We start from the raw sequence: 103,665 nt of genomic DNA, 5'->3' as shown, positions 1-103,665 counted from the left end.
TCTCCCCCTTCCTTTAACATGGACACTTCCTCCCTCATTACATCCCCGCTTTGCCAGGCTTAATACAACAAAAACTTCAACTTTTATTTTAAACTTTTTTTTTTTCATTAACTTGGACACAAACTGTCCTTTTAATCTGCACAACGGTGCAACGAAGTCTCGAAAGTTCAAGCCACTTCCTAGTGGCCGGCAGTGAGGGGCCCAACAGCCGTGGAGCTCCCAGGATGTAGGGAGTGTCCTATAAGTCTTTGCTACGGGGGCTCGCGGTCCTCTGGTTCGGCGAGCACGGCTACAGCATAATAGCAGCGGGGGCAGTACTCCTTATAGTAGGACACCAAGTCCCCCTCGTGTAGAGCCCGGCCGTGGCGAATAGAGGCCACATTGATATAAACTTTCTGGCCGGTAGCCAGATCACGTATAAACCCATACTCCTTGGGTATATTCGTGTACACGAGCCGTCCCAAAGATCGTGTAGCCGCCATACCAGCCTCTCCCTTTGTGCGGAGCTGGTTCCACACTTAGTGCTCCCTGGCCTTCTGCTTTATAACCTCTGTGACCCAAATAGAGGGTCCGGTGTAAGCCGTGGAGTCTGGTGGGTGGGACTTAGCCGAGGGTGTAGGCGGGGCAGAGGCGGCCGATGATGTCAGCGGCCCAGCAGCCGCTGGGGCCGGGCAGGGACCGCCGTATTTCCCAAAGATTGGGCCGCAGGGCCTGACACATAGGCCGCAGCCGGCTCCAATGCTGGCATAGCCACAGCCGCGGGGTAGGCCGCACCCGAAGTTCCACAAGGAGCCGGCGTCGCTGCCTATTTCAGGAATGAGGTCGATACCAGCAGGGGAAATGCAACAGTGCCTTCTGCAGCCAGGCTCCGCACCGGCGACACCGGGTGTGGCGCCACTGGGCATGATGGATCAGGTCCGGGAATGGAGGCCCTGCTCAGTTCAGCGTAAACAGTAAGGGCCTCCTTGGCCAAACCTTTGGATACACAGGAGGCCGCGTTCTGCGGATGAGTGGTGGGGGCCGCTTGCGGAGCCGCTGGTAGGGCCGGGGGAGCTCTCACCTTCCCTGGCGCCACGGTCTCCATCACATCTTTCCGCAGCTGCTCCTGCAGTCTCCGCTCTTCACTCCACCATCCGGTGGGGATGGCCTCCAGGCTCAGAGGTTCCGCGGAGAGGCTCTCTGCTGGTATCTTTGGCGGCCGCTCCCGTGGGATTCGCCATGGCTCCGCTCCTCCACCCGAGATCAGACTGGCTGCTCGTGACTCCGAGGTATAGATCTTCTGGCGAAGCTCGACCTCCCGCCGCCATCGCCACTCCAGGCGGCCGATGCCTCGACAACTGCAGTGTCGCATCCCATCCGATGGGCAGCAATCGAATGGCGCCAAACAGCCGCAGCCAATCTTTTCCTCGGTGCCACTCCCTCTGCTGGGGGGGGGGGCGACGGCAGGCCTTTCCACCCACCTGACAGGGTCCAGTATGTGGGAGCGTCAGCCTCCTGGTACATACTGCTGTCCCCAGGAGTACGTAGGAGGGGGTCCCAGTCCATCCAGAACGACTGCACACACTCGGACCTCTCCTCTGCACTGAAGCAGCACCGCCATCTTGCTCCAAACCTGATACCGCCCCGGATCCTCTGCTGGCAACGCAGATGCGCAAAGCACTCCCAATTTGTAATCCACAGGTTGGTAATTTGTAATCCACAGGTGTTTATAATCCAAGCAGTGCAGTCCAAGTCCGTTTCCATTCCTCAGAGGCAGGCCTGCCGCAGAAGATATTGTATTAGTGGCGTTGATCCTGTCGACTACGCCAAGTGTAGGGTCGGGCTGGACCGGGCTGGGGGGGTGGTCCCTCTGTGTACCGCGCAGTGACGTACAGACACAAGATAGAAGCAAGTTTCGGGTGCAACAGGTCCAAGTTTATTCTCTCGCCGTCCACCTGACGGCCTCACAGCAAACCACAATCCTCTTCACGGCTCTCCGGTTACAGAATACATCAACATACCGTACTTTTCGCCTGGAACGTATATTTACGCACCATCCCTTTACACTTAGTGACGCTCTGGCAGCTCCGGCACCGTGGCTGCCTTAGGCCTATACACCAACGGTAATTTTACTGATCAAACGTCGTTCCTTATACAGTATCCTCCACCCGGAGCCTCGTCTATACTGCGGTACTTCGTGTCAGGACCACCCCCCTTGACTTCCTTTCTCCTCAGTCCCCTAGTTAGGTTTTCCTCACAGTGCACCAACTGTCACAGTCTTCTTGTCACTTGAGCTCCCTCTGGAGACTGGAATCTTCTGGAACCCTCCTGTCAAATTTATAGCTTTCCCGGTTCCCTGTAACTCCGCCCCCATGACCAATGGTTTCTTAGCCCTAAGCTGATGTCAAGTCCTATGCTCACACTCCTCCCTGCCCTCTAATGTCAATTGCAGGTACTGCACGTCACCTACACTTTCCTAGCTGTTTTCCCTTCCGTCATAACTGACATTCTGCCTGACAAGTGCTAACCCCTTTGAAACCTGACCAGTCAGTCCGTCCGTCAGGTCACCTTCCCTACATGTGTAATGTTCAGCTTTTTTATTGTAAAAAGAGAATAGTTGTACATGTTTTATTTTACTGTTACTTTTTAACATTATATTTTGAAAATGTATTTTAATTAAATTCATTCCATACAGTGATAATTAGCTTAAATCTTTCAAACATGGCATATTGGCATACTCATCATTAGTGATGAGCGAGTGTACTCGTTGCTCAGGTTTTCCCAAGCATGCTCGGGTGTCCTCTGAGTATTTTGGCGTGCTCAGAGATTTAGTTTGTGTAAACGGAGCTGCATGATTTGTGGCTGCTGGACAGGCTGAATACATGTGAGGAATGCCTGTTTGTTAGGGAATCCCCACATGTATTCAGGCTGTCTAGCAGTCGCAAATCATGCAGCTACAGCGACAGAAACTAAATCTCCGAGCACGCCAAAATAATCGGAGATCACCGGAGCAAAGAGTATACTTGCTCATCACTACTCGTCATACATTAGCAATAAGTTATAGGATATGGACAAGTTGGTTGAGGTGACTTTTTTACTTAAATGCATGGATCAAAAATCATTTCTACAGTAGCAAATTATAAAACTGTTTTGATCGTTTCAGACAATCTTGTAAGCCTACAGATTTGATGGTCATCTAATTTTACAGTTTGCTATCACTTACACATAGAGACTGTAGATGCCGGTTTCACATTTTTATTTAAAAATTCATGTATTTTAAATGGCCTTAAAGATGTCTATGTTTAAAAAGTGCAGTTCTGCAGTTTCACATGTTAGGAATTCCCAGACAGTAACTAATGGATGCAAAGGTTGCAGTCACACATGGGCCCTGGAGTCTAGGGGAATCCAAAAGACCACTATGCTGCATATGATGAGATTAATACTATTAAAGATCTATGATTGTTAGGGGCTCTATTGGAGATTTTGCTTAGGGGCCCATGAGTTTCAAGCTACGCTACTAATCCTATAAGGTTATAATTTAGACAATAACCTTTAGCAAAAATTCAAAAATAAGTGGCACTCAACATTTTTGATTTCCAGGATTAGCAAATATCATTGGTTCATTCTTTAGTATTTCTATTAGAGATGAGCGAAACTTTCAAGGTTCGGTTTGAATCGGTGACCGTCCTGATGTTTGCTGAATGGTTCAATGAAGATACCCGAAACCCAATTACTTCAATTGGAGGCAAAATCAAACGCATAGACAACACCTTCAGGGGGACAAAATAGCTGCCAAAACAGCTAAAATTAGATGCAGACATCAGGAAAAATGTCACTACTAAGGAACAATGAATAGTCACTGCTCTGCACGCAAACAGTCCTGGCGTGAAGAGCAATGAGTTTTCCGACAGCTGCCCTTCGGCTTGCAAGCAGCGCATGGCGTACCTGCCATGCACTGCTTACAAGCATTGAGCAGCTGCTGGCAATGGAGCAGGACGCTGCGAGGGAGCGCCCAGAAGGTAAATGTAATGGCTTGTTTTTGTTAATGTTTTCTGATAGGGCCATGCATACCAGGATGGGGGTGGGGGCCAATTATTCCAGAATAAGGATGGAGCCATGCATACCGGGACTGGGAGGGGGCCAATCATACCAGGATGCTAAAGAGAAATGAATATTCATTGCCCTCCACACCCAAGGGCATGGAATGCAGTGAATATTCATTTCTCTTTAGCAGTGGGCACAAGAGTTATCCGCAGCAGCCGGCTCCTGCCTCTGTGACCTGCTGCTCCGCCGATGCCGCTCCACCAGAGCCGGGACATCCAGACTATAAGACGCAACCCCGATTTTCCTCCACACTTTTGGAGGAAAAAAGTGCATCTAATAGTCCGAAAAATACGGTACTTGGCTATTTAGCCAATTCTCAGCTTTTTGATTGCTGCCAATTGTAGATTTTCTCAAGAGTTGTGAGTTTTCTTTGCACTCCAGTTCTTGTATCTTTGCTGCTCAACCTTGGACTTGCCCAGCCCTTGAGTCGTGATCTACTACCTTCTTGGAATTCTAACTTCGGACTGTTAACTGACTATGCCTTTGTCTCATCCTTGTCTGTGATGTCCTCCTGGCTTTTGACCTCAGACCTCTTGACTACTCAGCCTCCCGGATTATCAGTGAGTAGTCACTAGTGTCACGCCAGATAGTGCACGTAAATAGCTGGCGGATCCTGCATCCATCCACTTTATGGATGTTCAATGAGAAAGGATTATACTCTAAAAACTCAGCTTTTAATACATTTAATAAAAATAAAATATCCCATAAGACATACAACACAAGTGCACTTAAGTAACTCAGATCCTGAAACTCAGGAAATGACTGGACTAACAAAACGAAAACATAAACCCCACGTCTCATTAATGTGATACACTAAAATCACATTTAATTGCTGTCTCTTGTCTCAACGCGTTTCGTCGATCTTTGTTTAACGACTCATCAGGAGACAGTGTAAACTATTCCTATTAGAAAAGAGACTATAGCCCAGAAAAATAATATTCATGCACATGACAACCAATTTTTCCAACTCCACCATACACATGCACCCCATACATAGTCATCCACTCTCGATTAAACCTAAACTAAATTTTTATTTCAATAATAATTAAGAAAAAAATCTAACAAAGTGAATGACATGTCTGAAATCTCATGGAAAAGCAGCTTATTTTTTCCTTGCAGATTTGAAGCAGTTTCATATCGGCAGCGTCTATTCTTTCAGCATTTTTGCAGCATTTTTCACCCATTCTAACGAACAGGAAAAAATCTCAGAAAAAACGCAACAATATCAAAGCGATTCTCCTGCCAAGAGACACATTTTTGGAGCAGAAATGTCTGCAGCAAATACTTATCGTGTGCACACACCAGCGCCATTTCATTACCAGTAAACATTGCAGACTATGGACTGTTCTCTTTACCAGTTATCTCATTGCAACAATTATCTTGGACAGGAGAAAGGTGCACGTACACTGGCAGGCTGCAGTCGGTAACAGCTTTCCACCACTTTGTCATGTAACCACAAGTATTTGATTTCCACAGTCGCAGTTTCGTGCTGAATAGATTCTCATCATCTTCTCTCAATGTTCTGCTGAGTAAAGCCGATGGCAATATGGTCAGAACGTGACCACAATATAGCACAAATCACATTCCTGCAGTGACGTGACGACCGACAAGCAGAGCCGAATCCTGACATTGTATATAGTGCACCTGGTCAGTTACTCCGTATGCTGTACTGTTTGCTGAAATATTCCTTTGGGGTGAAAAACCCCTATAACGGCTGTGGTTATCCTGGGTAAATGTACCTTGATATTTTTGAAGAAGTCCGATTTGTTGTTTCTCTTTAATCCCCATGTGAAGTTTTCTACTAATGAGATTTCGGTGCACAGGGGCCGGACTGTGTAACTAGTCGGTGTTCCATAGACTTCATTGTTAAAAATGCATCCAGTTGAAACCATTTTTTTTAGCTGGACAAAACAGTTGTGTAGTCACAAATTTTTTGTTAAGGGTTGCTCCTGGATCCGTTCTGATCACTGGACATATGAACAGAGCCTTACTTTTGGGAATCTTCCTTTTTATGTCCTTGGGCCATCTATGGTCTTATCACCTCACTGTCTGGACTCGCTGAGCTTATTCTAGCAGAGATGTAAGCATTAAAGGGAATCTGTCAGCAGGTTTTTGTTATGTAATCTGAGGACATCATGAGGTAGGAGTTAAAACACTGAACTCAATGATGGGTCACATAACTGGCTGTGTGCTGTTTATTTACACTGAAGCTTTAATCACCTTGTCACTAACATTGCTGTGACTAGATGGTCTTGTGAGCTCTGGTCCGACTTCACCATCATCTGTGATAAGCAGCTCACTGTCTGTAACTATGTGCATGAGAGCCTAGTGTGGGCGGGGTTAGCTGTGGTGTGGGCGGGGTTAGCTTTCTCAGCTCTGCTTCATGTTAAATCTAACAACTCTGATTGTGTCAGAATCGCTGCACCCAGTAAACTAAGCGATACCTCGTTGGATTCAGGTTCTTTTTTTCTACATTTGCTTTCAAATGGCTGGATAACCCTTTTTTACAATGGATCAAGGCACCCTCCAAACTGCCAGGGGTGGATTAAGGGTAGCCAGGGCCCCGGGCTGTTCAGACTCTGTGGGCCCCTCGGTCATGTGACGGGGTCACGTGACGAGGTCGGGAAATCACTAGTTTTCAGGACGCATACGGTGCATCAAGGAGCGGGAAGGGGTTAAATACTGAGGTAAAAAAACTCAGCAAATACACAACGTGTGTACGAGGCCTCACAAATACTGAGGTAAAAAACACAAAATGCTCAGTGTGTCCATGAGGCCTTAGGCTAGTTTCACACTAGCGTCTATTCGATGCAGCGCACGGCGCCGCTAAGCCCCGCCCCCTGACGGCTCCCTACCCGCCCCATCCAGTCATCGCCGCCTACTATCGCACATGGACGCTTGCGATCTGCACACCTTCAAAAGTGCGCAGCGCACGCCAAAATCCTACTAGCGCACGGCCAGCGCACGATCTGTGCACCCTATGCTAAAGATAGGGTGCGCAGATCGCAAGCGTCCATGTGCGATAGTAGGCAGCGATGACCAGATGGGGCGGGCAGGGAGCCAGCAGGGGGCTGGGCTTAGAGGCGCCGTGCGCTGCGTCAAATAAACGCTAGTGTGAAACTAGCCTTACAAATACTGAAGTAAAATCTCACCAAATACTCAGCGTGTGCACGAGGCCTTATAAATACTGAAGTAAAAACTCACCAAATACTCAGCGTGTGCAGGAGGCCTTATAAATACTGAGGTAAAAACTCACCAAATACTCAGCGTGTGCGCGAGGCCTTATAAATACTGAGGTAAAAACTCACCAAATACTCAGCATGTGCACGAGGCCTTACAAACACTGGAAAGCTTCCACCCAACATCTAGTCCTGACTCACCTGTACCTAACATCGAAACCAGCTAATAGTCTGCAATCACCTGCTGACCTGGACCCATGACCTGTCAGACAAGTTACTTCACATGAGTCACACAGAGGCTTCTGCTTCATGAACTTCCCCAGATAGAAGAAGCAGCCTCCGGTGTGCAGCCTGTGGCCGGATACACAGGAAGAGACGCTACTCGTCAAAGGCTGTGTCCAACATGGCAGCAGAGGGGTTAACGCCACAGACCAGTCGCCGTCACCTCACACACTGGACACGACGCTGCATCTGGCGACGAACAAGCGCACATTGCCCAATGTTAGTCATGTCCCAGATGTTCAGAATGTGGAGGACCAAGGGGGGACAAAAAAGACCCCAGGATTGACACAGGAGCATGGGAAAGTGGATGGCGGTCGGAGGGGCAGGGTTTATATAGGAGTCGGAGTAAGTATATATATATATAGAGATATATACACACACACACACATATTACTACATGCGGGCAGTGCACACATGCTCAATCCTCTGGTTGTATAACTTTTAACTGGTCAAAACATTTATCTCAGTAGATCAAGAGAAAAATGTGGCAGGAATAAAGTACACCTCATAGTAACTTATGTGTGAGGCAGAGGTGACAAGACCCACCATCTCATGCCCACCTTACTAGAGGTGCGCACTGCCCACATATAACAAAGTTGATGGAAACAGACGACTTCCACTATGATGATTGGTTACCGGCCGCCCGACCACACCCATTTCACAACTAGTCACACCCATGTCCACGACTAGAGTTGAGCGACTTTAGTCGGATCTGGTTTCATGAAACAAAATTTGTTTCAGATTAAACTGGTCCGACTAGGGCAAAAAATGTCGGAGTTTCGTCCGAAACCCAACCCCAATGCAAGTCAATGGGAAATAAAAGTCGGCATTGAGCGGAAGACATTCATCCACTCAATGCCGACTTTTATTCCCCACTGACTTGCATTGGGGTTGGGTTTCGGACGAAACGCCGACTTTTTTTGCCCTAATCGGACCAGTTTCATCTGAAACAAATTTTGTTTCATGAAACCCGATCTGACTAAAGTCGCTCAACTCTATCCACGACCCAACCACATCCATTTAGCACTGCTGATCACACTGACTGGTACTGAGGGCACAGTGGCTGGCATTATGGGCACAGTGGCTGGCATTGTGGACACAGTGACTGGTACTGTGGGCACACTGACTGGTACTGAGGAAAAGAAAGAACAGAGAGAGAGAAAGAAAGGAGAGAGAAAGAAAGGAGAGAGAGAAAAAAAGAAAGAGAGAAACAGAGAGAAACAGAGAGAAAGAAAGAACAGAGTGAAAGAAAGAGGGGAAAGAAAGAACATAGAGAAAGAAAGAAAAAAAGAAAGAGGAAAGAAAAAAAGAACAGAGAGAAAGAAAGAGGGGAAAGAAAGGGAAAAGAGAGAGAAAGAACAGAGGGGCAAAGAAAGAGGGGAAAGAAAAAAAAGAATAGAGAGAGAAAAAGAAAAAGGGGAAATAAAGAACAGAGAGGGAGAGAGAAAGATAGAGGGGAAAGAAAGAATAGAGAGAAAGAAAGAGGGGAAAGAAGGAATAGAGAGAAAGAAAGAACAGGGAGAAAGAGGGGAAAGAAAGAGAACAGAGAGAGAAAAAGAAAGAACAGAGAGAAAGAAAGGAAGAACAGAGAGAGAGAAAGAAAGATTAGAGATTATGGTCATAATACGGGCACATAACTTATCACTTTCCAGGACCTTACAAAGGGTAATGGAACACTTGTGGAAGAAAGTCAGTTCTGGCAGCTAAATAGGAAAGGATTCTTTACAGTTAGAGCAGTCAGACTATGGAAAACCCGACCACAAGAGGTAGTAATGGCAGACACTAGAGCAGCATTTAAAAAAAAGTCTGGATACTTTTTTTTTTTAACAAAATATGACATTGTGAGTTATAAATAATCTAGCAATAGAAAATGTATAATGCTGATGATAGTTTGCACTTTATGATCATAGGTCTTTTTTCATCCTTTATAACAATGTAAATATGTACATTAGGAAAATGCTTAAAATGCAGTTTCCTATAATATTTTACAAGTAATTTCCTCTTATTTTTTTCTTTGTAAAGTGACAGTTATCTGTCCAATCTTTGGATCTAAAAAGTGCACAACCCTTCTGAAACACTCGCACGTTTAATCTGTAATCTGTATTTCTAATGGAGCCTAAGGGAAGCCATAACGATAGGCGCCTGCTGGTAACAAGTGCAGTATTTGCCTCTGTAATGAATTACCAATGATGAAAGGGTTAATACTTTTCCCGGCATCAGTAATAGCCCCTGTAGTAACCATGACAACTGTTATGAGGTCATAAACAAATGTGATAAAGAAGATTCCATAATAGAAGGGCGCGCTGCCACGATCAGTGCCATTACTGATGCGCCTGAGGACGTTGAGCTTGACCACCCCACGTAATGAGCCGACCTTGGTGAAATTCGGAGGTTCCAGCAGGGAAAGGAGTTGGCAGCTTTAGACACCCCCAGGGCATGGGAAGGTAACAGTGGGGGGGGGGGTCCCCAGCACAGGATCCCCTTCTGCTACCCTCTACAAAGAGCTGCTCTCCTTTTGTAGTTCCTGGACAGATCTATGATGTTAATGGATGATAAATTGGGAGGGCGTGGGGATATTTATCCTATTAGGGGTCATCCATAACCAACAATCCTTTTAACTTATTGTCCAACTTCATGAGACTTGGACCTGGATCTGTAAAGGAGAAGTGGTTCATCCACCTGGGAATCAGATCAACCAAATTCATTTTGGCAACCAATGTGGTGGCAGATATTGCAGCCAGATCTCCCCCATATCTGGTTATCATATTTATAGTCTATGTTTGTTATGTCGTTCTCTTTAATTCTGGTAAAATGTACAAATTGTAAAATTCTGCAGTTCCATCTGCTATATCGGCACTATCTCTCTAAGCCCAATGGAAGGGCGATCCTCCAGCCATGGTTCTCTAGAGGTTTCCACCACAGGGGTTTTTTCCTCTCCTGAGTGCTGGGGGATGACTCTTCGTGAGTCGGGGGTTGTACCATTTTCGGTATCATGTTTATTTAAATAAAGTTGAGAACGTTTCACACCTAATTGCGAGGCTTCATGTATTTATTTCCTGGGCTTCTATCTGATTCATTTTATTTGGGAGTCGGGGTCCGTCACACATCACTGAGTCAGACGTCTGTACATTTCCTGGCTGCAGTTTTGCCCCCGGGGTTGCCACTGCTCTGGTGATGAAGCTGGAGAAGAGGAGACAAGCATTATAGCACAGCACCTGCGAGTGTGCGCTCATCCTCGGAGTAAGGACTCACAAGATATCACAAGATTGCAAGCAGCGCCTCATTCACACAGTGAGGATATCTGGCCAAAATTTACATCAGTATTTGTAAGATAAAAACCAGAGGAAACAAACACTGAGAAAAATAACTGAGTCACCGTTACCTCTTCTGTGTTTTGGATCCTTTTCGGGCATCTGATAAGAAATACTGATGTAAAATATCGTCATGTAAAAGACGCCCTAAATCCTCACTGACTGACAGTGTGAGCTGCAGTGAAGCAGCGGAGGTTGGAAGCATTAACCCCTTAACCCCCAAGGGTGGTTTGCACGTTCATGACCAGGACAATTTTTACAATTCTGACCATTGTCCCTTTATGAGGTAATAACTCTGAAACGTTTCCATGGATCCTGGTGATTCTTTCTCGTGACATATTGTACTTCATGTTAGTGGTAAAATTTCATTCAAATAACCTGCGTTTATTTGTGAAAAAAAACGGAAATTTGGTGAAAATTTTTAAAATTTTGCAATTTTCCAACTTTGAATTTTTATGCCCTTAAATCACAGAGATACAGCACACAAAAACTTAATAAGTAACATTTCCCACATGTTTGCTTTACATCAGCTCAATTTGGGAACCAAAATTTTTTTTGGTTAGGAAGTTATAAGGGTTAAAAGTTGACCAGTGATTTCTCATTTTTGCAACACCATTTTATTTTTACGGACCACATCACATTTGAAGCCACTTTGAGGGGTCTATATGATAGAAAATACCCAAAAGTGACACCATTCTAAAAACTGCACCCCTTAAGGTGCTCAAAACCAATATCAAGAAGTTAATTAACCCTTCAGGTGCGTCACAGGAATTTTTTGAATATTTAAAAAAAATGAACATTTAACTTTTTTCACAAAAAAAATACTTCAGATTCAATTTTGTTATTTTACCAAAGGGTAACAGGAGAAATTGGACTGTGAAAGTTATTGTGCAGTTTGTCCTGAGTATGCTGATACCTGATATGTGGGGGAACCACTGTTTCGGCGCATGGCAGAGCTCAGAAGGGAAGGAGCGCTGTTTGACTTTTTCAATGCAAAATTGCCTGGAATTCAGATCGGACGCCATGTCACGTTTGGAGAGCCCCTGATCTACCTAAACAGTGGAAACCCCCACAAATGGCACCATTTTGGAAACTAGACCCCCCAAGGAACTTATCTAGATGTGAGGTGAGAACTTTGAACCCCCAAGGGATTCACAGAAGTTTATAACGTACAGCCGTACAATTAAAAAATCATATTTGTTCCACAAAAATGATCTTTTCACCCTCAATTCTTATTTTTCCAAGTGTAACAGGACCCTAAAAGTTATTGTGCAATTTGTCCTGAGTACGCTGATACCCCACATGTGGGGGTAAACCACTATTTGGGCGCATAGCAGAGCTCGGAAGGGAAGCAGCGCCATTTGACGTTTTTGGCTGGAATTGAGATCGGACACCATGTCGCGTTTGGAGAGCCCCTGATGTACCAAAACAGTGGAAAACCCCCACAAATGACACCATTTTGGAAACTAGACCCCCAAGGAACTTATCTAGATGTGTGGTGAGCACTTTGACCCCTCCAGTGCTTCACAGAAGTTTATAACGCCCGGGCGTGAAAATAAAAAAATTGTATTTTTTCCACAAACATGATCTTTTAGTCACCAATTTTTTTTATTTTCCCAAGGGTACCAGGAGAAATTGGACCCCAAAAGTTGTTGTCCAATCTGTCCTGAGTACGCTGATACCCCATATGTGGGAGAAAACTACTGTATGGGCACATGTCGGGGTTCGGAAGGGAAGTAGTGATGTTTTGGAATGCAGACTTTGATGGCATGGTCTGCGGGTGTCTTGTTGCTTTTGGAGATCCCCTGTTGTACCTAAACAGTGGAAACCCCCCACAAGTGACCCCATTTTGGAAACTAGACCCCCTAAGGAACTTATCTAGATGTGTGGTGAGCACTTTGAACCACCCAGTGCTTCACAGTAGCCGTGTTACAGAACCACTCAGCACCCAGAATATGTTGTGCAGTAATGTATCAGCAGTGTCCACCCTCCCCCCACCTTTGTAATTCCCACAGTAAACATCCGCAGGCTCCGGCCACCCGCGGCTTTGTAATGTATGTCTGACCTGACGCTTGTCTATTGGCCGGACCTCTGTATCTGTGTGATATATTCTGTGTCCTGTGAGTAAAGTGTTGTCAGACTGGAAATACATGGAGAAGCAGTGATCTTTTATATGCGCCCATGCACTCAGAGGAATTCCAGCCAGCGTCATTCATTCAGACTCCAGCCAACGAAGAGCGGACCTCCGAAAATACGGGGTGGTACTGAAAGAGGTACCCCAGCTTGGCAGACCCCGTTACACTGGTGGCAGACAGCGGGATTTGATACCCCTTCTACAGGAGGAAAGGAATGAATGGAAAATAACTACCAGAAGTTAAAGAGGACTACATTAAAAGATCTGGTGGAAGCCCGAGGGTTGATCGCCAGCAACAAAACAAAAGCGGATTTGATAGCAGCCATCATAAAACACGACAGTGCAGCACCCCCCAATGTGAACGTGGAGGAGACCGAATTCCAGAGGGAGGTAAAGAACAGACTGGCGTTCTATGGCCCAAACACTGCATTAGAGATCATACGAGAGGTGATGGCTGATGTGCGTACTGATCTGAAGGAAAAGATGGCCGAGCGGACCAGGATAGAGCTAGCCAAGATGGAGATGGCAGAGCGGACCAAAGTGGAGCTGGCCAAGATGGAGATGGCAGAGCGGAGAGAGGAGAGTCAGCGAGCAGGGGGAGCTCTGGCCTTCGACCAGGTACCTTCAACAGTAAGCCACAAAAAGATCCAGTACAATGCCTTCCGACAGTTGGGGGAGGCAGAGGAAGACATTGATGGCTTTCTGCAGGACTTTGAGCAGCAGTGTGCCCTTCATCAAGTAAAGCCAGAGGAACGGGTTCAGATTCTGGCCAGCAAGCTGACAGGCCGGGCAGCGGACACCTATCGCACGGTACCTGATGAGGACTGTATGGACTATGAGCGGATCAAAGAAGTGATCTTGGCCCGGTATGCGCTGACACCAGAGGCCTATCTCCAAAAGTTCCGCGGACTTATAAAACGCGTAACCGATACCCACGCTGAATGGGCCTGTAAATTACGGCGGTCACTGCTACAGTGGGTACAAGCGAGCCAAGCAACCACTAAGGAGGATGTCCTCCAGCCCTTCCTGTTAGAACGATTCTTTAATGGACTAAACCCCGAGACACAGGAATGGCTTCGGGACAGGCAGCCAACGACTCTTGAGGAAGCCGCTCGTCTGGCCGATGAACATCATGATGCCAGGAGGCCGCAGTTCTCCGGATCAAAGGTGGTCACTAGGGGCCCGCCCATGGACCTGGAGGGCCCCAAACCACCGAAGATTGTAGGGGGATCAGCTATAAACCCGGCCTACCACAGTCCCCCTGGGGCGCGATGCCACACCTGCCTTCAGATGGGCCACCTGCAAAGACAATGCCCCAACCGGACTCAGCATACCCAGTGGCCAAAGGCGGGAACAGCTACCTTCAGCCGGGCTGCTGTACACTGCTACCAAGGCGAAGCTGACCCGGCATTGGGGGCTACGACTAACCAAGGGGTGGAAGAGATGGAGGAAGTGCTGCATGACGTAGACCCCGTGCAGGCAGCCCGGGCAGATAATCGACAACAGCATCGACAGGTCGTGTGGGTTAATGGGAAACGTATGCAGGGACTAAGAGATTATGGAGCAACTTTGACCCTTGTGAAGCCTCATCTCGTCCGGGACCAAGAGAAGACGGACCGGACAGTGGCAGTCGGTGTAGCAGGGGGAGCCATACATCGACTACCCACTGCCAGGATTCACCTGAACTGGGGAGTCGGGGATGGCCTTGTTGAGGTCGGCTTGATGGAGGATTTGCCTGCAGACGTCTTGCTGGGAAATGACTTGGGGCCCATGTTGTCTGCATTCACGGTGGCCCCTCTGGCTGAGACCTATCCTGTGACCACCCGGAGACAAGCTCGAGCTGCGGAGGCGTAATCACACTCAGAGGAGGCCCAGGTAAGACATCCCAGCCCTGCACGTATTCCCATAGCCAGACACATTTCTTGGGCCACCCCAGATGAATTTAAGAGGGAGTTACTTGAGGATCCTTCATTGGAGGGATATCGTGGGAAGGCACAGCAGGGGAGAGGAGTACTAGAAGGGGAACAGTTTGTATGGAAGCAGGGACTCCTCTACCGGATCACAGAGCAGCACCACACAGGGATGAGGCCCACTATAAAACAACAGCTGGTAGTTCCCAAGAAGTATAGGCAGGAGCTACTGCGAATCTCTCATCATATACCCTTGGCCGGGCACTTCGGCGTCAGTCGCACCAGGCATCGTCTGACACAAAACTTCTTTTGGCCGGGGGTAACCTATGATGTTCGTCAGTACTGCCAGACCTGTGACAGTTGTCAGCGCATTGGCAAGAGGGGGGATCGATGCAAGGCCAAATTACGCCCCCTCCCCATTGTGGAGGAACCATTTAGCAGAGTAGCGGTCGATTTGATAGGGCCGTTAGCCACACCCAGTCCGTCCGGGAAAAAGTATATATTGACAGTGGTAGATTATGCCACACGGTATCCAGAGGCGGTTGCGTTGCCTAACATACTGGCAGAGACAGTGGCGGCCTCCCTGCTCCAGGTTTTCTCACGGGTTGGATTCCCCCGGGAGATTATCTCAGACCAGGGTACCCAGTTTACAGCAGAGGTGACCAACCAACTGTGGAAGCTGTGCGGCGTAAAGTCCATTAGAAGCGCCCCGTACCACCCGCAAACCAATGGGTTGTGTGAACGCTTTAACGGGACATTAAAACAGCTCATTGGGACTTTTACCGGGACCTACAGGGACTGGGAGAAATTCTTGCCACACCTCCTGTTTGCCTATCGGGAGGTGCCCCAAGAATCCATGGGGTTCTCCCCGTTCGAGCTGGTATACCGGAGACGGGTAATGGGACCCCTAGACTTAGTGCTGGAACACTGGGAAGGGGAGGGCCTCATAGAAGGGGTACCTATTGTACCCTATGTGCTGGAATTCCGGGACCACCTACAGAAGCTGACTCAGGCTGTACGTGAGAACATGCAGGCGACCCAGCGGCACCAGCGCATATGGTACGATCGGAGGGCCAGAGAGCGCACCTTGGAAATAGGACAGAAGGTCCTGGTGTTAGATCCCACTAAGCAGAATAAGTTTCAAACTGCATGGCAGGGACCCTACCAGGTAGTGGGGAAAATAGCCGACACAACCTATAATGTCGCCGATTGTGACGACCCCAAGGTTATCCGCATGTTCCACGTGAATATGCTGAAGCCCTACCGGGAGCGCCCTGAAGAGGTAGTTGCCATCTGTGCACCTGAAGCAGAGGATTTAGCCGGACTTCCTTTGCCGGATGTCTTAGGGGAAAGGACTCAGTCTAAAACATGGGACCAGGTACACTTGGGTGAAGACCTAGGCCCCCGGGAGAGACAGCAGGCGGAGGTGTTGTTGAGGCTGTGACAGAGGATGTTTTCAGAGAGACCGGGGTACACTCGCCTGGCACAACACAAGGTTGAGACCCAGGAGCAGACCCCCTTGCGACAAAACCCCTTCCGCGTCCCTGAGTCTGTACGAGAGGGGATGCGACAAGAGATACAAGAGATGTTGCGTTTAGGGGTCATTGAAGAGTCAGATAGTCCCTGGGCATCCCCCGTAGTGTTAGTGCCCAAGAAGGATGGGACTACACGGTTTTGTGTAGACTATCATAAGCTCAATGAGAAAACAGTGACGGATGCATACCCCATGCCGCGTGTGGATGAGTTGTTAGACCGGCTGGCGGGGGCAAAGTATTTGACCACCATCGATCTATGCAAAGGCTACTGGCAGATTCCCCTTAGTCCTGACGCTATTCCCAAGTCGGCATTTGTCACCCTGTTCGGCTTATTCCAGTTTCGAGTTATGCCATTCGGGATGAAGAATGCCTCGGCGACCTTCCAAAGGCTGGCTGACCGGCTTCTGGATGGTCTCCAGGACTATGCTTGTGCCTACCTGGACGACATCGCCATCTACAGCGCGACATGGGAAGAGCATCTAAATCACCTAGAGACAGTATTGGACAGGATCCACCAGGCCGGAATCACCCTGAACCCAAACAAGTGTCACGTGGGCAAAGCAGAGGTTCAATATTTAGGGCATTGGGTGGGAAGTGGGAAACAGCGACCAGAACCAGCCAAGATTGAGGCCATAGCCAAATGGCCCATGCCACGCACTAAAACCCAGGTCATGGCGTTTCTAGGGACAGCGGGGTATTACAGGAAATTTGTTCCCAATTACAGCAGCGTAGCCAAGCCCCTCACTGATTTGACCCGTAAGAACCAACCCCGCCAGGTAACCTGGACCTCAGAGTGTGAGGAAGCCTTCCGCCAACTAAAGGATGCCCTCACCAATACCCCTGTATTGGCCGCACCCGATCCAACTACATGTTTCCTTGTTCATACAGACGCTTCTATGTTTGGATTGGGGCAGTACTGAGCCAAGTCGGGCCGGACGGCCAAGAACACCCGGTAGCTTACCTGAGTCGGAAACTACAGCCCCGTGAAGTAAGCTATGCGGCCATCGAGAAGGAGTGCCTGGCGGTAGTATCGGCACTCAAGAAGTTGCAACCATATTTGTATGGACCACAGTTTTCCCTCCTAACGGACCATAATCCCCTAGTCTGGCTTAATCGGGTCTCTGGAGACAATGCCAGATTGCTGCGGTGGAGTTTAGCCCTACAACCTCTGGACTTCACCATCCACTACAGACCCGGCAAACAAAATGGTAACGCCGATGGACTAAGTCGACAAACGGAACTTGTACCAACCCCATAAACTTCGGTCATCCCCAAACCGATCCGTTGAGGATCAGACTGTGTATGCCGATCGCGTCGCTGAAAAGGGGAACCGTGTTACAGAACCACTCAGCACCCAGAATATGTTGTGCAGTTATATGTATATATAATAGGCTCCATGTGAGATGCATGTCCCTAATGTATCAGCAGTGTCCGCCCTCCCCCCACCTTTGTAATTCCCACAGTAAACATCCGCAGGCTCCGGCCACCTGCGGCTTTGTAATGTATGTCTGGCCTGACGATTGTCTATTGGCCGGACCTCTGTATCTGTGTGATATATTCTGTGTCCTGTAGGTAAAGTGTTGTCAGACTGGAAATACATGGAGAAGCAGTGATCTTTTATATGCGCCCATGCTCTCAGAAGAATTCCAGCCAGCGTCATTCATTCAGACTCCAGCCAACGCAGAGCGGACCTCCGAAAATACGGGGTGGTACTGAAAGAGGTACCCCAGCTTGGTAGACCCCGTTACAGTATCTAATTATCTATTTATGTGTTTTATAACTTATTTATCACTCATATTTATATGCTGAACTTTTTTTGCTATGTTCTATACACTGCGTTCCAAATTATTATGCAAATGATATTTTTCTATGATTTTCCTAAATAGTCAGTACAAATGACAGTCAGTCTAATAAAAGTCATCACCCGTTAGAGTATACATCAAATTTTATTGAAGAAACCTCCCAATGATAACAGTATAATCTCCAAAATGAATAAAAACTCAAATTGCACTGTTCCAAATTATTAGGCACAGTAGAATTTCTAAACATTTGATCTGTTTTAAAGAACTGAAAATGTTCATTTGTGGAATTTGCAGCATTAGGAGGTCACATTCACTGAACAAAAAAGCTATTTAACTCCAAAACATCCTAACAGGCCAAGTTACATGCTATCATAGGAACCCTTCTGTGACATCACCTTCACAATTCTTGCATCCATTGAACTTGGGAGTTTTTGGAGAGTTTCTGCTTGGATTTCTTTGCATGAAGTCGGAATAGCCTCCCAGAGTTGCTGTTTTGATGTGAACTACCTCCCTCATAGATCTTTTGCTTGATGATACTCCAAAGGTTCTCTACAGGGTTGAGGTCAGGGGAAGATGGTGGCCACACCATGAGTTTATCTCCTTTTATGCCTATAGCAGTCAATGACTCAGAGGTATTCTTTGCAGCATGAGATGGTGCATTGTCATGCATGAAGAGGATTTTGCTCCTGAAGGCACATTTCTGCTTTTTATACCATGGAAGACAGCTGTCAGTCAGAAACTCTATATACAGTACTTTGCAGAGGTCATTTTCACACTTTCAGGAACCTTAAAGAGCCCTACCAGCTGTTTCCCCATGATTCCGGCCCAAAACATGACTCCTCCTCCTCCTTGCTGAAGTCGCAGCCTTGTTGGGACATAGTGGCCATCCACCAACCATCCATCTGGACCATCCAGGGTTGCTCGACACTCATCAGTAAACAAGACTGTATGAAAAATAGTCTTCATGTATGTCTGGACCCACTGCTACAATTTCTGCTTGTGAACACTTTTTAGGGGTGGCCGAATAGTAGGTTTATGCACCACAGCAAGCCTTTGAAGGATCCTACACCATGAGGTTCGAGGGACTCCAGAGGCACCAGCAGCTTTAAATATCTGTTTGCTGGTTTGTAATGGCTTTTTAGCAGCTGCTCTCTTAATCCGATGAACTTGCCTGGCAGAAACCTTCCTCATTCTGCCTTTATCAGCACAAACATGTCTGTGCTCAGAATCAACCACAAATCTCTTAACAGTACGATGGTCACGTTTACATTTTTGGGAAATATCTAATGTTTTCATCTCTTGACCAAGGCATTGCACTATTTGATGCTTTTCAGCAGCAGAGAGGTACTTTTTCTTTCCTAAATTCCTTGAAACCTGTGCCCTGCTTAATAATGTGGAACATCATTCTTAAGTAGTTTTCCTTTAATTGGGCTCATCTTGTAAACTAATTATCACAGGAATTTGAGATTGATTTCAGTGATCCAAAGAGCCCTGATACACAATACCATCTATGAGTTTATTTGAAAAACAAAAAATTACATCTTTATGACACTTAAATCCAATTTGCATAATAATTTGGAACGCAGTGTATATATAATTTTAAAGAAAACAACAGTGTTATTATTATTCCCATTCCTTATACGTTTTTTCGTGAACTTTCTTCTATGCATAGCTCCCCGCTAATTTTAATATATTTTTAATTTATAAGTATTAGTAAAATTGAACTTTTTTTTATAAAAAAGAATCATTTATCTTTTTGTAGTTATTCACTCCTCTTAGTAGAGTGTGTAATATATAGTCTGTGGAACTAAAAGCTGGGAAAAAACTAACAAGTTATGAAACAAAGTTTTATGTAGTCAAGATAAAAAATGTTGGCCAGATTATAAACAATCCCTTTGATGTATACAATCCTATCAGGTCTATGCTTATCTGAACCACATTAACCACAATACAAAGAATAGTGATTGATATGCCAAAATCCATTGACCGATCTAGGGTGGTTGCAACTCCGAAGAATTGAGACTATTGGTTACAGATTTTCATGGAAGGACAATGCAGTTGAGTTACATTCATTCATAAGTATTTGCATATTTTTCCACTTGGCACTTGCCAATATCAATGTTTGACAAGCCAAGTGAGCCAGGTTTATCTTTATAAAGGCCACATAGTGATTACCGACAGTAAAGGTACTGTCACACTTAGCGATGCGCCGGCGATCCCGATCAGCGATATGACGCGGTCAGGATAGCTGGTGCATCGCTAAGTGGTCGCTAGTGAGCTGCCACACAGGCAGATCTCACCAGCGACATAGCAGCGGTCGAGGGTCGTTACCTGTCAGACGAGGCAATCCTGACGTCCTCCCGCCTGAGTCCACGCGTCGCTCGTCAGCGCCACAGGAAGCCCAGCAGGAAGCTGATGACGAGAAACGGCCCAGGGCGTTCTAGCGCGATCGGCGATAATCAGCGGGGGAGCCGGTCGGAGGTAAGTATCAGACATAGCGATATCGCTAGCAATATCGCTGCTACGTCACAAAAACCAGTGACGTTATAGCGATATTGCTAGCGATATCGCTTAGTGTGACAGGCCCTTTACAACAGCCAAGTGTTAGTAGAGTAGTAGAGTGAACAGCCGAACTGGTCAACTCCTGGTTCTACCTAGCCTCTCTGTGGCAAAACCCATTCACATGCTTGGAAAAATAAAGATATACAAGATTAAACTGTCTTAATTGCTTCCTATACTGATTTTAACACTTTTTTTGTTTAATCTTGTTAAAACAAAGTATGCATTTGTATAGTATATTTCTGGAGTGTTCTGATGAAGTTTTTGGAATTGTGATTTCAATTTGCAATGAAAACCTGCTAAAATTCCCAGCAAAAAGCAAGCCTAATGTTGATTTTTTTATTTTTAATCTGGAACTCAAAATATACAATCAACTTAAACCAAGCTTAAATTTTGTGTTTTTATTTGTATTTTTGCATTCTGTGCAAGCCGGGGTGTGGCTTCCTTCCCATGAGCTTGAAATTACATTTAAAGGCTTCTATAGGCTGGTTTTCCACAGGTCGGGACCCGGTCCTTATGTCTGCCCTTATTCACACACTGAGGTCAACTCTGACACATGGTAAGGTTTATAAGATTAGATAGTGTAGGACCATCCCAATCAGGGTCACCTTGTTGATGGTGGGACAGCTTTTATGCTATTTTTTATCTAAAACTGTATTACTAAGAACCCTGTGTTATTTAAATGCACTTGTTTTTTTACACATTTAGTTAGAGCAGGGTTTATGTTTATTTTGCTTCTTGTAGGTTTTGTATACTTACAGTAGGTTACATGCTCATTTTGTTTCTATCTTAGACTTTGTCTGTTTAATGGTCAGTGTGTACATGCTCCCACACATTTGAAAATATAGATCAGAGCAACATGCTCCTACACATTGCATGTATACCAACTTACAGTATACTCCAGTTAATTTCTTTTGGTTTTGCTTCAGGTTCTTGCTCTCTGTGCACGCAAAGGCGTGCCATCTCTTTTTTTTGAACCGGGCATTATGTTCATATAGTTTCCCATTGCTGGGTGTTCATAATTGGGCCCCGGTCTTGCTCGGCCCTCATTCACATTGAGGTCATTTTTGTCTCATGGTATGGTTTTAATATGAAAACTTAGTACCGTCCCAATTGAGTGCACATTGACATTAGTGGGATGGCTATTACGCTTTTTTGGTTAAAAACATTGTTTACTAAGTATGCTATGTTTTTTATATGCACAATTGCTTTTTTATTTGCATAATGCAGGATATATGTTCATTTTCTCTCTATGTTTTTTATATTGTATTTTAATTATTTGTACTATATGTGCAAACCCCCTTCATTGGCTTGTTCAGTAAATCAACACCTGAATTGTTCGCTGTGGTTTTGACATCCAATGAACACGATTCATGTCATTAAGAAGGATAATAATTCATCTGTAGCGTGTTTCATATCTACACTTTGTGTCTTGTTCATATGTTTTGTGGATTTTTCAATAAAGCCATCCATTATTTTATGTGGATTGCGAGAGATTATTATTATTATTATTATTTATTGTTATAGCGCCATTTATTCCATGGCGCTTTACATGTGAGGGGGGTATACATAAAAACAAGTACAATAATCTTAAACAATACAAGTCATAACTGGTACAGGAGGAGAGAGGACCCTGCCCGCGAAGGCTCACAATCTACAGCGGGATGGGTGATAATACAGTAGGCGAGGGTAGAGCTGGTCGTGCAGCGGTTTGGTCGATCAGTGGTTACTGCAGGTTATAGGCTTGTCGGAAGAGGTGGGTCTTCAGGCTCTTTTTGAAGGTTTCGATGGTAGGCGAGAGTCTGATATGTTGTGGTAGAGAGTTCCAGAGTAGGGGTGATGCGCGAGAGAAATCTTGTATGCGATTGTGGGAAGAGGAGATAAGAGGGGAGTAGAGAAGGAGATCTTGTGAGGATCGGAGGTTGCGTGCAGGAAAGTACCGGGAGACGAGGTCACAGATGTATGGAGGAGACAAGTTGTGGATGGCTTTGTATGTCATGGTTAGGGTTTTGTAATGGAGTCTCTGGGCAATTGGGAGCCAGTGAAGGGATTGACAGAGGGGAGAAGCTGGGGAATAGCGGGGGGACAGGTGGATTAGTCGGGCAGCAGAGTTTAGAATAGATTGGAGGGGTGCGAGAGTGTTTGAGGGGAGGCCACAGAGCATGAGGTTGCAGTAGTCAAGGCGAGAGATGATGAGGGCATGGACTAGGGTTTTTGCAGATTCTTGGGTGAGGAATGAACGGATGCGTGAAATATTTTTGAGTTGAAGTCGGCAGGAAGTGGAAAGGGTTTGGATATGTGGTTTGAAGGAGAGATCAGCATCAAGGATTACTCCGAGGCAGCGAGCTTGTGGGACTGGGGAGAGTGGGCAGTCATTTACTGTAATTGATAGGTTCGTAGGGGGGGGTCACATGAGATGGGGGAAAGATGATGAATTCTGTTTTGTCCATGTTGAGTTTCAGATATCTAGTGGAGAAGAAGGATGAAATAGTGGACAGACATTGAGGGATTCTGTTTAGTAGGGAGGTGATATCTGGTCCAGAGATGTAGATCTGTGTGTCATCAGCATAAAGATGATACTGAAAGCCATGAGATTCTATGAGCTGTCCCAGGCCAAAGGTGTAAATAGAGAACAGCAGGGGCCCTAGGACTGAACCTTGTGGGACTCCGACAGATAGAGGGCGAGGTGAGGAGGTGGTGTGTGAGTGGGAGACGCTGAATGTCCGGTCTGTTAGGTATGATGAGATCCAGGAGAGGGCCAAGTCTGTGATGCCGAGGGATGAGAGGGTCTGTAATAATAGGGAATGGTCCACTGTGTCAAAGGCAGCCGACAGGTCCAGGAGGAGGAGGACGGAGTAGTGTCGCTTGCTCTTGGCAGTTAAGAGGTCATTGGTGACCTTAGTAAGGGCAGTTTCAGTGGAGTGGTGTGACCGGAAGCCAGATTGTAAGCGGTCGAAGAGGGAGCAAGAAGAGAGATGGGAGGACAGTTCAAGGTAGACGTGTTGTTCCAGTAGCTTGGAGGCGTATGGGAGAAGTGATATAGGGCGATAGCTAGATACAGAGGATGGGTCAAGAGAGGGCTTTTTGAGGATAGGTGTGATGGAGGCATGTTTAAAGCTTGAGGGGAAAACACCAGTTGTTAGTGATAGGTTGAAGAGATGGGTTAGGGTTGGGATGAAGACTGTGGTGAGGTTTGGGATGAAGTGGGATGGGATCGGTCGAGTGCACAGGTGGTGAGATGTGATCTTGAGAGTAGAGTGGAGAGTCGATCTTCTGTAATGGTGGAGAAGTTGGTTTTGAAGGTGGAGGGCTGGGAAGTCGGGAGGAAGGGCTCTGGGGGTTGTTGACCAAAACTGTCCCTGATGTTATCAATTTTCTGCTTGAAAAATGAGGCAAAGTCTTCAGCTGAGATGAGTGGGGAGGGAGGAGGTGCTGGGGGGCGGAGGAGAGAATTGAAGGTGTTGAATAACTGTTTAGGGTTGTGAGACAGGGAGGATATGAGAGATGAGAAGTAGGTTTGTTTAGCTGTGGCGAGTGTGGTCTTGAAAGTAGTGAGGGACTGTTTGAATGCGATGAAATGCTCGTTGGAGTGGGATCTTTTCCATCTGCGCTCAGCAGCCCTGGAAGCTCGCCTCAGCTCTTTGGTCAGGCTGGTGTGCCAGGGCTGTCTGTTGATTTTGCGAGTTTTGGTATGTGTAAGTGGGGCAGCGGATTCCAAAGCTACAGCTATTGTGGTGTTATATAGAGCGGCAGCGTCATCCGCATTGTGTAAGGAACTTATATCTGTAAGAGGGAGGAGGGATAATAATAATACATTTTATTTCTATAACGCCGACATATTCCGCAGCACTTTACATTTCAGAGGGGACTTGTACAGACGATAGACATTACAGCATAACAATAATCACATAGATCATAACAGATACCAAGAGGAATGAGGGCCCTGCTCGCAAGCTTACAGTCTTTGAGGAAAAAGGTAGACACGAAAGGTGGGTGGTAACAGTTGCCCTGATTGTATGGACCAGCCATAATGTTAAGTGTGTAACAGTACAGACACACTAATTGGTCTAATAGATGCATAAAGCATGTGGGAACATGATGCGGGGAACCAGGTTATGGTAAAACTTCTGACTGTGCCACACAGGGATAGATTAGGTGAATGTGTTGAGGCGGTAGGCCAGTCTGAATAAATGTTTTTTCAGGGCACGCTTAAAATTGTGGGGATTGGGGACTAATCGTATTGACCTGGGAAGTGCATTCCAAAGAATTGGCGCAGGACGTGTAAAGTCTTGGAGACAGGAGTGAGAGGTTCTGATTATTGAGGATGCTAACCTCAGGTCATCAGCAGAACGGAGGGCACGGGTAGGGTGGTATACTGAAACAAGGGAGGAGATGTAGGGTGGTGCTGAGCCATGGAGGGCTTTGTGGGTGAGGTTAATAAGTTTATACTGAATTCTGGAGTGGATGGGTAGCCAGTGTAATGACTGGCACAAGGTAGAGGCATCGGTGTAACGATTGGTGAGGAATATGATCCTGGCTGCAGCATTCAAGACAGATTGGAGAGGGGAGAGTTTGGTAAGAGCGAGACCGATTAAAAGAGAGTTACAATAGTCGAGACGAGAATGAATAAGAGAAACAGTAAGAGTTTTTGCGGAATCAAAAGTAAGAAAAGGTTGAATTCTAGAAATGTTTTTGAGGTGCAGATAACAAGAGTGAGCCAGTGATCGGATGTGGGGGCAAAGGAAAGCTCGGAGTCAAGTATGACCCCAAGACAGCGGGCATTTTTCTGGGGAGTAATAGTGGAACCACACACGGAAATGGCAATGTCGGGTATAGGTACATAAGAAGTGGGAGGAAACACAAGGAGTTCAGTCTTTGACAGGTTCAGTTTCAGATATAGTGAGGACATGATGTTAGACACAGCATTTAGACAATCGCTGGTGTTTTCTAGAAAGGCTGGCGTGATGTCAGGAGAAGAAGCGTATAATTGGGTGTCATCAGCATAGAGATGGTACTGGAAACCAAATCTACTGATTGTTTGACCAATAGGGGCAGTGTCCAAAGAGAAGAGGAGGGGGCCTAGGACTGATCCTTGAGGAACCCCAACAGTAAAGGGAAGATGAGAGGAGGAGGAACCAGCAAAAGATACAGTAAAGGAGCGGTCAGAGAGATAGGAGGAGAACCAGGAGAGAATGGTGTCCTTGAGGCCAATGGAACGGGGCATAGTGAGGAGGAGCTGATGTTCCACAGTGTGGAATGCTGCAGAGAGATCCAAGAGAATTAGCATGGAGTAATGACCATTTGATTTAGCTGTTAGTAGATCATTAGAGACTTTAGTGAGGGCAGGTTCAGTAGAGTGCAAAGAGCCGAAACCAGATTGGAGAGCGTCGAGAAGAGTTATCAAAGAGAGAACGGATAAGACGGGAGTGGATCAGGCGTTCCAGGAGTTTAGAGATGAAGGGAAGATAAATGTTTCTTCATTTTCCTCTCATTACACATAGACCCTGTGATCCATGCGCCTGGTGGTGAGTGAGCTGGCGGAAAGCGTTGAGGCCATACCTTAGGGACACTTTTTAAAGGAAAGTACCGGTATATCTTTTTTTTTTCTCTTCCTTCAGTAGCCCTTTTTTTTTTGCAATTTATGCTTTTTATCAAACTTTGTGAATTAGTGATGTTTTCCCATTCTAAGTAAATATGTGTATTGCGTATGTCCATTGTGACCGGTTACATCACTAATTATCACTAATTATGCATATATACTCATATGGACATGGACATTGATTTGTACGCTGTGAGTAGGGCATAGGTGAATTTGGTGTAGGGTTTTAGGGACAATGAAGGAATGTCTACGCTGAGCAGGGCCGCCACAATATGTATTGCTTCTAGGGTGCCAACTTCTGCGGCAAGGCAGTTCCAAACAATGGGGCTGCTTAATAACTAATTCTTTTTCTCCTATCAAACCTATATCCTCAATAAGTCGTTTATATCTGGGTGTATTACATCTCATATTTTAAAATACACCACCACAGTCTTGTGTGTACAGTATGTGTTTAAAAAATAAGATTAAAGTACAAACGGCGCTGTGGAAGGGATAATGAGATGTACACATTCAAAAAATTGTATATAGTTGCTGTGTTAATGTTGTACTAAAAATGGATAAAAAGGAGAGAGATACAATGTCCCTAATAGGTGCTAATTATACAGCGCATACTGATATACGCCAGTGAACGCCAGAGAAGAGTCAAAAATATGCTGCAGTCCCATTGGTAATTAGGTTGAAATGCTGGGATCCATATAGCGCAATAAGACAGTTCGTACATACGGTAGATGATGAGAGGCATTTTATCCCTCTCCTTTCTATCCATTTACAGTACAACATTAACACCGCAACTACATTCAATTTTTTTGTATGTGTACATCTCTTTATTCCTCCCGCAGCGCCATTTGTATCTTAATTTTATTTTTTACACACGTTTATTCCCAGGCAACAGGTGGCAGTTGCTAATCAAACTAGGCAGCTGGGCAGACACATAGTGTTAAGCATCAGTACAGTCTCTCTAGCGTGTATAGGTAGTTCACTTTCCTTTTTAATGCATCTCTTATAAAATTAGTGTTTTATCCTTAATCAAGGGAATTTTCAGATGCTAGTGAGCACCTTAGAATTTTTTTCCCCATATATATTTTTCATACGCTAAAATAAAGGATAATGGCCGAAAATAGTGTGATTTCCCATGAACACTGTGATGAAATACTCCGGGATCGCCTTTGCTGGGGTCAAAGGTCACGTGCGTTCAGCATGAAACTCAGGCGCACAGCCGGGGTCCGGGTATAACTGACACTGGGTCAGGTTTATTAAAGGTGAAAGCAATGCATAAAGGAAATGAAAACATAAAACAAATCCTTGCCTGTCCGGCACTAACTAAACAAGGTACAACCTAACTACCAACTGGCGGGCTTCTCCCGTCCAGCCAAACCACAGTTACCATGGGCACTGCTTTCATTCACGTGTGTCTCTCACACAGACAAGCTCTCTGTGTCCCCAGGCTGAGACACTCACACAACCACCTGGCATCCTTTTATATCCGCCTCCCATTATTCATTAATATCCAGGTGAGATACAGACCAGACTAGGCCACATAGGAAAGGTATCTGGGCGAGATATCCCTGCCCTCATCCACTATTCCCACAAGATTCTCACATATCCCCCCCCTCTGCTCAGACCACTCCGGTCGAGCAATGACACCCGCCAAACAGTGCACTCGGGACAGGGCATCTGCATTCCCCATCTGTACCCCTGGGCGGTGCTCCACCGTAAAAGTGTAGGCCTGCAGGGCAAGGAACAACCGGGTCACCCGGCTATTCCGTTCCTTGTGCAAGTGCATCCACTTGAGAGGGGCATGGTCAGTGATCAGCCTTAACTTTCGGCCCACCAGGTAATATTTGAGGACCTCTAGAGCCCACTTAATGGCTAGGCACTCTTTTTCTACGACTGCATACTTTTGCTCACGTATATTCAGCTTCCTGCTGAGATAGAGGACTGGGTGTTCCACTCCGTCCCTCACTTGTGATAGTACGGCTCCGATACCGGTATCAGAGGCATCCGTTTGTACCACAAACTCGCTGCAGAAGTCCGGAGTCACCAGTACGGGTAGAGAGCAAAGGGCCCGTTTTAGGCTATGGAAAGCTTTTTCAGCCGCTAAATTCCATTTAATCATGACAGAGTCTTTCCCTTTGGTAAGATCCGTCAGGGGGATAGCGATGGCTGCAAAATTGGGTATGAACCGGCGATAATAGCCAGCGATCCCCAGAAAGGCTTGCACCTGCTTCTTGTTGACAGGTTGCGGCCAGTCCTGAACCGCTTGAATCTTATGGACCTGGGGTTTAACAATACCCCTCCCAATTACATACCCCAAATACCGGACTTCTTCTAGCCCGATGTGACATTTCTTGGGGTTCACGGTTAGACCTGCCTCCCACAGGTCGTCAATCACAGCTTGTACTTTCTGGAGAGGAGTCTCCCAGTCCAAGCTGTAAATGACAATGTCATCCAAATAGGCCAAAGCCTACTGCCTATGTGGCCTCAGGACTTGATCCATCAGTCTCTGGAAGGTCGCCGGTGCTCCGTGCAGTCCAAACGGCATATACACATACTGAAATAAACCTTCCGGCGCAGCAAATGCCGTCTTTTCTCTGGCCGCCTCCGCCAGAGGGATCTGCCAATACCCCTTTGTTAGGTCTAGGGTCGTAATATACCGAGCTTTTCCTAACCGATCTATTAACTCGTCGACTGTTGTGAGTTCATTCTCCCCTGCATCACTGAGGCCCGAGGAACTCCCTCTTCTGGTTAGGAGAGGTAGTGAGTCTGATTATCAGACACCTGAGATTAATGATGATGACTGGCTGGGTGGAGTCACAGACTGGATGTGAGGCTGCCTACGCCCATTCTCCCAGCGGGTGATTTCTCTGTGGTATCCTTGGATTCCAGTCTGAATTCCTGCTCTGCTAAAGCTAAGTTTTCTTCCTTGCTTTTTGCATTTTTGCCTTGCTTTGTTTTTTCTGGATTTCAGCCATTCCCTGCTGGGGTGAGCTGAACTCCTTAGCGCTTTCTCCTGAAAACACCAGAGTGCTGTTTTAGTTTTGAAGCTTAGTTGCTTCAGGGTCTTTTTCCATTTCAGCTTGCTGGCCTATGTTTTTGATAGGGTTTTTTGCCGATTGCAGACAGCAGCTTTCCTTTCCTTTCCTGTTTAGATTAGATTGGGCCCCAACGTTTGCTCAGCCTATCTTTCTATCTGTGTCAGTGTTTTTTCATCTTGCTTCACCGTCATTATATGTTGGGGGCTGCCTTTTACTTTGGGGTCTGCTCTGGGGCAGTTTAGATTTCCCTTTCTATCTTTAGGCTATATATTTCTCCGGCTGTGTCCGAGGGGTCTAGGGCACCGTAGGTACCCCCCACGGCTACTGCTAGTTGTGTTGATAGGTTCAGGGGTCTGCAATCGGATAGTTGCCAGCTCCTCTGGTTTTCTGGACGTAGCTTCTATTTTTGTGTCTGCCTCCTACGGTCACTCAATCATAACAGTCAACCCGGAGTATAGGGTAGGCATCAAATGTTGAGACCGCATTCAGTTTCCTGAAGTCATTGCAGAACCGGATGGTGCCGTCCAGTTTAGGAATTAACACAATCGGGCTGGACCAAGCACTGTTCGATTCCTCAATGACACCTAACTCTAACATTGCCTTCACTTCTCAGGAAACGGCTTCACGGCGCGCTTCCGGAATTCTGTAGGGTTTCACGTGAACTGTGACACCAGGTTCCGTTAAGATGTCATGTTTCATTAGCATAGTCTGCCCGGGTTTTTCTGAGAAAAACTTTTGGTTGTGAAGTAGAAACTGCCTGACCTCAGTCTTTTGCCGCTCTGAGAGAGTCTCTGCAACCCGTACCTCCGGTACAGTATGCGAGCAGACGGGACGGGCCATCTCCGCTGACAAGGCAGACCGATCTTTCCAGGGTTTTATCAGATTTACATGATAAACCTGTTCAGGTTTCCGTTTACCTGCCTGGTATACTTTGCAGTTTACTTCACCAACTCTTTCCTTAATCTCAAAGGGGCCCTGCCACTCTGCTAGGAACTTACTGTCCACCGTGGGGACCAGGATCAACACCCTATCTCCGGGTGCAAACATACGGATCTTGGCGCCCCTATCATAGATTCTTTTTTGGGCTCCATGAGCCTGCATCATGTGTTCTTTGATGATAGGCACAACAACCGCAATACGGTCCTGCATTTGGGATACGTGATCTATCACCGTTTTAAACGGAGTGACCTGACCCACCCAGGTTTCTTTGGCGACGTCTAACAGTCCGCGAGGACGTCGGGCGTACAATAACTCGAAAGGCGAGAATCCCGTGGAAGACTGGGGCACTTCCCTGATGGCAAAAAGCAAATATGGAAGTAAATAGTCCCAGTTATTCCCATCCTTGTCTATCGCCTTTCTCAGCATCTGCTTCAGAGTTTTATTGAACCGTTCGACCAACCCGTCTGTTTGAGGGTGATACACGGATGTGCGTAACGGTTCGATTTGTAACAACCAGCAGAGCTCCTTCATTACCCTGGACATAAAGGGAGTCCCCTGGTCGGTGAGTATCTGTTTTGGTATACCGACCCGACTAAACACATGCACCTGTTCCTTGGCAATCGTCTTGGTGGCCGTGTTACGCAAAGGGATGGCCTCCGGGTAACGAGTGGCATAATCCAAGAGGACCAGGATATGTTGGTGTCCACTTGAAGACCGTGGAAGGGGCCCAACTAAATCCATCCCAATCCTCTCAAACGGGACCTCAATAATAGGTAGGGGTACCAAAGGGCTACAGAACCGGGGCTTAGGCGCAGAGGCTTGGCAGTCAGGACAAGACTCACAATATACACGAATATCGTGATGCATGCCTGGCCAAACAAAACAGTGTAATATCCTTTCGGTGGTTTTCTGGACTCCCAGGTGACCTCCCATCACATGTCCGTGGGCCAGGTCCAGCACCTGCCGCCGGTAGGGTTTTGGCACGACTAATAGTTGCACCGTATCTTCCCCCTTTTTCTCTATCTGATATAGTAAATCATTCTCCAGGACCATGTAAGGATATGCCAGCCTAGAGCCAGGTTCTACGGGTACCCCATTTATCACTTTTACATTTGTCCTAGCCTGAGAAAGGGCAGGATCCTTTATTTGCTCGCTTTGGAAGTCATCTTTCTGAACTTCCAAATCCGGCAAACGGAGAGGTGGACGGCTGTCGGCCTCCTCCTCTTCCCTGGTCTCCTCTGTATCACCCGCCATGACTGAAAACGGGAACTGCAGGTCATTTCCAGCAGACTCTTCCGCCGAGTCTTCCGGGGGACCTCATCCAGGGGTTCGGGACCCACACACGCCTTGGGAGAAGAACCATGAACACTATTACCCTGGGGCATCAACTGATTCTCCCACAATTGCCAGAAGTGGGGAAAGTCCCGGCCCAAGATAACCTCATGCAATAGCGCAGGGACGAGTCCCACTTTAAGTTGCACAGACCCATAGGAAGTAGTAATGCATATGACCGTGGTGTGGTACGAACAGGTGTCTCCATGCACACACGTTACAGAAAATTTGTCTGATGGTCCAGTTGGGGCTGACTCCAGACTGGCCTTCACCAGAGTCACCACACTTCCTGAGTCTAAAAATGCCACCACATTTTTGCCATCAACAGTTAAATCACACAAGTGTTTTTCCACATCCTTTTGACCGGCATTCACACTCACTGCCCGTGCAACCATAGACATGCGGTTTTTAGAGTCTGTGACGTCGCACTGCATGGGTTCAGCAGTGACCGGACAGTTCGCAGCAATGTGGCCCATCTCTTGGCAGCGGAAACACCTAACGGGCCCCTTGCTTAGACCATAGTTCGTTACTCTCGGCCTCGCAGTGCGGGCAGTCCCGTTTTCCTCCCCCACTGTCTTAGGGACTTTTCTTTCTCCCCTACTCCCTGGAACAGTCTTACCGGTTCCACGTGGAGATGATGAAGAACGAGGTGGGGTAGCGTCGTCTCGGAGTCCTTCCGCCTCGGAGTAACGTTCAACCAGATCCACCAGTTGATCTACCGTCGTAGGATTTCCATGGCTTACCCACTTCCTCAGGGCTGGCGGTAGAGCTCTCAGGTACTTGTCCATGACGACTCTCTGGATTATCTATGGCGCTGTCAGCACCTCGGGTTGTAGCCACTTCTTCGTCACGTGGATCAGGTCGAACATCTGTGACCGCGGTGGTTTATCCAGCTGATAAGTCCATTGATGCACTCTCTGTGCACGGACAGCGGTCGTCACTCCCAGCCGGGCCAAGATCTCGGCTTTCAGTTTGTCAAAGTCCTGCGCGGCTTCAGGTTCTAAGTCATAATAAGCCTTTTGGGCCTCACCGGAAAGAAAAGGGGCAATCCGGCCAGCCCATCGTGCCTTCGGCCATTTTTCTCGCACCGTCGTCCGTTCAAGCGTGGTCAGCTATGCCTCGACGTCATCTTTGGTCGTCATCTTCTGCCAGTACCGACTCACGTGAATCACTCTCGACTCGGCTTCCAGGTTAGCCTCAGGTAAGCTTGCCAGGCGCTGCGCCACCTGCTGGAGAAGTGAACGATCGGTAGCTGTCATTTCCACCAACTCCTTCAGCTGGGCCATCATCACCCAATTAGCTTCTTGCTGGACGGCGGTGGACTGTACCAGCACTTTCACCACGTCCTCCATGCTCATGCTTTCAACGTGATGCACGCGTTCTCCACCACAATGTGATAAAACACTCCGGGATCGCCTTTGCTGGGGTCAAAGGTCACGTGCGTTCAGCATGAAACTCAGGCGCACAGCCGGGGTCCTGGTATAACGGACACTGGGTCAGGTTTATTAAAGGTGAAAGCAATGCATAAAGGAAATAAAAACATAAAACAAATCCTTGCCTGTCCGGCACTAACTAAACAAGGTACAACCTAACTACCAACTGGCGGGCTTCTCCCGTCCAGCCAATCCACAGTTACCATGGGCACTGCTTTCATTCACGTGTGTCTCTCACACAGACAGGCTCTCTGTGTCCCCAGTCTGAGACACTCACACAACCACCTGGCATCCTTTTATATCCGCCTCCCATTATTCAATAGTAACCAGGTGAGATACTGACCAGACTAGGCCACACAGGAAAGGTATCTGGGCGAGATATACCTGCCCTCATCCACTATTCCCACATGATTCTCACAACACACATGACAGCTTAATCTGGAAAGTCAACTGTAATGATTGTGACAAAGTGATTGGTAAAGTGCTGGAGGGGAGATATGTTTCACTGCGCTTAAAGGCGTCAGTGATGTAAAACACAGAGATTTTACTCCAATCCACTAAAAGCTGTGAGGGGTTAACAGCTAATTTGCATAATGAGCTGTTGACTGTGAACATCTGTAGAGCAGGTGGGAGGATGTCCACCTTATCTACACCCCAGAGTGTGGTCTGGGGCTTAAGTACCTGGCCTCCAGAAGTAGGTGTTCAGTGACTGGAGAGGAACACTCCAGAGAAGTGTTTGTGTTTTGATAATACCTGAACCATGGTCTTGCTAACCCTGAGCGGGCTGATCCCCACTAATACGAGGCATGTACTTAGTGCTACTATTTTGCTTTGTTTTGCTGTTTTGCCCAGTGGGCCATGTTTACTTTGTGCTTCAACTTGGTTTATTCTGCATCTAAAAAACTAAGGACATTCCCAAAGCGACAGTGTTCCTGAGTCTACCTCCGTTTACAGCCGAGTGAGTCGATCTAACACATGATATATAAGCTTTTAATACTGACCTTATTCTTAAATGAATGCTTGCATTACATTACAAATTTCAGTTTAGGTATTGCTAAAACTGAGAGATTAGCTCAAACGGTTAATAAAAAAAAACCCTCTCTCTCCCCACGCCGCAGATCTCCCGACGGAGGCGTGCGTCGTTCAAATGCGCTGATTGACGTGACCGCCCGGGCGCGACCAATCAGCGCCGCAGGATTTCTGTTACAGACAGAATTAGACGATTATATAGTAGATGTGTTTCATACATTTCATCACTGGTTATAATAAAAACAGACGTGTAAGTATTGGAATAACCATTAAAATCGTAGATTTTAAAGATTTAAAATTTTATTCAATCATTTTTGTAATTTTTTTTATAATATACAGTCACATTACAAAGTTGCCAGGCAAAAGTGCAAATCGACAATTACACAAATTGGTAGACATCCGCTAGTAAGAAAAAGAAAGGAGAGGATAGAATCTTGTATTCTGTGCATGGCTTTGAAATGTTCATATATGTGATACGTGCAATGCTTATTTCATTCACTAAACTAGTCATTGTGCAGGTATTCAAGCCATCTGGTTTGCTAAACTTTGCAAAAAATGCTGTAACTGTTGGGCTATGATCTCACAATGATTGTTTGGTGAGTTTTTGTGTGGCAGATTTTCTGCAGCATTTCTGCACCAATTAGCTAAAATACCACTCCAGCGTTTTATTTTTTTTATTTTACTATTTAAGTGGTGTTGCTATTCTTCCCTGCCGCTAGTATTATACTTACCAGCCGCCATCTTCATCAATTGTTGCTTCACACTGTCTTCTGCAGGTTGTCATCTGCCGCCTGATCACTCCAGTGTTTGCTGGGTGAGCCGGAAGTCACAGCTCAAGGTAAGTCTATGAGAGTCAGATCGAGGCCAGAATGAGACTCTCATTGAGAGTTGTAACTTCCGGTCAGTCAAAAGTTACGGCCAGAAGATGGCAGCGCAGGATCGGTGCTGAAAATAGCGGCTGGTGAGCAAAATACTGGGGTCAGGGAACTTACATTAGTAAAACCAAAATAAAATAAAATAAAAAAATCACTGAAGCTGCTTTAAATTACTTTTTTTTTTAAAAAAATATGTTTTCTTAGCATTTTTTGTCTCTTGTTGATATGTCATGTTTTAAATTAAACTGCTTTATATAAATTGTATAAATTGTTTTTTATACTTACTGGTGTTTGGCTTTGGTAAAAGTTTTTTGATAAAGTCATACACAGGTTACATGCAATTATTGTGCATTTCCGCAGCAGGAATATAAAACTTGTGCATTTCTTGCCTGCGGATTTTCTTCATCTTACTCAACTCTTTTGGTAAAACCACAAATAATACACACATTTTCTACAAGAGAAATTGACATGTTGCGGATTACAAAAACGCTCCGCAGGTCAGTTTACGTAGCGTAACAAAAAAGCTCAGTAGAGCTGAGATTTCTATAAATCCTATCCACTTTCCTGGAACTATAAAGACACTGTGACTTTTGCACAGCAAAAATACACAGCGTAAAAAACTCTCCAAATACTCATAATGGGAGCTTAGACTTATTGTTACTCTGGTAGCATTTACCAAGCTTTGAGGTGTATGTGTTTGCATCTGAGGACAGTAAAGTTGGAATGCCAGAACATACAGAGAAAAGTGAAATGTTGTTGTGAATGCTTCATTAAAGTTTTTAGAATCAACAGCATTTAAAAATCCATTTTGATCATCAATCTGATTAGAAAGAAAATTCAATAGCAGGAGCTTCATTTTCTTGGTTATCTGTAATTAAGACAAAAAGAAAAATAAAATATAGTTAGCAACAGAACACCATAAAGCTGACCTCACATCTCTTCCCTCATTGCCCTCTACCGCCATACCCATGCTTTCTTTTCTATCAATAATATAAGATTAACAGCTCTACATTACAAATCTCTGACTATATTTTCAAAGATTTCTCTTGTGCTGCCCCAGTTCTCTGGAATGCACTACACTTCTTAAGGCTGATCTAATCAGCTTTCCTAATTTGAAACCTATTACTGCTGCTGTTTCTCAGAGTCTTATTTTATTCAACAACCATGAAATCATTTTGTCCTGCATACCACACACTTAATGCCAACAATTTAACTTCATATCTATATGCAACTTTATGTTTCGTTACAATTTTGTAATAAAAAGGCTGAATTATAGCGTCAAGCACTTTGACTTCCTGCGTAACCACCATGTCCAATTAGACAGTATGCTTTTGTGATAATAATACATTACAGATTCTGCACCAATCTCTTCATTTTTTTCTTTTTAGTGTTGTCTTTCTTACAGCCTGCACAGATCTCCTGTCCACAAAATAGCGGCTGATAAATGAGCAATTGACCCCACCTGTCCATCAGATTCCTCCAATTGAAAAACATTGAACATTAGACAGACACTTTTCAATTTGACAAAATGGAGACCGGTTTGGTCACATGCTTCTGCAACAACCGCTATTTTGTTGACAGGAGATCTGTGCAGTCTGTAATGAAGGCTGTACTAAGAAGTGCAGGAGGAGAACCTGTATTACTGATATATTAATAAATGCTACAGAATCACATCCCCAACACATTTGTAAGTGAACAATCACAATTAGGATCTACTGATATACAGGCTCTGGCAAAATATAAGAGACCACCATATCAAAACCCTGTCATGGGCAGCCCATTCTCCAGACCTGAACCCCATTGAAAACCTCTGGAATGTAATCAAGAGGATGATGGATAGTCACAAGCCATCAAACAAAGAAGAACTGCTTACATTTTTGCGCCAGGAGCAGTATGAAAGACTGATGGCAAGCATGCCAAGACGCATGAAAGCTGTTTTTAAAAATCATGGTTATTCCACAAAATATTTATTTCAGAACTCTTCCTGAGTTAAAACATTAGTATTGTTGTTTCTAGATGATTATGAACTTGTTTCTTTGTGCTATCTGATGTCTGAAAGCACTTTTTTTTTATTTTGGCCATTTTTCTTTGTCAGAAAAAATGCAAAATTTATTGCTTGGAATTTCGGAGACATGTTGTCAGAAGTTTGTAGACTAAAAGAACAAGTTACATTTTACTCAAAAATGTACCTATAAAGAGAAAAATCAGACAAACTGAACATTTGAAAGTGGTCTCTTATTTTTTGCCAGAGCTGTTACCAGGTCAAAAGAGAACAGTTTTTTCTCTTATTTTATTCAAACTGCTCCACTCAGTAGTTTTTCTTTTTTTTTTTTCTTTTTTTTTAAATCCGCCATACAGTTCCTGAGATATGTACCTCTTTATTTATTATGCTAATTTGGAAGGTCTTTACAGTGGGGATGTGCTTACAGGGTAATAGTGCAGAGCAGCCTAAAGACACACCCCAGAGAATCTTTTAAGCCACGCCCATTTGGAAAGAGCCTAAAAAAACCCTAATCTCTGAATCTGTATATCATCAGCAGCTCTTCAACAGATGCAGACTCCTCCAACACCGTCTTAGGTAGCTTGATTTAAGCTGACAAGTGTAAAGGGCCCGTTACACACAGCGATCTCGCTGGCGAGATCGCTGATTTTGTGACACATCAGCGATCTCTCCAGCGAGATCGCTCTGTGTGACATCTAGCAGCGATCGCCCCCCCCCCCCGCAGGGTATCGCTGGTCGTGCTGGATCGCCCTGGCCCATTTTTTCATCGCTGGTCTCCTGCTGGCAAGCGCGCATCACTGCGTGTGGCAGCGGAGCCAGCGATGAGCAACGCTGCATGTTGGTTACCAACGTAAACATTGGGTTTCTAAGGGCCACGGGGCACTTAGATACCCGATGTTTACCCTAGATACCAGCGTGCACTGCAGGCAGGGTGGGAGGTGGAGGCAGAGCGGTGCACAGACCGGAGTAACTCTGCTATCTGCCACTCCAGTCTGTCAGACCGGAGTAGCAGATAGCAGAGCTACGCCGGTCTGTCTGCACCGCTCTGCCTCCACCTCCCCCCCTGACTGCAGTGCATGCTGGTATCTAGGGTAAACATTGGGTTTCTAAGGGCCCCGCGGCCCTTAGAAACCCGATGTTTACGTTGGTAATCAGCATGCTCGCTGGTACTGATCGCTGGAGGGGCTGTCTATGTGACAGCTCACCAGCGATCAGCTAACAATGTCCCAGCGATCCCATCCACGTCGGATCGTTGGTGGGATCGCTGGGACATCGTTATGTGTAACGTTACCCTAAAGGATATCCAAACAATATACAGTATAAAACCTAAAAATCTGGGCACTAGCTATTTTTCATGTGATTAAAACATTAGAGCTTTAAAAGTATGCTGCTGTATTTTTTTTTATCTGAAGGAACGGGTCAACCCCTTGAAATACATTATTTTTAAAGACCTATTCAATTTTTTTAATCACATGAAGAAGTGCCATTTCCATTGGGGGGTGGTTTCTCTTAGTTCTACACTTTGTATTGTGTATAAATCCCAATTAGGAGGCATCCTAAAATAAATGGCAGTCACCAATTTCCGCAGTGCAAGAAATATTCTGTAAGGCTATGTGCACACATATGCAGAAAATTTCTGCATAAAAACAGGACACCTTCCCAGAAAACGCGTGGTTTTTTCCACGCGTTTTTGCCATGATTTTTGCGCGTTTTTGCTGCGATATTTTTCCACGCGTCCCCAGACACATAGAAAATAGCCAGAAAAGTGGAATTTACTGCAAAATTAATGAGCATGCTGTGATTTTTACCGCGAAGCGTTTTTTTCGTAGAAAAAAACGCAGCAATATGCACAAAAAGTGCAAAATGCATTAAAATGAATGGGAAGCTTCTTTTAAGCGTTTAAGTGGATTTTTTTGTAAATCCGCGGAAAAACGCGAAAAAAACGCTGTGTGTGAACACAGTCTAAATGTTCATCAGATTGGAAACATTTCATGTAATACTTGATTTTCTGGGCATTATGATGTACTTACTATTGGTGAATTATATTTTCCAAGGAGACAGGTCGATTGGTTTGAATTTGGAACATTCAATAAAATCTTTTGGGAACTCATTTGCTTTAAAGACATTTCGAGGAACTTGTTTGATGTTGGTATTAGCACATATGATGTGCGACAGAGTCACTGACTCAATCGATTTTCTCTGAGCAGAACTAAAAACTGAAGGATTTTCATAGTAATACCTAGAAAATTAGAGAGTGAAACATCATGGGGTTTTATACACAGTACATTATCAATGCAAAACAACAGTAGACTTTCATGTTTTATTATCTTCTATCTAGACTAGTTGGCATCTGATATACAAAATAAAGTGGTAGGGACATCTATGTCATCATTAGTAATTACAAGAGGAGCTCGCACTTCGCTCGAAGTTCGCACTGCCCTAGTCTGTCTGCCCACAGAGTACCTGGATCAAGGCAATGCAAATCTTTTTGCTCATCTCTACTAGTTAGGTATTTGCACAGGTTCCTACAACCCACTAGTCCAGAAGGTCTGAGTGGCAAATTCCTTAATCGATGTAAAAAGACATAAATCCATGCAACAGGTATTAATGTGTCGCATGGATTTATGTCTTTTTACATCAATTAAGGAATTTGCCCCTCAGACCTTCTGGGGTCATCACAACACAGAACCAGACCGGCAATCAGAGGGCAATAAAACCTTCACACTGCTTATCTATGAACTGCTCCAATATTTATGCTTATCTCTCTCCCACAATGACTATTCCGCTTCACATCACTTGTCTTATCTATTGAGTTATTTATGTGCTATCTTGTGTATAAATATGTGATTCTTCAGATTTTGAATTAGTCTAGCCTGATGAAGAGACCTGCGTAGTCTGGAAAGCTTGCAATTTGTTACCATCTTTTCAGTTAGTCATTAAAAGGTATCAACCACTGAGGACTCTCAATTCTAAATATTCTTCTATCTACTGGCTAACACGGTACAAAGATATATATCTTTCCTGTACAACCTACTATGTCACACTTTCAAACCTAAATAAATGCTGTTTGTGGTAGGAGAATGCTTTACAAAATAATAATAATATTTTTTTATTTATTTTTATAATTATAGAATTTAACAGTATTAATGCAATTATCAAATCAGTGCAGATTAATATATAGATTTTTATTACAAGAGAGTGCAGAAGGAACTCTTATGCTTAGTGTAAAAAAAAAAGTCTGATAGATCTTCCTATGCGCTCATGTGATCAATTCCATAAGAAATATAGAGTTATCATAGACATGATTCACCTACATTGGACATGATGCAAACTCTCTACGGCTATGTGCACACACTGCGGATTCTGCTGCGGATCCACTGCGTATTGGCCTCTGCGGATCCGCAGCAGTTCCGCAGACAGTGTACAGTACCATGTAAGTCTATGGGATTTACAATCCCCAGCGCACATGCTGCGGTTTTTTCATCACGGAAAAGCTGCGGTTTTAAATCCGTAGAAAGAATTAACATGTCAATACTTTCTGCGGATTCCGCTGCGGTTTGCCACCTATTCCATTGTCCAGGTGTCAAACCGCAGGGGAAAACCGCAGGCCAATCCGCAGGAAAACCGCAGGTCACTTTACCTGCGGTTTTACCTGCGGATCCGCACAGAAAATTCCGCTGGTGTATCCGCAACGTGTGCACATAGCCTGCCACTGGTTTTCTGCAAGGTGTATAGTTATTATGACCAGAGACGGGGCATGTTTTGTTATCAAAGAAGCATAAATCTGTAGCACTGCTTATATCAATATATGCACCACTTTTGTAAACCCACAGAGGTAAAAAGACTGACCATATGAACAGCAAGTCATTTTTACATAGCAGTGCATATGTTAATTCTTTTTTACTGTTTATTTAGTGCTTTTTCATTTACAAATTACAGACGTACATGTCTGGAAAAGACGTACTGTATACATTTTTTTTCAGCACTGGAATGGTGCTTTAAATGTAATTTCCTGCCCCCGGGCATATACTCACACTCCGGCATCTTCACCATTATTCAGCACCGTTCTGACCCTGCGACACCATCTTGTGAACACAGCTTTTGGCTGGCCAGAAATCAGAAGTTCCGTCACAAGCTCTCAATGCACATCTATGAAAGCCAGAAGAACGAGACCAGAACCAGGCTCTCTCAGACTTGTATAGAAAAGTGACCTTCACTCAGCTCCATGAAACACTGGAGCTGCCGACAGATCACCTTTCACCGGACACTGACGGGAGCGATGCTGGAAAACGATGAAGTTGGTGACAACTGAGTATCAGACAGTGCAACAAAAAACCCACTTGAGTGGTGCTTTAAGTAATTGGAGTTAATATACTAAATAGATCTGTTGCATAATTTATACAAATAGAGGCAGAGGGACCTCATTGAATATTTTGGAGTCTGTATTTTTAGAACGGAGGAACAAGTGCATCCTGCACTTTTCTTTTGTTGTTAAAGCATGATTATCATTTTATTTTTTATATAATAATGTAGAGCAAGCGATTTTAATAATCTTTCAAATATACCTTATAAATGAAATTCCCCGGCATATCGTGTCAGACCGCGGTGTTCAGTTCACCTCTCGTTTCTGGAGAGCCCTCTGCGGCTTAATGAAGGTAACTCTGGATTTCTCCTCTGCCTACCACCCGCAATCCAACGGCCAAGTGGAGCGAGTCAATCAATTGTTAACCTCCTATCTTCGGCATTTTTCTAATGCACACCAGAGCAATTGGGTCTCACTGCTTCCTTGCTTCCTTGGGCCGAATTCGCCTACAACAATCACCCCAACGAATCCTCTTCCAAGTCTCCCTTTTTTGTGGTTTTTGGGCAGCATATGGGCATTCCTCTTCCCGTTTCCCCTGCCTCGGGCGTGCCGGCGGCGGACTCCTTGTCCTCAGAATTCTCTAAAATTTTGGAGGAGACAAAAGGGGCCCTTGAGAGAGCTAGCGATCGGATGAAGAGGTACACTGACAAGAAACGCCTTGATGCCCCTTCTTATCTTCCGGGCGATAGGGTCTGGCTATCCTCGCGCTTCATCCGACTTAAGATTCCCTCTTATAAGTTGGGCCCGCGTTATATTGGTCCCTTTGAGGTTTTGAGTCGCATCAATGATGTGGCCTATAAGTTAAAACTACCTGCCTCTCTGCGGATTCCCAATACCTTCCACATCTCGCTCCTCAAACCTACGGTGTTTAATCACTTTCACCCAGCTTCGTCCCACGCTCCTCAACCTAACACCGCTGAAGACATCTTTGATGTCAAGGACATCTTGTCGAAGAAGACCGTCAGGGGTAGGACCTTTTTCCTTATTGATTGGAAAGGGTTCGGTCCTGAGGAGAGGTCATGGGAGCCCCGGGAGAACATCAATGCCCCTCACATCATGAGAAGGTTTCTTTCCCGCCTTAAGAAGGAGGGGAGTAAGAGAGGGGGTACTGTTACACCTCCGGACTCTCACCTGGGGACCTCCTCCTCCCGGCGCCCTCCCAGTCCGCTCTCACGCCGTTCCCCGTCTGGCTTTGCAGGGTCGCGGCGCGTCAGAGGTCCGCGCATGCACACTCGCTCTTCCCCGGCCACCAGGCATCCTGGGAGCTCGCGACCCAGTGGCTCCGCCCCATCATGGTGGTGCCCACCGGGTATTGCTGCTTGGTGTCTTGGCAGGTAAGACCCCTGTTTGTCAATCTCTGGCTCTAAGCATTCTATGCGCAGCGTCACCCCCGACTCTCAGGTCCCTGCGCACCCTCTGTGCTGCGGTCAGCTTTCTGCCTTGCTTCCCGCCTGGCATCCCCGTCCGGCGTCTCCCTGCTCTCGCTCCCTCCTCCGTCCTCTCGTCCTACCTCCCTCTCCTGTTCCTCTGCTAGCCATCCTGTATTACTACCGTGCCTGTTCCTCGCCTGTACTGCTGCCTCTGTAGTTGTCTGTCTCCTGTGTATTGTGCCCCTTCCCTCATATCTTGTGTTCTGCCATTACCCCTTGGTCCAGTGTCTCCTAACCTCCCTGTGTCCCCCTTCTATTTCAGCTATTGGTCTCTGCTCGTCCTGATCCATCCCGGCCCCCCCAGCCTGTCTCCTCTTGCCTTAGGTCCATACCCTCCCTCATATGCTCTCCTGCACTCTGATCTTCTCTCTTGTATACACCCCGGGTCGTCCCGTTGGTTCCGGCTGTCGTGGCTCCATCTCCCTTGGGCCTGCCCCTAACACTCCCTGTATACGGGGTGGTCATCACCTGGTCCACTCGCTCTTGGGGGCTCTGGAGTCACGACCCAGAGAGTCCACTCTCGGGTTCCTACCTAGAACCCTAACAGCTGCATTGATGGGCACTGATCAGGCTGCATTGATGGGCAGTGATCAGGCTGCATTGATGGGCAGTGATCAGGCTGCATTGATGGGCACTGATCAGGTTGCATTGATGGGTACTGATCAGGCTGCATTGATGGGCAGTGATCAGGCTGCATTGATGGGCAGTGATCAGGCTGCATTGATGGGCTCTGATCAGAATGCATTGATGGGAACTGGTGAGGCTACACTGATGGGCAGTTCAGTCTGTATGTCTCTGTGTGGGTAATTTTATTGCTGGTTTATTGTTTTTGTAGCACTGTAAATATGTTGTCACTTTACTAATAGCAATTTTGAATTCCAAGGAAACAATAATATCAAGAAAGAGAAAAAATTGACTCAAAGTGTAGGATATTCAAAGAACCCAAAAAAATCGGTATGTTTGATGATTTAACTTTACTTCTTCATTTTAAATATTTTATTTGTTCCTATTTTTTTGTTTTATTACTTCAAAATAAGATATGTGCAGTGTGCATAGGAATTTGTTCATATTTTTTTAAAACTATATTCTGGCCCTCCATTGGTCTAAGGGATTGTGATCTAGCCCCGTTTAAAAAGTTTGAGGACCCGTGCTCTAAGGTATCGAGGTCAGCTGGGATTAGCGTCTCGGGTTTGGAGGGGGCTGGTTGATGCGTGGAAGGCTCAATGGGCTTTGATAGACTACATCAGAGAGAAACTTGCGCCCTAGCGGAAAAACCTGGTGACCCCCGCTAGGGCCAGATTTGCAGAGAAATAACTTACGTGGTGGCTTCCATGACTGGGTGCACCACCATTGTCAAAAGACTTCCTTTGCTTTCCCAAGTTTATCGTTATCTTGGTTTGAATGTTGATCTGCCTAATTACTAACACTAATTGTTCAGAGTTACTTTAAACCACTGTATATAAATACAGTCATCTCTGACTGTTTTTGCTTCGTGTCTCTGTGCATTGCATCCAGACACCTACATTACTTACGCTCCCCACCCTTTGATGCCATATTCAATGTGTGGAGCTGAATACGGATTTCATTCTGAAACATAATATGGGAACATCTTTTAGAAGGTTTTTGAAAGCTTTTTTGGGATTTCATTCATAAGGTATATTTCAAAGATTATTAAAATTACTTGCTCTACATTATTATTTACTAAATTAAAACCACTTTTACGCTTTAAATATGACAAATAATTGAACCCAGGTGGACCCCTTAATATTAAATTGAGTTCCCTTTGCCTCTGTTTGCATCAGATATGCAACATATCCATTTTAGACATCCATTTGTCTGTTCCTGAAAATGGGACAGGTGTACTAGATGTACAAACAGAAGAGTTAACATAGTCCTAAATAGCACAGCTCCGCCAGCACTTTTCTATAACTAAATATACAATATGCAGACACATACCTCCCAGAGAGGCAAAAAAAAGAATTGTGGCAGTTGAGTAGTGAATGGGTACATTACCATGTACACTGGGAGCTTTTCCTTGCATTTATTTTCTGCTCAGTGCATAGACATCAAGCCCAGGGTTTTGTACACCATTCTTGACTAACTGTGTCCTGGTACATAATGTGCCAAAATTATTAATTAGGTGCATTTTTCACATACCATTCACCATGCATCAGGAAGTGGAGTATATCTGTGTCATAATTTACACCACTTCGGTGGTGCAAATTAGTAAATTATGAAGAATTTGTCAGTGAATTTGTCAGTGAATTTGTCAGGCACTTAGCCAAGCTCCATCCCGCTGAAGCTACCCTACTTTTCTAAAAGTTAGCGAAGGTTGACTGGAGTGGTGTAAAAGCGCCAAAAGTCACAACATTTTTGCAAAACTCATCATTGCACAAAAATTTGGAAAATTAACAGAAACTGATTAATCAGGACCTAAGTCTAACTGTTTGATCACCTGATTATTGGACCATATATGGGAAACTTTTGTTATGTTTTTTTCTTAAAAGCTAGACAAAAATCCCATTTATGATATACTGTATATTTTTATATTTTGTTGAAAACCGGCACTTACCGATCTCCATCTCTAACCCTGCGGAACTGATTTCCAATTAAACACGATAATAATTTCCCAGTTCTTCCATTGCGTACAAGGGACTCAGAGACTCCTCCAACCCAGATGTCAATATTTTCAGGCGATCCATACAAATTAATGAGCTTTTCCGCAAGAGTTCTATTTTTCAGGACATCGGACAATTCATCAATGTCACGTGGTGCAGAGAGACCACAGAACCTTCTCCATGCATTGTATCCTATGAGGTGAAGAAAATGCAACACATACAATTACTTTACTAAAAACCATCAGAGTTGGATATTTCGGGCCCGATTCTGTAATGCATTTGAGCATTTTCAGTCTCATTTTCTGTCTTTTTTCGCATTGTTTTCCATTTGCACTCAAAAAAATTTTTCACTTGCTCTTTTTGTAACCCCTTGCCGACATCAAGCGTAATAGTACACCGATGTCAGACTTCCTCCCTTTGATGTGGGCTCCGGCGCTGAGCCCTGTTTTCAACAGCTGACATGTGCCTCTAACAGCCGCTGATGGAATCGTAATCCACCCGTGGCTGTTAACCCATTAAATGCTGCTGTGAATCTCTGACAGCAGCATTTAACTTGCGCTTCCAGCAAGCGCTCCGGAAATCATGCCCTCTGGTTGACCCCGTCACATGATCGCAGGTCACCGATGTGTTGGCATGACAACCAGAGGTCTCTATTGTTGTCATAGCCAGATTGCTATGAGCGCTGCCCGGTGGACTGCGCTGATAGCAAGTGAGCATTTATGCTACATACAGGCGATCTGTTTATCGCCTCTATGTATCAGAGATGATCAAAGTAGTGTAGCTTCTAGTCTCCCATGGAGACTATTGAAGCATGCAAAAAGTAAAAAAATGTTTTAAAAAATTAAAAATATATAAAAGTTCAAATCACCCCCCCTTTCGCCCCATTCAAAATAAAACAATAAAAAATAAAACATACACATATTTGGTGCTGCCGCATTCAGAATCACCTGATCTATCAATATAAAAAATAATTAACCCGATCGTTAAACGTCGTAACGAGAAAAAAAGTCAAAACGCCAGAATTATGTTTTTTTGGTCACTGCAACATTACATTAAAAAATTTTTTCCTGTTTTCCAGTACACTATATGTTAAAACCAATGATATCATGCAAAAGTACAACTTGTCCTGCAAAAAACAAGCCCTCACATGGCCATTTTGACCAAAAAATAAAAAAGTTATGGCTCTGGGAAGAAGCCGGGCAAAAAATGAAAATGCAAAATCAAAAATACCTCTGGTCATTAAGAGGTTAAAGTCTATTTCATTGTGAGCAGGGTATGGAGTTTCCAGCTGATTTATCAATTGCCAAAAAGTTGCAAAATTTTGGTGATTTTAGAGACATCAGTTATTTTGGTCCAAATTTTGTGCCATTTAACGAAGCATGAGACATCTTGCAGAAAAAAGTCAAAGATAAAAATCAACAGCATTTTTTATTTTGCACAAAATTCAAGAATTTAAAAATGTATTGCAATAAAGTCACTAATGAGTACCACAAGACAAAAAGAAGAAAAGTGACTTTCACAAAAATGCAAATGATGAATCAGGCCCGTAGTCTTTAAAATATTTAGCAAATCGTATTTTGGAAAGCTCAATAAACGAAATGTTGCAAGAAAAAGGAAAATAAAAATAATACAACTAGAAGAAAGATTACTTGGCGGATTCAAATTTATCTAAGTGAAGTATTCACCATAAATCAGAGGTGGTGTTTTGCAAGTGTGCATATATCAATATGGAGAGGCGGATAGACCGCTGCTAGAAACCTCTGAAAGCGGCTTATATCTTCTGAGAACAAAAGACTAGGTATGTTAAAATACAATATGTCAGATCCTTCTTTCTTCTGAAATTAGACAACTCTATGAGCATTATCAAACAATAGGGCAAAAACACGACCACAAAGTCCATATTATATTAAAAAAATTAGTAGAAAATGCTTTATTAAATATTTTTCCAGGTTTTAAAAGGCAAAAACACCGCAAAGTGGATCCAGCTAAAGCGCACAGGGCGCTGGTGTGGTGACAGAAATAACCCATATAATTATCATACAATTTTGTCAAAATTATAACCAATAAATACTCCCCATGGAACCAATCCTAAAGTGTCATAGCATGGCTTAATTATCATCAGGCACATGCATAATCATAGATGAAAAATACACACATAAAAGTGCAAAGTTGTGAAATACATACCAATTGATTGATCACAAAAATCATCAGGGGGGCCCAAGGGGAGTAAGGTGGGGGCTGTTAGCACTCGAGCATCACCCCAACGCGCGTTTCGGCACAACCTTCGTTCAAAGTTGGATGCATAAATTGTCCAAAATGCTTTGGTATGCTAAAGCATTAAAATTTTTACTGGAACTAATGGCCTAAGCCCAGGCATGAAAAGTGGCCTCATAGTATAATCCCTCCTCCAACAAACTTTATAGTTGGCACAATGCAATCTGACAATCTGCAATTTCACCAAATCCAAACTTGTTCATTAGACTGCCAGGCAGAGAGGAGTGATTTGTTGTTTCAAAGTTTAGTTGCAGTGTGCTTTACAATACTCTATCTGACTTTTGGCATAGTTCTTGGTGATGTAAGGCTTGCATGAAGCTGATCGGCAAATGAAACCCATGCAATTATGCACGGGTACTCTACCACATAGAGTTGATCAAGTCATATTTAGTAGGAAAAGATGTAATTTACTGACTTGTTATACTGGTACTGGTGGCTCCTAATACAGGGCCACTGTGGTAGCACTGAGCTCTTTAGAATTACATATTTTTCCACAAATGTTAGTAAAGGCAGACTGCATGGTGGGGGGGCTGGACTTTATACACTTGTGGAAGTTGGATAGAATGAAAAATCTGAATTGAAGCATTATTAGGTGTGTTCTGTTACTTTATAAGTGTATGGCTCTAAGACTTACTCGAACAGTCCTCTTGCTTTCAATGATCAGCACAGTGTATGATTATTGTACTTTGATGTCATTTCAATGTGTTGTATTTTGTGTCATAGAATGTAGTAACAATTATAGGGTTTGGGATAATGAACAGGGTTTATGTAATTTTAATATATCAATAAAATTTTCTTGATGACTCAAAGGTAATGTAATCTAATATATGTGAAAATATTTAAATCTTTAATTTTTTTAATACATAAATTTGTCAAGAAAAACCTTACCTGGTAACCCATGATCTCGTCCCCGCTGCATGTTAAGAGATGCTAGATCTCGGCCAATACTATTGACCACTGGGAAAAGTCGTTCCCTCAATGCATCGACCATTATCTGGTCTTGGCGGTTTAGTTTGGCTTTATTTGCCATTATACCTCTGAGTAAAGGATCCAACCCACCTATGGATATAATATAGAAAAACAGAGAGGAGGATTATAGAACTGAAGATCTGGTGAGTACATCCATTAAGGACATCGTGGTAAATCTCACTGTAACATGGTTGCATACTGTGCATATGACACACCTAGATTAGATTACCTTGTCTTACTATTCTCCATGAGGCAAAGAATGTTTCAAATAGCGGGACCACCGGCTCTGGATTGTAGGGACCATAGTCTTCTGCTAATTTGTAAATGAAGGGCTGTACAAATGTGTGGCCCATTCTGTATGCGATGGTGAAGACATTTGATATGGTGGGGTCTTCATCTTCACTGTAGCCTTTATATGAAGGAAGAACTTCTGACATCTCGTCACCCAACAGTAATGGCAGCCAGTCTTTGTAGGTTACTTTCTGTCAGTTGAAAACATGCATTAATGAAAGGAAAATCTCAGGAAATATTGTCTACTTGACGATATGATAATGAAAATTGTACTGTACTTGCAAGACTCCCCCCACTATCTTGCGGGCTTCTTGATATATAGTCTCTCCGCACCAACTTGGATTTAATTTGTGCAACTCTTTTGCAATACCATTATGTTCTCTCAGGAAGACAGTATGAATGGAAGTTAGCATCGGTTGTTCATTAGAACGAACATCACCTGAAATGAGAATTGAAACCATCACAAAGATGCACCATGATCTTTTTTCACTTTGGTGTTACTTTAAAGAGCTTTTTCATGAATTTTCTTTATTAGTTTACTCAAGGGTCAAACCATCAGCACTGTTGTTTCAGGCACAATTGCTCATCCATAGATGTGACGTGGATGTACTTCTGTATCTCAGTTCAGACTCAGCCCCTTTCACTTAAATACAGATGAGCTGCAGTCCCAGGTACTTAGACCCCGATTCATCAAAGTGATAACACCAGAGTAATGGCATAAATTCTTTTGAAAAATCACAAAATTTTTGCACAACTCTACACCGTGACTTTATAAAAATGATTTACTCCAGAATTCTTGCGTAATCATTTTGATGAATCGGGGCCTAAGTTACAATCGGTGGAGAAGGAGGGGACGTTGCGTACCAAGTGCATGACACCAAAGCTCATCTAATTCATGAAAAGATGTAGCATACCTTACGCCAGAAATCTTACTCCATTCTTTGGAGTAAAATTTGTTGCTAGGCCACAGAGATGCGTGACAGTTTTCCGATGCGCCTGATTTATTAAGAGGTGGGTGCCTCTTACTGAATCATGCACGTCTGACTCCAGCATGCCACCTCATCAAAAAAGGCATGAAATAAGCCAGTCTTGGTGAATCGAGGCCATCATGTACACTTACAATCAGCTAAAAGGTCTCAGGTCTTCATTAAAAATTAATGGAGCACCCCATGAAAAATCCACAGAGAGCAGAACAACGGAATAAACTAAAGAAAGAGGAATGGGGAGGAGGATGGTGCAGTATATCTCTATTTGAGACTGCAGACTGAAATGGAGCGAGACATCTGATTGACTCTGATTCACTGTGAGTTCTAACACGTCCATAAGGCCAGTTCCACATTTGCGTTTCAGGGCGCAGCGACGGTCTGCGCATGGCTGCCGCCAAGCCCCGCCCCCTGCCGCGCCTCCGCTGGTAGCTCCGCCTATCGGCACATGACGCTGCATGTGTCCTGCGCCCCCTATCTTTATTACTGGGGACGCAGGCCCTGCGCAGTATGCATTTGGCGGCGCATGCGTCCTTTTGACGGTGCGCCGAGCGCAACCAAATTGCAACAGGTTGCGTTTGGCGCTGGTCGGCGCACTGTCAAAAGGACGCATGCGCTGCCAAATGCATACTGCGCACAGCCTGCGTCCCCAGCGATAAAGATAGGGGACGCATGCAGCGTCATGAGCCGATAGGCGGAGCTACCAGCGGAGGCGCGGCAGGGGGCGAGGCTTAGCGGCGGCCATGCGCAGGCCGTCGCTGCGCCCTGAAACGCAAATGTGAAACCAGTCTAAAAGACCACTAATTCTGCATGCATGGAAACAGAAAAAAAATCACATAAAGGCAATTGAGCAACAAAAAAAATTGAATGATAATCACAATTTCTGACGGTCCTGCATATCACATGCATCTAAAGTTGCTTAAACAGGACCTGTTGCAAGATCAAAAGATCAGTTTTTGCTCTTATTTTGCTCCCGCTCTTCCCCTTCTTTTTTAGTGCTAATTTTTATGGTCTTTACCAAGGAGGTGGTGGTTACAGGGTAATAATGTCTAGCAGCCTAAAGACACAACCAAGTGTATCTTGTGAGTTATGCCCCCCTTGATAATGACCATGATCATTAGCACTAAAGAAAAAGGCCCATATCTCTGAAACCATATGGCAGATTTAAGAAAAGTGGTTAATATTTATTTGTGGGGATTATAGGTACATCATAAATTTCCTCAGGCTCACAAAAGATCTTTCTCAAACCTCACTGTCATGGGCATACCGGGGCAGAGAGTGGCAAGAAGATTGTGGCGCTTTTTGCATGAACTTCTGCACTTATTAGATCTGCTTCACTATCCTATGAAACAGTCGGGTTTTCCTTGTTCTGTCACTGAAAGCGTGATTCAGATCAGTTGATCTCCTGGAGCTCTTCATCCTGAAATGCCTCAGCTGTTGTGTGTTGGCCACTGCCCTCTGGTATATATGCTCACCACTGGCACTTGGGAGAAGCCAGTGATAGTTACAATTTCCTGGTTCAGTGGTGAAGGAAAGTGTCACGCTGCTGCTAATCAGAGAGATTCAAGCTCCACTAGATGGCAATAGAGTGGAGGGAGGACTGCACACAGCAAGAGCAGCAGTGAGGCTACCAACAAGTGGCAGCAGAATATTCAAACAAACCAGGTCAATATTAGTCTGTATCACAGTACCAAAGGAATAATACAAGCACAAAGTTAGAAACAAGCCAAATGGCTCAGTATTGGTCGGGAGGGGAAATGCCAAAAATGAGAGACAAACAGCAGGTCAGGGTCCAAGCAAAGTCAAGTGCCAGGGAGTCGTGCCAGGGAGTCAAAACACGAAAGGGGAACACAGAGTCGGGACACGAAGAGGGGAATAAACAGACATGGGTACAGTCAGCAAAAGCAGCTGGACAAATCAGAGCATGCAGGGTCAGCTATACACGCCGTAGGCAGAAACTATAACTGACACAAGCCTGCAGGATGCAGTGGAGATAAAAAGCCAGCCTGGCGCCAGAACGAGGCAGAGAAAAGTTAACCCTTGGCATGGTCAGACCCGGAAAGAGAGATAGGATACCAAACCCAGCCTGGATCATGAAAAAAAGTTTTGAATTAGTAGCAGCCGGTTTGTGTATCTTACAGGAGATATCTGTGTGGATTTGGCATTGTCTGTGTTTTTATCCTAATCTTCTCCCACTGGTTTATCTCTCTTACTGTTAACTTGACTTCCAGTTGGCTGTTTGGTGAGTGCATTTGTGTGATTTTAGTTTTATTTTATCCCTGTCAGTTTCCCCTGTCTGTCAGGTTTGTGTTTTCCTAAACAATTCTGTTCTAAACCTTCCTGGGTGGGTGAGGAAACAGATCAGCATGCATTTACAAGCATAGCCGGGTACAAGACACCAGCATCTCCACCTTCAGGAGTAATCTTGGGTAGAGGGATAGCCTAGGGAAATCCTGCTACAATATTGTAACACTCACCTGCCACAAAACAGGGCAGTCCCAATGATGGATGAGTTCTTGAGCATTGGTCTGGTACATTATCTTTAAAAGGCAGGAAAGGAAGTCCATTGTCGGAGAAGTTCTGATTAACAGCTAAAAGTCCCAATTGGTTTGTGTTGTTACGAAGCAAGGTGGCAACGTTCATGTCACTACCATATATCTGGCTTCCATCGATGTATGAAGTCAGACCATTCATCTGCTCACGCACAGGACTTGTCAGGCTGCAAGCTGCTGCCGTGCGAATCAAAGGGATACACTTAGACCCACTAATATACCGAGGATCGGTTGCTGGAATCTGAAAAATCACAAAGCAGATGTTATTGTGATTATTGATTTTCATTTCATCATCTTAATTAACATCTAAGAAGGGGCATGATTCGCCATCTGACATGGCTGTGTGAACACTTGCTTTATTTGTATTGTACAATACTTAACCAGCAGCTCTAACTCCAGACATTGTGTGATGTAGTGACAAGGGACTGTGGGCACCTACGCAATCCCTCAAACTAGGGGTACCCTAGGCTACCCCTGTCCCCCAGATTACTGTGGACGGTGGAGATGCCGGGGTTTCATATCGTGCTATACTCCTATCTTTAACCCTTATCTGATCCCTCCCCCATCCAGGTAGATTAGAGGCCGACGTGTATAGGAAAACGCTAACTAGACAGACAGGGGTAAACAGACAAGGGATAAAAGAAGATTACTCGTATAATCATATAAATACATTCATAAAACAGAGTGGGACATATGGGAGGAACAAGAAGGAGAGCAAAATAGGAGAGTACAAGGATAAAAACACATCCCTCTGTGTATTCCATGCTAATCCGCCACGTTATGGACTTTTTCTGTTATAGAATCATTGCTAACTGCCTGTTGCATACAGAAGACCTGCAGCTTGCTACTTCAAAGCCATACTGCCTTCATACACTTAATACGCCTTAATACGACGTTTCGGCTCAATCCGAGCCTTTATCACTTTTATCGCTGAATTGAAATTCGGATCTTTGAATAAGGAAGAACAGAACTCCCAAGAGAATAGCCCAAGAAAGATGGCTGGTGCAGTGGTGCTAGATAGCGGCGCTCCCACGCCTAGCTGCAGTGGCGTCATGTCGTATTAAATTATATCGCTTCTACTTCGTGCTATATATACTTGTTTGGCTCCCACATGTTTTGTATATAATAAAAATAAGCACTTATTTGCATAAAGAAACCCCTCTGAGTGTGCGGTGAATTATATTATTATAGTTTCCTAGCATAAACATGTGGAGGTGCGGCGTCTGGGAGGTGAGTGCAGGTTGTATATTTATTAATTCGTCAGCCATACGCAATAAGATTTAAAGTAGGGGATACCACTTTAAGGATTTTTAAAGTTTATTCTGTTGTGACTATGTCAATAAAGAATATTCTCACCATTATAGGGAAACACGGATAGATGTTTTCGCAGCTCTTATCACAATTCACATCTTGCAAAAATGCCGTATTTGTTGGTGTTGAAACGGAGAGGTCAAGATCATGATCCAGCCACTGACCCCATTGCATGAACATCAGAGAGTTACTGTCATCCAGTTTCAATGAGTCAGTGGAAAATTTAACAATTTCATTTGATACCTCACGTACCTGATACAATAAAAAGTAATAAATATTATTACAAGAACGCCAAGGGAAGATTTCTTAGGATAATATTGCTGTGTTCTTTCTACTCATGTTTCTATGAGATCTCTGCTTGAAGTCATTCAATAAAAATCTTCATTGCTTACTTAAAAATGAGAATTTGTCCTGATCATACGATAGATATGATGTGCAGAACTGATTACAGTCACAGTATGTGTATGCGCGTCCTGACTTCTACGTGCCATGAACCTGTGTGTCCATATCTGTTCATCTGTTACTCTTAACCTTTCTTCCAGGCCATGGACCATTTATAACAATAGCATATTCTCATTTGGCAAAAGCCCCTCCAATGGTACTAAGCCCATATACAACCCCTACAACTACAACCTCTGCACCCAAATCACCATGATGGGTAACATAAGGATATACAGTATGTAACTGAAATTAAAAAAAAAATGTTCCTTTCACCACTGCTAACTAAGCAAAGTTGCTGTATATTTATTTATGCATTTATTTTTACCAGGGGTAAAGTAAACCCATTGATGAGAAGACTGTTAGTCCAGCCTCTTGGAAGTGATATTCCATCCTCATATTCTGGCTTGAGAAGACGTTTGAAAGCAGTGTTGGGTGAACCAAGAATGGGTTTCAATCTGCAAAGAAAAAAATAAATAAAAAGGTACCTGTCAACACATTTTTACATATAAAAATAGTGGTATGGCTGTACAGGTGCTTGCCCCATAATAAAAATTATACCTTTTTTTTATTGATCCAATGTGCCAGTCACAAGAAATATAGCAAAGAAGCTATATGCAAATCAGGCTGGAGGTGCATTTAGGGTGTTTCAAATATACTTGTGCCGCTTCTTCCAAGCATACTGACATGCCTGTTTCATATATATAACTTTACACTAAATTTTTTATCACTGATACATCGGCTTTCTACAAAAAAGGTATCATTTTTATGAGGGGATAAGTCTCTACACAACTATATAACTGCTTCAATATATACAATAAGTGCAAAATGCTATATGTGGCAGAAAACTAACACTGAAAACACCATCCACACCATCAAACATGGTGGTGGCAAAAGGGACAGGATAGATGGTCAGAGTTGATGGAAAGTTGGATGGAGCTAAATTCAGGGAAGTCCTGGAGGAAAACTTGATAGAGGCTGCAAAAGACAGACTGGGGCATAGGTTTACCTTCCAGCAGGACAACAACTCTAAAGTTACTGCCAGAGCTACAATGGAATGGTTTAGATCAAATCACATTCATGTGTGTGAATGGCCCAGTCACAGTCCAGACCAAAATCTCATTGAGGATCTGTGGCAAAAATTGAAAATTGCAATTCACAGATGCTACCCATCCAATCTCACACGCAGATAACTGTGTTACCTTCGGTCACATGCGTTGGCTAATGAGAGTATGAGCAGGTTGCGGGATGCAGTGACGCATGAGAGGCAGAGCAAGGGTTAACAATTTTTATTCAAACAAGGGTTGCTCCACTCAGGGAGGCAAACAGTTAAATGGGGAAATAAATAGTTAAATTGCAAAGAATATGCAGGGATTATGAGCAATAAATGAGGTAATGGCCGTTCTTTTTAACACTTATCGGTTCAGGAGTTTCTCAGGTTGGCACCAACAATGCTACAATGGCTGGTGCGGTGCTTGCCCAATGGGGTCCAACGTGGGCGGAAAAGTATAAACCGGTAAGGTAGGCCACAAACGTCTGTCCAGCACTTGGTGATTTCTATGCGGCGGGGATGCAGTACTCACAATCCTGGAGTACACGTCACCTTGCTCTCTGGTATCTACCGGGTGCACGGCCCCTCGCTCTGTCAGGCTCTCGCTGGTGGCGACAGGGGTCAACAAACGTAGCCCTGCATGGTGCCGGTGATCAAAAGATGGAGCACCCTTTTCAGACTGCTGCGCACTCCTCGTTCGCACCAAAACTTCTTCTGCGTGCTGCTCAAGCTTAACCACACCCCTAGCTTCATGGTCACAAGGATGGTCGGGTCTCTTATTCTTTCCCCTGGACAACAGGGGAGGCAGCCTCAATGGTTCTGGACCCAGCGCAGAACAGGTACCCCCAGTCCGGTCTTCCGCCTTACAAAATTACTACTCTCATCATCGCACTCCTGGTCTCCCTTACAGCAGAGAACAGGCATAGGCTGATGAGTGTATTCACCAATCGACACCTGTCCATAGTAATAAAATTGTCAGTGAGATAATTAGTGCAGTGCTTGTGTACAGGGCCGGTTTTAGGCAAAGTGGGACCCTAGGCAAAGTTTAAAATGGGGCCCCAAGTGCTAACATATTGCACATCACACAGAAGCATTTCGATTATATTTACATGCGCTGAGTTCAGGACGCTAAATGAGTGTGATCAACAATACTGAAGTCGTTCAACACTTGTTTCCCGGCCTCTTTCCACCGTCTGAGAAAAGAATGATGGGGACAGAATGATCACTAATGGATCAATCTGTCCCCATACAGTATCATGCTATCAGCAGCACATCTACCGTTTCCACCCCATAGTCCTCCATATAATATAATGTGCCCCATAGTCCTCCATATACAACCCCTGGCAAAAATTATGGAATCACCGGCCTTGGATGATGTTCATTCAGTTGTTTAATTTTGTAGAAAAAAAGCAGATCAAAGACATGGCACAAAACTAAAGTCATTTCAAATGGCAACTTTATGGCTTTAAGAAGCACTAAAAGAAATCAAGAACAAAAAATGCGGTAGTCAGTAATGGCTACTTTTTTAAACCAAGCATAGGGGAAAAATTATGGAATCACTCAATTCTGAGGAAAAAATTATGGAATCGCCCTGTAAATTTTCATTCCCAAAACTAGCACCTGCATCAAATTAGATCTGCTCGTTAGTCTGCATCTAAAAAGGAGTGATCACACCTTGGAGAGCTATTGCACCAAGTGGACTGACATGAATCATGGCTCCAACACGAGAGATGTCAATTGAATCAAAGGAGAGGATTATCAAACTCTTAAAAGAGGGTAAATCATCATGCAATGTTGCAAAAGATGTTGGTTGTTCACAGTCAGCTGTGTCTAAAATCTGGACCAAATACAAACAACATGGGAAGGTTGTTAAAGGCAAACATACTGGTAGACCAAGGAAGACATCAAAGTGTCAAGACCAGAAACTTAAAGCAATATGTCTCCAAAACAGGAAATGCACAAAAAACAAATGAGGAACCCCCATAGAATATAATGCAGCCCCCACTTATATTATAATGCAGTCACCCCTTAGAGCATAATGCAGCCACCCCACAGAATATAATGAAACCCCCATAGAATATGATGCAGCCCCCCTCATATAGTATAATGCAGCCTCTCCATAGAATATATGGCAGCCCCCTCAGAGTATAATGCAGCCCCCCATAGAATATAATGCAGCCCCTTATATAGTATAATGTAGCCCATCCATAGAATACAATGTAGCCCTCCTCATATAGTATAATACAGCCCCAATAGAATATAATGTAGCCCCCTCATAAAGTATAATAAAGCCCCCATACAATATAATCTAGCCCCCCCAAAGAATATAATGCAGCCCTCCATAGAATACAATGTAGGCTCCTCATATAGTATAATGAAGCCCCCTCATAGAGTATGATGCGATCACCCCCCCATAGAATATAATACAGCTCCCCATAGAATATAATGTAGCCCCAAATGGAATATATTACAGCCCACCTCCCCATAGAATATAATGTAGCCCCCATATTATATAACACAGCCTCCCCCATAGAATAGAATGTATAATGTACCCCCCATGGTATATAACACAGCCGCATAGTATATAGCACAGCCACGTAGTATATAACACAGCCCATATGGTATACAACACAGCCCCACATGGTATATAACACAGCCCCACTTGGTATAAATCACAGCACCATGGAATACAGCCCAGCACCATGGTATAAAGCTCAGCCCCACATGGTATACAGCAAAGCCCCATAGTATACAGCACAGCCCCACATGGTATACAGCACTGCACCAAATGGTATATAGCACAGCCCCACATGGTATACAGCACAGGCCCACGGTATACAGCACAGCCCCACATGGTATACAGCACAGGTCCATGGTATACAGCACAGCCCCACATGGTATACGGCACAGCACCATGGTATACAGCACAGCCCCACATGGTATACGGCACAGCACCATGGTATACAGCACAGCCCCACATGGTATACAGCACAGCCCTACATGGTATATAGCACAGCACCATGGTACATAGCACAGCCCGCATTTCTCGCCCCCCCAGAGAATGGCCCCACAGTCCAGTACTGTGACATTAAAAAAAACACTCCTCACCTCCTCGTGCCCTCGCTGCTCCAGGCTCCTGTCTCCTGCTCTGTCTGGCACACAGTGAGTGCGCGATGACATCACCGTTCACCCGCTGTGTGTCAGAGGCAGAGTGGGGAATGATGGGAGAGGGAGCGTCAGCTGACGCTCTCTTCTCCATCAGTTCAATTCGGTGGCGGGGGGAGTCGGCGCTGGCGGCAGGCGGACCCCCTGCCTTACAGGGGTCCTATAGTGGTTGCGTGATGTGCCACTAGCTTGGGGAGCGGGGGCCCTAGGCAGCTGCCTGGGCTGCCTGCCCTGCTTGTGTATTCTACTGTACATATATTTAACTAATAAATAAATAAAAGGTGTCCCCCTTATTTTTAATACCCAGGTGAGGGAAACTGGACAGCTGGGGGCAGGTGTTATTATTCTGGAAAGAGGCCAATATCCTTGAAGCCTCTCAGGCTATTAATAATAGCCCACAGCTGTCTGCATACCCTTTACTGCTTATTAAAATGGGGGGAACACTAAAAAAATAGACAGCTGTGTGCTGACATTAACAGGCTGGGAAGGGGCCATGGATGTTGGCCCCCTCCCAGACTAAAAACATCAGCCCTCAGCCACCCCAGAAATGGTGCATCCATTACATGCACCAATTCTGGTGCTTAGCCTCGACTTTTCCCACTTGCCCTGGTGCTGTGGCAAGTGGTGTAATAGTTTTGTGGTTGATGTTAGCTGTTTTATGTTCTCTGACATCAAGCCCAGGGGTTAGTAGTGGAGAGGCATCTATCTGACACCCAAATTAGTAACCCCATAGTGAAAAGTTGGAAAGACACAAATAGAAAAAAGTCCTTTAATTGAAATAAATACTCCCCAACCCCCTTTTACCGATATTTTAATATATAAATAAAAATAAAAAATCAAATTTATACTCACCTTTCCGCCGATAATCCATATGTCCCACAACGATCGCCAACTCTGCTACATTTAGTCGCATTGCTGACTGGTGACAAATTTTTACTGATCAGCCTGGCAACTAGCTCAAACTGAGCCAAACATGAGAACACACCTGCATGCGACCAGCGGTGACGTCAGTAAGTTTACCACCAGTCAGGCACAGCTGCATTCTCACACTCAGCTCAGTGTCATCTGGATGTGGGCTGAGTGGTCGCGTTACTGATGTCACCGCTCGGGAATGCAACCAGATATAGCAGAGATGGGGATCATCATGGGACATCAGCACTATGGATTATCAATGGACAGGTGACTGTATAACTTTAGCTTTTTATTTTACACTAATAAATGGGTAAAAGAGGCCCGAGTAGTGTCAATTAGGCTGGTTTCACATTTGCGTTTTTTAGCGCTGGAAAAAAACGCATATGTGCGCATGCGTTTTTTCCCCTATATTTAACATGGGTGCGCATACCTGCGCGCTTGTAAGCGCATGTATGCGATTTTCATGCGCTGCGTTTTTTTGGGGTGTGCGTTTGTATTTTCCAGACGCAGCATGTTGCATTTTTTGGCCCTGCAAAAAAGCGCATGCGCACATATGCGCACGTTTTGCGCTAAAAATGGCCATTATAGCCTATGGATGCGCATATGTGCGCACTGGCATGCTCATGTATGCGTTTTTTTGCATATGCGTTTTTTTTTTTTAACCATGGAATTTAGGGGTTTGGGTTAGAGTTAGGGTTAGTTAAGGGGGTTTAGGGTTAGGGTTAGGTTCAGGGTCAGGGTTAGGGTTGGGGTTTGGGTCAGGGTTAGGGTTAAGTATGGTTTGGTTAAGGGTTAGGGTCAGGGTTAGGGTCAGGATTAGGGTTAAGTATGGTTTTGTTAAGGGTTAGGGTTAGGGTTAGGGTTAGGGTCAGGGTTAGGGTTAGGGTTAGGGTCAGGGTTAGGGTTAGGGTCAGGGTTAGGGTTAAGTATGGTTTTGTTAAGGGTTAGGGTCAGGGTTAGGGTCAGGATTAGGGTTAAGTATGGTTTTGTTAAGGGTTAGGGTCAGGGTTAGGGTTAGGGTTAGGGTCAGGGTTAGGGTTAGGGTTAGGGTCAGGGTTAGGGTTAGGGTCAGGGTTAGGGTTAAGAATGGTTTTGTTAAGGATTAGGGTCAGGGTTAGGGTCAGGATTAGGGTTAAGTATGGTTTTGTTAAGGGTTAGGGTCAGGGTTAGGGTTAGGGTCAGGGTTAGGGTCAGGATTAGGGTTAAGTATGGTTTGGTTAAGGGTTAGGGTCAGGGTTAGGGTTAGGGTTAGGGTTAGGGTCAGGGTTAGGGTTAAGTATGGTTTTGTTAAGGGTTAGGGTCAGGGTTAGGGTTAGGGTTAGTTAGGGTTTAGGGTTTGGGTTAGGGTTAAGTATGATTTGGTTAAGGGTTAGGGTCAGGGTTAGGGTTAGGGTTAGGGTCAGGGTTAGGGTTAGGGTCAGGGTTAGGGTTAGTAAAGTCATGGTTTGGGTAGTGTGAGGGGCCACCTAAAAATGTTGGAAAAAAACGCAAACGCGGTAAAAACGCACTAAAAACGCATACAAACGCATAAAAACGCTGAGTTTTTTTCATGCATGCTCATAAAAATGCTTGAAAAAAACGCAGCAGTTGTATGCTTTTGTATGCGTTTTTTCAATGCGTTTTTTTGCGGGAAAAACGCGCTGCAAAAAAAAGCAAGTGTGAAACTAGCCTTAAAGGACTTTTTTCAGTGTGGTTATTTCAAATAAAGGACATCCAATATATTTATATTATCTATTTATCTACAGTATATTTTTGTATAAGAGTTCTTTATTACTTTGAAAACTAGCTTTAAGTTACATATAGTAGTATTGTAGAATGTAAAAGATTATGTTAAAAGCGCATTTCATTCACATATCATACAGATGTCATACGGATGTTAGGTGAGGAAAAAAAATGCACACTCGCATGACATATGGAGTGATAAATGCATGACAGTCATCCAACTTCTAAGGATGAAAATAGGATCAATCATCAAAACCCTGATGAAAGCGCTCAGTGGAGAGCACAGGATAATTGCATATTCCAATTTTTGGGAGGTAGAATGAACTGCTGTGCACCCAAATAGTGGTTGCCCTCCACATATGGGATATCAGCCTACTCAGGACAAATTGGACAACAACTTTTGGTGTCCAATTTCTCCTGTTACCCTTGGGAAAATAAAAAAATTGGGGACTAAAAGATCATGTTTGTGGAAAAAATAGGATTTTTCTTCACGCTCGGGCGTTATAAACTTCTATGAAGCACTTGGGGGTTCAAAGTGCTCACCACACATCTAGATAAGTTCCTTAGGGGGTCTAGTTTCCAAAATGAGGTCACTTCTGGGAGGTTTCCACTGTTTAGGCACATCAGGGGCTTTCCAAATGCAACATGGCGTCCGATCTCAATTCCAGCCAATTTTGGTTTGAAAAAATCAAACAGCGCTCCTTTCCTTCCGAGCTCTACCGTGCACCCAAACAGTGGTTGCCCCCCCACATATGGGATATCAGCGTACTCAGGACAAATTGGACAACTTTTGGGGTCCAATTTCTCCTGTTACCCTTGGGAAAATAAAAAATTGGGGACTAAAAGATCATGTTTGTGGAAAAAATAGGATTTTTTTTCACGCTCGGGCGTTATAAACTTCTATGAAGCACTTGGGGTTCAAAGTGCTCACCACACATCTAGATGAGTTCCTTAGGGGGTCTAGTTTCCAAAATGGGGTCACTTGTGGGGGGTTTCCACTGTTTAGGCACATCAGGGGCTCTCCAAATGCAACATGGCGTCCGATCTCAATTCCAGCCAATTTTTGGTTTGAAAAAATCATACAACGCTCCTTCCCTTTTGAGCTCTACCGTGCGCACAAACAGTGGTTGTCCCTCCCATATGTACGATATCAGCGTACTCAGGAGAAATAGTACAACAAATTTGGGTGTGCATTTTCTCACTTTAACCTTGTGAAAATAAAAATATTGTTGATAAAAATCATTTTTGTGACTAAAAAGTTAAATATTAATTTTTTCCTTCCATGTTGCTTCTGCTCCTTTGAAACATCTGAAGGGTTAATAAACTTCTTGAATGTGGTTTTGATCAGCTTGAGGGGTACAGTTTTTAGAATGGTTTCACTTTGGGGTATTTTCTGCCATATAGACCCCTCAAAGTGACTTCAAATGTGAGGTGGACCCTAAAAAAATGTTTTTGTAAATTTTGTTGTAAAAATTAGAAATCAATGGTCAACTTTTAACTCATAACTTCCTAACAAAAAAAATTTTGTTTCCAAAATTGTGCTGATGTAAAGTAGACATATGGGAAATTTTATTTCTTAACTATTGTTTGTGACATGTTTCTTTGTTTTAAAGACACAAAATTCCAAAGTTTGAAAATGGCAACATTTTCCAAATTTTCACCAAGTTTCCGTTTTTTACACAAATAAACGCAAGTTATATCGAAGATATTTTACCACTAACGTGAAGTATAATATGTCACGAAAAACAATCTCAGAATCGCCAAGATCCGTTGAACCATTCCAGAGTTATTACCTCAAAAAGGGACAGTGGTCAGAATTGTAAAAGTTGGCCTGGTCATTAATGTGAAAACTACCCTTGGGGGTTAAGGGGTTAAGGGCGGTTATCTTCTCAGGTTTAAGATTGAAACTGCAGATCTCAATAAGGATGTCACTGGAATATTGCGGTTGACTAAGCACTTGTGTGTGTTTTAATAATAGTAAAACAAAAACAATTGACATAACATTTGTCATTAAAAGTGACATTTTAATGTTAATTCTTCTTTACTCCAATTGGATTAATCAGTGAAAATACCCTACAGTAGAGCTAGAATTAGACAGATCAGCCTTACTATCTCGTGGTGCTCTTGACACCTTGTCATCTTTACAGTTTATTCTCTACAACATATTCTTTATCCTTCCTGACCTTATTTTATATATAATAAAGTTGTCAGATCTTATATTTCGAGGGAAACTAAATGTAACATATATTACATTACCATATCTAGATATTGTCTCTTGTTACAGGTGGTGATGAGTGAGTATGCTCGTTACTCGAGGTTTCCGAGCATGCTCGGGTCTCACCAAGTTTTGCCAGTGCTCGGATGCGATGCTCAGATCCTTGCCTTGCATGCTGCATGGCTTAAAGAAAGATGCAGGGTTTGCCTGCCATACACGGTTAAACTGTAGCCATGTTTATTGGCTGCATTAAAAGTCACGAAACATGCGGGGTAGGGCTCCGAGTATCGCATCCGAGTATCGGCAATACTTGGTTGAGACCCAAGCATGCACGGGAAACCTCGAGTAACGAGCATACTCGCTCATCACTAGTTACAGGCTATAGGATCTTCAATCACAGCTTTATCCCAAATATTTTGATATATATTTCATGCTTTGAATGCTATTGTCAGCTTGCTCATACAATCATATGTTAAAGTTTGGGCACCCCTATTAATGTTAACCTTTTTTCTTTATAACAATTTGCGTTTTTGCAACAGCTATTTCAGTTTCATAAATCTAATAACTGATGGACTCAGTTATATTTTTGGATTCAAATGAGGTTTATTGTACTAACAGCAAATGTGCAATCTGCACTTTAACAAAATTTGACCGGTGCAAAAGTATGGGCACCTCAACATAAAAGTGACATTAATATTTCGTAGATCCTCCTTTTGCAAAAATAACAGCCTCTAGTCGCTTCCTGTAGCTATTAATGAGTTCCTGGATCCTGGATGAAGGTATTTGTGACCATTCCTGTTTACAAAACAATTCCAGTTCAGTTAAGTTTGATGGTCGCAGAGCATAGACAGCCCGCTTCAAATCATCCCACAGATGTTCAATGATATTCAGGTCTGGGGACTGGGATGGCCATTCCAGAACACTGTAATTGTTCCTCTGCATGAATGCCTGAGTAGATTTGGAGCGGTGTTTTGGATCATTGTCTTGCTGAAATATCCATCCCCTGCGTAACTTCAACTTCGTCACTGATTCTTGCACATTATTGTCAAGAATCTGCTGATACTGAGTTGAATCTATGCGACCCTCAACTTTAACAAGATTCCCGGTGCCGGCATTGGCCACACAGCCCCAAAGCATGATGGAACCTCCACCAAATTTTACTGTGGGTAGCAAGTGTTTTTCTTGGAATGCTGTGTTTTTTAGCCTCCATGCATTACACCTTTTTGTATGACCAAACGACTCAATCTTTGTTTCATCAGTCCACAGGACCTTCTTGCAAAATGTAACTGGCTTGACCAAATGTGCTTTTGCATACCTCAGGCGACTCTGTTTGTGGCGTGCTTGCAGAAACGGCTTCTTTCGCATCACTCTCCCATACAGCTTCTCCTTGTGCAAAGTGCGCTGTATTGTTGACCGATGCACAGTGACACCATCTGCAGCAAGATGATGCTGCAGGTCTTTGGAGGTGGTCTGTGGATTGTCCTTGACTGTTCTCACCATTCTTCTTCTCTGCCTTTCTGATATTTTTCTTGGCCTGCCACTTCTGGGCTTAACAAGAACTGTACCTGTGTTCATCCATTTCCTATGTTCCTCACAGTGGAAACTGACAGGTTAAATCTCTGAGACAACTTTTTGTATCCTTCCCCTGAAAAGCTATGTTGAATAATCTTTGTTTTCAGATCATTTGAGAGTTGTTTTGAGGAGCCCATGATGCCACTCTTCATAGGAGAATCAAATAGGAGAACTACTTGCAAGTGGCCACCTTAAATACCTTTTCTCATGATTTGATACACCTGGCTATGAAGTTCAAAGCTCAATGAGGTTACAAAACCAATTTAGTGCTTCAGGAAGTCAGTAAAAAGTAGTTAGGAGTGTTCAAAGCAAGAAAATGATAAGGGTGCCCATACTTTTGCACCGGTCAAATTTTGTTTAAATGCAGATTGCACATTTTCTGTTAGTACAATAAATCTCATTTGAATCCAGAAATATAACGGAGTCCATCAGTTATTAGATATATGAAACTGAAATAGCTGTTGCAAAAACCAAAATTGTTATAAAGAAAAAAGGTTAACATTAATAGGGGTGCCCAAACTTTAACATATGACTGTATAAGGCAGTGTATTACTTCTGTGCACGACGAGGTTCCTTACCTATTATTACACTCTCCAGTAATGCTGCGGTATGGTGAAGGCTCACACACCTTTGGCAGGTACTGATAGGCGCATCCAGTCAGTTGGGAAATTATTTGATTTTGTTCCGATGTCAGAAAAACTGCAGAGTAAAGTGCACATTAATTGTTTATTGCTTGTTTGGTTGTTTTTTTTGCTATATTACTAGTTTAACATGTAAAATGTACAGATTAGATAATTGCAGTGTTGTAAGGGCCAGATTGGGGGGTGGTCCACTGCTTATCGCGCTCAGACGACACAGAGACGAGACGGAGGCAGATTTTCGGGTACAACAGGTCCGAGTCTATTGGCCGTCCTCCTGACGACCGCAGCAATACACCGCAGCACCTTTACAGCTCTCCGTATTCAGGCCCGGGTACCTGCACCTTCCTTCTGTCATAGCGACGTTCCTCGCGGCTCTTTCACTGGGGCTTCCCTAGGCCTATCTACCGCCAGTGCTTCACCAGTCCGAGGTCGTGGTCAATTTGGTACCCCCGGGGCCTCTGTTCTGCGGTTCTTCGTGTCGGGGCCACCCCCCTGAATTCTTTTCTCCTCAGTGCCCTGGTCGAGCTCACCTCTACTGTTCGTTCTCCTCCACTGTCTCTTCTCCTCCTGATCTCCTCCCAGGACAGGAACCGTCTGGAACCCTCTCCTGTCCTATTTATCCCCCTCCTGGGAATTTCCCTCCTGGGTTCCTGTCTCCCCGCCCCCCATGACTAAGCATTTTCGCAGCCCCAAGCTGCTGTCAAGTCCTGTTCTCACGCTCCCCCCTGCCATCTTGTGGTCAAACTTAGGTACTGCTCTCCTATTCCATTTTCCCCAGCTGTTTCCCCTCTACTATTACAAGCATCCATCTTCAGTGCACCAACCATCCCTTCTCTCCCTACAGACAAGTCCGTCCATCAGGTCACCTTCCCTACAGCAGCAATATCCTCCAGCAGAGAAGATATGAATGGATGCTACATATAGGTAAGAATGAGAGCTCGTTTTCTCATACATTATAGGGATTGTCCACTGAGGTGAGCAATTTTCAGCAGGCACTGCAGATTTCTGAATCCTAAGGCCTCATTCGCACATCCGTGAAAAAATGGTTCCAGTGTCATCAGTGCTGTGTATCAGTATGCCATCCATGTGTTTTTCACAGATGGATAAAGAAATAAGTAAATGACAAAGCTTCTCCTCTACCTTACAATGCTAAACACATACAGCCATGGGTGACACACGGAAGCCATCCTTGTGCAGCCCCTATTTTTCACAGACCCATAGACTTATGAATTTTTCACGGATCCATATACTTATATATAAAAACGGACATGTCTGTGTGTTTTGCACAGACACACGGTCCATGAAATACACAGACATTTGAATACCCCATAGGCTATGATGAGTATGTGTTGAATCCATGAAAAAAAAACACAAACAACCCAGACGTCTGAACGAGGCCTAACAGCATGTTAGGTGCCAGGATTCTCCCTCTGAACAAGGTAGATCCCAAGCCTTATCTCCCTCTGCAGTACCCCATTCTACTCCGGCCACAGTGGAGCCTGCTCAGCAGAGATGTCGGTCTCAGCGTCTTGCTCAGACTCATGCTCTTCGTTTGCTTACTGCTGGCTCTCAGCTTCAGCTATAGTAACTAAAGATAGGCAGCGGCGATTAGACGTTCCTGAGGCTGTCAGGGAATCACACTACTGAGCATGCAAGGTGGTCAGTCGTCAGCTGCTCAGATCCTGTGGCAGTTCCGGAATGGTCCTCAAGCAAGGTCCTGTCTGAATGGACATGTGTATAAAAGGGTCTCAGGTGCACACACCCGTGTGCTAGCATCATTCATGTAACGTGTCTGTGTGAACACAGTATCTGTGTGACCCTTGTCAGCGTGTGCTTAGAGCCAGTTTTACGCCCCTTGGAATTCCGGCCCTAACCGGAGAGGAGCTTGCTTGTGTGGATACAGGGCTGGCTTTAGAGCCATTAGGAATTCCGGCAGGATTGTGTGGGATCACAGTAGCTTACACCCGTGAATGGGTTACATTCCCTGTGAAGTAACAGGGGTTCGTATTTTGCGCCATTCCTCTAAACTGTGCGCCAATTTGTGCCGGTCAGTTTAGTGGCAGTACTATTGTGGTACTTACCCCTCTGAGAAGTTATCAGAGTACGGTAATTCGTACTCAGTCCACACATGGTGACATTTAACTCCGTGTGTTCTTTGTGATCGCTTACCGCATGCCTCTGCCATTGTTTATTAGTTCCGGTTCCTCCATCACCGCACGGAGGACCCTGGGTCACGATCGCATCTTTTCATAATTTATATTTGGTGCGATCTGCAGACCCTAACACAGCGTCTAATATACACACTGTTAGGATTCAATTCCACTCGCGAGTGACTTCACATGACGATAACTATGTGTGACCTGCTGACAATGGGTCGCCCTCACACCCAGGGCTGTGGGGTACTCGGTGCCGGTCCCGATGAGCCTCAGTGAGAGATGTCACGGCAGCAGGGACCCGGCCCGTGGCCCTGGGTGCCCATTGTAAATGTTTAGTGTCAATGAATAAGTCATGACGCCACCTGTGGTGTTCGGCAAGGTAGATGTTAAGCCGGCGCTGCAGACAGATCCTCTGGGACAGATGGTGTGGTGCAGCAATGATGGTATAGCCCTCCACAGGCAGGGCTGTAGTCCCAGGGCAGAGTAGATGTGGTGAAACATAGATGGTGTAGTGTCAGGCGCAGGGGATGTAGCAGTGCCGGGCAGGTTGACGCAGGAATAAGTGGAGGACACCAGAGCATGTAGTTCCAAAGCTTTACTTTAGTCTGTTGTGGCTCAAGAGCCCGCATCGGTGCCGTGTCCTCTGGGTCAGGAGCTCAGCCAACCTCCAGGCAAGATGAAGTACACCTTTCCAACACTCCTCCAACTTATGTGCCTTTTCTGAACGTCTCCCTCTTAGTGCCTTGAGTGAAGTACTCACAGTACTGAGTTAGACTGGAGTTCCTCCTGTCCGATGTTCCTATGAACTCTACTTGTACGGCAGACATCTGTAGCCTGCTTCGGGGACTCTCTGCTACCAAGTCCCGGCTCTCTATCTCGTTGCTGTTGTGCCCCCAAGTCTGGTGTGGGAATAAAGTGATGACAAACTTCTATTCCTCCAGTGTCTGTTGCGGGACCATTAGCATCCAAACAACCTCGGGGACCGGACCCCGGCCTTGCGCTTAGAACTTGGGAAGGGTTCTCTTCTAACCCTCGATCCTCTGTTCTCATCCTCTCCTCACGTTCCGTACTAATCCTTTCCTTCTTATGGAGAGTCAGGATTTCTTTCAATGTCCCTTCCCTGTGCCAGCGGACCCAGGTCACTGAGGCCGGCTGCAGCACTCTCCTTCCTCCATCCCTCTCAGAGGATCTCCTTACACAGGTCCTACCACGTCAGACTCCTGTGACTAACTAACTAACTCCTATCCTCTTCCCGCTCTTTTCGTGCAATCTAAACGCCACCTGCCTCCCAGCACGCTTCGTGTTCCAAGCAGGGAGCCACCAAAGGGTGCTTTGCTACACTACTGTTTTGTGTGGGGTGCAGGTGTTGGAGTGTGGTCAGGGGTCTCCACCTTACCTGGATGGTGGGGCACCACACCTCAGGAGGAGGTGCAGTACCTCTGTGGCGACTGAACCCTCAGGGGCGCCACATACCCCCCGTTAAACACAGCACATCCGCGAGCTGCAAGAAAACAAAAGTTGACAAATACAGGAACATACAAAATTTTTCAGTGCTTAACAAACAATACTTATCTAATCTTCTCAATATGAGAGGCACTCTTTCTTGAATGTTGCAAACAATTCTTAATTAACTATCTAGAGTCCTAATTCAAAAGTGCAAATTTCATTATCAACACATTTCTTTATCATCTTTCCTTTTCACATTTTCTACTTTCTATCATTAGCTTGAAGTGACAACCGCTGATACCTGGTTCGTCACCTGCATTTTCCAAATCTGTATATTTTATTCAGATCTCTCATTCCTTAATTAAAACATTCCTAAATCCTATATAAAAGCTGTTCTCTAGTTATTAATACTTTCATAAGACACATTATCAAATGCTTCACATTAAAACTTCAATAATTCTTATAAGTGCTGGACACCGCTCCCAGCCGGGATCTCTTGCAGTGTCCTTGGATTGGAGCTATGCTCCAGATGAGGTAGTCCTTATCTTCAAAAGGTCTATGTAAAACCAAGAGAGGGCACCTAAAGAGGTGCAACTATTTACAAACACAGTTCTGGATCATTCAGTGTCCATGATCTCCACAGTTCAGAGGAAAAAGTGCTGCCAATCAAACTGGGCAACAAAATTGGAAACAGAAAAAACATGATGAACAAAAATAGAAGAAGGCACAGCGGTGCAAATACCCTCCTGGGTAACAAAGTTAGGTTAGTTATTTTTCTTTAGTGTTGGTGGTAGGCTCCTCCTGGGGTACTGGAAGCTGTTGGCTTGGGCTGCTTCCAGGGGAGATGCTCTGGGTGTATTCATCCTGTTGCTGGCTGTCTACAAATTGCAGGTATTCTCTCTTCCAAGGAGTCAAATTGGCATCTGTTGGTGAGGGTAGCATTTCAGCTGCTGCTGGTTGTGATTCTGCTGCCACTGATCCCGCAGGGGTTGCAGCTGGTACCACTGGATGATGTTCTTCAGGTTCAGGTGATACCACAGTTTTGATTTTCGGCCTGACGCCTGGTGTTTCTGGCGTCTGTGGGCGCTGGTAAGGGTTGAGGCGGGGGTCTTGAACCTGTGGCAAAGGAAACCCATGATGCATAGTAACACCCATCAGCTGCTCAGACTCTTCTGCTGGGATCAGAAGATGTCGAACGGGGCGCGCCTGCTCCAGTCTCACTCTTTTCAGCAGGGCTTTCTTCCACTTCCCCATGGCAGTAAGCTTAGTGTTCCTGAGTTGAGAGCATAGCTCATCTAATTGTCCCATTTGGAGTTCAAGCATGCCGGCCTCACTATATGCAAACTCGGGGGTTAACCCGTTGGGAGGGGTGGCAGTCATACCTGGAGCTTCCCGTCGCTCACGACGTTCACCGGCACCGTCAGACCCAAGGTCCGAGACAATGGTGGAGCAGATGGTGGCTCTGGGTCCGCAGGGGCCTCCGGTGGGACCTGCACAGCCGCGTCAGGTCCAGGCGGGAGCACTGCCTCAGCTCCCGGGGTCTCCGGTGACTCTTCCGGACAGGCCGCAACCAGCCGTATGGACAGCGTGGAGGTAAAAACTTGTGCTGCCTGAGAAAAGTCCGGTGCAGCGGTGGCAGGTACCGAAGGTGAGGGTACCAGGGCAGCAGCTGTAACAGCAGGTACCAACGGGGAAGGCACCGGGTCCGGAGGTGCCGATGGTGTAGGCCCCTCCTGGGCGTGCTGCCAGCTCAACTTCCATAATGCCTCCTGCCTCAGTCGCAGACGGGTAGTCAGCTGGGCTATTTCCTCCTCCAGCTGCCGGCGGTTCATTGTGGAAGCCAGATCGGAGCCTTCAGTTGCTGCGTCTGGGAGATTCAGCTCAACCTCCCTTCGCCCTTCAGGCCTCCTCTCTCCTTCCATGATGGCGTCTTCTCACTCTCCTTCTTCTTCCTGTCTCGACTCTTTTCCCGCCACTGGCTCCTGCTCCTCCTTCTGAGGGCGGCGTCTTTTTCCTACTCCTCCATACCAGGCCAGTATACGAACCCCTTGGGGTAGTGGGCCATGTTGCAGTTGCATAGAAGTTCAGACAGGGAAGGCCCAGGACAGTTCACGGTCTTTTCTTAGGACCACCCATATTATTACGCCCCTCTTCTCCGCGCCGGCGGCCATTTTTAGCGTTCATTTTACAGTCTATCAAATTGGGTCTTCTGCACATTTCCACAAACTTTTAAGCTCCATAAATCGTAGGCACACAGAACCCGGTGGCACCGGGCTTCGTCATCCTGTTCGTGATGCCAAGTTTTGGGTCGCCCTCACACCCAGGGGTGTGGGGTACTCGGTGCCGGTCCTGATGAGCCTCAATGAGAGATGTCACAGCAGCGGGGACCCGGCCCGTGGCCCTGGGCACCCATTGTAAATGTTCAGTGTCAATGAATAAGTCGTGACGCCACCTGTGGTGTTCGGCAAGGTAGATGTTAAGCCTACGCTGCAGACAGATCCTCTGGGACAGATGGTGTGGTGCAGCAATGATAGTATAGCCCTCCACAGGCAGGGCTGTAGTCCCAGGGCAGAGTAGATGTGGTAACACTTAGATGGTGTAGTGTCAGGCGCAGGGGATGTAGCAGTGCTGGGCAGGTTGACGCAGGAATAAGTGGAGGACACCAGAGCATGTAGTTCCAAAGCTTTACTCACAGTCTGTTGTGGCTCAAGAGCCCGCATCGGTGCCATGTCCTCCGGGTCAGGAGCTCAGCCAACCTCCAGGCAAGATGAAGCACACCTTTCCAACACTCCTCCAACTTATGTGCCTTTTCTGAGCGTCTCCCTCTTAGCGCCTTGAGTGAAGTGCTCACAGTACTGAGTTACACTGGAGTTCCTCCTGTCCGATGTTCCTATGAACTCTACTTGTACGACAGACAGCTGTAGCCTGCTTCGGGGACTCTCTGCTACCAAGTCCCGGCTCTCTATCTCGTTGCTGTTGTGCCCCCAAGTCTGGTGTGGGAATAAAGTGATGACAAACTTCTATTCCTCCAGTGTCTGTTGCGGGACCATTAGCATCCAAACAACCTCGGGGACCGGACCCCGGCCTTGCGCTTAGAACTTGGGAAGGGTTCTCTTCTAACCCTCGATCCTCTGTTCTCATCCTCTCCTCACGTTCCATACTAATCCTTTCCTTCTTATGGGGAGTCAGGCTTTCTTTCAATGTCCCTTTCCTGTGCCAGCAGACCCAGGTCACTGAGGTCGGCTGCAGCACTCTCCTTCCTCCATCCCTCTCAGGGGATCTCCTTACACAGGTCCCACCTCGTCAGACTCCTGTGACTAACTGACTAACTCCTATCCTCTTCCCGCTCTCTTCGTGCAATCTAAACTCCACCTGCCTCCCAGCACGCTTCGTGTTCCAAGCAGGGAGCCGCAATGTGGCTTTGCTGAACTACTGTGTTGTGTGGGTTGCAGGTGTTGGAGTGTGGTCAGGGGTCTCCACCTTACCTGGATGGTGGGGCACCACACCTCAGGAGGAGGTGCAGTACCTCTGTGGCGACTGAACCCTCAGGGGCGCCACAACAACATTCTCATCCACTTTTTTCACACTCTTACGATTGGGCGAGCTACAGTGCTTGCCAAAAATTTCCCCAGGGTGAACAACTCTTTTAGTACAGATTCAGTGAGAAAAATAAGCTACAGAACATGTTTCATCACATGCCACTTTACGGCATGCTTTGCATGAAAGAGCAATACTGTATTTAGAGAACAGTCTGTGTAGTCATCATTATTGGTGCGCACCTGAGGCATTGACGGCATCTGGGTACATGGTCTTCAGTTTCTCAGTTACCAGTTGGCGAGTGACTTCCAAGTAATCTGCTGATCGGATAAAATTTCTAGTTGCTCCCACGGCTTGCTTGAAGAACGCCATTACATCTGATATACTTGCATCTTCCCTTTTTGACCGTACCTTTAAACTGAAAATACATTGAAATAGTATGGATTACAAATTTACATCTTAGACCATATACATTAAATAAAAGTAACTTGATGGTTGAATGAGCGTCATGTGATGAACATCATCTGATGAACGCTGTCACCAATGCGCTGCAGCGATACATATTGGTTATTGAGTCCTTCAGCTTTGTCATATATGATCAATTCCACCGGGTGAATATAGAACCATCTTTTTGGGAATATTTTTTTAAAACAAAATATTTTTTTTAACATTTTGCATCTGAAAAAGCACGGTCAACTTCATTTCAGAATAGAACAATCTGATATTTTGACTTATGACACATTTCTGTGATTGTTATACATCTTCGGTAGTCTTACTTTGTTCTAGTCTGGAAGTATGCTGAATCCACCAGCTTCTTGGCGCGTTTGACAGATCCGAGAATAACATCATCTTCTAACTTGTATTCTCCACCTTAAAAAAGGATAAATCAGATGATGCAAACACACTGACAAAACTGCATCAATACACAACTTAGGTGTCTGATGCTTAGAAACTCATGTACATAACTGCACATAAGCTGATGCGTCTGGTAAGTTAGCATGAGAAGCTAATGTACGGAGGCTAAGTTCTAATAAAATAAGGTTTTTAGCTGAAAAACACTTTAATGTAGACATTTAATGAATTATAATGCACTGGTGAAGCATAAAAACAAGTTCAGATCATAATTTATGACCTTTCCTTATTACAATTCTATTTAAAGGTACACTGTATGTATTGTCACTGCAGTCAGGACTGATGTGTCTTAAAGAAATTAAAGAGGATGTCCACTACTCGGGCAACCTCCTCTCAATCCCTATGTTTCCTCCTGGTAAAATAATATAAGGAGGTGGTAGGTCCCCTCGGTTGTTCCCACTTCTCTATCCGCGTGACCCCCGTGCACTTTCATCTACATATGTTATGTACCTGTATGTTATAGTGTTTTATACTTTAATGTCACATATGTGTTTTCTGCCTTGTATGTGCTGTATTTGTTAAGCCTTGTATTTTATTGTGGATGTTCCCCTTTAAATGGCTGTGTATAGTTAGGGACAGTGAACAGTTAATTAAGAGGCTGGACTTGCAGCCACAAGGAGAGAGGAAGTTACTGCTTCCTCAGAACTGCCCAGATAAGTTGGCCAGGGCAGATGTGATTTCCATCCGGGCCACTGTCAGACCCTCGGACAGGAGAGGTCTGTTGCCCCAGACTCCAAGGACTCAAAGGAGCTTGAAAGGGCTCCAGAAATTCAAAAGGGTTCCCAAAGATTGAAAGAACAAATGACCGCAACAAGGACCCCAGGACTCTGGCCCAGACTTCAGCGCATGGACTACTGTTGATCTTCAGCTGCTGCTGCAGCTGCTGTGGGTGTCAGGGACAGATCAGGAATCCAGTGTTGTACTCCTTTTCTGCTATTCCATCCTTGTTTATTATACACTGCAGAGAAGATGTGGATTCCAGTCCGCGCTGCCCAAATAATAGATTTCCAAGACGTAGTAACAGTTAAGAAGTGATTTACTCTACACGTTTCAGGGTGAATACCACCCCTTCCTCAGGAGATTACCACATAAGCTATATGTGGTATTTTCCTGAGGAAGGGGTGGTATTCACCCTGAAACGAGTAGATTAAACCACTTCTTAACTGTTACTACATCTTGGAAATCTATTATTTGGGCAGCGCGGCCTGGAATCCACATCTTCTCTGCAGTGTATTGTATTGTCGGGTCGTTGACCGACCTGTGAATCTGCGGCAGCCTTTCCTACATGTGCTTTAACCACCTAATACCAGATGAGCTGCTTCCTACTTAAAAGGTGCTAACTTACTATCAGATAAGACCCTATTGCGCTTTGTGTCTCCCTTGCTTTATCTTTCCTTTGTTATTAAAAATACGTTTTCCCTGTTAGACTACAGTTGTCAAGCTGAACTTCATTGCCTGGACTACCGTGGGTGAGAGATGTCGTGGCTGGGGATGTCCACTACTCGGGCAACCTCCTCTCAATCCCCATGTTTCCTCTTAGTAAAATTTTAATACTCCTATACTCACCTCCGATGACGGTGCTGTTTCAGTGGTGTCTCCGGGTCTCACATGATATTCTTATGTCAAAAAATGTCACGTGCTCCCTGTGGCCAATCAGAGCTGGCTTCACTCTCGCCACCTTCCAACAAATCAGCGACATCCGAGAAAGTGAGAGCTACTCTGATTTGTCCGCAGGAGAGTAGTGTGAAGAGGCTGCTGATTGGCCGCAGGGATCGCATGACATAACAATAGCTTAATTGAATGTGCCCCAAAATGATACCAAAAAAATGTCCAACTCGTTGTGCCTTCACGCAGCACTGTTTGCCAAAAAATAAAAAAGCTCTCAAAATATGTTAGAAAAGTTTTTTAACCCCTTAACCCCCAGAGTTTTTTTTCAGTTTTGTGTTTTCATTTTTCACTCCCCTTCTTCCCAGAGTCATAACTTTTTTATTTTTCCATCAATATGGCCGTGTGAGGGCTTGTTTTTTTGCAGGACGAGTTGTACTTTTGAACGACACCATTGGTTGAAATAAAACAAAACACTTTTACTTTTTTATTTAACCCCTTAACCTCCAGAGGTATTTTCGTTTTTGTGTTTCTGGTTTTACCATGTTGTGTACTAGAAAATGGAAAAAAATTCCAAGTGCGGTGAAACTGCACAAAAGTACAATCACACACTTTAGTTTTTACTAGGTTCACTGAATGCTAAAACTGACCTGCCATTATGATTCTCCAGGTCATTACGAGTTCAAAGGCACCAAACATGCCTAGGTTCTTTTTTATCTAAGTGGTGAAAAAAATTCCAAACTTTGTTTAAAAAAAAAAAATTGCGCCATTTTCCGATACCCGAAGTGTCTCTATTTTTCGGGATTTGTGGTTGGTTGTGGTTTTATTTCTTGCAAGCCGAGCTGACTTTTTTATTTATACCATTTTGGTGCAGATACAATCTTTTGATCGCCCGTTGTTGCATTTTGACTTTTTTTCTCGCTATGCCGTTTAGCGATCAGGTTAGTCCTCTTTTTTTATTGATAGATTGGGCAATTCTGAACGTGCCAATACCAAATATGTGTTTGTTTGATTTTTTTTATTGTTTTATTTGAATGGGGTGAAAAGGAGGTGATTGGAACTTTTATATTTTTTTTAATTTTTTTATATTTTTAAAAACATTTTTTTTTTACTTTTGGCATGCTTCAATAGTCTCCATGGGAGACTAGAAGCTGCCACAACCTGATCAGCTCTGCTACATAGAGGCAATGATCAGATCGTTTCTATATAGCAGAATTATTCACTTGCTTTGAGCGCCGACCACCGGGTGGCACTCACAGCACGCCGGCACTGACAACCATAGTCATGCCAATGAACCGGTGACCCGCGATCACGTGACAGGGGTTACTAGTGGGCGTATTTCCGGCGCGATTGCTGGAAGCGTTTGTTAAATTCCACTGTCAGCATTTGACAGCGGCATTTAACTGGTTAATAGCCGTAGGTGGATCTCAATTCCACCTGGGGCTATTCCGGGCACATGTCAGCTGTTCAAAAGATGAGAAAGATGTGGGCTCACTGCCGGAGCCCACATCAAAGGGAGGGAGTCCGACATCGGCGTAAATGTACGCCCGATTGTGATGTACAATGTCTGCAAGATATGTTTTCTGTTGCACTGTGCTAAAAAATCCTCCATTTTGTAAGAAGCTGCCTGCCAGTGTCTCAGTTACATTGCACCCTGCTGGAGCTTCCCTTCCCCCCAGGTGATTATAAATCAACTTCCTGCCACACCATTTGGCTTCTCTCAGCCTCAGCTGAAAGAGAAAAAAAAGTGTGGGAAATAAACTCCTTGTTTGAAATCAGGAATCAGAAGTAAACCTTTAAGAGCCTGACCTGCGAAAACCATATACCCTAGAGATATAAAAATCATATTTTTGTAATCCGGGCGGTCACAGCGTCGCTGCCGTGGTTCTTGCGAAGCGTAATCCTTTCAGAACCTGAGATATGTGTTCCAGCTAAACGGTGTATCAGAACTACTGCATATTTGGTCTTGAATTATTGTACTCAACAAATCACAACCAATGATGCCCTATATGTGTCTGTGCGGGCTGCCCCCACGGAGTTATGATTAGTATAAGTTTTCTAGTGTAATTCTAAATCCAAAAGGGAGAGGTGGGATTAACCCAGCATGCATCTCTCCGTGATGTCACATAGCAAGTCTATAAAGCATTTCCTGGACAAAACCAGGGCAGAACAGCTCAAGTCGTCGTGCTAGAAAGACCCAGATGAGCGGAGAAGTGCAGCTCCGCCTCCACCCACCTTAGCCGCATGGTCTGCCTAAGGAACAATATGGAACTGTGAGTGTAATCTCTTTGTTTTCTCCACTTTTATTTTATACCTGTACTGTACATATTTTATGTCTCAATTTTATAGCAACTTTTATCTGTAATCACTGTCCTCTTTCGGAAAATAAATGAAATAATTATTTAGATCTGTCTCTATGCTCTAAGACTCGAACTATACGCCTTTGATAGATAATCGCTACTAATTCAAGGGGTTTGCCACGGACCCTCTTAATTTAACACTGTGAATTAAGTAACCGTGACTGGTGGCAGCACGTTGTGCACGGCTATTGCGGCTTGCTGGCAGTCTAGAAGGGTCTTATATAGCTGAATGAGGGGCTGCGGCCACAGCTGATAATTCCCTTACTGCAGAAGCCTAATTGCCGGTTCACAACAGGCAGCCCGTCCGGCGACTAATTATCCTAGGTGCAGTTCCCTGACTGACCTGAGGGTAAGGGGGGCGCCGGAGAGCTGCGAGTTCCAAAGTGGAACTGAGAACGTGGGATATACATAAATCCCCGCAGTACTTGGAAGATTGATAGCAGTGGTCCGCTGTCCGTCGCGTTTTGGTGGCAGCGGGACCCCCATTAGTGTCGCTCGTAAGTAGACGAACGGCGGTGGGCTGTTCGTCACATACTGGTGGCAGAGCGGTGGGATAATCCTAGAGCATTAGTGATTTGGTTTGAGCAATCATTCCTCTCACTAAAAACCTGCACGGTTCCTGCGGGAATCCTGCATCATAGGTTTTGGAGAACAGACTCAGTGGTTACTAGTCCTGAGACATTAGTGTGTACTTGCAAGTATCCCCCTCCCGTTTCTTCTTTTTTCTTTTTCTATCTTTTATTTGGCAACCATGGCGGCAAAAGGAGAACCTTGGTACAACCGGCAGACAAAGGAAGTTCTTGCTGCGTTATGCACGTACCAAGGCCTTGACGCCACGAACAAAAACAGAGCTCAAATGATCGCGGCTCTAGTGCAGCTGGACAACGACCAGAATCCAGCGAGCGCAGAAGTTGGCCCAAGTTGCAATGGGGCTGCAGCAGAGGCTCCACTCCTGAGCGCTGGCCCCACATTCAACCAGAACGGGGTGGACCCCTATCTGCAAATGGCCTTGGACGAACTCCCCGCCGAAGACAGGGATGGGCGGGTGAGGCTGATCCAGCAATATCGGCAGGAGGCCCAAGCCGAACGTGAGCGCCATGCAGAAGCTCAGAGGGCCCATGAGCTGGAGATGCTCCAGCGGGGGTGGAATGCCCCCACAGCCCGAACCAGTGAGCCCAGCAGCGTCCAGACTCCTAAACCCCGGCCAGAGCATTTTCCCGTGATGGAAAAGGATGGGGACTTGGACACGTTTCTGCGAGCCTTTGAGAAAGCCTGCAGACAGTACCGACTGCCCGAAGACCAATGGGCCAGGTACTTGACCCCAGGGCTAAAAGGCAAAGCTCTGGAGGCATTTGCTTCTCTTCCGCAAGCACATGATGATGACTATCGCGCCATAAAGGAGGCGCTGATCGCCAAATATCGGCTGACACCTGAGGTATACCGAAAGAAGTTCCGGCACCTCCAACGTGGCCCACATGATAGCTACAGTGATGTGGTGCAAGGACTCAGGACCCACTTTGACCAGTGGATCCATGGACTGTCCGTTGAAACCTTTGAGCAGCTACGGGACCTGATGATCAAAGACCAGTTCCTGCATCTCTGCCCAGCTGAGGTCCGACAGTTCATCCTGGACCGCGAACCGACGAACGCGGACAAAGCGGCGCAGATCGCCGACAACCACGAGGCCAACCAGAAGCCCGAGACGCGGAGGCCAGTCGCCACCAGCTGGAAAGGGGGTAAGCCAGCAACCAACCCCAATGCCCCAGCTAGCCGTCCCTCCGGAGGCCCTGTCCCTGTTGCCAACAACAGGCCGGCTACTGACAGTCGCCTGTGTCACCACTGCCAGCGGCCTGGTCACTTCTTTTACGCCTGTCCGAACAGGCCGAAGAACCCCCCAGCCAAGGCCCCCGGGCCCAACGCCTCTGTTCTTTTGGTGGGAGGTGTGGTTGGGAGGGCTGACGACAACGTTCAACCTGTTCAGGTGGGGGCCCGTCTTGCTACAGGCCTCAAGGACACCGGGGCTGAACGAACCCTCATCCGTCCTGGACTGGCGGCCCCAGAAGAGTTTGTTGAGGGGAAAACCCTGACTGTCACCGGGATTGGAGGCACCCGTTGTCCCTTGCCAGTGGCACGAGTTTATCTCGATTGGGGTGCTGGGAGCGGGTTGAGGGAGGTGGGAGTGTCTGAAAATTTGCCCACTGATGTTTTATTGGGGACTGACTTGGGGCGGATGGTTGCATACTACGTCCCTGACACCCTTCCCCAAACTGATAATAAGGGTAACGTTAACCCTGATGATGAAGAGTTTGTTGAGGGGAAACTGAATGTGTTACCTGCTAATGCCTTGATGAGTAATGATGCAACTAACAACCATTCCTTCCCCAGGTACGATGCTGATGCTGATGTGAATGTACCAAAGCAAACTGATAACCATTCTTCTCCTAGGAAGGATGATGATGATGTTGATGTATCTGTGCCGACTGAACCCGTTAACCCTTTCTTTGAAGCGGTAGATGTGTCCACAGGTACCGAAGTGCTCAGCCCCGTCACTCTGCGGAGTGAGACGGCTGAGGAACCCCTGGCAGGAGTAAGCAACGGTGCTCAAGGAAATGGGGAGGTGCATGGGGACCATGAGGAAGGTAATGCCATGCAGCTGACCAGTGCCACCGAGGAAGGTAACTGGCCCATAAGTAGCACTGCTCCTGAAGTGTTGGGGGTGGATGGGGAGGTAGAGCCCAAGCCAGCACCGGCTGGTGGGTCTGTAGAAATCCCCAGGGAGACAGCATACATAGCAGCTGTCACACGCAGTCAGAGTGCCCAGATCGCAGGTAACGCACTGTCTTCTGGACCCTCTGCTGCTACCGGAGAGACTGAACCAGAGGTGAACCCAGAGCCGGTTCCAGAGGGTCCCAGTAAAGAGGGGACCCTGACGTCACTTCTGGCAGCCTCCAGCATGGAGTTCCAGGCTGCTCTGCACTCAGATGCCAGCCTGGAGAAATTGAGAGGTCTCGCCAAGACGCCCACCTCCGAGTCTGATAAGGAGAAGGTGTTCTGGGAACGAGGAAGGTTGTACCGGGAGACAGTACCCGGAGATCCTAAAAAGGAGTGGTTGAGGGAAAGACAGCTGGTCGTCCCCTATCAGTTCAGAACTGAGTTGTTGCGGATTGCCCATGAGATTCCACTCTCTGGACACTTGGGGATCAGCAAAACAAAGGCACGGCTGTCTCAACACTTCTATTGGCCCAAGATGGGGACAGATGTAACACACTACTGCCGCTCCTGTGCCACCTGTCAAAAAGTGGGTAAGGCGGGGCCTGCTCTTAAGGCTCCCCTTATTCCTTTGCCGGTGATAGAGGAGCCTTTCCAGAGAATAGCGGTGGACATCGTAGGCCCGCTGGCCGTCCCCAGCAGCTCCGGAAAGCGCTACATTCTCACCGTGGTAGACTACGCTATCCGGTACCCAGAGACAGTAGCTCTGTCTTCAACCAGGGCAGATAAGGTGGCTGACGCACTGGTGACCATCTTTTCAAGAGTAGGATTTCCCAGGGAGATGCTTACCGATCAAGGGCCACAAGTCATGTCTCGCCTAATGGAGGCTCTCTGTGAGAAAATGCAGGTGACGCAGCTGGTATCGAGTCCGTATCACCCACAGACTAATAGTTTGTGTGAACGTTTCAACGGTACCCTCAAACAGATGCTCCGCATACTGGTTGAGACCCAAGGGCGCGACTGGGAGCGGCACCTCCCACACCTGCTGTTCGCTAACAGAGAAGTTCCGCAGGCCTCGACCGGGTTCTCCCCCTTCGAGCTCCTGTATGGCAGGCGAGTCCGGGGACCCCTTGGGTTGATAAGAGAGTCCTGGGAAGATGAGCCAAACCCCACAGAAGTGTCCATCGTGGATTATGTCATGCGCTTCCGTGACAAGATGCAGACCTTGACGCAGTTGGTGCATGACAACATGACGCAGGCTCAGGCTGACCAGAAGCGCTGGTACGACCAGAACGCCCGGGAGCGGACCTACCAGGTGGGTCAAAAGGTGTGGGTGCTGGTCCCTGTACCAACGGATAAGCTTCAGGCAGCCTGGGAAGGCCCGTACGTCGTCCACCAACAGCTCAACCCGGTCACCTACGTGGTCACGCTTGACCATGCTCGGGGTAGGCGCTAGGCCTTTCACGTCAACATGCTGAAGGCGCACTACGAACGTGAAGCTTGCGTCCTACCGGTCTGCAATCTGCCAGAGGATGGGGAGGAAGATCCCCTCCTGGACATGCTGGCCCAGGCCAAGGCCAATGGGTCCATTGGGGACATGGAGATAAGTGGTTCGCTCACCGTGTCCCAGCGGTTGCAGTTGATGGCCACCCTGGAACTCTTCCGGCCCGTGTTCACCAACCGTCCTGGGAGAACGGAGTTAGCGGTTCATGAGGTGGACACCGGGAATCACGCCCCATTACGGCGAACACCTTATCGGATCTCTGAAACGGTGCAACAAGTCATGCGCCAAGAGATCGATGAGATGTTAAGGCTGGGGGTGATTCGACGGTCAAAAAGTTCGTGGGCTTCACCTGTAGTCCTCGTGCCTAAAAAGGATCGAACCACCAGGTTCTGCATGGACTACAGGGGGCTCAACGCCATCACAACCTCTGATGCCCACCCGATGCCGCGCATCGAGGATCTGCTCGAGCGGTTGACAAACGCCAACTACATATCCATCATGGATTTGAGTCGGGGATACTGGCAGATTCCCCTGAGCTCTGAGGCGCAGGAGAAATCCGCCTTTATCACCCCCTTTAGACTGTACGAGTCCACGGTCATGCCCTTCGGCATGAAGAATGCCCCTGCCACTTTCCAGCGGATGGTCAACCACCTGCTTCGGGGACTGGAGGAGTACGCGGTGGCGTACTTAGACGATATTGCCGTCTTCAGTTCCACCTGGGAGGAACACCTTCAGCACCTCCAGGAGGTGCTCAAGCGTCTTCACCAGGCAGGCCTGACCATCAAGCCGGGGAAGTGCCAGATAGGCATGCGCAAGGTCCACTACCTGGGGCACCGGGTAGGCGGGGGTTCCATGAGTCCAGAGCCAGAAAAAGTGGACGCAATTGTGTCCTGGCCCACCCCCAGGACCAAGAAACAGGTGAAGTCCTTCTTGGGCACTGCAGGGTACTATAGGCGGTTCGTACAGGACTATAGCGCCCTTGCCAAACCCTTGACTGACCTCACCAAGCAGAGGCTACCCCAAACAGTCAACTGGACAGATGACTGTGAGGCGGATTTCCAAGCTTTGAAAGCAGCCCTGTGCAACTCTCCAGTGTTGAGAGCAGTCGACAGCAGTCGCCCGTTTCTGGTACAGACCGACGCCAGCGAGTTTGGCCTCGGTGCTGTGCTTAGCCAGGTCGACTCGGGGGACCAAGAACACCCCGTGTTGTACCTGAGCCGGAAACTTTTGCCGAGGGAAGTGGCATACTCGACCATCGAGAAGGAGTGTCTGGCCATGGTGTGGGCACTGCAACGTTTGCAGCCCTACCTGTACGGGCGCGCCTTCACGGTGGTAACTGACCACAACCCTCTGAGCTGGTTGCACACAGTGTCCGGAACCAATGGAAGGTTGCTCCGCTGGAGCCTTGCCCTTCAACAGTACGACTTCACTGTAAAACACAGGAAGGGCAGTGAAAACGGCAATGCCGATGGGTTGTCCCGCCGGGGCGAACCCGCTGAGGTGCGCATGGCCGATTACCGAGATGTAATGCCTCCTTAGCGCCCTCTTAAGGGGGGAGGTGTGATGTACAATGTCTGCAAGATATGTTTTCTGTTGCACTGTGCTAAAAAATCCTCCATTTTGTAAGAAGCTGCCTGCCAGTGTCTCAGTTACATTGCACCCTGCTGGAGCTTCCCTTCCCCCCAGGTGATTATAAATCAACTTCCTGCCACATCATTTGGCTTCTCTCAGCCTCAGCTGAAAGAGAAAAAAAAGTGCGGTAAATAAACTCTTTGTTTGAAATCAGGAATCAGAAGTAAACCTTTAAGAGCCTGACCTGCGAAAACCATATACCCTAGAGATATAAAAATCATATTTTTGTAATCCGGGCGGTCACAGCGTCGCTGCCGTGGTTCTTGCGAAGCGTAATCCTTTCAGAACCTGAGATATGTGTTCCAGCTAAACGGTGTATCAGAACTACTGCATATTTGGTCTTGAATTATTGTACTCAACAAATCACAACCAATGATGCCCTATATGTGTCTGTGCGGGCTGCCCCCACGGAGTTATGATTAGTATAAGTTTTCTAGTGTAATTCTAAATCCAAAAGGGAGAGGTGGGATTAACCCAGCATGCATCTCTCCGTGATGTCACATAGCAAGTCTATAAAGCATTTCCTGGACAAAACCAGGGCAGAACAGCTCAAGTCGTCGTGCTAGAAAGACCCAGATGAGCGGAGAAGTGCAGCTCCGCCTCCACCCACCTTAGCCGCATGGTCTGCCTAAGGAACAATATGGAACTGTGAGTGTAATCTCTTTGTTTTCTCCACTTTTATTTTATACCTGTACTGTACATATTTTATGTCTCAATTTTATAGCAACTTTTATCTGTAATCACTGTCCTCTTTCGGAAAATAAATGAAATAATTATTTAGATCTGTCTCTATGCTCTAAGACTCGAACTATACGCCTTTGATAGATAATCGCTACTAATTCAAGGGGTTTGCCACGGACCCTCTTAATTTAACACTGTGAATTAAGTAACCGTGACTGGTGGCAGCATGTTGTGCACGGCTATTGCGGCTTGCTGGCAGTCTAGAAGGGTCTTATATAGCTGAATGAGGGGCTGCGGCCACAGCTGATAATTCCCTTACTGCAGAAGCCTAATTGCCGGTTCACAACAGGCAGCCCGTCCGGCGACTAATTATCCTAGGTGCAGTTCCCTGACTGACCTGAGGGTAAGGGGGGCGCCGGAGAGCTGCGAGTTCCAAAGTGGAACTGAGAAAGTGGGATATACATAAATCCCCGCAGTACTTGGAAGATTGATAGCAGTGGTGGGGCATCCAAATTAAACTCCCCCTGCGGCAAATTGTAGAGCGAGATTAGCTTGCTGGATATTTTTGTCACATGGTGCCAGTGGTGGGATAACTAAGATAAGCCCCACTGCGCCTGTGATAGCCGTGTGCCGGCATTGTGTCTCGTCCCTCCGTCCGCTGATACACCCGTGTCAGTGGTGGGACTGTGACATAGTGGTGACACAGGGTCCGCTGTCCGTCGCGTTTTGGTGGCAGCGGGACCCCCGTTAGTCGCCTCCGTAAGTGGACGAACGGCCGTGGGCTGTTCGTCACACCGATGTCGGAAAGGGGTTAAACAGGTTTTTTTGCAGCAAAACTTAAAATCCCTGTTATAAATCTGGTATCACTGGAATCTCACCGACCCAGACAATAAAGCGGTTTTATCACTTATACCGTATGGTGAGCATTGCAAGAATAAGAACTATTCTTGAACTGCTGTCTGTTTGTTCAATCTGCCTCCCAAAAATCAGAGTACAGCTCGGGTTACATTTATCTTACGCTCTCCTGTGAGCTTGTATGTCAGGATTTCCATGTAAAACCCAAAGAACGCAATTCAGACAAAGCCCCGATGGAAGCACTCACTTATGAGGCACGTGGAGTCACTTTTGACTCTCTCTAGTCTCTGTTCCGGTGGTGTCACATTATTTTAGAATTTTTTTTAGCGCATAAGTGTGGAAGACCACAATTCTGTGTGCCCCTAAAAAGATGGATATCATCTCAACAGATGCTGAAAGGAGTCTAAAGTGTTTCTAACTGCCTCATTGTGGTGGGTGGTTCCAACTGGGTTTTGTCTGAATTGCATTTTTCTAGGATTTACATGGAAACCCCAACGTAAGTGCTCAGAGTAGAATGCAAGAATGTGATCCCAGCTTTATCCCCCAAAATGTTACAAATGAATACCCTAACTTATCCTGCCCCAGCCCCCACTCAGGTCTGTCACCTGTCACTGGAATTATAGGGGGTCCTACGTTACCGGTAGAACAAAGACTTTGAAAAAAGGAACATTCTCCTACCCCCTCAAATAAAATCAAGTGAAATGTGTGCTCCCAAATCCAAATGCCCCCCTCCTTCTAAACCCCACTGTGCCTAAACCACGGTAAACAGCCACATGTTTGGCATCGTTTTGGGGAGAGCGCGTTTATCAATTTGCGGGGTGCGTGTCTCCAGGAGTACAAGCTGCGCACAATGTAAGGGGGCTCTAGACTATTTGGGAGTTCTACACTGTATGGAGGAACAATGTATGGGCCGTAAGCTGGTTATATCTGGATAATACAAAATAGTCACTGCAGCCAAAGATGAATTCATTGAGAGGTGCAGTTTCTACAATGGGGTCACATTTTAGGGTTTTGTACTGTTCTGACACCTTAGGGGCTATGCAAATGTCGCCCGCAAATTATTCTAGCAAATTCTGTGCTCCAAAAGCCAAACAGTGCTCCTTCCTTCTCAGCCCTAATATGTGTTCCAACAGTAGTTTCCGATGACAAATAGGGTATCAAAGCATTCTGGAGAAATTACGCAATAAATTGTGGGGTACAGTTTCACCTATTAAACCTTGTGTAACTGACAAATTTGCAGCAAATTCAAAAATTACCTTTTTACAACTAAAATATTAAGTACTACCTTCCAATGTTATACAATTCTGTGAGACACATGTGGGTTCAAAATACTAACCATAACCCTAGATGAAACCCTCAAGCACTGAAGCTTCTAATGTTAAATCACTTGGGGGAGGGTCTGTTTATTTGGCACCTCATTGGCTCGGCTAATGGAGCCCCCAATCTGTTCAAACAGAATCTGCATTCTAAAAGCCATGTTGCGCTCCTCCCCATCTGATCCCTGTCATGCTCAGCGATAGTGTACCACAACATATGGGGCACTGCCCCGTTCAATAAAAATCGCATAAAAATTATGGGGTCCATTTTATCTTATTGCCCCTCGTGGAAATTCAAAATTTGGTGCTAAATAGTATTTTAGTGGAAAAAAGTAGTGTACAACCACATATGTGATACTGTCACGCCAAGTAAAAATTGCATAACAAATTTTGGGGTCCATTTTCGCCTGTTATCCCTTGTCTAATATATAAAGCTCAAGTGTGTGTATGTATGTATGTGTGTATGTGTGTATGTCCGGGATTGGCATCCGCACCGTCGCAGCTACAGCCACAAAATTTGGCAAAGTCACACATCTGGACCCCGAGAATGTCCTAAGCGATGTTGTGAGGCGAAATTTTAACCCCGCGCGTTCCAATTCACCAAACAATTTTGGCCCTATCTACATAATGGGGAAAAAGTGTGTGTGCATCAAGCCCCGCCCCTCATTATGATGTCATAATGGTTGCCATGGCGACGCTGATGTCATCATAGGTTGCAAGCCCTGCCGCTCATTATGATATCATAATGGTTGACTATGGGATGGAGGATGTGTGATGGGTATATGGGCACTGGACTATGGGATGGAGGATATGTATGATGGGTATATGGGCACGGGACTATGGAATGGAGGATGTGTGATAGGTATATGGGCACTCGACTATGGGATGGAGGATATGTATGATGGGTATATGGGCGCAGGACTATGGGATGGCGGATATGTATGATGGGTATATGGGCACGAGACTATGGGATGGAGGATATGTATGATGGGTACATGGGCACGGGACTATGGGATGAAGTATATGTATGACGGGTATATGGGCATGGGACTATGGGATGGAGGATGTGTGATGGGTATATGGGCATGGGACTATGGGATGGAGGATGTGTATGCATTTGAGCATGTCTGCGAGTGTGTCTATAAGCGTGTCTTTATGCATGTTGCAAGCGTGTCTGTGGGTGTGTCTATAAGCATGTCTGCATGCATGTGTATAATCATTTCTATAAGCATGCCTGCAAGCTAGACTGCATGTCTGCTTGCTTGCATGCGTGTTTTCTTGCGTGCATGTCTGCTTGTGTGTTTGCTTGCGTGTGTGTCTGCGTGTGTGTCTGCTTGCATGCGTGCGATTCTCCGTGCGATTGTTTATAAGCATGTTTGTGTGCGTGCGTATATAAGAGTGTCTATAAGCATATCTATGTACTTATCTAAGTGAGTGTGTGAGTGTCTTTCTGTACATGTCTGCATGCATGTCTTTGAGCGTGTCTGCGAGGGTGAGTCCGACTATACACTATATACACAGCTGCACTCTATATTCCTTACCACAGTATATATTGTGGAGCTGTGTATACTTCTGTCCTGTATAATTGGTGTAATTCTCAGTATCTGAGCTTATTATGTGTGTGTCTGTGTGTATATGCATGTATATATGTGTATGTGTATATATTTAATATATATAATCACTCTGATAAATTGTGGAAAGCGGCAGACTCTTTATTAACCCATGTGGCAACGTGTCAGATCCATAACATAGCCTTTCTCTGCTGTGGAACTAAACTGTTGCCACATGGGCTAATAGAGAGTCTGCCCCTCCCCACTTGCTCATGGCCCCGGCACTTGCGATACGTACCTCTTCCTGCTCCTCCGCTGTGGCGTCTTCTGACTGTGACGTTTCAGGTCAGCGGGTGCGATGAGGTCACTTCTGTGCGCCCTCTGCCTGAAGAGTCACAGTGCAGAGAGCCGGAAGATGGTGACGCTAAGGTGTCCAGAGAAGAGTAGCGGCCAGCGAGGAGAGGGGAGGATTTTAGGTTTCTTTTTTTTAAATGTTTTGAGCCATATATGGGGCCCATCATATACTGGAGCATCATATGGGGTACATCATATACTGAAGCATCATATGGGGAACATTATGTATTGAGCATCATATGGGGCCCATTATACTGAAGCATAATATGGGGCCCATTATATACGGGAACATCATATGAGGCCCATTATATATGGAGCATTATATGGGGCCCATCATATAATGGAGCATCATATGGGGCCCATTATATATGGAGCATTATATAGGGCCCATCATATAATGGAGCATCATATGGGGCCCATTATATATGGAGCATTATATGAACCCCATTCTGTTTGTAGCAATGTATCGGACCCATCATATAAAGTACTGAGCATTATATGGAACTTATTCTGTATGCAGCATTATATGGGGCCCATTCTGTATGGAGCAAGGTATGGGGCTCATTATACTGTATGCAGTATTATGTAGGGCTCATTCCACTGTTTGGAGCATTATCTGGGGCTCATTATAGTGTTTGGGGTCATTATATGGGTTTCATTATACTGCTGGGAGCAATATATGGTGAGCAATATATGGAGCTCATTATACTGTATGGAACACTATGTGGTACCCACAATGCTGTATGGAGCAAAATATGGGGCTCATTATACTGTATGGAGCACTTTGGCATACCCATAATACTGTATGGAGCAATATATGGGGCTCAATATATTGTATGGAGCACTATGTGGTACTCATAATACAATATGGAGCATTATATGGGGCTTATTATTTTGTATGCAGCAATATATGGGGCTCATTATTCTGTATGGAGCATTATATGGGGCTCATTATTCTGTATGGAGGACTATACTGTCTGGTTTCTGACCTATTGTACAATAGTTATCACTCATGTAATGTAAGAAGTGAAATCTTTGGCATTGTATACCTAGATTTCTCTGCTGTATATGTGCATTATGAATTGTGGTATGTGTTAAAGGGGCCACTGAAACTTTCACCCGGGGCCCTCAAAAACCTGGAGCCAGACCTGTATGACTTGCACACTACCCACTTCTCCTGTCTTGTTGTCAAAGAGGCCACATTGTACTTTGGGAGGGTCAATTTTGGTTTAGTATTTTAAATATTACTATGGCCAAATAAAAATAAAATATTGGAAAAACGGTTTAAATGCATTATCCCATGTAATCCCCTCTCCTCTGGATAGGGGATAACTTTTCAATTGCTGGAGATCCGACTGCTGGGACCCCCATGATCCTGAAAATTGGAACTATGTAGAGCAGCATGTAAATGCAGCTGTGGTCGATCATACGCAGTGTGGTGCCATTCACATGTGGCTCTTGAAATGTCTGCTTTTAGGAGATTGAGGAGCACGACAAAGTAAAGCAAAATTCACTGACTGAGGTGAGGAGTGTTATAGTTTGTGGGCTGGTGGGGTTTGTGTGGCAGGGCTGCTTTTTTGTCCCAGTCCGGCCCTGATATATGGGCACGGGACTATGGGATGGAGGATAATTATAATTTGTTATAACTAACCAGAGTTAGTTACTATGCCCGGGCAGCGCCGGGCTCTTCAGCTAGTTCCTTATAAAAAGGGAAAAAATGGAGATAAAGCAACACATTTGAGGAAAACGTGAAAGGTAAAAAAAATTTCCTGACAAGAATTTTGAAGTATTTGATGAATGCACTTTTTTAGATGGTATAACTTTTGGGGAGTTTCCAATATATATAGAGAGTAGGAAAAATGGATTCTCTAGAGTGATCCATAAGGTTAAAATTTCACATTACAAACCTTGGTGTGATCACACAAGAGAATCCATTTTTCTTCCTCTCTCTGCAATTGAAGTGCCTCTGACACTTCGTGCAGTGATCCACACTGCGGTGTTTGAATGCATAGTGGAGATGGGATTTCAGAAAATCCCATCCACTATGCTGTAATATCTGGACGCTGTGGATTGGACGCTGCAGCTGTACGCAGCGTCCAATCCGCAGCAAATACTGACCGTGGAAACATACCCTCCGGGCCCCGATGTCAAGAAACACGCAGGTCCCATCTGTACTATACAAGTATGGAATATCTTGCCAAGGGAGGAAAAACCTTTTAGCAATTATCTTTTCTTGTCATTTCATTTACAATTATCGGTAAAGATCCTGAGAATGGAGCAATCCTTTGTATCATATGTAAGTCATTGTTCCATTAATTATCTATGAGACTGCTGGAGACTGCTGAGTACTGTACAGCAGTTTGTGGGTGCATGCCCAGTTACGTTTTTGCATGCGTTTTTTTTGTGTTTTAGTGTGTTGTTTTTTTTCCCCATTCATTAAAATGGGTGAAACATGTTGCAAAAACACTAAAACGGCTTCAAATCTTCAATGAAAAAATAAAATAAAAAAGCAACATGGACATGAGATTTCAGAAATCTTATTCAGTTTTCTGGAGCATTAAAATGCTGCTTTTGTCACTGCAAAAACGGTTTGGTAAAAAATGCAGGAAATATATGCAATGTGTGAACATTCTTCATTTAACACCCCAATAAAAATGCATCCGTAGGATATATTACAACCGTTGAACTATTACCAGTGTTATGTATATGGAATCCTGCAAAGAAAGATATAAGTTACAGAGCAGTGACATTTATGTAAGCGCTTGTTCACACACTGTGTTTTTGCTGTGTTTTCTCAATGCAGAATTTGTGAAATTTCAAGCACATGCAACTTTCCTTATAGATTTGAGCCTTCAGAAAGTTTTTTTTCTTTTTTAATCTGCAGCAGGGTCAATTCTTCCAGCTTTTTTGCAATTTTTTTCATCCATTCAAATGAATGGGGAAAAAAACGTAAGTAAAAAACGCATCAAAAACGCACACAAGAACACGCAGAAAATACAGCCACATGGTGCTTAATTTACACAGTGTTTTTCCTGCCAACACTCTGGTCTTTGTAGCACGAAAGTTTGCTGCAAATATAAATGTGTGCACATACCCCAAAAATTACTGTTCAAAATTGTAATGAAAAAAAAATATTTTTTTTTCCCATAGTTGATAATGATATTGCATTATGTTGTAACACAATTACAAAGAAAAACAATTTACCTTGACTGGAAGTTGCTTTTATCTGTGTTAGTAAAGTTGCCAGCAGGAATGCAGCACAAATATGCAGAAACTTCATTTTGTGACATCTGAAAAAAAAATACAATGAAATAAAACTAACTGATATGAGTCAATGTAAAAGACTGTAAGTATAATCTTACCTGCTCTTTCTCTAAGTAAAGTCTCTCCACTCACCTTGTAATTTATAGGCAGGGCTGTAAAGAGTGACAGGACAGAGTGACATCCCATGGGCGGCCCAATAGTGTGGCAGCACCAATCTGTAGGGTCCTGATGGTTACGTGCAGGATATTATCATTAAAAAAGTTAAAAAAAAATAATATTTTTGTAATCTGCTGAACATCTAGATAACATTGCAGGGAGTCGGTAGTCGATTAAATATTAATGTATCACATTGTATATCAAACAACTTCATTGATGCAATACTTGATTTACAGAAGGAAGTACTGCTATATCTAGAAATCTATGCAATCAATCAAAAAGCATTGTTTTTTCCAAAATTTGTTAAAAAAATCTATTTTATTAAACTATGACTGTGAGAGGTGTGGGCATGACATTGCACCATGATTACTTGGACTTGAGGGTGGGAATGGTAAGTCTTTTAAATGAAACCATTAAATTCTACAGAATCCTTTTGACTATTGTATGAATGTATGTCTAATGATAAGTGGATCGATCTGTGGAGGATTGAGTTTGAGTTAAATTTCCTGAAATTTGTGGTTTCACGCGAATTCAAACAAATTGAGATTCGATTTGCAGTTTGCAGAAAAAAAAACTTGCAGGTTAATATCTTTTTGCGGGGCCTCCTCCTAATGCCCTGCAGCTATGACTTCTTATAGACAACATACCTTGGACAGTGGTGGTCAGTACCTGGGCCATCACAGATATCACGTTTTTAGTAGAGCACAGTTTGTACAGCAGAAAGGTTTTCCATATCCATAGTCACTTAAGCAAGTCTTTCACTCCTGTAGAGTGTAAACTCTCATGGACAGCACAGTCCTCTCTCTTTTTCTCCTGTAGAGTGTAAGCTCTTATGATCAGTGGGGTCCTCTCTCTCCTGTAGATTGTAAGCTCTTATAGTCAGCGGAGTCCTCTCTCACCTGCAGAGTGTAAGCTCTCTTGGTCAACAGGATCCTCTCTCACTCCTGTAGTGTAAGATCTTCTGGTCAGTGGGGGTCCTCTCTTACTCCTGTAGATTGTAAGTTCTTATAGCCAGCAGGGTCCTCTCTCTCCTATAGAGTATAAGCTCTTATGATCAGTGGGGTCCTCTCTCTCCTGTAGATTGTAAGCTCTTATGGTCAGCGGGGTCCTCTCTCTCCTGTAGAGTGTAAGCTCTTATGGTCAGCGGAGTCCTCTCTCTCCTGCAGAGTGTAAGCTCTCTTGGTCAACGGGATCCTCGCTCACTCCTGTAGTGTAAGATCTTCTGGTCAGTGGGGGTCCTCTCTTACTCCTGTAGATTGTAAGTTCTTATAGCCAGCAGGGTCCTCTCTCTCCTATAGATTGTTAGCCCTCGTGGTCAGCGGGATCCTCTAATCACTCATGTAGAGTTTGAGCTACCATGGTCAGCGGGGTCCTCTCTCCCTCTTGTAAGTTGTAGACTCTCGTGGTCAGTGGGATCTTCTCTTACTCCTGTAGAGTGATGTACAATAATACATTTTGTTGGAGAAAGCAGAAAAATCCATCTCACAGATGAAGTCCAAAAATGTGCATTTTATTTTCCAAAGCACATGAAGCAAAGATTAAAATTGTGTGTTCAAAAAAAGAGAATACAGACATCTTTAGATGCGTTAAGAGTGACATGTTCTCTTTGTCAAGAACAAAGAGTGCATTTGAGCTGGATTTTTCTGCTTTCTCCATTGGGTGTGCACCCTGCCCAGATGCTATCCATGCTTCAGAAGTGTGGAATCGCAGGTGGTGAACTGGATTTTCTTCTGTGATTTTAATACATTTTATTGTAATACCGTGTTAGCCAGAAAAATTGATGTACATAAATGTCTAATTTGATTTCCATGGCTAATCTTTAGGTGGCATCACCTCTCCCACCTCATGAACAAATGTCCTACTGTAATATCACTGAAATGTTGTGCCTTTTTCTTATTAATTCATTTGTAATCCAGCCTGAAGAAGGAGCTTCTGTGCTCTGAAAACTTGCAAACATATTATTTTCTGGTTAGTGTTGTGAGTTCATTTTCCCCTTCATCACTGAGGCCCGAGGAACTCCCTCTTCTGGTAAGGAGAGGTAGTGAGTCTGATTATCAGACACCTGAGATTAATGATGATGACTGGCTGAGTGGAGTCACAGACTGGATATAAGGATGCATACGCCCATTCTCCCTGCGGGTGATTTCTCTGTGGTATCCTTGGAGTCCAGTCTGAATTCCTGCTCTGCTAAAGCTAAGTTTTCTTCCTTGCTTTTTGCAATTGTGCCTTGCTTTGTTTTTTCTGGATTTCAGCCATTCCCTGCTGGGGTGAGCTGAACTCCTTAGCTCTGTCTCCTGAAAATACCAGAGTGCTGATTTACTTTTGAAGCTTAGTTGCTTCAGGGTCTTTTTCCATTTCAGCTTGCTGGCCTATGTTTTTGATAGGGTTTTTTGCCGATTGCAGACAGCAGCTTTCCTTTCCTTTCCTGTTTAGATTAGATTGGGCCCCAACGTTTGCTCAGCCTATCTTTCTATCTGTGTCAGTGTTTTTTCATCTTGCTTCACCGTCATTATATGTTGGGGGCTGCCTTTTACTTTGGGGTCTGCTCTGGGGCAGTTTAGATTTCCCTTTCTATCTTTAGGCTATATAGGTCTCCGGCTGTGTTCGAGGGGTCTAGGGCACCGTAGGTACCCCCCACGGCTACTGCTAGTTGTGTTGATAGGTTCAGGGGTCTGCAATCGGATAGTTGCCAGCTCCTCTGGTTTTCTGGACGTAGCTTCTATTTTTGTGTCTGCCTCCTACGGTCACTCAATCATAACAGAATCACCCGCCTGACCGCAGATCCTAGGGTACTTAATAGCAGGAAAGAATTGTAAAAAAAAAAAAAAAAAAAGTGTGTATATTTTTTCCTCTATATCTCTGAGGCCGTAGGGGGAATATTTTTTTTTCTCTCAATGGAGATAAAGCAATTGTCTGATCGTGTGGAGCAGCTCGCAGCGGAAGTGCGAGGAATTTCCGCCTACCTTGCTCATTCACATGCTGCTGAACCAAAGATTCCTACACCTGATGTATTTTGTGGTGATCGGTCTAAATTTTTAAATTTCAAAAATAATTGTAAATTATTTTTTGCCTTGAAGCCTAACTCGTCAGGGAGCTCCGCGCAGCAGGTTAAAATTGTCATCTCTTTGCTTCGTGGCGATCCCCAGGATTGGGCGTTTTCTTTGAAACCAGATGATCCTATTCTGACTAATGTGAACGCATTTTTTCAAGCCTTGGGCTTGTTGTATGACGAACCTAATGCCATTGATCAGGCTGAAAAGACCCTGCTGGCATTGAATCAGGGTCGAGATTCTGCAGAATTGTACTGTCAAAAATTCCGAAAGTGGGGGGTACTTACTACCTGGAATGATAATGCCTTGGCTGCTCTCTTTCGGAAGGGTTTGTCAGAAGCCGTAAAAGATACTATGGTGGGATTTCCTGTTCCCTCTGGTCTTGACGATTCTATGTCATTAGCCATTCAGGTTGATCGGCGTTTGCGCGAACGCAAAACTGCACGAGAGGTGTTGCCACCTGTTGAACAAATGACTGAACCTATGCAATGTGATAGAGTTTTCTCCAGAGAGCAGCGTCAGGAGTTCAGAAGGCGTAATAAGTGGTGCTTTTTCTGTGGAGATGCCTCGCATATTATTTCTGTCTGTCCTAAACTAGAGAAACGCTTTGCACACACGTTTTCTGTTGGTGGTGTTCAACCTAAGTTTCTTCTGGCTATTACTCTGATCTGCTCCCTGTCCACATTTTCCGCCAAGGCATTTGTGGATTCGGGAGCAGCTCTAAACCTAATGGACTTGGATTTTGCTAAACGTTGTGGATTTCCTATGACACCTCTGCGGACGCCTATCCCTTTGAGGGGGATTGATGCTACTCCTTTGGCTAAAGATAAACCTCAGTTTTGGACCCAGGTGGTGATGCGGGTCGCCCCAGACCATCAGGAAAATTGCAGATTTTTGGTGTTGCATAATCTGCATGATACCATTGTTCTGGGATTTCCCTGGTTACAAATCCATAATCCAGTTCTGGATTGGAAATCTTTGTCTGTGGTGAGTTGGGGTTGTCGGTGTGCCCTTAGTGATGCTCCTGTTTTCTCCACCTCTCCCCAGTCACATGATGTTCCTGACTATTTGGCTGACTTTTATGATGTATTTAGTGAGAATGAGTCTGCGTCTTTGCCTCCTCATAGGAGTTATGACTGTGCTATTGAGCTGAACCCGGGGTGTAAATTCCCCAAGGGTCGACTTTTCAATTTATCTGTACCCGAGCACGAGGCTATGCGATCCTATATTAAGGAGACATTGGAGAAGGGTCATATTAGACCATCCTCTTCACCCTTAGGTGCTGGGTTTTTTTTGTAGCCAAAAAGGATGGATCATTAAGACCTTGTATTGATTATCGTGCCCACAACAAGATTACTGTTAAATATCAGTATCCGTTACCCCTGATTTCGGATCTATTCTCTAGAGTTAAAGGTGCTTGCTGGTTTACCAAGCTTGACCTCAGGGGGGCGTATAATCTTATTCGCATTAAGCATGGAGATGAATGGAAGACAGCGTTTAATACTCCGGAGGGACATTTTGAGTACCTGGTGATGCCTTTTGGGCTCACTAATGCCCCTTCTGTCTTCCAGTGCTTCATGAACGATATTTTCCGAGATTTTGTCAATAAATTTTTGATTATCTATCTGGATGATATTTTGATCTTCTCCAAGGATTGGGATTCTCATGTGGAACATGTTCGGACTGTGTTCCGGATCTTGAGGGAGAATTCCCTGTATGTCAAGGGATCTAAATGCCTTTTTGGGGTACAGAGGATTTCATTTTTGGGATTTATTTTGTCTCCGTCAACTATTGAAATGGATCCAGTCAAGGTACAGGCCATTTATGATGAGTTTTTGGGTTTTGCTAATTTTTATCGGAAATTTATAGCAAAATTTTCTAGTATTGCCAAGCCATTGACTGATTTGACTAAGAAGGGTGCTGATGTGTTAAATTGGTCTCCGGAGGCTGTTTCTTCCTTTCAGGAGTTGAAGCGAAGATTCACCTCCTCCCCGGTTTTGCGGCAACCTGATGTCTCACTTCCGTTCCAGGTAGAGGTGGATGCTTCTGAGATTGGTGCAGGAGCTGTTTTGTCCCAAAAGGATCCTGTAACATCTAAAATGAATCCCTGCGCTTTCTTTTCCCGAAAGTTCTCTCCATCTGAACGTAACTACGACGTGGGGAATCGGGAACTGTTGGCCATGAAATGGGCATTTGAGGAGTGGAGACATTGGTTGGAGGGAGCTAAGCATCAAGTCGTGGTCCTCACCGACCACAAGAATTTGATTTATCTAGAGTCGGCTAAGCGCTTGAACCCTAGACAGGCTAGGTGGGCCTTGTTTTTAACACGTTTTGATTTTGTGGTTTCTTTTCTTCCTGGAACTAAGAATGTCAAGGCAGACGCACTCTCTAGGAGTTTCTTTGCTGATTCTCCTGTGGTGACCAAACCTGCTACCATCTTAGGCGAAGGGGTAGTTCTTTCTGCCATCTCGCCCGATTTGAGACGTGCTCTGGAAGAATTCCAGAGAGACAAGCCTGAGCGTTGTCCCAGTGGAAAGTTGTATGTTCCTGACCAGTGGAAGAAGAGAGTGATGTCTGAAGTTCATTGCTCTGCTTTGGCTGGTCATCCAGGTATTTTTGGTACTAGAGATCTTGTGAGTCGGTCTTTTTGGTGGCCCTCCTTGTCTCGTGATGTCAGGAATTTTGTGCAGTCCTGTGGGACGTGCTCCCGGTCTAAATCATGCTCCCGCTCTAGTGGGTTGTTGATGCCTTTGCCTGTCCCCAAGAGGCCATGGACCCATATTTCAATGGATTTCATCTCCGATATGCCTGTCTCTCAAAGGATGACTGTTATTTTGGTGATTTGTGATAGGTTCTCTAAGATGGTTCATCTTGTACCACTCCCTAAGTTGCCGTCTTCCTCTGAGTTGGTGCCCCTGTTTTTGCAACAGGTGGTTCGCTTGCACGGGATTCCTGAGAACATTGTGTCTGACAGAGGAGTTCAGTTTGTGTCTAGATTTTGGAGAACTTTCTGTTCCAAGCTGGGAATTCAGTTGTCCTTCTCCTCTGCCTTTCACCCTCAGACCAATGGGCAGACAGAGAGAACAAACCAGACCTTGGAGTCATATTTGAGATGTTTTATTTCCGCTGATCAGGATGATTGGGTTTCATTTTTACCCTTGGCTGAATTTGCTTTAAATAACAGAGCTAGTTCTGCCACTTTGATGTCACCTTTTTTTTGTAACTTTGGGTTTCATCCTCGATTTTCTTCAGGGCAGGTGGAGCCGTCTGCCTGCCCAGGGGTTGACACTGTGGTGGAGAGAATGCACCAGATCTGGGACCAAGTGGTGGATAAGTTATCTCTCTCCCAGGAAAAGGCCCAGCGGTTTTCCAACCGACATAGGACCATTGGTCCCCAGTTTAAGGTTGGTGATTTGGTGTGGATATCATCAAAAATATTGCTATGAAGGTGGTTTCTCCTAAGTTTAAGCCTAGATTTATTGGACCTTACAAGATTTTGGAGATTATTAATCCGGTCTCTTTTCGTTTGGCTCTTCCTGTCACATTTAAAATCCATAATGTGTTTCATAAGTCCTTGTTGAAGAGATTTGTTGAACCTGTTGTTCCGGGAGTGGCACCTCCAGACCCTGTATTGGTTGAAGGTAACATTGAATATGAGGTAGAGAAAGTACTGGATTCTCGTCTGGCTAGACGGAGACTCCAGTATTTGGTTAAGTGGAAGGGTTATGGTCAGGTGGATAATTCCTGGGTCTCTGCTTCTGATGTTCATGCTAAAAGACTGGTGCGAGTCTTTCATCAGGCACACCCTGATCGCCCTGGTGGCGTGGTTGAGGGTTCGGTGACCCCTCCTCAAGGGGGAGGTACTGTGAGTTCATTTTCCCCTTCATCACTGAGGCCCGAGGAACTCCCTCTTCTGGTAAAGAGAGGTAGTGAGTCTGATTATCAGACACCTGAGATTAATGATGATGACTGGCTGAGTGGAGTCACAGACTGGATATAAGGATGCATACGCCCATTCTCCCTGCGGGTGATTTCTCTGTGGTATCCTTGGAGTCCAGTCTGAATTCCTGCTCTGCTAAAGCTAATTTTTCTTCCTTGCTTTTTGCATTTGTGCCTTGCTTTGTTTTTTCTGGATTTCAGCCATTCCCTGCTGGGGTGAGCTGAACGCCTTAGCTCTGTCTCCTGAAAATACCAGAGTGCTGATTTAGTTTTGAAGCTTAGTTGCTTCAGGGTCTTTTTCCATTTCAGCTTGCTGGCCTATGTTTTTGATAGGGTTTTTTGCCGATTGCAGACAGCAGCTTTCCTTTCCTTTCCTGTTTAGATTAGATTGGGCCCCAACGTTTGCTCAGCCTATCTTTCTATCTGTGTCAGTGTTTTTTCATCTTGCTTCACCGTCATTATATGTTGGGGGCTGCCTTTTACTTTGGGGTCTGCTCTGGGGCAGTTTAGATTTCCCTTTCTATCTTTAGGCTATATAGGTCTCCGGCTGTGTTCGAGGGGTCTAGGGTACCGTAGGTACCCCCCACGGCTACTGCTAGTTGTGTTGATAGGTTCAGGGGTCTGCAATCGGATAGTTGCCAGCTCCTCTGGTTTTCTGGACGTAGCTTCTATTTTTGTGTCTGCCTCCTACGGTCACTCAATCATAACAGGTTAGCCAATAAATGTATCACTCCGAGAATAGCTTTTCATCATTGGACATAAAAGTATTCACATCCACTCCTGAAGAGTGTAAGTTCTTATGGTCAGGAGGGTCCTCTATCGCTCCTGAAGAGTGTAATTTCTTATGGTCAACGTGGTCCTCTATCGCTCCTGAAGAGTGTAAGTTTTTATGGTCAGCGTGGTCCTCTATCGCTCCTGAAGAGTGTAAGTTCTTATGGTCAGCGTGGTCCTCTATCACTCCTGAAGAGTGTAAGTTCTTATGGTCAGCGTGGTCTTCTATCGCTCCTGAAGAGTGTAAGTTCTTATGGTCAGCGTGGTCCTCGTTTTCTTTTGCCTGTAAAGTGTAAGCTCTAAAGCTCTTATGGTTCATCTAGATTCTCTTTCCTCTCCTCCATGTGCATTTTCCAAGCAAATACAAATTTTACAATTTAAAGATTTGCACAAGTTTATTCACAAATTTAATTGGAAATCATTTTTTCAAAAGATCCCCTCATCTCTTTGCATGTTCAAGGTTATAAGTTCATTTTCTCCCTGTAGCCACTGGTCCGGCATGCTAACAGGGTTCTAATGTTATGCACCTACAGATTAACTTTTTATCTGCATGTAAATTGAATTTCTGGATGTGACCTGTTCACCTGAAATAACCTAAAACTATTTCATGTTGTTAGTTGCTGATATTAACCGCTCTGTAAGGACAGAAGTAAGAAGAGCATGAAGCACATAGTAACTCTATCAAACAATGTGCATTCTCAACAGGTAACCCTACAAGTTAAGGGCATGTCACACTAAGAGATATCGCTAGCAATATCGCTATAACTAGTGACATTATAGCGATATTGCTAGCGATATCTCTGTGTCTGATACTTACCAGTGACCCGCTCCCCCGCTGGTTATCGCTGATCGCGTGAGAACGTTCAGGACTGTTTCTCGTCGTCAGCTTCCTGCGGCGCTTCCTGCTGTGAGGACGAGCGACGCGTGGAGCCGGGCGGGAGGACGCAGGATCGCCTAGTGTGACAGGTAAGTAGCGATCCCCGTCCCCAGCGATGTCGCTGGTGAGATCTGCCTGTGTGGCAGCTCACTAGCGACCACTTAGCGATGTACCAGCGATCCTGACCGCGTCATATCGCTGGTCGGGATCGCTGGTACATCGCTAAGTGTGACAGTACCTTTAGTGTTATTCCAAATTTTTCTTCCCACGGCACATGTCTGATTTACTGCTTTTCTGTGTTCTCATTATAAAGAATGTGCTTTGGTATGTTAACTTACAGTATATCATACCATAGGGAAATCTATATCTTCCCCAAGTGGCTGGTTGGAGCCTGACCAGGGTAGAGGATACTAAGAACTCCTTATGGGTCACTTCATATGTATTAAAGGGAACCTGTCACCAGAAATAACTCTGTTAACCTGTAGATATGCGGTTAATCTGCAGGCTAACTGCATTATGATGCTGCCCCGGCACCTTCATGTAGCCGAATGCAGTGGGAAGAAAATTACCTTTATTCCCCCCTCCGCCATTGTGGCTGACTGTCAGTCAAAGCCGGGGGCGTGGTATAGAGGCCGCTCTAAATACTCAGAGCAGTGACTGAACTGACACCGCCCCACCTCCATGACTAAATACCGACTGCTGGCAGAGAAAATAAAGATAATTTTCACCCTGCTGCATTCCTCAAGGAGGAGATCCCAAAAGGGGAAAAAAAAAAAAAAAACACCTGATTCCCGCGCTGCTATACTTCAACCCTCAAATGGAGGAAATCCAGTCGATTCTAGGAGTAGGTTCCAATATCAATGCTTTATTTCATGGTACATACAAAGACAACGCGTTTCGAGGTCCATTCCTTGACCTCTTCCTCAGGTCGGATGTACAAGGATGAAGGCAAATCAAAGGTTGACGGTTTATATCATATCGGGGTTAATTACCCTGCTGGTCACAAAGAGGAAGCTGTGGGGTAAAGTAACCAAATGCAAATACATAAACATTTCATTACAAAATGAACCAATATTAAAAGACACAATAACTTACTCCCCATAAATCACAAATTGGACTAGATTAAAAAGAAAAAAACAAAAAAAATTTTAATTTAGAAAAAAAAAGCAAAAGGTTGTGGGACTGAAAGTATGTATGTGAACTAAAATCATCCACTTTAACTAGTAGTGCTATAGGCACACTATTATATTGGACTAAAAAGAGCCATCTATTTAAGATAAAAAGTGAACATGATATACACAGAAAACCAAGACCATGAATAACCAGACTGGTTTTCCACTTACAGTACTAGCATAAGAAGTCAGGAAACCTTTTCAAAGTGACAGAAAAATAAACGCATCTGAAAAGAAATTTCACTCGAAAATATCGCACACCTCATTGAGGCCATTTGGATTTATGGTATTCAACCTATAAATCCAGTAGATTTCTCTTCTACACAAAGCCTGGAATCTGTTAGGGGTATTAGAATCAACCCGGTCAATAGGTAAAAACTGCAAACCCGAAAAATCCCGTCCATGTATGATAGTACAGTGTCTGGACAGGCCGTGCTTCATAAAGCCTTTTCTGACATTGTGACGATGTGAATTAATTCTCTTTCTTAATGTCTGTGTTGTCCGCCCTATATACTGCTTATTGCAGCTGCACTGTATCAAATAAATGACGGTTTTTGCAAAGCGCAGGCATGAGGAAGCCTTCTGCACTGCCTGTGACAGATTGCTGATCTGTCACAGTGATCTGTGATGTGACAGATCAGCGATCTGTCACAGGACAGTGATGTCCCACCTGGGACTATTTAATAAAGTTAAAAAAAAATAAAAAAAAAATGTTAAAATAAATTTTAAAAAATCGCCAAATAAATTAGAAAAAAAAAAAAATATTCCCCAAATAAACCCATTTTTTGGAAATAAAAAAAAACCAAAACAATAAAAGTACACATATTAGGTATCGCCGCGTCCATAACGACCTGCCCTACAAAACTGTCCCATTAGTTAACCCCTTTAGCGAACCCCTTAAAAAATAAACATAAAAAACGAAGCAAAAAATAATGATTTATTATCATACCGCCAAACAAAAAGTGTAATAACGCGCGAGCAAAAAGACGCATATAAATATCCATGGTACCGCTGAATACGTCATCTTGTCCCGCAAAAAACAAGCTGCCACACAGCATCATAAGCGAAAAAATAAAAAAGTTATAGCTCGCAGAATAAAGCGATGCAAAAATAATTATTTTTTATATAAAATAGTTTTCATTGCATAAAACCGACAAAACATAAAAAAAGACCTAAATGAGGTATCGCTGTAACCGTACTGACCCGAAGAATAAAACCGCTTTATTAATTTTATCGCACGAGAACGGTGTAAACGCACCCCCCAAAAGAAATTCATGAAACGCTGGTTTTTGCTCATTCTGCATCCCAAAAATCAGAATAAAAAGCGATCAAAAAATGTCACGTGCCCGAAAATGGTACCAATAAAAACGTCAACTCGTCCCGCAAAAAATAAGACCTCACATGACTCTGTGGGTCAAAATACGGAAAAATTATAGCTCTCAATATGTGTTGATGCAAAAACTATTTTTACAATAAAAAGCGTATTTTAGCGTGCGACAGCTGCCAAATATAAAAACCGCCATAAATAGTAAATCAAACCCCCCGTTATCACCCCCTTAGTTAGGGAAAAATAATAAAATTAAAAAAATGTATTTATTTCCATTTTTCCACTAGGGTTAGGGTTAGGGCTAGGGTTATGGCTAGGGTTAGGGTTAGGGCTAGGGTTAGGGTTAGGGTTAGGGCTGAGATTAGGGTTAGGGGTGTGTTGGGGTTCGGGTTGGAGTTAGAATTGGGGGTTTCCACTGTTTGGGCACATCAGGGGCTCTCCAAATGCAACATGGCGTCTGATCTCAATTCCAGCCAATTCTGAGTTGAAAAAGTCAAATGGTGCTCCTTCCCTTCCAAGCTCTGCCATGCGCCCAAACAGTGTTTTACCCCCACATGTAGGGTATCAGCCTACTCAGGTCAAATTGCAAAACAATTTTTGGGGTCCAATTTCTCCTGTTACCCTTAGGAAAATAAAAAATTGGGGGCAAAAATATCATTTTTGTGGAAAAAAATGATTTTTTTATTTTCACGTCCGAGCGTTATAAACTTCTGTGAAGCACTTGGGGGTTCAAAGTGCTCACCACATATCTAGATAAGTTCCGTGGGGGGTCTAGTGTCCAAATGGGGTCACTTGTGGGGAGTTTCAATAGTTTAGGTACATCAGGGGCTCTCCAAACGCACATGACACCCGCAGACCATTCCATCAAAGTCTGCATTCCAAAACGTCACTACTTCCCTTCCTAGCCCTGACGTGTGTCCATACAGTAGTTTTCTCCCACATATGG

The 103,665-nt window shown here is 45.0% G+C and overlaps 1 protein-coding gene across 1 annotated transcript; it reads right to left on the bottom strand.

Annotated features, from left to right (window-relative positions):
- Positions 1 to 34,440: 34,440 nt before the first annotated feature.
- On the bottom strand, positions 34,441 to 91,521 carry LOC141080384 (myeloperoxidase-like). Its single transcript, XM_073565548.1, has 13 exons — positions 91,368 to 91,521; positions 73,462 to 73,555; positions 72,928 to 73,103; positions 65,484 to 65,604; positions 54,597 to 54,726; positions 53,876 to 54,082; positions 52,445 to 52,760; positions 49,263 to 49,423; positions 48,923 to 49,175; positions 48,613 to 48,783; positions 45,405 to 45,642; positions 39,070 to 39,278; positions 34,441 to 35,905 (listed from the first exon to the last, which is right to left on the bottom strand). The coding sequence occupies exons 1-12, from the start codon at positions 91,441 to 91,443 to the stop codon at positions 39,080 to 39,082; spliced, it is 2,142 nt and encodes a 713-aa protein (XP_073421649.1). The 5' UTR covers positions 91,444 to 91,521; the 3' UTR covers positions 34,441 to 35,905; positions 39,070 to 39,079.
- Positions 91,522 to 103,665: the final 12,144 nt, after the last annotated feature.

The sequence above is a fragment of the Dendrobates tinctorius genome, unplaced genomic scaffold (genome assembly GCF_039654945.1).
Source record: "Dendrobates tinctorius isolate UK_male_01 unplaced genomic scaffold, ASM3965494v1 ptg000016l, whole genome shotgun sequence".
NCBI lineage: Eukaryota > Metazoa > Chordata > Amphibia > Anura > Dendrobatidae > Dendrobates > Dendrobates tinctorius.
The sequence above is the reverse complement of the archived record's forward strand: the minus strand, read 5'-3'. Positions and strand labels throughout refer to the sequence as shown.

Excerpts from the sequence above, each read along its gene's own strand:
- LOC141080384 (XM_073565548.1), bottom strand. The coding sequence starts at position 91,443 with ATGAAGTTTCTGCATATTTGTGCTGCATTCCTGCTGGCAACTTTACTA. Across the intron at positions 49,176-49,262 it reads TAGTGGGGGGAGTCTTGCAA|AAAGTAACCTACAAAGACTG; the intron begins GTACAGTACAAT and ends TTCAACTGACAG. Across the intron at positions 39,279-45,404 it reads AGGGTTAGAGATGGAGATCG|GTATTACTATGAAAATCCTT; the intron begins GTAAGTGCCGGT and ends CTAATTTTCTAG.